This window comes from Neovison vison, chromosome 1 (assembly GCF_020171115.1).
Source record: "Neovison vison isolate M4711 chromosome 1, ASM_NN_V1, whole genome shotgun sequence".
Classification (NCBI taxonomy): domain Eukaryota; kingdom Metazoa; phylum Chordata; class Mammalia; order Carnivora; family Mustelidae; genus Neogale; species Neogale vison.
The window spans coordinates 245,880,564-246,024,742 of NC_058091.1; the positions used below are offsets into that span (position 1 = coordinate 245,880,564).

General features: G+C 39.1%; 2 protein-coding genes and 2 pseudogenes across 2 annotated transcripts; 2 read left to right on the top strand and 2 right to left on the bottom strand.

Annotated features, from left to right (window-relative positions):
* Positions 1 to 16,052: 16,052 nt before the first annotated feature.
* Positions 16,053 to 118,702, bottom strand: RAD50 (RAD50 double strand break repair protein). Its single transcript, XM_044227946.1, has 25 exons — positions 118,297 to 118,702; positions 116,448 to 116,531; positions 87,425 to 87,576; positions 84,002 to 84,187; positions 83,431 to 83,635; positions 69,377 to 69,505; positions 68,974 to 69,139; positions 67,303 to 67,496; positions 66,202 to 66,408; positions 64,880 to 65,062; positions 63,983 to 64,140; positions 61,093 to 61,268; positions 59,335 to 59,572; positions 56,895 to 57,084; positions 56,174 to 56,300; positions 55,565 to 55,758; positions 53,460 to 53,570; positions 52,539 to 52,631; positions 52,351 to 52,464; positions 45,333 to 45,460; positions 43,239 to 43,463; positions 20,880 to 20,965; positions 20,226 to 20,368; positions 17,788 to 17,921; positions 16,053 to 16,399 (listed from the first exon to the last, which is right to left on the bottom strand). Exons 1-25 carry the CDS (start codon positions 118,423 to 118,425, stop codon positions 16,213 to 16,215), a joined length of 3,939 nt encoding a protein of 1,312 aa, XP_044083881.1. The 5' UTR covers positions 118,426 to 118,702; the 3' UTR covers positions 16,053 to 16,212.
* On the top strand, positions 27,403 to 27,891 carry LOC122891910 (annotated as a pseudogene).
* LOC122896772 lies at positions 113,481 to 113,629 on the bottom strand (annotated as a pseudogene).
* Positions 118,703 to 128,330: 9,628 nt separating the features above from the next.
* IL5 (interleukin 5) lies at positions 128,331 to 130,443 on the top strand. Its single transcript, XM_044240812.1, has 4 exons — positions 128,331 to 128,474; positions 128,676 to 128,708; positions 129,776 to 129,904; positions 130,015 to 130,443. Exons 1-4 carry the CDS (start codon positions 128,331 to 128,333, stop codon positions 130,111 to 130,113), a joined length of 405 nt encoding a protein of 134 aa, XP_044096747.1. The 3' UTR covers positions 130,114 to 130,443.
* Positions 130,444 to 144,179: the final 13,736 nt, after the last annotated feature.

The following is a 144,179-nucleotide window of genomic DNA, read 5'->3' on the forward strand; positions in this document are numbered from 1 at the left end:
TTCACAATATTTTTTCTTCCAATCCATGAGCATGGAACATTTTTCCATTTCTTTGTGCCTTTCTCAATTTCTTTCATGCGTATTCTATAGTTTCCTGAGTACAGATTCTTTGCCTCTTTGGTTAGGTTTATTCCTAGGTATCTTATGCTTTTAGGTGCGATTGTAAATGGGATTGACTTCTTCTTCTTTTTTTTTTTTTAAAGATTTCATTTATTATTTATTGGACAGACAGAGATCACAAGTAGGCAGAGAGGCAAGCAGAGAGAGAGGAGGAGGAAGCAGGCTCCCTGCTGAGCAGAGAGCCCGATGCGGGGCTCAATCCCAGGACCCTGGGATCATGACCTGAGCCGAAGGCAGAGGCTTTAACCCACTGAGCCACCCAGGCGCCCCTGGGATTGACTTCTTAATTTCTCTTTCTAATTGTCTTGTTGGTGGTGTCTAGAAATGCAACTACTTTCTGAGCTTTGATTTTATATCCTGATCCTTTACTGAATTCTTTTTGAGTTCTAGCGGTGTTGGGGTAGAGTCTTACAGGTTTTCCACATCAAGTATCATATCATCTGCAAAGAGTGAGAGTTTGACTTCTTCCTTGCTGATTCAGATGCCTTTTCTTTTTGTTGTCTGATTGCTGAGGCTACAACTTCTAGCACTATGTTGAACACCCGTGATGATAGTGGACATCCCTGCTGTGTTCCTGACCTTAGCGGAAAAGCTCTCAGTTTTTCTCCATTGAGAATGATATTCACTGTATATTTTTCATAGATGGCTTTTATGATATTGAGGTATGTACCCTCTATCCCTACATTGTGAAGAGGTTTTTTGTTTTTTTGTTTTTTAAGAATTTATTTATTTAACAGAGAAAGATCACAAGTAGGCAGAGAGGCAGGCAGAGAGAGAGAGAGGAGGAAGCAGGCTCTCTGCCAAGCAGAGAGTCTGACGCGGGACTCTATCCCAGGACCCTGAGATCATGACCCATGCTGAAGGCAGTGGCTCAACCCACTGAGCCACCCAGGTGCCCATTTTTTTTTTTTTTTTGAAGACTTTTTTATGACAGATAGTGAGAGAGGGACCACAAGCACGGGGAGCTGGAGAGGGAGAAGCAGGCTCCCTTCTCAGCAGGGAGCCCATAAGGGGCTCAATCCCAGGACCCTGGGATCATGACCTGAGCCAGATGCTTAACTGACTGAGCCACCTGCGCCTCCACTGTGAAGAGTTTTGATGAAGAATGGATGTTGTACTTTGCCAAATGCCTTTTCTGCATTTATTGAGAGGATCATATGGTTCTTGTTCTTTCTTTTATTAATGTATTGTATCACATTGATTTGCAGATGTTGAACCAACCTTGCAGCTCAGGAATAAATCTCACTTGGTTGTGGTGAATAATCCTTTTAATGTACTATTGGATCCTATTGGATAGTATTTTGGTGAGAATTTTTGCATCTGTGCTCATTAAGGTCTGTAATTCTCCTTTTTGATGGGGTCTTTGTCTGGTTTTGGGATCAAGGTAATGCTGGCTTGGTAGAATGAGTTAGGCAGTTTTCCTTCCATTTCTATTTTTTGGGGCAGTTTCAGGAGAACAGGTATTAATTCTTCTTTAAATGTTTGGTAGAATTCCCCTGGGAAGCCATCTGGCCCTGGGCTCTTGTTTGTTGGGAGATTTTTGATGACTGCTTCAATTTCCTTACTGGTTATGGGTCTGTTCAGATTTCTATTTCTTCCTGATTCAGTTTTGGTAGTTTATACATCTCTAGGAATGTATCCATTTCTTTCAGATTGTCTAATTTGCTGGCATATAGTTGCTCCTAATATGTTCTCATAATTATTTATATTTCTTTAGTTTTGATTGTGACCTTTCCTCTTTCATTCATGATTATATTAATTTGGGTTCTTTCTCTTTTCTTTTTGATAAGTCTGGCCAGGGGTTTATCAATCTTATTAATTCTTTCCAAGAACCAGCTTCTAGTTTCGTTGATCTGTTCTACTGCTTTTTTGGTTTCTATTCCATTGATTTCTGCTCTGATCTTTATTATTTCTCTTCTCCTGCTGAGTTTAGGATTTATTTGCTGTTTTTTCTCCAGCTCCTTTAGGTGTAGGGTTGGGTTGTGCATTTGACACCCTTCTTGTTTGTTTCTTTTTCTTTTTTCTTTCTTTTTTTTTTTTTTTAAACCTTTCTTGTTTCTTGAGGAAGGCTTGTATTGCTATATATGTTCCTCTTAGGATCACCTTTGCTGCATCCCAAAGATTTTGAATAGTTGTGTTTTCATTTGTTTCCATGAATTTTAAAAATTCTTCTTTAATTTCCTGGTTGACCCATTCATTCTTTAGTACTATGCTCTTTAGCCTCCAGGTATTTGAGATCTTTCCAACTTTCCTCTTGTGATTGAGTTCTAGTTTCAAAGCATTGTGGTCCAAAAATATTCAAGGTCCAAAAATATTGGTCCAAATACTAATTTGGTACCAGTTGAGTCCTGATTTGTGACCCAGGATGTGATCTCTTCTGGAGAAAGTGCACTTTCTTGAAAAAGTGCATGGGTACGTGAAAAAAATGTGTATTCTGTTGCTTTGGGATGGAATATTCTGAATATATCTGTGAAGTCCATCTTATCCGGTGCGTCATTTAAAGCCTTTATTTCCTTATTGTTCTTTTGCTTAGATGATCTATTTCAGTGAGGGGGGTGTTAAAGTCCCCTACTATTATTGTATTATGGTTGTTGTGTTTCTTTGATTTTATTATTAGTTGGGTTATATAATGGGTTGCTCCTGTTTTAGGGACATAGATATTTAAAGTTGTTTGATCTTCCTGTTGGATAGACCTTTATAAGTATGATAAAGTGTCCTCCTTCATCTCTTATTATATTCTTTGGTTTAAAATCTTGTTTGTCTGATATAAGGATTACCACTGAAGCTTTCTCTTGATGTCCATTAGAATGGTAAATGGCACCCCCTCACTTTAAATCTGGAGGTGTCTTTGGGTCTAAAATGGGTCTCTTGCAGACAGCATATTGATTGGTCTTATTTTTTTTTTAGTCCATTCTGATACCCTGTGTCTTTTGATTGGGGCTTTTAGCTCATTTACATTCGTGGTAACTATTGAAAGATATTAATTTAATGCCATTGGATTGCCTGTAATCTGACTGTTACTGTATTATTGTCTCTGTTCCTTTCTGGTCTATGTTACTTTTAGGCTCTCTTTTTGCTTAGACTACCCCTTTCAGTATTTCCTGTAGGACTGGTTCAGTGTTTGCAAATTCCTTTAGTTTTTGTTTGTTCTGGAAGCTTTTTATCTCTCCTTCTATTTTCAATGACAGCCTAGCTGCATATAGTATTCTTGGCTGCATATTTTTCTCATTTAGTGCTCTGACTATATCATGCCAGTCCTTTCTGGCCTGCTAAGGTCTCTGTGGATAGGTCGGCTGTCAATCTAATATTCTACTTTTGTAGGTTACAAAAGTATTAGTAAAAAGTAAATCAGTAAAAAATTAGTAAAATTAGTAATTAGTAAAAAAAATTAGTGAAAAAAAAGGAAATTAGTAAAAAGATTAGTACAATCTAATATTTCTACTTTTGTAGGTTGTCCTAAGCTGCTTTCAGGATTTTCTTTCTCTCTGAGACTTGTAATTTTTACTATTAGATGATGGGGGTGTTGACCTATTTTTATTGATTTTGAGGGGGTTTCTTTGTGCGTCCTGGATTTTGATGTCTGTTTCCTTTTCCCAGATTAGGGAAGTTCTCTGGTTTAATTTGTCTGATATACTTCCTGCCTCTCTCTTTCTTCTTCTTCTTCTTTTTTTTTTTTTTTAAGATTTTATTTATTTATTTGACAAAGAGAGATTACAAGTAGGCAGAGAGGCAGGCAGAGAGAGAGAGGAGGAAGCAGGCTCCCTGCTGAGCAGAGAGCCCGATGCGGGACTCGATCCCAGGATCCTAAGATCATGACCTGAGCCGAAGGCAGCGACCTAACCCACTGAGCCATCCAGGTGCCCCACTCTCTTTCTTCTTCTTTTGGGATCCTAATTATTCTAATATTGTTTTGTCTTGTGGTATCACTTGTTTCTCAAATTCTCCTCTTGTGATCCAGTAGTTGTTTATGTCTCTTTTTCTAAGCTTCTTTATTCTCCATCATTTGGTCTTCTATATCACTAATTCTCTCTTCTGCCTCATTTATCCCAGCAGTAACAGCCTCCATGTTTGATTGTACCTTAATAGTTTTTTTTTAAATTTCAACTTGATTAGATTTTAGTTCTTTTATTTCTGCAGAGAGGGATTTTATTTCTCCAGAAAGGGATTCTCTAGTATCTTCTATGCTTTTTTCAAGTCCAGCTATATAATATATATAACATCTTTATAATCATCATTCTGAACTCCAGTTCCAACACCTTACTAATGCCTGTATTGATTATGTCCCTGGCATTCAGTACTGCCTCTTGTTCTTTTTTTTTGAGGAGAATTTTTCCATTTTGTCATTTTGTCCAGCAAATAGATGAATGAGAGAACAAAATGCTAAAAGGGTAACAACAACCCTAGAAAAATACACACTAAGCAAATCAGAAGAGACCTAAAACTGGGTGGGGGGGAGAAAGGGGAAAAAAAAAGAGAGAGAGAGAGAAAGAGTATGACCATGCTGGTGAATAAAACAGAGCCACCCCCTAGATTTTGGGTGTATTTTGGTCTGTTAGAAGAAACTGCCTCCTAAAATTTTAAAGAAAGAAAAAAATATATTTGGGTGAATATGATGAAGTGATGGAATATGACTGTAAAGATGAAAATTAAAAGTATTTTAAAAAGGAACTGATAAGAAGTTTGTTGAAAAAAGAGAAAAGTTTAAAAAAAATGGGGGGGTGGAGAAGGTGATCAGGCGGGAGACTAAAAGCCATAACACTAGATTTGGGGTATATTTTGGTTTATTAGACAAAACTGTATCCCAAAATTTAAAGGAATGAAAAACTTATATATGTTCGATGAAGGGATAGACTATGACTGCAAAAATGAAAATTAAAAAAGATTTAAAAAAAGGAATTGATAAGATTTTGGTTGAAAAGGAAAGAAGAAAATTTTTTAAAAAAAGGAAAACATAAAAAAAAAAATTAACTCTGAAAGACTACAGAATCATGGGAAAAAACCAAGAATTCTATGTGCTGTTTTCCCCTACCACTGGAGTTTTGCAGTTCTCATTGATTGGTGAACTTGGTCTTGGCTGGGTTTCTTGCTAATTTTCTGGGGGAGGGGCCTGTTGCAGTGATTCTCAAACTGTCTTTGCCTGAGGCGGAATTGCACGCCCTTGCCAGGGGCCAGGCTAAGTAATCCGCTCCGTTCTGTGGGAACTTTTATTCCCTAAATGCTTTCCGTAGAGTTCTGGAGGACGGGAATGAAAATGGTGGCCTCCCAATCTGCAGCCCGGTAGGAGCTGAGAGCTGGGGGCCCGCTCCTCAATGCACCCTCAGAGAAAAGCAGTCAGTCCCTCCCATCTCCCTGGTCTCTGGCTGCACTTCGAGCTCGCCCGGCCTGTGACTGACTGGCCCTCGGATCTCGGTTTAAGGTAAGCCTGAGCTGGGAGCCCTCTCCTTGGCTCCGTCTTTGCAGCTGGCTTCCCTGCTCCAATACCTGGAAGTTCTGCCACACTCAGGCACCCCCAGTCTTTCTGTGACCCTGAGGGTCCTGAAACCACACTGTCCTGGCAAGGGTTCCACCTACTGCTTAGCCACTGGAGCAACATCCCTCTGTGGAGCAGACTTCTAAAAGTTCCAACCCTGTGCTTTGGTGCTCTCTTACTTCCCGGGAGCTGGCCCCTCCCCCTGCGTTCTGTCTTTCCATATATTGCCTCAGAGTCCCTTCTCTGCACATCCTGCCTTCCAGAAAGTGGTCGCTTTTCCATTCATAGAGTTGCTGCTATTCTTCCATCTCCTATGGAGTTCCTAGGTGTTCAGAATGGTTTGAAAACTATTGGTTTAATGGTCTTAAAACTGTTTAGTTGAATTCCTGGGATCAGGGGGAATTTAGGTCTCCCTCTCCTCTCCCATCTTGCTCCTCTGTGAGCTCTAATGCAGTTATCTTTTAAATCAGATAGGAAAACAGACCAAAATACATTTAAACTTTTATGTTACCTATATGTTTACCTTTACTGGAGATACTTATTTCTTCGTGTGGATTTAAGTTTTGTTTCCTTTCATTTAAACCTAAAAGATTCTTTTAGTATCACAGGACATGTCTACTTGATACAGATTATTTGTTTTTGTTGATCTGGGAATGTCTTAGTTTCTCTTGTTTTTGAAGAATAGTTTTATTGGATATTGAATTCTTGGTGCAGTCTTTTAACTTTCAGTTAATAACTTTTAGTTAACTTCCAGTTAATAATTACTTTTAGTTTATTATCCCACTGCTCTGGCCTTCACTGTTCTTAAGGAGAAATCAGCTATTCATTTCACTGAGGCTATTTTGCTCCTTTCTCTTGCCACTTCCAATATTTTCTGTCTTTGATTTTTGACACTTTGTGCAAATCTCTTTGAGCTAGCTTTCTTTCTTTCCTTCCTTCTTTCAGGAGAGGGATAGCAGGGGGCGCAGACGGAGGGGGAAGGAGACAATCTCAAGCAGACTCCCTGCCCAGTTTAGAGTCCAACATGGAGCTCAGTCTCACAACCCTAAAGTCACAACACGAGCCGAAATCAGGAGCCATTTAACTGAGCCACCCAGGTGACTTTTTTGGAGTTTTTAAAAAATTGAGATATATAATTGACATATATGTATTTAGTTTCAGGTATATGACATAATCATTCACATTTGCATATATCACAAAAGGATCACCACAGTTAGTCTAGTTAACATCAATCACTGTAAATAGTTAAAAATTTTTTTCTTGGGGTGCCTGGGTGGCTCAGTGGGTTGGGCCGCTGCCTTCGGCTCGGGTCATGATCTTGGGGTCCTGGGATCCAGCCCTGCATCGGGCTCTCTGCTCAGCAGGGAGCCTGCTTCCCCCTCTCTCTCTGCCTGCCTCTCTGCCTCCTTGTAAGCTCTCTGTCAAATAAATACAATCTTTAAAAAAGAATTTTTTTTCTTGTGATGAGAAATTTCAAGATCTATTCTCTTAGCATCTTTCACATATGAAACATAGTATTATTAACTATAGTTACCATATTGTACTTTATATCCCCATGACTTATGTATTTTACAACTGGAGGTTTCTTTTTTTAAAGATCTTATTTTACTTTATTATTTTTAAAATTTAATTTATAAAAAAAAGTAGGCTTCATGCCCAGTGGGACCCCAGCATAGGGCTTGAACTCACAACCCTGAGATCAGGAGTCAGACATCTGAGGTGCCTTGGTGGCTGAGACTCCTGATTTCAGTTGGTAAGTTTTGAGTTCAAGTTCCCAGGACCCCAGGATCATGACCCAGTGCAAAGGCAGACACTTAACCAGGGATCCATCCTCGTGTATATCCAGGCAGCCCTCTGTGACTCCCTTTAAATACTTTTTTTTTTTTAAAAGATTTTATTTATTTATTTGACAGAGAGAAATCACAAGTAGATGGAGAGGCAGGCAGAGAGAGAGAGAGAGAGAGAGAGAGAAGCAGGCTCCCTGCCGAGCAGAGAGCCCGATGCGGGACTCGATCCCAGGACCCCAAGATCATGACCCAAGCCGAAGGCAGCGGCTTAACCCACTGAGCCACCCAGGCGCCCCTAAATACTTTTTAAGATATAATTGATTTTACTCCTTTTGCCTTTTACCCTTCATACTGTCCTTTATAGAGGTGCCTATCTAGCTCAGTCAGTCAAGTGTATGACTCTTGATCTCAGGGCTGTGTGTTCAGGCCCTATGTTGGAAATGGAGCCTACTTAAAGAATAAAATAAAATACTATTTATAAGTGACTGTTTCACTACCTTTACTGTACATTTGCTTTTATTCAGGAAATGTTTCCTTTCCTAGTTTTCTTCTAATTATGGCCTTTCTTTTCCACTTATAGGAGCCTTCCTAACATTTCTCATAAGGCCACTTTAGCAGTAATAAATTCCTTTAACTTTTATTTGGGAAACACTTTCTCTTTCAATTCCAATTGATAACATTGTAAGGTACAGTATTTTAAATTGTGGGTTTTTTTCCCCCTAGTACCTTGAATATATCATGCCACTCCTAGCCTTCAAAGTATCTGGTGAAAAATCAGCTGATAGCCTTGTGGGGTTTCCCTTGTACACTACCAGTTGCTTCTCTCTTACTGATTTATCTATTTATCTTTGAGATTTTAATGAACATATGTCATGTGCACCTCTGTGGGTTCATTTTGTTTGGAAGTCTCTGCTTACTGAACCTTGATGTCTGTTTCCTTCCCCAGGTTAGGGAAGTTTTCAGATGCTTTTTCTTCAAATAAGTTTTCTGCCCCTTTCTCTCTCCTCTTTCTGGAACCCCTACGATGCAAATTTTTGTTCACTGGATGTTCTCCAAGAGATCCCTTAAACTATCCTCTCAAAAACTTTTTTTCTTTTTGCTGTTCACCTTGACTGCATTCCATAACCCTGTCTTCCAGATTGCTGATTCATTCTTCTGCATCCTTTAATATACTGCTGATTTTCTCTAGTGTAATTTTCATTTGTTATTATATTCTTCAACCCTTTTCCCCCCCTCTTTGTTGAAGTTCTCACTAAGTTCATTTACTACTTACTGCAGTCTGGTGAGCTTCTTTAATGACTATTACTTTGAACTCTTTATCAGGTAGATTGGTTATTTCCCTGCTGAGCTGGGAGCCTGATGCGAGGCTTGATCCCAGGACTCTGAGATCATGACCTGAGCTGAAGGCAGACGCTTAACCGACTAAGCCACCCAGGTGCCCTCTGAAGTGGGTTTAAGTTGGGGGTTTCCCTGGGCTCTACATGCAGAGGGTTCCTTGACAGGATAGCTGAAGTTGATGTGGGTACAAGCCAGGGTGTCCTACCTGGGTGGCAGGCTGGATGGTCATCCACATAGGTTGCCATAGGAGGTCATCAGTAGCCAAAGCAGTGTGGGCTTGGAGTGTTTCTGGGCGCCCTGCAGCTGTGTCACCTTGGCATGATGGCTGGAACTATAGTGAGTGCTCACCAGCGGTGTCCTGGTGTGTGCCACACTGGGGCCTTCTTGGTGGGATAGTTTGAGCTGGTGTGGGGTAAAGGCTCAGGGCTCACTGAGGAAGGAGACTGGGAATGGTGCCCAGAGCCTGCTCGCATCCACCTTCTCAAGGTGGAAGGGGGATGTAAACCTTGGTGCTCGCCAGGCTCTCTGAGCCAGACAGAGTTCCAGTAACTCCCCTACTATCTGGCAGAGTTCTGGACCTCGATCTTTTATATTCTAGTTGCTCTTTTAAGCCAAGTTGCTCATTTTTTGTTTTGTTTTGTTTTTGTTTTCTTTTCTGTACCCGGGCAGCTGAATCTGCTTCTTGTCTCTCAGTACTGTCCCTCCCCCTGCTACTCACAGGGTCAGGGTTAAGTTTCATTTCAGTACCGTATGTACATGTCTTGCCATTCTCTATGTGATCTCCCTGTTGTTGTGCAGAAGTGGTTCATTCAGCCCTCAGTTCTTCAGGAGGAATGGCTCTGTAAGTACGTATGAACTTGGAGTGTCCGTGAAGGATGTGAGTTCGGGGTCTTCCTACTATCATCATCATGTAGGACCTGGAGCCTCCTTTCCTTGACTAATTTTGTAAATCTGTATTCTTTGTTATGTGTGGTCACTGAATTCTCATCTTAGTGATCGTTAATGATTGGACAGAGATTTCATTTAATGTCTTGAACTAAGTTTCCAAGCATTTGTTGAAGGGCTGTGTCTGGGTACGTGTCTGTGTGAGGGAGATAATTTGTTCTGTCACATCCTCAGTGCTTCCACAGGCAATTGGCAGCTATGCCTTCGCCTTCAGTGACTGCATGAGTAGTTTCAAGGTCAGAGCTTAGGGTCTTTTCAGGGCCTTCCTGAGTATGCACAAAAATGTGACACACACATGAACATCTAGATTCCCAGGAATATGTGGTAGCTTGTCAAAGCCACCACAGACATCTCCTCCTCTAATTTTTTCTTTCAGGTTTGTTGGTTACCTTGTTGTTGGCTCCAGTTAGTAATGCTGTCTCAGGCATCTGCAGTTTTAGCCAAGGACCACTGATTGCCTACAGCAGTTAGGGCAGTTCGCAGAGTGAGCTTGAATCAGGTCAAATAAAGACCAGTCCTGAGGATGGAGATTTTCAGTGAGCTGCCAGACAGGTCAAATAGGGGTGGTTCTCTGCAGCTAAAGACTTTGGGGGAGCTCTACTCCATTCTGGCCTTTCCAGTCACTGCAAATTTTCAGAGGTTCTGTAGCTATTGGGCTTCTGGTTTTCAAAGCTACCACAGAAACAGGGAGTGGGGCAAAGCCACTGGCTTTTCTGAGATTGTTTTTCTGGAATAAACACTCCTTGGCTTATTGCAAGCCTTTCGTTAATTTCCAAAGTTCTGAAGAAGTTTAATAGCTTTTGCCATTGTTCTCATTGCCTTTATGGAAGACTGATTTTTGTCAGTCTTGACTATTCCCTACCTACTCCCTCACCCCCTTATTTCCTTACTTTATTCCCTAAAGGAAGTAGACACTCTTTATATACTAAAGCTGTAAATTTACACTGACAATTTGAACTCAGTCCAATACTTCAGGGTTCTTTGTAGTCTTTTCCCTTTCCTGATATGTAATTCTCTAACAGTGAGAAACTTGGTCCTTATTATCTACAATATATATGTGTGTTTGATGTTCGTGTATAAAGTGGTTTCAGAATTACCCACACCCCTGTGAGAAACACACTGAGATGGTTTACTCTTACGAAGATGACTGACAGCTGTGTTGAGAACAGAGGGCCAGGGGCAGGACCTGCCAGTGGGAGTAGTTAGGTATCTCCTCACATTATTCAGGTTTGAGATGATGGTGACTTGGGCCAGAACAGTGGCAGTTGACATGGTCAGATTCTGGATACATTCTTTTTATTTATTTATTTATTTATTTATTTATTTATTTATTTATTTATTTATTTTAAAGATTTTATTTATTTATTTGACAGAGAGAAATCACAAGTAGATGGAGAGGCAGGCAGAGAGAGAGAGAGGGAAGCAGGCTCCCCGCTGAGCAGAGAGCCCGATGCGGGACTCGATCCCAGGACCCCGAGATCATGACCCGATCCGAAGGCAGCACTCGATCCCAGGACCCTGAGATCATGACCTGAGCCAAAGGCAGCGGCTTAACCCACTGAGCTACCCAGGCGCCTTTTTTTTTTTCTTTTTTTAAGATTTTATTTATTTATTTGACAGAGAGATCACAAGTAGGCAGAGAGGCAGGCAGAGAAAGAGGAGGAAGCAGGCTCCCTGCTGAGCGGAGAGCCCAATGCGAGGCTCGATCCCAGGGATCAATCACGAACCCTGAGATCATGACCTGAGCCGAAGGTAGCGGCTTAACCCACGGAGCCACCCAGGCGCCCCTCTGGATACATTCTGAAAGTTGAACCCAGGGTATTAAACTGAGGCACTGGATTTGGGACATTAGATAAACAAAATCTGAAGAATGACGCCAAGTTTTTGCCTGAGCAATTGGAAGAGTGGAGTTGCCATTAACCAAAAGCCTATGGGAGGTGCAGGTTCTGGGGGAAAGATTGATTATGGTCATTTTAAGTTTCAGATGTCTGTTAGATATTCAAGTGCAACTAGATGTCCAGTAGGCAGCTGATTCTGAGTCAGGAGTTTAGACAAGATCTGGACTGGAGACACATCTGAAGAGTCAGCATCTAGGGGCCTGGGGAAAGTGCTGTCAGTGCCCTGCCTCTATCAAAAGAACTTCCGGTGTATTCCTGCCCACTTTTGTCTGTTGCTGTTAACTGTATCTTTGTCAAAGGCTTTTCTTTCTTAGTATTTGTTTTTACTTTTTAAGTGTGAAAGGCAGCTCTGTGGAAGGTGTACATGGCATGTCAGTAGGCTGACCTGTCCCGCAATGGCCCTTAGTGACTCTTGGGAGGTGGCATGTAATACCACAGCCCTCCTGCCCCTTATGTGGGAAAGCACTGAGGCATGTATTTGCCACTTTTCCCTGAGTGTTCCTGTGGGATTAGACTACAGTTGCCAACTGTGGTAGCTGGCTTAAGAACACACTCTATGTTGGCTGTTTGCTCTTTGCAAAATTCCCCTAGTCTCCTGTTTCCTTTCACTGGAATCATTTCAGGTTCTACTCTGAGGAGAACCCTAAGATAATTTTAAAGCTGAGTGGATGAAATCTCCACAAACAAGTGAGTGCAGAGAAGCCAAGAGGAGCAGACTGAGCACCAGAGGGCTGCCCCATCAGTAGGCCAGGGAAACTGCATGTGCAGGGAGAAGCAGCTTCTCTTTCAGCAGCGTTGGGGGTTGGTAGAAGTCGGAGGACAGAACCTGGGCAAGACAGTCGAGCGTTTTTGTGCGAGACAGTGATAGAGTGATGGGCCATGGAGTCTAAGCTGTAGAAGGAGAGAAAAAGGTATGATGGAGGCGAGGACCTGAAACCTTGCGGGACTCAAAGAATTACTAGAGTTGGAGTCCCCAAGAGTGAACTGTGAATTTATCAGGCGCTTTTTGGAGAGCAAGGTGCTTAACAGTGAGATTATGGAGAGCTGCATTTTTTGTTACTGAAAGGACTGGACTCTGGAGTAAGACTATGGAGTGTCTTACTGGGTGGCTCAATGGGTTAAGCGGATGCCTTTGGCTCAGGTTATGATCTCAGGGTCCTGGGATCGAGTCCTGCATTGGGCTCTCTGCTCAGCAGGGAGTCTGCTTCCCCCCCTCTCTCTGCCTGCTTGTGATCTATCTCTGTCAAATAAATAAATAAAATCTTAAAAAAAAAAAGACTATGGAGTGTCTTTTCAGTGCAGGAAGGGAGCAGAGAGGCCAGGGTTATGTTATATTATCATTTGAATGCTGAAATCACTGTGATTATGAAATTAGACCTGGGGAATGACTGCAAACAGGGAGCTAAATTTGTCAGTGAATAAGGGGTTGAGCAGGCTGGGCACAAAAGAACAGAAACAGGAAAGAGTAAACTAAAGACAGGTTTTTCTTTAACAGTCACCTGGTACTTATGTGCAGTCTATAGCCTTTTCATCCTTATTAATAATCCTCCAGTATTAACAATCCTCCAGCTGTTTTACCTACGTGAAAGATATGGAAATGGACTTAAAAGGGAATAAATAACTTGCCCAGGGTCCCAGAGCCAGGGAGTGATGGTGCTTGGGTTTAGCTTATGACTTTGCCTCCTATTCTTCATCTCCACACTGTGATGCCTATTCATCCCTCATGTGAAGCAGGGGTGTTGAATGAAGAGTGATCTAGAAGCAGAAATGAACAGAAAGGCACCTACCCCAATTTCATGGCACAGGTACAAGGGGAATGGGAAGGGAGCCACTCTCAGAAGGGCTGTAAGAGAAGCTCCGTCTGGGAATGGGAAATCTTTCAATTTGTAAATAACTATTTCATTGCCTGCATTTATCTTGTATTGCCCTTATTGTCATTCCAGATTGTAATGACTAGCACTTTCAGAAACCTGTTGATAGAAGATCTCATGTCTTTTATCTAATGGGAAATGCTTCCTCTTTTGCTATTAAGATGACTTTAATTTTGATTTGATGACAAATAATGTTAAGAAAGTATTTTGGGGGTGCCTGGTTGTCTCAGTTGGTTAAACCTCAGACTCTTTGATTTCTGCTCAGGTGAGGGTTGTGAGAGCAAGCCTCCATCAGGCTCTGTGCTTGTAGGAGTTTGCTTGAGATTCTCTCCTTCTCCCTCTGCCCCTCCCCTCACTTGCTCTTTAAAAAAAAATCTTAAAAGTCTTTGCAAAATTTTTAGTTTTGCTAAAGTTAGGAGATACTGAATTTTATTTAAAAATGTGGTGTCAGAATTTTTTCCTCTTTGGCTTTATTATGGTGATGATTTATGAACAGATTTATCACATTTTGAAATATTCTTGAATTCCTGAGCTATTGGTTATTGTGTATGTTTAATGTATGGCTGGAATTGAAGTGCTTCTAGTTAATTTACAAATTCTTGGATCTTTGCTCTGAGACTGTTACCTTTGTGGATATCATGCTAGTTTGGTAAATAGGGTAATTTTTGTTTTTCAAAGCAAATTAGGATGGCTGAACCTTGTAAGTCTGTGGACGGGAAGCAGATGGTTGGGAGTGGTGGCTGTGCTGCTTGGCCCTTTGATCCAAGGACTGGGTGAGAATCTGGACCAGGCTTTCTCAACCAGGGTTCTTCATGTGAATAACAGAACACAGAAAATGATTCAAGTAACTCTTTTTTAAGTTCTCTCACAGATAGTATGTAAGTATATTTGCCCTTGAACAATGAACCCCAGGAGCTAGAGGCACCAACCCCTCAGTGCAGTCAAAAACCCATGTATAACTTTTGACTACCCCAAAACTTAACTATTAATACTGTACTGCTGACTGAGGCCCAATTGATGATATCAGCAGTTGATAAAACACATATTCTCTATATTATACATATTACATACTGTATTGTTAGAATGAAGTTAAGATAGAGAAAAAAATACTAAGAAAATCATAATGAAGAGGAAATACATTTACAATATTGTACTTCACTGGGGGAAAAAACCCCAGTATATGTAGAGTTCAAACCTATGTTGTGCAAGGATCAACTGAGATCACCTTAGATGCACAGAAACGGATTATATACAATGGATACAGTATGACTTTCCTACTGCTGCTGCTTAGCCCACACTAAGCAGCTTAAAATGCCATAAACCAATTCTCTCACATGATTTGGGAGATCAGAACCCCCAAATCAGGGCTCTTCTTTTTGGAGTCTCTGAGGGGAGAGCATTCCTTTTTCAGCCTCTCCTGGTTGCCTGTAGTGCATGGCACATAGCCCTTCCTCCTCCTTCCAAGCACAGCCCTGTGGCCTCAGTTAGCATGCCACCTTTTCTGGCAACACACATGCTCTGCCTGAATGAGGCTAGTCACCATTACATTTAGGGCCCACCAGGACAATCCTGACTCAAGATCCTTACCTTTAATCAAATCTGCCAAGTCCCCTTTGCCACACGAGGGAACATTCACAAGCTCTAGGGATGAGGACTTCACTGAGGGCCTCAGGGCTTGATTCTTTGCACACCCTGGTTGAGAAGGCCTGTCTGTACTGCTTGCTCAGGAGAGTTACAGGTGGCACAAAATGTTGTGCCACATGACTGAGATTCAGAAAGATAACACTCCATGGTCTAATTCAGCAGTGTGTGACTTGGTAGCATTGTGCGTGTCATGCTTGGAAAAAGCTTCCCATTGTCAGCTGGCAATTCCAGGAAAAAGGTGTGACTGAATTTTTGTTAGAAATGACATCTGTAATGAGAATGAGTCCTACTCTTCCAGGTCTGGTTGGACCCCACTAGGAGGAGGCTAGGATCTGGTGAGTCTTGTTTGCTCTCCACACTGTAATGCACACGGGATGAACAATCAGCATTGTTCATGAACCGGAGATGATACACAGGACAGATGTAGAGAGGAACAGACTTCTTCATGATGGCAGATCATGCCCCAAGCCAAGGGAGGCCTGATCTTGATCAGAGCTTTCCAAAGGTAGATGTGCACAGTGGAGAACTTCATCTGTCTAGACCAAGCCCCAAGTTTGGATGGCTCCCTGACAGGAGCATGTGGGGAGGGAAGATGGTACAAACTGAGTTGCATGATTATTTAAGGGTCCTTGAAACTCTAATGCCCCCATGTGACTACTTTGAATTTTACTTGGGGAAACTGACAGCCAGTGAGGGAGGTCACTTCCTGGATTTATAAAATTAAGAGCAGACTGAAATACTAAAACCTCTTCATTTCTGGTCATCTTCAGATATGAATGCTCAGTTGTAATTCACATTATCCAGACAGTGAGAATCTACTTCTCCAAAGTCCACTGAAAAGTGGAAGCCGAGTGAATTAAACTCAGGTACCGGGAAGCAGGGGAGCAGAATCCAACTGTGTTGCTACTGACCCCTCCCCGCCTCCAAGGCATATCAGGGGCTGCCTACAGGGAGCTGAAGTCCAGGAAATCAGTCCAAATTTCATTTGAAACAATTTTAATGATGGTAGAACTTCTGATTCAAAAATCCTAGATGCAAAGCTCCTCTGAGAGGACAGATTTTCCTACTGACTCAGTTGATACCAGAAATAAGCAGTTGCCTGAGGACTTGTGTTTCTAAGGCAAAAATCGTGACTATTTTTAATGAACATAAGAACCCAGGGAGCTAACACTACATTTCACAATCTCTGAGCACTGATCAATGTTCTTCTTAATCCTGTAGAATTTATCCACATATTCAGAGCGGCCCAAGAGCTCCACAAAATCTTCATCATGTGTAATGACCAGAAGCTGGAAGTTGCGCTGCTGTGAGCGACTCTTGATTATCCTGAAACAGTGTATTTAGAACATTTTATTACTGGAGAGCACAAATAATCCTTTCCTTTAGGTAAAAAGCCACTGAAAACGTTGTCAGACACATGACACAATGTGATGACCAGGGCCTCTGCCAGTCCTATAGGAATTGGGAGAGGGCTGGGCTGGACCCAGGCCTTCAAACCCTCCAGGTAGGAGTCCCATCTCCTCTCCAGACAGCACAGGTGCCTGAAGTGATTCTTCACTTAGGTGTGACATAGGCACTGATAAGAATATATGATGTCGTTTCTTCTAGAACATCAAGTTCTTCCTACTAAAGCAGGTAGAAATGTTTTACTTAATTTTCCTTAATATCTGTGCTGTTCAACTTTAGGAGTCTGGCTTATTCCTTTGTCTGGGGTTTTTGTGACCTGTTACTAATTCTCTCTGGGAGAAAAGGGAAAAAAAAAAAAAAAAAAAAAAGACCAACTACAGGCAAGGGAAATTACATTTGCAAGCCCCACTGCCTTCTTAGGAGCTGGGTCTACTTAGAATTCTGCCACCACCAGTCACTAGATGCATCATTGGTATGACACACAGGAGGCCTGAGTGGGTGTACTGGGAACATTTTTGCTCATTACCTATATGCTGAGGTACCTAGCTATGAGACTGAAATCGGACTTTTTCTTTTAACTAATCATTTCTTTCTCCCTTGCCTTAAGCTGGATGCACGTGGCTTCCTAAAGTATTAGCCCTCATGCGCTGGCCACATAAGACTACTGAGAGATGGCTGAGAAAGAGGTCCCCTCCCTATCAGCTCTGCCAAAAAGAATGTATCTGGAGTCAGAGTACCCAAAATAGCTTCTTCAGCTAGGAGAAAGTGCCTTTCTTCTGCCAGCACGGTTTTTCAGCAATGGGTGCCTATCCCTGGAGCCTGTACCAAGGCCATGTGAATGTGGCAAAGGTGTGTACGATTTTACTTTCTAGTTTCTACTTAACCACTACTATACTTTTTGAGTAAGAGCTATCATTCTTCACAGGACTGGGGAGATGGGCCAAAATCCACTGTCAGCACCTACAAATGTTTTAGCAGGGTATGGTAAGTCCTCTACGTGACATGTGGGCACTGCTGGGTGGGGGGGGGGTGGTTTACAGAAAAACCAAACCAAACCAAACCAAACCAGGAAACCCTTCAGTTTCCCTATGAACACACTCGGGGAGATGCAGGATGTGTCTGGGACTGCTGTTCCCCACCTAGTTCTTTTTTTAAGCATCTGAAGAATTACTATCAAAGGTAAAGCTTAAGGTCTGCCACCAACCAGCTTCCCCAAGGAAGACACATCCAGACAAGGTTTTCACTAAGTTTTTAAAGTAAGACAGAGTGTTCTATCATAACCTGCCCCCAGGTTAGGAGATACTTACTCAACAAGAGCATGTGCAAGAGACTCAATGTTTTCTCGGTCAAGATTTGTTGTTGGCTCATCCAAGGCAAGGATGCCACAGTTCAAGCAGAACGTTTCAGCCAAGGCCAGGCGAATGATGAGGGAGGCTAACACCTGGAATAAAGCAGGAGAGCTGAGCTGTAGTGCACAGACCTTTTCCTCATTCACTTTTAGGAAAGTAGGCAGACCTGGCCTAATATCTTGGTCAGGGAAAGGGAGCAATGTAATGGGCTCACCGACCTTAGGTAAATCACTGCTTTTTTATCTGAGAGAGCACGGCACTGTGACCAGATGTTTAAACCCTTCCAGAATGTAAGCCATCAGGTACTTATCTCAGCCTGTCACTGGCAGTGAAACAAAATGCTAAAACCAATGGTGATCTCACTACCCCAAATACACACAAATCTTGTCAGCTATAATGAAACCTGAAGTCCCAGGTTTGAATCTGAAATGCATCACCCTTTATCTCTAACTAGTAATTTGAGTAACAGTTTAACAATGTTAAAAATTCAAGGCCTGGATATTTTATTTTCCTGATAATAAGGTTATTTAGGAAACGTGGACACATGACATCTTCCAGAGTCCCCCCCACACGTCTTATCTCTGAGTTATCTTGATATCTCTATGTTCCATGGTGTAAAAGGGGCACCGGATACTGTGCCTTACCTACACTTAAATGTCTACATGCATAAGTTTGAGCAAGCCAACAGAGAGAGAAAGAATATTCCTGGGTCAATGTATCAGAAGTACAGAAGTATGGTTTTATTTAAGCCATCCAAGGAACTGACACTTGGAGGCACTTCTTGGTTAACAGAAACCCAATACTTAAACCCTCAGATGCGGCTGAAGCCATCTGAGGGCATAAGGGACACAGAACTAAGAGTGACAGAACAGTCTAGTAAATATAAACCACTTCTGTGTGAGCTGTCAATACCCCATCCCCTGAACCTGTGAGCAAAAGGAGCATCAGTGAGGGACAGAACAGTTTACAGCTTCTCTCTCCTGCCCAGGGCAGGCTGGGAGACTGCAGAAGTCAGGATCATAGCTGGGCCCTTTGGGGAAGACACTTCCTTCCTGTATTTGAACCCCACTGTGGCTGCCACCTCCACTACCATGTACTCAGAGTAGAGCCTAAATGAAGTTCCTGGCCCACTTCTACCAAACTATTAGTCTGTCTTCTTCCCCAACACCAAGGAAGCAATTACTGCTAATTTTTGTAATTTCAGAGTATCTTTGGGAAATCTACTTTGTTCAAATAATTTCCAAAGCATTCTTAACCCAAAGGGAAGGGTTTCAAACTGTTTTTTTCTTATTCATAACTACTAAAAATCACCAAAGCAAGTAGGAATACTGATTATAGATCACAAATTTGTCATTTTTGCAAACTATGATTAAGATAATAATCTGCATGTGCCTTAAATTAGTATCTGCTGTCTGGGCTGACAACAAAATACACACACGCAGGACTGTTAAAGCAAAAACTGAAAACTATGAAATACCTCAGATAATGTGAGCCATTTCGAGAATTTTAAGATTTTGTTAAGAAAACTGGGGGTCCAGAAGTGTTTTGAAACATAATCTGCTTCTAATCTCAAAGAAGGAAGCTCAAGAATCCAGACTGTCTTGGTTACAGACCTGTGCACAAAGGAACCCAGCCTTGTTCCCAAGGATGCAGGTCCAATTATCCTGACTCTTTAAAGCTTGCAAACCCTTCTTTTAACATTTTTAAGCAATCTCTACACCCAACATGGGGCTCAAACTCACAACCCCAAGATCAAAGGTGCATGGTCTACCAACTGAGCCAGCCAGATGTCCCTAGCAGACCTTTCTTTTAGAGGATCTACAGGTCCAAAGGCTAGGCTGAGAGAGGAGAGGGGTGGGGACTCAGTCCTGTGATGAGGCTGCTTTCTCAATGAGAGTTTTATATTTTAATGCCTCATCTGGCTCAACCTAGGATCTTGTTTGGTGATACTACAGGTCATTGTTTCTAACATCCTTCCCCACCTCTGATCACTCGAAATCAGGACACACTCTTGCAATTACGGTTCCATTTTTTTTCTTTCTTGGTGGCACATAAATAGTGTTATGTCTTACAACTGATGATATAATAACTTTGTTCCATAAGGAGTTTTATGAAACAAGGGTTGTTAGCTGCTTGTTCTACATAAGGCCTATCACATGAGAATGTTTCAGACCCTTCTCCTACAAGACCACCGAATGGTGCAGGAAATGCTGGTTAGAACTGGAAGAGTGGAATGGGATAGGTGAGTCTGATCAACCTTATATGGCAACAAAGAGTGCTTCGAGGAGCTTCTCACCATTCCAGGGCAGCCCTGAGTGCTTTCATGGCACCAACAGTACTCTCTCCCCGTCAATTCTCTGAGTATAGGTGGCTCCCGGGGCTCTCGAGATACCTGCCTTTTGTCCAGCACTGCATCGTCCTCGCATATCCAAAGCTGTGTCTCCTTTTAGCATTACCACGCGGTAGTTGTAATTCCGCCTTTTATCGGAGGCTGATACATTTTCATCGGCATCAGATCGAATTTCTATGTATTCAATATCTGACACAAAAAGATGGTTTCAGAGGAACCTACACTCCGCAGCCGTTTGTCATTTGCAAATATTAAGTAAGACTTTGAAATAACATGTGAGCTGACATTACCATTCAACTGGCTAAGAAGGTTCAGGACACAAAAGCAACCCAGATGCCCCAACCCTCAGTCTCAGCTCTGCCTTTCTTAGTTCCCCTATTAAGAGTTTCCTCCTGCTGGTTTTCTTCTTATCGTCTTTCAGTTTATCCCTATCTACACTTCAACAGAATCTATTAGGTCATCAGTTAAATGTAATATGTATATAGCCAAATATGTAAGTCCTGTCAGGCTCTGGAATAGAAAACCTTTGCATTTTTTTTTCTTGCTACATGATGTTGTCGAGATAAGAATTCTTAGAAAATCTCAAAGAGATATTCAGAAAGGGTCCAGGCGATAATGCTGGCATGATGAGATATCCTATGTGGCAAGAGCTAGGGACAGGACTTTGGAAAAACCATTCATGACAAACCATGTCAATTACCTTGTCCACGATAGGTATTTCGCCAAAGGTCACGAATAATTTTGTTGATTTCTTCCATTTTCATACTATGAAATTTCATGATTGCTCTGGAAAAAGAAGTCATTGGTACTTAAAATAATGTAGTGGTAACATTGTATGTAATAGTAGATTTTAAAAATATATGACATATAATGTAGATCATAAAAGTAACATCTTAAAAATCTCATGAAATTAGGGTACTTCTAATGGTAAAAGCAGAATACAGTAAGAGCTAGAAACAATAACCGGAACTACAACACTGCTACATGGCTACTAATGAATACAGCCAGGCATGTACCCAGGGCCCCTGAGTCCTGGCAATGCTCCATGGTCACTCTGTGACAGGACAAATACCCCCTCTTGAAGAAGTATTTAAATACTGTAAAAATCTCAAAATGTGTGGACTTTTCTTAGGCTTGCTGGAAAGAATACCTACCGAGGCCTACCAGCTACAGGAGGACAGCATGAGTAAAAGCCGGGAGGTGTTCAAGGTTCCCTAGTCTATGGGGACGTACATGCAACTCTGAACTGTGGCCTTTTCACTTCTGTTACTCGTACGGTTTACCAAAAGTCAGCCTCTTCAGGGGCTTTAATTCCTCAGATGAGTGAGCTTTTCTCCAACCAGAAGGTATGGCTGGAAGAACAATTTATAGGCTTAAGTTGAGATGCACCTCGAAACTTCTATTTTCCCTTCCTAGCTAAAGACTAAGAAATCCAAACTCCAATTATATGCATTCATTTCCACGTGGCCTGTCAGCCTCCCCACCCTCACTTTGCAACACACTTCAGAAACTAGTACTTTCTAAACACTACAAAGAAGGAAAGAAATGTTTGTTTAAAAAAAAGCAGCCTGTTAGAAACTAACTTCTTTCTTCCTATAGTCACCTTTCATCAAAAAGCTCTTAGGTTCTTTGGAAATGGGTTTATGAACTAATAAATGTTGCCATCAGTGACAAAAAGGCAAACATCACTGCCATGACTCTACAGAGGATGTGAGGTGGCCCTACTTCCATTTGCAAGTCTCTTATCTGATATGTACAAAAAAAGAAACTGAACGTAATGCTACTGGCTCTGCAGAATCATTTCATGATCTTTTGGTTCGCCAGTAAGAGAGAAAGAAATGACTCAACATAAATACATTTTAAATATCAGATGAGGGATTTTGAAGTAATAAGACTGGAAAAAACCGTATTGTGCTTGCTGGTGAGAATGCTGCAAGGCTCCATTTTCTAATTCATACATCTAGTTTATCCCACCCTGACATTTTACACTCCTGTTAAAAGGACTGACACCAGACTTCTAAGTATTTGCCAAATAAGCAACAAAACCCCTAAAGAATGTTCTTGGGATCAGTCACTTAATCTGCAGCTCTTCATATATTACAATCCTGATTTTTCAAATAACTTTTTTAAAAAGTACCATCCTTCCATTCAACTTTAAGATCTTTCAATAACTAACCTAAATAATCATACCCAAGGTGGAGAACAAACTCCACATGTCCAAGGTGTGCACACACACCCCCTGCCATGGGTTCCTTGTACAACAGAGGTGGTGCTTCCTCACCTGTGTAAGAGAGCATTGCACGTAGCAGCTCTAGTCCTGAGGGAGATCCAGACTCCCAAAGGGGTGTGTCACACTGAGCTGATGCCTACTGCTGTTGGCCAGACCACTAGCTAATCTTTGTATCATCTCTCTCCAGTATGGAGTTTACCACCCAACTTGCAATAGCAGAGGATAATGAAGATAACCACATGACATCCACTTGAGGGATAACCGTAACATCAGTTGTTACTACTAATGACCATTTAAATCGGTGAAGCATAATTACAGTAAGCAATTACATCATTTAATCCTTACAACAATACTGGGAGTTAGCTTTAGTTATCCTCATTTTACCATTAAGAAAACTGATACTTTACGAATTTTCTGGGAAGGAAATTGATCCCCTTATAATAGCATCAAAACCGATAAAATACTTAGGTACAAATCTAACCAAGGAGGTCAAAGATCTCTACTCTGAAAACTAAGACACTGATAAAGAAATTTAAAGACACATATAAGTGAGAAAGATCTCACGTTCATCGATTTCGCAACACACTTCAATAGGTTACCCTTGAACTGTGTGGGAATACTGTTAAAATACCAAAAGCCAGCTACAGATTCAGCCCAATTCCTATTAAGAGTCTACTGGCATTTTTTACAGAAATAGAGAAAACACTCCTAAAATTTATATGGAACCACAAAATACCCTGAAGAGCCAAAGAAATCCTGAGAAAGAATAACAAAAAGCAGGAGGCATCACACATTGATTTCAAGCTATAGTCTTGAAAACATTATGGCACTGGCATAAAAATAGACAAATAGATCAGGAGAAAAGAATCTAGAGACCAGAAACAAACCCAAATATAAACAGTCCAACTAAAATGTGCCAGTACTCAATACTTTATTATATGATGGTGGGATAAGTGGAAATTCACATGTAGAAGCACAAAACTGGACCCCTAAGTTATAGCACTCACAAAAATTAACATGAAGTGGATTAAAGGCCTAAATTTAAGACCTAAAACCATGAAACTCCTAGAAGAAAACATGGGGAGTAAGTTCTTCGACATGATTTTTTGGAAATCATACCTGAAGCAAAAGTAAACAAAAAATAGGGGCACCTGGGGGGCTCAGTTGAGTGTCTGACTCCATAGATTTTTGCTCAGGTCATGATCTCAGGGTCATAGAATTGAGTCTCACACTGGCACTCAGCAGGGTGTCTGTTATTCTCTCTCTTGCTCTTTCCTTGCTCTGCTCTCATTCTCTCTCAAATAAGTAATTGTTTATTTAAAAAATAAAAGAACAAGTGGGACTACATCAAACTGAAAAGCTTCTGCATGGCAAAAAGAAATCATAAATAAAATGAAAGGTCAGTCCTAGAGAATGGGCAAAATTATTCACAAACCATGTATCTGATAGAGGGGGTTAATATCTAAAATATACAAAGAACTCAGGAGCGCCTGGGTGGCTCAGTTGTGTCCCAGGGTCCTGGGATGGAGCCCCAAGTCAGACTCACTGTTCAGCAGGTAGTCTGCTTTTCCTTTTCTGATACTACCCCCTGCTCATGTCCGCTTGCTCTCACTCTCTCTCAAGCAAATAAAATCTTTTTTTTTTTTTTTTAAAGATTTTATTTATTTATTTCACAGAGAGAGATCACAAGCAGGCAGAGAGGCAGGCAGAGAGAGAGGAGGAAGCAGGCTCCCTGCTGAGCAGAGAGCCCGATGCGGGCCTCGATCCCAGACCCTGAGATCATGACCTGAGCCGAAGGCAGCGGCTTAACCCACTGAGCCACCCAGGCGCCCTCAAGCAAATAAAATCTTAAAAAAAAAAAGTATATACACACACACACAAAGAACTCCTATAATTTAATAGCAAAAAAAGTTGACTCTTGGGTACATGGAGGTTAGCAGTACCAAGTACCATACAGTCAAAATTCATGTGTAACTCTTACCTAAAACCCACTAATAGGCTATTAGACTGCAAGAAGCCTTCCCCATAACAAACAGTTGATTGACATGTATTTTATATGTTATACATATTACATACTAGAGTCTTACAATAAAGTAAGCTAGAGCAAAGAGAATGTTAAGAAAATTCCAAGAGAAAATACATTTATGGAACTGTACCTTATTTACTGAAAAACATACAAAATTTAAGTGGACCCACACAGTTCAAAGCCATGTTATTCAAGGGTAACCTATAACTCAATTAAAAAATGGGCACATGGGTGCCTGGGTGGCTCAGTGGGTTAAGCCGCTGCCTTCGGCTCAGGTCATGATCTCAGGGTCTGGGATCGAGTCCCGCGTCGGGCTCTCTGCTCGGCAGGGAGCCTGCTTCCTCCTCTCTCTCTCTGCCTGCCTCTCTGCCTTGTGAGCTCTCTCTGTCAAATAAATAAATAAAATCTTTAAAAAAAAAAAAATGGGCACAGGACCTGAACTGACATTTTTCCCAAGAAGATACATAGATGGCCAATAAAGTACAAAAAAATACTTTTTATGATTTTACATCATAGAAAGATGTGTCACTAGTTGTTAGGGAAATACATATTAAAACCACAATGAGATAACACTTCATACCTGTTAGAATAGCCATCATCAAAAAGACAAGAGATAATAAGAGGTGGCTTGGATATGGAGAAAAGGGAACCCTTGTGCACTGTTGGTGGGACTGTAAACAAGCACAGCAATTATGAAAAGCATTACGGAGGTTCCTAAAAAAAATTAAAAATAGAACTACCATTTGACCTAGCAATTTCCACTTCTGGGAATATATTCAAAGGAGATGAAAACACTGTGTCAAAGAGATATATGCACTCCCATGTTCACAGCTGCATTATTTACAACAGCCATGACACAGAAACAACCTAAGTGTCCATGGGTAAATAAAGATGTGTATATATTCAATGGGTAATTATTATTCGGCCATTAAAAAAATGAGGAAATCTTACTATCTGGGACAATACGGAAGGACCAAAAGGCATTACCTAAGTGAAATAAGTCAGAAAAAGACAACATTGTATGATCTCACTTCTATGTGGAATCTAAACAAAACAAAAACACCAACCTCACAGAAAAAAGGGATTAGATCTGTGGTCACCAGAAATGGAGGATGGGAGGAGGGAGAATTGGAGGAAGGTAGTCAAAAGGTACAAATTTCCAGTTAGAAGTAAGCACTAGGGATGTAATGTACATCGTAATGACTATGGCTAACACTGCCAAATGATCTACAGGAAAGTTGTTAAGGGGATACATCCTTACAGCTGTCATCACAAGGAGAATTTTTTCCCCCTTTTATTGTATCTATACAAGAAAATGCACATTAGCTGAACCCATTGTGCTCATCATTTTGCAGTATATGTAAAACAAACCATCATCCTGTATATCTTCAGACAGCGAAGTATGTCAATTATTTCTCAATAACAGTGAAAAAAACCCTGAGGTCTCATGAAATTAACAAGTTGGTCACAACTAGAGAGAAGTGCTCAGGATGTTAACGGCCCTTGAATATTGTAATTAAAATTAAAAAGCAGTCAAAATGTCTTCAAAGACACCAGGCTCAGATTTATGAATCAACGTTAGCTCTAAAGTATATAAAGTATTACATAGCAAGAAGAGATAGAAGAAAAAAAAGGAAAAAAAAGTACAGGCCCAATTATTTTGCTTATGAATATAGATACAAATATTCTAAATAAAATCAAATTTAGTGGTAAGGCATTAAAAAGACCAAGTAATATCATGGTATCCAGTGGTATCATGACCAAGTAGCATTTAATCCAAGGAAGCAAGACTAGTACAATAGGAAAAATAATTTAAGATAACTCACTGCATTAACGGATTAAAGGAAAAAAATGCTTATCTCAGCAATTGTCAATTTGATATAAACACTGAGTTTTGATAAAATATTCAGAAAGTGAAAAAAATTTTTAAAAATTTGACAAAATGACTATCAAATATCCATAGCAAGCATCAAATTAAATATATTTAATATATTTCTATTTTAATGTTAAAATAGAAAGGAATGGGGTGCCCAAGTGGCTCAGTGGGTTAAAGCCTCTGTCTTCAGCTCAGGTCATGGTCTCAGGGTCCTGGGATGGAGCCCTGCATCAGGCTCTCTGCTCAGCAGGGAGCCTGCTTCCTCCTCTCTGCCTGCCTCTCTGCCTACTTGTGGTCTCTGTCAAATAAAGAAATAAAATCTTTTTTTTTTTTTTTTTAAAAAAAAGGAGAACTTTTTTTTTTTTTTAAGACTTTATTTATTTGACAGAGAACACAAGTAGGCACAGAGGCAGGCAGAGAGAGAGAGAGAGAAGCAGGCTCTGCACTGAGCAGAGAGCCCGATGTGGGGCTTGATCCCAGGGTCCTGGGATCATGACCTGGGCCGAAGGCAGAGGCTTTAACCCGCTGAGCCACCCAGGCACCCCAAAAAAAGGAGAACTTCTAAAGAACAAGAGAAAGATGCCTCTTCTTACATCTACTCTACAATAATATCCTAGAGATACCTAACAATTCAGTAAGACAAGAAAAATGAAGAATGAGGGGAAACAACTTGTCATTGTTTCTGCAGATAATAATATAGTTGTACCTTAGAAAATCTAAGAAATCAGGCGCCTGGGTGGCTCAGTGGGTTAAGCCTCTGCCTTTGGCTCAGGTCATGATCTCAGGGTCCTGGGATGGAGTCCCGCATTTGGCTCTCTGCTTGGCAGGGAGCCTGCTTTCCCCTCTCTCTGCCTGTCTCTCTGCCTACTTGTGATCTCACTCTGTCAAATAAATAAATAAAATCTTAAAAAAAAAGAAAATCTAAGAAATCAACGGAAAAACTATTAAGACTAATAAAGTGGTCAGAAATAAACATAAAAAATTGGTATTATTACTTCTTCTGCCGCTCCTGGTGCTGCTTGTGTGCTCGTTCGGTGCGGACCTGGTACCTCTTTTGTGAAGCTGCAGCTGAGAAGACTCCGGCGCTCGCCATGGCCGATGAAAAGCCCAAGGAAGGAGTCAAGACTGAGAACAACGATCATATTAATTTGAAGGTGGCGGGGGCAGGATGGTTCTGTGGTGCAGTTTAAGATTAAGAGGCATACACCACTTAGTAAACTAATGAAAGCCTATTGTGAACGACAGGGTTTGTCAATGTGGCAGATCAGATTCCGATTTGATGGGCAGCCAATCAATGAAACAGACACACCTGCACAGTTGGAAATGGAGGATGAAGATACAATTGATGAGTTCCAGCAGCAGACAGGAGGTGTCTACTAAAAAGGGAACCTGCTACTTTACTCCAGAACTCTGTTCCTCCAGACCAAGAAACCATTCTCAATTAGAAAGCCACAATTTGGTTCCACCACATCCTGACTACTACAGTATAGTTTTCTCTATTCTTTCATTTTCCCCTTCCCCATTCCTTTATTGTACATAAAGTAACTGTGTATGTGCACAAAAAAAAATGGGTATTATTATGTAGTAAACAAAATCCAATAGGAAACCTAATAGAAAAGAGGATCCTATTCACAGTGGCAATGAAAAAATTATGAAATACCTAGGAAGAAATCTAACAAAACGGTACAGGATCTAGAGGGAAAGACTATAAAATCTTATAAAAGAACAACTTTTACAACAGAACAAAAAGAACTAAGCAGGAGAAACTTACATTTGAGTGCAAAATAGGAGATTTAATATGGCAAAGAAGTCCATTCTCCCCAAGTAATCCATTAAGTTAAATGTAGTCCATACAGAACTCCCAAAGAGATTAAAAAAAAATTAATGACATCCACAAGGTGACTTTAAAGTTAGTATCTAAGACATAGGTAAAAGAAGAAATCAAAGTACTGGTACAGGAATCAAGATGAAATAAACTCCCCCTCACCCCCAAAACAGAGAACTTTTAGTCTTTAACTGATATTTCCCATCAGTGGGAAAAGTTTCAATAGTGTTGTAAAGAGGGAAAAATTACATCTCTATCTTTATTCTTATTTTGTTTAGCTTCATGTTTTTTTAAAGACTCATTTGTATTAGCCAGAGAGTTAAACAGCATGCGCTCACGCGAGAGAGCATGAGCACATGCGCGCGCACACACACACATATAAAAACACGAAAGCAGGGGGAGGGGCAGAGGGAGAGGAATTCAAGTAGGTTTCAGGCTGAGCATAGAGCCCAACAGGGTGCTTGATCTCATGACCCTGAGATTATGACCTGAGCTGAAATCAAGAGTCAAATGCTCAACCCAATGAGCTACCCACGCACCCTATCAATCATCTTTATTATAAACCTCAAAATCCAAATAAAGGATTAAAAGTCAAATAAAACTATCAGAATAATTATAAATAAATAAAAAATAAATAAAACTATCAGTTTTATAATCTTAGGAATGAAAAGCCTTTCTAAGGGAGAAGCCATAAATATGACTTAAAGATTTGCCTACCAAAAAATTAAAAGTCCCCCCAAATACCATAAAGTTAAAGGTCAAATGACAAACTAGGAATAACTACTTGCAAGGTATGAGAAAAGGATTACCACAGAAAATCTATTTAAAAAAAAAAAAAAAAAGTGGGGGCGCCTGGGTGGCTCAGTGGGTTAAAGCCTCATGATCCTAGGGTCCTGGGATTGAGCCCCACATGGGGCTCTCTGCTCGGCAGGGAGCCTGCTTCCTCCTCTCTCTCTGCCTGCCTCTCTGCCTACTTGTGATCTCTCTCTGTCAAATAAATAAATAAAATCTTAAAAAAAAAAAGTGGTACAACTCACTATGAAAAAAATAACCTAACAAGAAGTGGTAAAGAGATATGAACAATAATTCTCAGAGGAGAAATACAAATAGCCAACATATAAAATGATATTTAACCTCACTAGTAAACAAGGAAATATAATCCAAGTGAGAACATTTTCTGTGCAATGGACTGGCAAAAATTAAAAAGGTTCATAATATGAAATGCAGTCATGGAGAAATGGGTATTCTCACACTGGTGGAAACAAAAATTTTTGTCTTAGGAAGCCATTTTGGCACTAACAAGTTAAAAATGCTCATACCCTCTGTCTTAGTAACTCTGTTTCTAAGAAGCTATCTATTGGTCTATCTGCCCAAGCATGCAAAGACTTTCGTTGTAGCATTATCTATAGCATCAAACATTTAAAAACTTTCTAATATGTCCATTGACAGTTTAAATCAAGCAGGTTACATCCATTTCACAGAATATTACGTAGCCATTATAACGACAAACTTTCGTACATAAAAAGATTTTCATCACATGTTCAGAGACAAAACAAAAATACCTACAGTATGATACTATTCACATAAAACAAAGACCTATTTGTGTGTACATAACATCCAAAAAGTACTGTGAGGGAAATGACAATGTCATCACCCTAATATTAAGTGTTCAATAAATTCTAGTCATTCTCATGGAAATGAACCCAAGTCTAATATGAACTGTGTTCTATAATTTACATAGTAATGGACAACAGGGAAGCATAAATGAAATACAAGGCTAAGTTGTACAAGTGGTACAAATATCATGAAGGAAGGAAAAATGACATCATTTGGAAAGGGCTTCATCAAGGTAACATTCCACAGGGGGAGAAGGATCACAGGAAAATATGAGGTGTCTTAAGGGAACGAAATGGTTCAGTTTGGTTACAACACACTGAACAGTGAGAGACAAAATGAGAAAGACCAATATGGAGAGTGTTTCTTAATATCAGAAGTGAATAGGGATTACCACCTTTAGGAAAATAAACCTGGTACAAGTATACTGGGTGGGAAGGGACCTTGTGTGCAGAACCATGGGTGAGCTGACACAGGTCCAAAAATTAACTTCACAACACACCTTGTAGCCCTTGGACTTTATAGATAATGAATATTTAAGAATGACCTTGAAAATCCATGATGTGTAGTAACTATCCTTCTGCTCAAAGACGAAATATGGATGATGATCTTATGGACCAGAAACTGTTGCGGCTCAGTGGTCATCTGAGTAGTTGCATCAGCCCCACCATGTGCCTGGAGTGTGTATGTCACTCAGTTACATTTATTCTCACTCTTGTGAAAAGTGACTCCCAGAAGAAAGTGAAAATGTCCAAGATCTAAGACAGCAGTGGTTTATAAAATTATTTAGTCTTATATTTAAATACTCTTTTGCATATAGAAAGAGTTCCTTGAAAATTTCAATAATAATCTGTTGCATTTTAAGAGGACAAAATGATGGCTTTAGTGGTAATTTGTATTTTGATGTTCTATCAAAGTCCTAAAATGTGATCCTCACACGACAAGGACTTAACACATTATTTAAACCCACAGAATGTAAAATATCAAAAGTGAACAAAATGTAAACTACAGATCTGGGGTGATCTGCTGAGGGATGGTGATAGGGAGTGGGGTGGGGAGAGGCTATGGTTGTTGGCTGTAGAGATGGGTAGGCAGGGAGAGGGGACGGGGATATGGCAAATCTCTGTACATTCTGCTCAGTTTTGCTGTGGACCTAAAACTGCTCTAAGGGTATTTAGGGGCGCCTGGGTGGCTCAGTGGGTTAAAGCCTCTGCTTCAGCTCAAGTCATGATCTCAGGGTCCTGGGATCGAGCCCCGCATTGGGCTCTCTGCTCGGCAGGGAGCCTGCTTCCCTCTCTCTCTCTGCCTACTTGTGATCTCTATCTGTCAAATAAATAAATAAAATCTTTTAAAAAAATAAATAAAATAGTGCATTTAAAAAGAGAGAGAGAGGGGCGCCTGGGTGGCTCAGTGGGTTAAGCTGCTGCCTTCGGCTCAGGTCATGATCTCAGGGTTCTGGGATCGAGTCCCGCATCGGGCTCTCTGCTCGGCAGGGAGCCTGCTTCCCTCTCTCTCTCTGCCTGCCTCTCCATCTACTTGTGATTTCTCTCTGTCAAATAAATAAATAAAATCTTTAAAAAAAAAATAAATAAAAAAAAAAATAAAAAGAGAGAGAGAAAGAGATCTATGCAAGCAGAGCACACGGGCTGTTTCCATCCATGTCTCTCATCCTTTACACGCCAGGCTGACTGCACTGTCCTTCAGCACCTCTTTGCACCATGGCTTCTGCCCCAACAATGAGATAATTTTCCATTTTGTTCTAAGTTGTCCAGCTGCCTCCTATACTTGCCCCCTACTCTTGGACCTTTAATAAAAAGCTTCTGCAAGCCTCGGAGTTACTGTCTTCCTAAGTATACATGGGTTCCAGCTTGATGTCACAAATGAAGCTTGTCAGGCCTCCCCAGGACAGTAGTTCAGGGTTTTTGCTGCTTCTCTGAGTCCTGTTTTTAAATGATTCTGGGACTCAGCCATTAGCAGAGAACTGAACACCTGAAACAGAGTCATTCCAGAGCAGGTACCTAAGGGGTTGGAAAAATATCACCGAAATAGACCAAAACCTTGCTGTCAGGAAAATGCCTTTCCTGCCTTCATTATTTAAACCATAACCAGGACTCAAATACTGAGATAGAAAATCACCATTCTTCAAAATTTGAAGTGATGCTCAAAATTCAAGGAGCACATAAAATAGCAAGTAAGTGGGTTTCCCCCCATTCTCAGCTATTTCACTGAATAAAACATTAAGTTAAAGGGTCAAATACATGAGTCTTATTAATAAAAAAAAATTAGTTCAGAATTAAGGTAAAAACTACTAAGTTAGTGAAAACTTACCAAGTTGGAAAAAAGCATTAAGAAAGATTATACTTGCAAAAGACATTTCCCAACATTATCCTCATCCTTGTATTTAAAAGTGTGCCAAATTTTCGGATATATAAATTGCTAAAAGAAAAAAAAACAAAAAAGCAAAACAAAAAACTGGCTATGACCACAGCTATTTGTGATCACAGTGGATACTCTTCCCTACTGTTCTAGTACTTACTGCTATGACAACTGTCTCCCTATATTTAGGTCAACGGAAGCACTCTTCTATAAGGGAACGATGAGTGTCACGTTCTACTGAGTATCATGTTCCAAACTAACAGGGACTTTCACTACTTAGCAAAACTCAAAATCTGTCATTTACCAAACTGAAGTCATACATTTAATAGAAAAATGACCTCTTTTTCTAGATGCAACCCTTAAAAACTATTAAACTAATTTCCCAAAATGCTTAAAACTATTGGCCACACTCTTAAATAACAGCTTTTAAAATTCAGGCAGTGGTTAAACTGCTGTTCAAAGACAAACATTTGGTTAAAGAACTGCAGTGAGTGAGAAATGAGAAACCAGCTATCTTTTGGTTTTGCTTGATGCTAGTGAGGCTGCTGATGTGGAACTGTACTGTATTCACGCTGAGGGCAAGAATGGTGGCTGTGAGGTGAGCCTTGGATCAATCCCTCATCCCTAAGCTCTCCTCCAGTACGAGGACCCAGACTCTGGGCAGATTCGCAGAGCTGGCTGCCTTGGCTGCAAAACTGTGTTATGTGTTTTCACTGAGTTTCAGAAGAAGTGTGACTTAACATGCAACATTCTGTACTTGGGGGGAAAGGACAGGGGAAAACTTGGGGCATAGAACACTGTACTCTTGAATGATACATTCCAAAAATCACGGGGCACCTGGGTGGCTCAGTTGGTTAAGCGTCTGCCTTTGCAAAGCTCGTATCATGATCCTGAGGTGGAGCCCTGCATTGGGCTCCCTGCTCAGCAGGGATCTGCTTCTCCCTTTCCTTGCTCAAGCCCCTCCTTCTCTCAAATAAATAAAATCTTTAAAAAAATCATTTAATTGAAACCTCCTTTTTAGAGCAAGGGGTTTACCATATTCTAAATGGTATAATTTTCTTCCCTTCTCATCTAGTATGAGTGTCTCTGACCACTGGCAAGCTTATAATCAGTGATGTTTTTGATGATTACTAATAACAGATGGTATCGGCTTTTCTTGAAAATGCACTGCTAGTTTCCTGTGTTACCCTAAATAGACAGCTGAATGCAACAATTACACTGATTGCATGCTTCATTCTAAGAGGTGAAACAATGAGGGAAATTTTGGACCTTTCTTCTAGGTGAGAAGGCAAATTTAAGGCTCACAATATCAACCTTAAGAAGGCTACCATTTGCTAGCACAAGCCCACAAAGACTCAATTTTGGGGAAATCTGTACTACTTCTTTTTTTCTCATTTAGAAGAATCCATCTGATTACTAGATAACAGAACTCAGTAAACAGCCTGGCTTTGTTCCTTAGGCAAGCTTAATTTGCTGGAAAGCACCTCTGCACCTCCCCGCCCCCACAAACTCCTCCTGACTGGCCCCATCAAGCCCCCTCACACCCCCTCACTCTGCTCAGTATGATGGCTCTGGCACTGAGGTATTTTTCTCTACTGAAGTGCCCTTTGTTCCTTATTCAAGACCAAGGTCAAATACAGACTATGGAGTACCCACCATGGGCTCCCCTATTGGACCATTAGCAGTTTATAGTAGGGACAGGGTATGATATTCCTGTCTTCCCAGAGCCCAACAAGAAAACACTATCAGAACTTTTTGAATGAACATGTGCCTAACAGAGGGAATTTCTCTTCTTCCTGCTGTCAAGGCATCTTGGGGTGTGGAGGGATAGCTGGAGGGGTCCTAGATATAGTTTTCTATTCAGTTAACACATATGAAACCCCAAGTCTGCAGGTCAATGTACTATGGGGAGGAGTTACCTTGTAGCAGAATACATGCAAGTAAAATTTTTTAAAAGACCAACCTACCTACCTTGGCCCCACAGTCCCCTCTGCCTATCACCCCACTTTTCAGCTCCCCTTCACAGAACTTCTCTTAAGAATTATCTCTACTCACTGTCTCCACTTCTTAGCCCCATTCTCTCTTCATCCAACTCCAAAGCTTCAGTTTAAACCATGCCATTGAGATTGGTCATTAAAATGATTAACGCCTCCATCTGGCAAATTCAAGGGTCACTTCTGAGTCCTCATCTCATCTGACCTCTCAATAACACTAGATTCTTGAAATAACTTGCTTCACTCAGTTTTCAAGATATTTTAACTTTTTTTTTTTTTTAAAAGATTTTATGTATTTATTTGACAGAGAGAAATCACAAGTAGATGGAGAGGCAGGCACAGAGAGAGAGGGAAGCAGGCTCCCTGCTGAGCAGAGAGCCCGATGCGGGACTCGATCCCAGGACCCTGAGATCATGACCTGAGCCGAAGGCAGCAGCTTAACCCACTGAGCCACCCAGGTGCCCCAAGGTATTGTAACTTTTACATGTTTCTCCTTTTTCATCAGCTATCTACAGTTGTGTCACGTAACCTTTAAATACTATATATATGCTGATGATTCCCAAATTTATCTTCTCAATTCTAGATTACACACCTAACTGCTCGAAATGCCTACAGGTGCCTTACATTTAAACTGTCTAAAACAAAACTCTAGATTTTCCCCTCCCAAATGCTGCCATTTCAGGGAATGGCGATTTGCTCCCCCAACATCCTGTTGCTCAAGTAAAAGTATGTAGGAACAACCTCTGATTTTGTTCTTTCCTCTTCCTCACCTATATTCAATTCAGAAAGAAGGCCAGTCAACTCCATATGCAAAACAAATCCTGAGTCCATCCACTTCTCTCCATTTCCACTGCTACCTCCCTAGTCCAGTCCATCACCATTTCTTGGATTTTGAAAACAGCTTCCTTTCTCCTTGTTTCTACCTTTGCCCCTCTGCAATCCATTCTCCAAACAGGAACCAGTGCAGTTTCTTCAAACCATGAATCAGATTATATCACTTCCTTGCTTCAAACCCTTGGGACTTTCTATCAAACAGAGAATAGTATCGAACTGTTTACCAAGGCCACAAGGGCACCTACATACTCTGGAACCATCTGTTTCTGACCTCATTCTCTTGCTCGCTATATTCTAGCTATGCTACCCTTCTTAGTCCTTGAGCCCCTTCTGTTCGAATTGGTCTTGGGGCCTATGCATCGCTGGTCTATCCACCAGGAAGGCTTGCATCTCTGCTTTCTGTGAGTATGTTGCTCCCTCTCAACAATCAGGTCTCAGCATAAATGACACATTCTCAGAGAAGATCCTAACTTAGAAAAAAGCTTAAAGTAGCCCCTCAATTACCCCATCACCAAAGTTAATTTTCCCTGGATAATCCTAGACAGCCTTCTTAACCTTTTTGATAAATACTTGACCTTTACAAGGTAGATGCAAGAATTCAATTAGATTATGGGTAACAAACATTAAGTACTCAATCAATATTAATGTCCTCTCTGTACAGCTCCCACTCTTTAAAATTGTCTCAAAGAATGTTTAAATAGAAACAGAAACCTATATTTTCTTATTAGTAAAGTTAAGTTCCTTAGAACTAGTAAAGGATAGAGAGTTTGGGGCACCTGGGTGGCTCAGTATTAAAGCCTCTGCCTTCAGTTCAGGTCATGGTCCCAGGGTCCTGGGATAGAGCCCCGCATCGGGCTCTCTGCTCAGCAGGGAGCCTGCTTCCCCCCCACCCCGCCCCGACTGCCTCTCTGCCTACTTGTGATCTCTGTCTGTCAAATAAATAAATAAAATATTTTGAAAAAAAAAATAGAGAGTTTAAGAATTTATATTAAAAATGGAACATGACAAAGAAAGCTGGACTAAATGGCCTCTGAGTTTCCCTTACAACTTTGGCTCAATGGTGACTACATTTGACTTAAAAAAAAAAAAAAAAAAAAAAAGCTTTCCAGGGCACCTGGGTGGCTTAGTTGTTAGGCTTCTGCCTTTGGCTCAGGTCATGATCCCAGGGTCCTGGGACTGAGCTGCACATTGGGCTCCCTGCTCAGCAGGAAGCCTACTTCTCCGTCTCCCACTCTCCCTGCTTGTGTTCCCTCTCTCGCTGTGTCTCTGTCAAATAAATAAATAAAATATTAAAAAAAAAAAGATTTCCATTTTATAGAAAAGGAACTGAATCCCAGGGCATTTGAACAATTTGCCAGCTGTCAACAGTGATATTTGAATTCAAATACTCTCCAGAGAAAATACTTTTAACCGCACATTATGGATTTTTGAGGCTTCAAAAAGTAGAACTTACCAACTTTTACAAAAACATTTTCTGCTTTGTAAGAATTCATTTTTCATAACAACCAATGTAAGTTATTCTACTCTATACATTAAGTTTTTAATGACAGAGTCCCTTTTGGTTCTTGTCTCTTAAAATAAACTTGCCTTACTAGAAGTGGGTCTCCTATTCCTTAGTGCTTAAAAAAGTTTGCTAAGTTTATTGGGTACACAACATCTATTGCTGAAGAACTAAAAAAATAAAGCCTCCTAAAGGCATCTATGAGATAGCTGGAAGGACTAAAAAGAATTATGAAAGGCAAAAAGGGGAGGAAAGAAAGACAATACCTGTGCGTATAGTCTACTGGGTAAGATTTTTTTTTTAAAGATTTTATTTATTTATTTGACAGAGAGAGGTCACAAGTAGGCAGAGAGGCAGGCAGAGAGAGAGGAGGAAGCAGGCTCCCCGCTGAGCAGAGAGCCCAATGCGGAACTCGATCCCAGGACCCTGAGATCATGACCTGAGCTGAAGACAGTGGCTTAACTGAGCCACCCAGGCGACCATGGGTAAGGAATTTTTTTTTTTTTTTAAAGATTTTATTTATTTATTTGACAGAGAGAAATCACAAGTAGACGGAGAGGCAGGCAGAGAGAGAGAGGGAAGCAGGCTCCCCGCTGAGCAGAGAGCCCGATGCGGGACTCGATCCCAGGACCCGGAGACCATGACCTGAGCCGAAGGCAGCGGCCCAACCCACTGAGCCACCCAGGTAAGGATTTTTTTAATAATGTCTTGCTAATGTTGTTTCAAAACCTTAAATTTCAACACTTTAAACCGCTGGGTCTAGAAACTTTGTGGGTTTCAACATTCACAAAGGTTAAAAAATAAGAGTTTCTTACTTGGTGCATGCATAGATTTCCATGAGCCAGGAAGCTGTATAATGTTAACTTATTCACTCACTAAGAAACAGGATAGAAGATGTATCCATGGAATAACCCTCTAACAGTCATTCTGGAACTCTAACTTAATCCAAAATCTTAGCAGTATTAATTAAAAAAAAAAAATAACTAACATAATGGGCTCATTCAGTTTTCAGAGTAAATGAATCCAACTTGTCTTAAAATATGAGCTTTCCCAAACTTGTATATTCCAAAGTTATGACTAGGTGATTCTGGGGCCACCTTTATTTTCATCATTAACTAAAATAATCCTCATAGTGAAAGCAGGGTCCTCCTGCCTTCCTGAGCCCTGTGATCTGAATGCCACTGCTTAAGGCTGGTCGGTTGAGTACATACTTCCTGACCAGAAAACAACTTAAAAGAGAACCTGTCTATGAGGAGGACATTTTCCTTTTCAGAAAACAAAAACAAACAAACAAAACCTCAGGTAACTGGTAAATCTCCTGCCACAAATGCCTAGGAACATGATAAAGATTTTTAACAAAAAGTTTTTTACATTCACAGTTGCATTCGTAAGAAATAAAGGAAAATCCCTATGTGATGGAAAGAAAAGACTGAAAACCAGCACAGTCAGTGTGTGATCTGATACTGCAGCTAAATTTGGTTATTATTTTCATAAATTTAAGATTGGGTACTATCAGCCAGGACAGAACATGAGGCATAGGACCCAAGTGAGGCACAGAGTTAGAACTGACTCCCAACACAAAGGCTGAGACTCTTTAAGAGCTGTATCATCAACCTTCAATGAAAAAATGGAAAAGTAGTAAGTTGAATATTCAAACTCCTGGGCAAATAACTTGAATGGATGGGTTTAAGGTTCAGTGTTTTATTACTGGTATACTTCAGACTGAACTGAAAAACTAACATAAAAACTGGACCCAGGGCAGTGTATCCCTGGAGCTCCTAGCAGATCAGTATCAAAACTGTTATGTGGAAGGACATTCACACAAAAAGGTTACAAAAGAGTCTCACAGAAAAACAAAAAAAGCACGAGGAAAGATAAAGTTACAATTAAGCGTTGCATAAAACAAAAAATAATTCAATAGGGATTAGAATTAGCACAAACAATAGCAAGAAATAGACTCCTGTGAAATAAAAAAATGGTAATGTAAGAACATAAAATACGAATATTTGAATACAGACATAAAAGAAATTGAAATCCTAAGGACAAAATAGGAAAAAACAATTTATGAAAAAAGAAAAAATAGAACTTACAGAAATGAGAAGTTAAAAAACAAAAAAAAAAGGCAACTGTTAATAGGTAGGATGAACAGCAGCTAAAGACCTGGAAAATATTTATGAGGAAGCCAACGAGTTTATTACCAGTACGTGCATGCCTATGGAGGAAGGAATGAAAAGGTTTATCTATGTCTGATGAAAAACGAAGGGAGGAGAATAAAGAGAATTGAGGAGGGCGCCTGGGTGGCTCAGTGGGTTAAGCCGCTGCCTTCGGCCCAGGTCATGATCTCAGAGTCCTGGGATCGAGTCCCGCATCGGGCTCTGCTCGGCGGGGAGCCTGCTTCCCCCTTCTCTCTCTCTGCCTGCCTCTCTGCCTGCTTGTGATTTCTCTCTCTGTCTAATAAATAAATAAAATCTTAAAAAAAAAAAAAAAAAGAGAATTGAGGAAAAGATAATTTAAGAGAATTTCCTAATAGTGATGAAAGCTATCAATCCTCAGATCAATGAACAGTACCTGAACAAAAGAACTGAAAACAGACCTATCTCTTAGATGTACCCACAAAAAATGCAGGATGATGAAGATAAAGAAAAATCTTAGGAGAACCAGAAAACAAAGGCATATTACTCTAAAGGAATAATTAGAATGATTTTTCAGCAGCAACAGGAGTCAGGAGAAAATGGACTATTTTCAAAGTGCTAAAAGGAAAAAAAAACCCTCTTGATCTAGAACTCTTGTGCCTAGCTAAGCTACAAGATTGAGAGCAAAGACTTTTCTATGACTGAAAGAGACTTCACTACTAATAATTCTACACTAAAAAAATTAGTAAGGGCTGTAACTTGGGAGCAGGGAAGGGAAACAAAACCTAAGGAAACAAAGAGTACGATTTTTAAAAAATTGGTAAAAATTTTTAAAAAATTGGTTTATCCAAATAAGCACCAAGGATGAAACCAGTGTAGCAATTATTACTAATTTGAGATGGTATAAAAACACTGAGAAACTAAAATACTAGACAACAGAAACACAGCAGACAAGCTCATTTGTATTCAGGAAGAAGATCAAACAATTTACAGTAGAACCATGATTTTAAAACTTTGATGTTCATCAGAATCACCAAGAAGTTTTTTTTTTTTTAATTTTTAAAAGATTACTTATTTATTTATTTGACAGAGATCACAAGTAGGCAGAGAGGCAAGCAGAGAGAGAGAGGAGGAAGCAGGCTCCCTGCCAAGCAGAGAGCCCGATGCGGGACTCCATCCTAGGACCCTGAGACCATGACCCAAGCCGAAGGCAGAGGCCTTAAACCACTGAGCCACCCAGGCGCCCCCACCAAGAAGTTTTGTTAGAACACTGCCTGCTGAGCCTTGTCTCTCAACATTTCTGATCCAACAGTCTGAAGTGGAGGCTAAGAATTTGCATTTCAAACAAGACAAGTTACAAGGTGATGCTGATAACGTTGCTCCAGGACCTCTTTAAGAATCAACACATTTGGGGGCGCCGGGTGGCTCAGTGGGTTAAGCTGCTGCCTTCGGCTCAGGTCACGATCTCAGGGTCCTGGGATCGAGTCCCGCATCGGGCTATCTGCTCAGTGGGGAGCCTGCTTCCTCCTCTCTCTCTGCCTGCCTCTCTGCCTACTTGTAATCTCTCTCTGTCAAATAAATAAATAAAATCTTAAAAAAAAAAAAAAAAAAAGAATCAACACATTTGGGCGCCTGGGTGGCTCAGTGGGTTAAACTGCTGCCTTCGGCTCAGGTCACGATCTCAGGGTCCTGGGATCGAGTCCCGCATCGGGCTCTCTGCTCAGCAGGGAGCCTGCTTCCCTCTCTCTCTCTGCCTGCCTCTCCATCTACTTGTGATTTCTCTCTGTCAAATAAATAAATAAAAAATCTTAATAAAAAAAAAACCAACACATTTGATTTTAAGTCAAATACACTAACTAAAAATTTAAATTGGGGGTGGGGAGTGATGGGGGTGGTAATCTGAGTGGCTCAGTTGGTTAAGTGGCCAACTCTTGATTTTAGCTCAGGTCATGGTCTCAGGGTTGTGAGACTGAGCCCCATGTCTGGCTCTAGGCCTGGCAAGCCTGCTTGAGATTCCCTCCCCCTCCCTCTCCCTACCCCTCTCTTACTCTCTCTCTTAACAAAAACAGCAAAAAAAGGGTAAATAACCAAATAACTAAAGGAGACTAGATCATTTATAACCCAAAAAAGGGGAAGAGGAATAAACAACAATAAATCAACCCCAGAGAAGGCAGGTAAGTTGAGAAAAAGGAAACAGAACTAAATATAATTCTATTTTCAATTAAAATGAATTAAAAGGGCAGTTTTTTTTTTTTTAAAGATTTTGTTTATTTATTTGACATACAGAGATCACAAGTAGGCAGAGAGGCAGGCAGAGACAGAGAGAGGGGGAAGCAGGCTCACCATCGAGTAGAGAGCCTGATGTGGCACTCGATCCCCGGACTCTGGGATCATGACCTGAGCCAAAGGCAGAGGCTTTAACCCACTGAGCCACCCAGGTACCCTAAAAGGGCAGTTTAAAAAATCAAAGATGATCAGACTGAATAAAAAACAAAATTCTGCTTTGTTTAATATATTGTAAGATTGTAATAATTAAGAACAGTCTCAGAAATGGCAGAGTTAGACGAAGTGACTAGTGACATAGAACAGAAAATCTAGAACCAACTTGTACACAAAGGGAATTCTGATATATAACAGAAATAACACTGCAGATCATTAAGAAAAGGATTAGCTACTCAAGAACGACAGCCAGGATGGCTGGTTATCCAGGGAAAAATTAAACTGGATTTCCACCTCACAATGTATGTAGAATTCAATTTAGGATTTAGGATTAAATAGTTGTATGTACTTAAATATAAAAAGCAAAGCTAAAACTTTTAGAAGAAAAAACAGCAGTAGAGGGGCGCCTGGGTGGCTCGGTCAGTTAAGCATCTGTCTTTAGCTCAGCTCATGATCCCCGGGTCCTGGGATTGAGCCCTGCATAGGGCTCCCTGCTCCGAGGGAAGCCTGCATCTCCCTCTCCTACTCCCCATGCTTGTGTTCCCTCTCACTGTGTCTCTCTCTGTCAAGTAAATAAAACCTTAAAAAAACCAATCAAATGGCAGTAGAAAAGGATTTCTTAAGACACAAAAAGCTAATTAAACAAGATTTGTCAATTCAACTACCTTAAAATCACATCTGTTCAATAAAAGACTAACAAAGTGGAAAGATAAACATAAAATGCTTGAGAAGATACTTATAATACATGTAACTAAAAAAGAATTAGGATGCAGAAGAGATAAAGAACACAGGCAGATCAGTACCACCACCAAGACATTAAAAATGGATGAAAGACACCAATGCTTCAAGGAAGAAAAACAAGATTAAATATGAAAAGATGTTTATAGCATCATTAGAAATCAGGGGACTACCGATGAAGACAACAATGGTTTACCACTGTACACCCACCAGATTCACAAAAATTAAGAATATGAGGAATCTGAAAGGCAGGGTTGGGGGTAGTGGAGTAGGGGGGGAAAAAAATGAAAAGATGGGATTGGTAGGGAGACAAACCATAAGAAACTCTTAATCTCAGGAAACAAACTGAGGGTTGCTGGGGGGTAAGGGGATAGGGATAGGGTGGCTGGGTTATGGACATGGGGAGGGTATGTACTATGATAAGTGCTGTGAATTATGTAAGACTGATGATTCACAGACCCGTACCCCCAGGGCAAATAATACATCACATGTTAATTAAAAAAAAAAAGAGAGAGAGAGAAACTGACAAAATCAGTATCAGAGGATACATGAGGAAAAAAATCTTTACATTCTGCTAGCAGTGCAGATTAGTAAGACTACCTTGGAAGACAATTTAACATTACTTTGTAAAATTGAGTGCAAAAGGTTTTACTTATACATAAAACCTAGAGAATCTCTTATACTTTTGCTCCAGAAGACCTCACAAGAATATTCCTAGCAGCAAAGATATTAGTAAAGACCATATACCATGCAGTATAGTATATTCCCATGACAGAATTCTATACATCAATGAAAATTAATGAACTAAAGCTCTAAGCAACATGAGTATATAAAAACAAAACAAGAAAGGCAATTCCTAGGAGAGTACACAGAATACTGTTTTTAAGAGCTCAAAAAATAGGGACGCTTGGGTGGCTCAGTCGGTTGAGCCGCTGCCTTCAGCTCGGGTCATGATCCCAGGATCCTGGGATCGAGTCCCATGTGGGGTTTCTTGCTCAGCAGGGAGCCTGCTTCTCTCTCTGCCTCTGCCTGCTTGTGCTTTCTCTCTCTGTCTCTCTGACAAATAAATACATAAAATCTTAAAAAAAAAACCAAAACCTCAAAAAATAAAACAAAACCCTACATATTATTTTTTCCCTCAAAGCATAGAAAGCAAAAATCTGTGTCAGTGATTATAGGGAGTAGGGAATGACAGAAAGCGGAGATAAGGAGGAAAAGCATCTAAGTGGATCCCAGTTAGTGATAATGGAAAAGTTCTTGGAATGGCTATGCAAGGTGGTATCAAGAGTACTCCTTAAGACTAAGATGCTGTAAAACTTAACTTCATAACTTAAGTAAGCATACATGTGTGTTTTCCCATTCTTTAATATGTATTAACTATATTTAAAGAGGAAAAAAAAAAGAGGAAAATATTACTAAAATATGCTAGTTGATACTGATTACATGGGAACCAAATCCCCAGTCCAGTACTTACTGATCAAGGGTCTTGTAATAAATGTCCAGATCCTTGTTCACGAGCTCTGTTGTTCTCATAACAATCAGCATTTCCCTGTACTTTTCCTCTGCATCCCGATATTGAGGTTCTCGAAGTTCTCTCTTAAAATGAATAATTTCTTCCTCATAACCTTTCTGTCGCCCTACTGCCAAACTGTGATTTCTTTTTATATTGTCTATTTTTTCTTCCAACTTCTGATGTTCACTATAAAAGGCAAACATGACAATTAAGGACCATTTTTAGCTTTTAGCAGCCTGATGTGGAAAAGCCTGATCTCTCTAGATATGTAAGTCTCTCCTTGCTTTTTATTTAAGGCTTTAGTACTAAAGAAAAAATTCTTAAATCTCTGAAGCGTCCAGGTTTCTGAACAGCTGAGTTCTGTGTCTTGAACAAGGAACTCTCATAACACATCAACACTGAGCAAGGTCCTCACTTTTAGACACTAACCTAAAAAAAGTACTCTTGGTGATTAGATTACAAATTCACAAAATTCTGATTGTGAATGAAGAATGCACAATTACCAACGCTAAGACGTTACTGAGTAATAGATGTCATCATCCTGTTCACACTACATCAAAGACGAAATACAATTTCATCTCAAACTATTAGTTTCTGTGGTAATACTCAGTGAAGGTTTGTACTCTATGAGAACAAAATTTCACTTGCACAAGTCCAAGCCTAAAAAAAAGTAAAATACCCAAACTTTTCTGGTAACTAGCAAGATAATACAGATTTGTGTGCATTAAAAATCTTATTCCTTTAACAATTACTTATTAAGGACCTTCTTACTAAGTACTGCTCCCCAGTTTATGGACATCCTTATAGAACTGGCCATATTATCTGTTTTATTGACACTTCTGTTACATTCTAGTTGAAAAGAGATTTGAAAAAGAACAGTTGTACTTAGTAGTCTGAATGAATATTAAAAAAAATCACTGTTATGTGCCAAACATAGAAGAAATTTACAAAATATCTGGTTTTAGTCTTCAGTAGCAAAGAGTAAGTTGTTTCAACTGTAACTGTCTTCTAAAAGCTTCACTTTTTCAACTTCCCACTGAGAGCTATAACATTTCAATGTTAAAGAGTGAGGCTTAAGAGCTAGGATATTTGTCTAGCTTTTGTCATAAATTCCTGTGGATTTTTTTCTCAATCTCAAAATGTTCTAAGGCTTTAGAAATGAGAATGAAGATGAAGATTATATCTTCAGTTATAAAGTCTGTTATAAAATCAGTTATAAAGTCTGATTTCTTCAATATATGAAAGAGATTTTAAACAGCTAAACAAAGAGTACTTACAATAACATAAGATTAAACCATTTGTTAGGTTTTATCAAGTAAATTAAAATTTCATTAAAATACCATTTAGAAAAACTTACGCATTCTTTGATTCAGATTTAAAGTCAAGAAAACAAATGAAAATCGTTAAGGGAGGGCTGAATAAATGGCCTGTATTTAGCTAAGATAGTTAAGAAATCTGTTTGGCTCTAGTGCCTTAGCATCAACCAGTTCCTTAGATAATTCCTAAGGCAACTCTAAGGCACACAAGGCATGAACAACATCATTTATGCTGTAGCAGGAAGGTAGCAACTAAAGAAGTATCAATAAAAGATGAAAGTAACAGACTAATCATTAAAAACAAAAAACAAGAAACAAGCAGCTCTGGCTGGCATGCAGTTACAACTGGAACTATCTAGAATGGGTCTCCAATGACAAATCACTTTGGCAATAAGTCCACTGGCAGTATTAGACACTGTATAAGCTGTGACCCAGGCATGGTCCACAGGCCATATGTGCTCTTTACACTTGATACCATCATCTTGTGAAGTAAGCTAACAGAAATCTGGGACTCTGCATATTTAAACCTGCTAAACAGTGCAGTAGGACTACAAATTCTGTATTACTTCTTCAGGAATTCAATTGTAAAGCCATGACATATGGTTGTATAAAAACTCTGTCCACCTTCCTGTAAGTCTCAAGGGACATATATGATAAAATTCTCTTTTAAAAAATATGTATTGAGTATTCTTCACATTTCAATAAAAAGGACATTTAAAGACTCCTTTTAAAAACATACTTCTTCATTTGTAAAACCTGCATTTGACCCATTTCCTTCAAATGCTGTTTTCTTTCTTCTTCAACTTCTTTTAGTTCCTCATTTCTTTTTCTTAAAGTAAGGTTATCCTGTAGCCATCTCTCTTGTATCTAAATAATATCAAATTGGTTAACAAAAATAATCAGGTTACCAACATGTGATTCATAATACACAATTGCTGACAGACAGTACTAACTCTGCCTTCACTTAGATTCAGGTTAAACTCAAACAAAAGAGGGAGAAGCAGGAGTGAGGGGGATCTTGAGACTTAGAAAAATATGGACAGCCCACAAATACAAAAAACAGATGTTTAAATGATGAAATAGAAGAATATAACTACATGTTTTAATATATTTTTTTAAGATTTTATTTATTTACTTGACAGATCACAAGTAGGCAGAGAGGCAGGCAGAGAGAGAGGGGTGGGAAGCAGGCTCCCCACTGAGCGGAGAGTCTGATGCTGGACTCAACCCCAGGACCCTGAGATCATGACCTGAGCCGAAGGCAGAAGCTTAACCCACTGAGCCACCCAGGTGCCCCATCATGTTTTAATATTTTATACCTATACCCCATTGGGATCATTTTGCATGGGAACCCCACAATAAAGCTTACTGATGTAAAAGATCGCAAAAGGGAAATATACTATCAAAATCTCACCTCACTTTTTTTTCCTAGTTGTGTTTATCTCTTAACATATGCTAAGGCTGAGATTACTGTTAGGCATGTCAAATAACATCTTTACCTTTAGGTTGACAAGTGACAGTCACAAGGCAGTAGAAGTTTCACAAAGATCGTACCTATCTGCATACCTGATGGCACTTTCCCAATTGAAAATATAAGAAGTTGCCTAGTTCTGAGTAGTTCTAGCCTTAAAAAGAGACCCATCATGCAACAGCAGCAACACCAACAGAATTATTTCAGTAACCTTCCTGGTGATTATGAACTATGTTGTCAAGAGCCAAACAGGAAATAGTTTATAAGTTGACTATTTGGAATGCAGGGAAAAAAACTGCCTGCAGAACTAGATTTGGCTCATAAAAGTCTTAATATAAAAAACTCATCCCAAGTTCAGAGTCCAGACTTCTCAAAGGGGAGACTAGGACCATCCTGCATTAACCCTTCCAACTGAAATAAACGCAGTGTTATGGGACGTGGGAGGGAGGGGCAAGTATTTGGTAGAATCTTCTTGCCAACAGTAATTGCACAGGAATTACTAAGGAGTAAGGATTTGGGAGGTGGGCCAGGAGGGAAGCCAAGGACTTCTTTAACATGCTTAACCTTGCAATCTATGAATCACTATTCTGAGGTGGGCTTTTTTTTTTTAAACTGTCATTAAGGTCACCTTTAGTTTTCCTGCAAATAGTAATACAAATCCATACACATCTATTAAGGGCATTATTATAGGCAGTTAAGTAACTAAAATGATATGGTTGTAAATATCCTTTTGTTGCCAGGCAACCTCACGTACCACTGCAGTTGCTGTGACTCTCAAAAATTCGTCCCTAAGAGACTACACTTGGACTTATAAGGAACAGAAAACTAAGAGTTTCTTTCTTTTTTCTTTTAGGTCAGCTTCTAGTTGCTCTCAGTGATAATTCTGAAAGACAGTATACAGCACAGTAGTTAAACAGCACAAGTTTTTAAGTTAGGTACATTTGGCTCAAAACTCAGCATTACAGCTGATGATTTGATGACTTTGAGCAAATGAGCTTAAATTCTGAGCCTCAGTTTACTTAACATGTGTAACCTGGTGGTAATAATACCACTTGTCATATAATGCTGATGTGAAGATTAAATGAATGAACATGTATGTAAAATAATCAGCACAGTGCTTAGGCTCAGTAATTGATAATGAAATGCTTTTTGGGTCAAATCTATCCTTGTACTTTAAGCACTGAGTATTCAGTCTACAAAATATAAAGTATCAGAGAAAGAAGAAAGAAAGCCAGATGCAGTTAAAATATAACAAAATTGTTTCTCTGTATGTAATATTAGCAGTGTGGCAATGCTGGGTCAAGTTCTATTTCTGTTACTACTTTTGTGACCTCAGGCAAGGCAGGTCACCTCCAGTTCCTTTCATCTAAAAAATGAGGGAGGCAGATTATTCAACTTCCAAATTTCTTATTCTGTGGACTGAATTTCATAGAGCATGAGCATGTAAATAAAGTACTGTTAGGCTCAAAATATAAACCCCAGTTATTTAGCCCTGATGACAGTTAATGTACGAAGTGGGGTACCTAAAGCAAGCCTAAAAATTAGCTGCATTCTAGGTAACTGTAATGGAGCAGCACACTGAATTGACTGCAGTTCAAGTTCTACCAAGTCTGGCTGGGGAAAATGCCATTAATTACAGAGAATGGCCTGAAAGTTCTGCAGTGCTTTTAGGTCAATGACCGATACATCAGAACCCCTGGGAACTTTAACAAGGCATAGTTGCTTCTGCCCGTGCCCCAGAGATTGGCCTATAATGGAGACATAGACATGTATGTTTTTAATAACCCAGGTGCTTTTTTTTTTTTTTAAATTGAGATGTGGGGTGCCTGGGTGGCTCAGTGGGTTAAAGCCTCTGCCTTTGGCTCAGGTTGTGATCGCAGGGTCCTGGGATTGAGCCCCACATCAGGCTCTCTGCTCAGCAGGTAGCCTGTTTCCTTCTCTCTGCCTGCCTCTGCCTACTTGTGATATCTGTCAAATAAATAAAATCTTTAAAAAAAAATTGAGATGTAATTGATACATCATAAAGTTCACCATTTTAAAGTGCGTAAATCAGAGGTTAGTATACACACATGTCGTGCAACCATGACCACTAATTCCAGAACATTTATTACCCCCAAAAGAAACCAAGTACACATTACCAGTCAATGTATTTCCTTTCTCTCTCTTTCCCCTAACCCCTGGTAACACTAATTTGCTTTTTGTCCCTTTGGATGTTCACATTTCATATAAAAAGAATCACATAATATGTGGTCATTTGTGATTAGATTCTTTCATCATGTAGCATAAGGTTTATTCATGCTGTAGCATATATCACCATTTCACTCCTTTTCATGGCTGTATAATATTCCCTCCTATGATGTGACAGTTAATGTTACATGTCAACTTGGATGGGCCATAGTATGCTCAGACATTTGGTTGAACATTATTCTGAGTGTATCTTGGAGGGTATTTCTGAATAAAATTAACATCTGAGTTGGGAGACTAAAACGGGCTGTCCTCCCTAACATGGGTGAGCCTCCTATCAATTAACAACAACCTGAATAGAACAAAAACACCAAGTAAGAGGTACCTGCTCCTGTCTGAATGTATGAACTGAAAGAGTGGTCTTTTCCTGCCCTTGGACTTGAACTGAAACCTTGGCTCTCAGACCTTGACATTCAGTCTAGAAATATACCATCAGGTCCCCTGAGTCTCCACCTTGCCAACTACAGATCTGGGGAATGCTCAGCCTTCACAATCATGTGAGCCAATTCCTTATAATAAACTTTATAAAAATTTATGTACATGTATATATCCTGTTGGGTTCTGTTGCTCTAGAGAACCTAAAACATACGGACATACCCCACTGATCCATTCATCGGTTGATGACCATCTGGGTTGTTTCCATATTTTAACTAATGTTAACAATGCTGCTATGAATACTCTTGTACAAGTTTTTATGTGAACATGTTAAAATTTTTCTTGGTTGTACACCTAAGAGTGGTAAACCCAGGTGATTCTGATGGGTGCCTCTAGCTAACCTTTGCTCCCTAGAACACTCCAACATTTAGTTTAGGCTTCAATCACACAGTATGCTAAAGAACCTCATTAATGGAAGATTAGAAAAGATGCTAAAACACACTGTGGGGGAAAAATAAAAAAGGAAGGAAGACCAAAAAAAAAAAAGAAAAAGAAAAAGAAAAAGAAAAAAAGCCTCAAGAGGTTTGTTAAAGACCTGGTGTTATTAATCTACACAGTGTCCTCCTTTCCATAAATGTTTCCAGGAAACATTTATCCAGAGGAAAAAAAATTTTTTTTGTTTTTAATATGGGAACTGGATTCCTTTCAGCTCTGAAACAATGTAAATCTTAACTAATTGTGACTTGTGACTTGCTATCCTATTCTATTCCCATCCTATCCTATTCCTATCCTCATGTGACTACTAGAATCTTTAGCAAGCATATCACATTTCATGGGCTACACTTTATATACTTCTCTCCTTGTTTTACTTTCTTATCCTCATTTCTACATTGTTTCATTTTTCCACTAAATTAAAATGTTATTTGGCATTGCTCTACGTATATAACTTATTAAGTCATTTCTAGAACAAAGCAGATTACAAGTCAACTAATACAATCAGATCCACGAAGTTTAGACCATCAACTTGAAAAGGGTCACAGGTGGGTAAATCTTAATAATCTCTGTATACATTTATACATGGAGAGACACTACTGATTTGTAGACTGTGATTTTCATTTAATTTTTAAAAACAATTTTAAATTTCTTTTATTTATTTATTTGACAGAGGGGTGGGGGAAGCAGGCTCCCTGCTGAGCAGAGAGCCCAATATGGGGCTCGGTCCCAGGACCCTGGGATCATGACCTGAGCTTAAGGCAGAGGCTTTAACCCACTGAGCATCCCAGGCGCCCCATAGACTGTGATTTTTAAGCTGACAACCAATATATAAGTGAGGAATAAGTAAGTATCTCATTACACATGCCATCATAAATTTATAGCTACTTACCATTCATTAGATGGCAGAGATTTTTTTTTAAAAGATTTTATTTTTGAGGGGCACCTGGCTGGCTCAGTTGGTGGAACATGTAACTCTTGATCTAGGGATTATGAGTTTGAGCTCCATGTTGGGTGTAGAGATTACTTAAAAATAAATAAAAACTTGGGTGCCTGGGTAGCACAGTAGGTTAAGCGTCCGATTCATGATTTCTGCTCAGGTCAAAGATGACCTCAGGGTGGTGAGATTGAGTCCGGTAGTGGGCTCTGTGCTTTCTGTGGAGTCTGCTTGAGATCCTCTCTCCCTCTGACCTTCCCATTGATGTGTTCTCTCTCTCTCTCTCACATAAATAAATCTTAAAAAAATAAAAAATTTTTTTTTAGGTGATCTACACCCATCATGGGACTTGAACTTACCACCCTAAGCTCAGGACCTGCATGCTCCACCAAATGACCCAGCCAGGCACATCTAGATGGCAGAAATTTACTTTTGACTAATATTTATGTATTTGAAACCTGGCGCTATGGTCAGGTGCCCTGCAGACAGCTGATATGCTAATCTTCAAACAGATTTTAAACCAGCATTTATAACTAAATGATTAAAGCGTTCACATAGCAAATTTTGTTAATACAGCAGGAATACAGAAATGGTGTAAAGACATGAACTATCATGCTTACAAAAGGAATGCTGAAAATAATTTCTCAGTGATTTATACTGGCAAAAATTAATTTCCTTAATAGGGAAAATGATATAGGAATCAACTGAAAAAATGACTGGAAATATATAGATATTTTACTTACAACTTCTGGGATTATTTTACCACCATCCTTGTTCTGTGTGATTTTTATCTCACAGTAAGGAAGAAAAGAAAGTGAGAAAAAAATAGAGATATATATGTAGGATATTCATTGCCACCATCTGCAGCAAGAAAAAAGTGATCAATTTCTGGCACACCCACAAAACAGAGTATTTCAGGGTCATTAAAAACAATATAGTGGGGGTGCCTGGGTGGCTCACTCAGTTAAGCACCTGCCTTTGGCTCAGGTCATGATACCAGGGTCTTGGGATTGAGCCCTGCATCGGGCTCCCTGCTCAGTGAAAAGCTGCTTCTCCCTTCCTCTTTGGTGCTCCCCCTGCTTGTGCTATTTCTCTGGCAAATAAATAATCTTTAAAAAGTCATGAACTCTTAATGTAAGTATACAAAATTATTAAAAAAAAAAAAAAAAAAGAAAAAAAAGAGCAGCGCCTGGGTGGCTCAGAGGATTGAGCCTCTGCCTTCGGCTCGGGTTATGATCTCAGGGTCCTGGGATCGAGTTCCGCATTGGGCTCTCTGCTCGGCTGGCAGCCTGCTTCCCTTTCAATCTCTTTGCCTACTTGTGATCTGTCTCTGTCAAATAAATAAATAAAATCTTTGAAAAAAAAAAAAAAAAAAGAATGTGGTAGATCTGTGAGCTGACTTGATGTATAAGATCAAACTGCATTAAGTGAAAAAAGCAAGGTGCAGAATATGAATGGTATGATCTCATACATTTAAGTAAATACACATACACAAGATATATTACTGATCTCTCCACCTGCTGATAAGAGTAAGAAATTTCTTTTTAAGATTTATTTGACAGAGAGAAACAGCAAGAGAGGGAACACAAGCAGGGAAAGGGGAAAAGGGAAAAGCAGGTCTTCCACTAAGCAGGACCCTACGATCAAGACCTGAGCCGAAGCCAGACACTTAATGACTGAACCTCCCAGGCGCCCCAAGAAACTTCTTTGAAAACAAACAAAAAACTGTTAACGTAATGACATCTAGGACTGAGATGAGACAAGGCAAAAAGGAAGGGAGAATTTTAATTTAAACTTTTTATGTTTAAATATTTATATTTAAAATTAGCTTTGGGGCACCTGGGTGGCTTAGTCAGTTAAGCGTCTGACTCTTGGTTTTGGCTCAGGTCATGATCTCACGCGCAAGAGTTCAAGCCCTGCACTGGGCTCCATGCTGGACATGGAGCCTGCTTAAAATTCTCCCCCCTCACCCCAGTTCCTCCACCAGCCTGCTCACACTCTCTCTAAACTAAGCAAATAAATAAAAACTTCCATGTTTAAACTTTTACTAAATGGGTCTTTTATTAAAAGTAAAATAGGAAAAAAGGAAGAAAAGATTATGTTATTAGAATTGCTTTTTTCTACTGTATGTATTTCTACTTAATGGAGCTATTGAAAACAAAAGCAGAAATTAAAACATAAAGAGAAGAATGTTATTGGTCTAAGTGATATCATAAGCAACTAGCAAAAAAGACCTACCTTCTGTGTATCAATATCTTGTCTCATGATTCCCATGTCTTTATTTATATTTTCTTTGTGTTTCTCATATTCATTTAGTTGAGCTACTACTTTATTAAGTTCGTTTTCTTTTTGCTACAAAAAAAGAAAATTCTTTAAGCACAAGAAACAAAAGTATAAACAAATAATAATTTTAAGTTTTAAATTACCTTCTTATAGTCATCTTTCCCATCTTGAATATAATTCTCAATGTCTTTCATATAACCATGAATATTTTTAACCTTTTCTTTGATATCATTCATCTGTGGAAAAATATTTTAGTATTTATTTAATTCTTATGTTTATACACTGGTTGGGATCAGGGCATATCAGAAGATTTATTGTCAAGGAAAAATACATATTCAGGTTAAAAAAAACTTAATAGGCAAGCACAGTGGGACAGTGGCTTGGAAGCTGGAGCTTTGGGTTCAACTTTCTACCACCGTCAAAATTTTATAATCTGAGACAATTCCCTTTATCATCTATGGGACTGGATTAAATAGTCTCTCTTCACAACTTCTATTTTAGATTAAGAAGCAAAATAATTTGAAATCTTTATTCTTTTTAAATTAATTTTTAAATTAACATGATATATTATTTGTTTCAGGGGTATAGGTCTGTGATTCATCAGTCTTATACAATTCACAGTGCTCATCATAGCACAGTGTCCACCACTCAGTCATCTCATCCCTCCCAGCCCCTCCATTCCAGCAACCCTCAGTTTGCTTCCTGAGGTTAAGAGTCTCTTATGGTTTGTCTCTCTCTGTTTCTTCTGGTTTCATCTTTTCCTCTCTTCCCCTATGATCCTCTGCCATGTTTCTCAAATTCCATGTATCAGTGAGATCATATGATAACTGTCTTTCTCTGATTGAGGTATCCTGCTCAGCATAATACTCTCTAGTTCCATCCACATTGTTGCAATTAATCTTTAGCCTAACAAGAATTTTTAATGTCGATTATGTCACAAATCTGAAAATACTATTTACCTTACCATGTTTTTAATTTCGTATGAAATGCTACTGTCCAACATGTTCTCTGAACATTAAGTTTAATATATGTATTTGATAATAAAAATATAAATGAAATCTTACTTTATCCTGGGCTATTTTGTTACTTTTATTTTTTTTGTTGATTATTTCTTCTTTCTCCTGCTGGAATTTCTCCATTGTTGTTTCCAAAGGGCTTAACTGCTCTTTAGCATCCTAAAAATACAAAACATAGTGTCTTATATTCCATTATCTTATTTCAGGTGTCTGACTTTACAGTCGTAACAAAAGCACTTTCTATGTGTCAGGCTTGAAAGATAAACTCATCTGCTTTTTCCAACAATCCTATGAAGAGCCCTACCATTATTTTCATTCCATATTTCAGATCCGTAAACAGGCACAGAATGATTTGTTTGGGGTCACAAAAGCAAGTAAATGAAGGATCCAGTATCCATATCCTGTCCAATTCCAGAGTCTCTCTTGTAATGACTATGCTATACTGCTTCACCACTAATCTGATTCCTAATCCAGGCATGTGCTCCCAAGCATATGAGCAGGTGGCTTCGGGTATAAGTTTTTAATAGTTTGTAGGGGCACATGTCAGCTCTGTGTGACCAAAGAAGAGATTCAGTTCAGACCTCTCTTTTACAGATGGAAATATGACTATACAGGACACTTATGTCCTTAAACTTAGTTTGCTAAGGGCTAAGTAGATATTTTATGGTATAAAAACATATTGGTACATTGATGTTGGTATGTCCACTCCTATTTGGGAAGGAAAGGAACTTTAGAGTGACCAACTATTTTACTAATCAGGAGTCTGCATTGTTCAGTCTTGTAACAGCTCTATAGCATACTTACCACTGTAGAAAACAAGGATACTCAAGCTAAGATAATGAATATCTAATGAACCCATAAAAGAAGAAACAATCCCTTAGCATTACTTTAGTGTAGGTGTATTTTTTGTATTTTATCATATTGAGAAGAGGTACAGTGTGGTAGGAAGTCAAATGTAACAGACATTGAAGAGCCACCTGAAAATAAACCCTGCCTCCTACTAGCTGCATGACCTTGGCTAAGACATGTAGCATCTGGAAGTCTCAATCTCTTCTTTATAAAAAGGGGACTAAGCCATATACCTCAACAAGGTTACTGAGACGCTGAACTGTTTAATTTCTTTTTTTTTTTTTTAAAGATTTTAATTATTTATTTGACAGAGAGAGATCACAAGTAGGCAGAGAGGCAGGCAGAGAGAGAGGAAGGGAGCAGGCTCCCCGCTGAGCAGAGAACCCAATGCGGGACTCGATCCCAGGACCCTGAGATCATGACCCGAGCCGAGAGCAGCGGCTTAACCCACTGAGCCACCCGGGCGCCCCTGAACTGTTTAATTTCAAAGGGCTTTATAAAGAGTAAAAAAATTAAACAAATGTAAGATGTTACTATTTCCTATCATACTCTAAGCCTCTGATAATTTGTAATTTGAAAATACTTCTGAAACATTTATAGTAATTAATGACAGACTCAGTAATATATTTAGTACTCACTGAATGTTTACAATTATGAAAAGCTGGGTAAGATTATTATTTCTAAAACTGTTCAAAAATTTGATTTGGTCTTAGATGTGATTAATCTAGATAAGGGATGCTGAATGGTTTCCATTCCACACAGTAACTCAAAGCCTGCTCACTATAGTGGGAAGGATTCTGAGATTACACCTGGAATCAACAGAAAAAGCACTATGACTGAGAGGCAGTATCTGCCATGGATACAGGATTGGTAGGTAAGACAAATACCCCATACATGCAGGACTCCGTATGTGTAGTTAACTAGCCACCTGACCAGCCCCAGTAACAGGAAGTTCAATAATTAACCAAGCAGCCAATTCTTCCTTATTATAGCCAAAATCTTCCCTGACACCTTTACCTGTTAGTACAAGTTTTGTCAACAAAGGAGCCACAGAAAGAATTATACTATTTTTTATTTAATCCTCCCCGTAACCACAGTTTTAGTCACTATACCAATAAAGAGCATTTCACATATTTGAACTAACTTAAAAAAAAGATACGTGGGGCACACCTGGCTGGCTCAGTCAGTACACCATGAGACAACTGATCTCAGGGTTGTGAGTTCAAGCCCATGTTCGGCATAGAGCCCATTTAATTTAAAAAAAAAAAAGAAAGAAAAAAATAGTTTTGTATGAATTTTCTTACCTTTATCTCTCTGAATAAGGACTGAACTTCAGTGGATAATTCCACAGTCTGCTCCTCTAGTTGCTGACGACGTTGTAAATTAGTAGATATATGAAGTTTCTCTGATTTAAGTTCATTTGTTGTACTTTTAAGGTGTTGGATCTGTTCCTGCTGGTCCTGTATAAGCTTACGATTCAATTCCATCTTACTGGAAACTACACAAAAACATACACAGCGACTAAAGTAAGGATACAGAAAATACTACAAGCAGCTAGCTTCCATTTTTAGAGTTCATGGAATTCACAAAAGCTCAGCTTCCATGAGTCTCACCCACTGCAAGAAAAGTGCTATGGAACCCCTTTCTGGCCACCCATGGGTGAGGACCACAGGGTAAGTAAGACTAAAAAAAGAGTAGAACTCATCACATATCCATCATTCAAAACCTCCCATCATTCTAAATCTGTTGTGCAAAGCAAGGAAACAAGTGAGACTTTGAGAAAAGAGAGTGAATATAGGGTGAACTGCAAAAAAGACAGTTCCTTGTCCACATAACATACAAAATTTGTGATAAAAAGCATACGCCGGGATGTTGAGGTCTTTATGGGTATATGAAGAAACAGACTGTATTACCTGTATCTAATTTGTGTTGCTTTTCTTGTTTTTCCTGGTTTACTTGTTGAACAGTTCTATCCAAGTCTAGTCCTTGCAGCTTAGCTGCTTGTTGTGCAATTTTTCTTTCAACATCTTTAAGTTCCATCTTAAGAATAAAACAAAGTTATTTCCTTTAACAAACTTATTACATTATCATTATTCAGTATCTTTAAAAACTGTGTTTTAGGGGCGCCTGGGTGGCTCAGTGGGTTAAGCCTCAGCCTTTAGTGCAGGTCATGACCTCAGGGTCCTGGGATCGAGCCCCGCATCGGGCTCTCTGCTCAGCAGGGAGCCTGCTTCCCCCTCTCTCTTTGCCTGCCTCTCTGCCTAATAAATAAAATCTTTTTAAAAAACCAAAAAACTGTACTTTAAAATCTGAATTTGTAACTGATTTCTTATTAAATTTTAATAAGGTTTAATAGGATAAAATGAATTTTAATAATTTAAAAACATAAACAAAAGGAAACCAACTAAATATGAAAACAAACAGGACATTTCTTAATTCTCATGTTTATGAATAAAGAATCCAAACCCAGGAATGTAAACTAAGCCGTACTCCCATCAGAGTATCTGCAGTTCAGGACAGGGAACTCAAAACTCAACCTATACCTGAATACTATCTGTTTTTACCACTCTCACATTTCACATTCAAACCCCCAAGAAACAAGTTTTATTTGGCCTTCAACTACAATAAATTTACCTGGAGCCTCTCCATAATTGTAACATCTGTCAGGCAGACTTTAGCACTTTCTTCTTCAGGCATTATTGTGCCCAAGAGTGTATCCTGTTCCTCTATGTCATTCTTTAAGCGCTGTATGTCTCTATTGACGTTCTGCAGTTTGTTTCTTAATTCCGGTATTTCCTTCTCCTTCAAATCAATTATGCTTTGCCTGAACAGAGAACACACAATTAAAAATTAGCTAATGTTTTCTTATCATAAAATGGAGGTTATGCATTTTTGGCAAAAATATAATAAGAAGTGATTGTATCCTCAGGGCATCATATCAGTGGACACATGACATCATTATACTTCATTACTGGAGATGTTAATCTTTTTCATACTTGGTTAAGATGGTGTCAGCCAGTTTTACCCACTATAAATTTACTATTTTTGTCTTTGTAATTAATAACAATCTTACAAGAAATATATTGGGACTATGTCAATATCTTGCTTCTCCTCAAACTTTTGCCCACTGATTTCAGTATCCAATGGCAGATCCTGCTCACAACAATTACAACAGTCTCCCTGAAGCCACGCAGATCCCCAGGGTATATACTCCAAGACGCCCAGTAGATGCCTGAAACCATGGATAGTACCAAACCTTATATATACACCTTTTTTCCCCTATAGTCACATCTGACTATTAGAGATTAATAATACTAATAATTAAACAATTATAACAATAAACTGTAATAAAATAAAAAATATACTGTAAAAAAAAGTTAAGTGAATATGGTCTCTCTCAAAATATCTTACTGTACAGGGGCACGTGAGTGGCTTAGTTGGTGCAGTGTCTGACTGGTATCTCGGCTCAGGTCATGATCTCATGGGTCATGGGATCGAACCCCAAGTCAGGGTCTGCACCAGTGGGAGTCTGTTTGAGATTCTCTCCCACGGCCCCTCCCCTCATTCAAGTGTGTGCTCTCTCTCAAATAAATAAAAATTTAAAAAATCTTATTGTACTGCACTCTCACTCCCTAAGATGATATGATAAAATGCTGTGTGATGATATATATGATAAAATGCCTGTGTGATGATATGAGGAATTTCAGCAGTCTTTCCATTAATGTTTTTCTGTTTTAGGGCCAAGCCCAGGATCCCACATGGCAACTAGATGTTATTTCTCCTTAGGTTCCTACAGCCTTCAAAAGTTCTTCAGTCTTTGTCTTTCATGATCTTGACACTTTTGATCAGTATAGTCAGTTAATTTACAGAAAATCTCTCGGTTTGGAAAACATTACAGTAATACAGTAGTCCTCTTAGCTGCACTTTCCCTCTCCACTGTTTCTGTTACCTGAGGTCAGCTGTGGTTCAAAAGCAGATGATCCTCCTGACCTGTCATTATGTTAACAGTAGCCCAACTTGAAGTTACAAGGTCTCTATCATTCTCCTCACTTCATATCATCACACAGGCATTTTATCATGAAGTGTTAACTGAGCAGAACCAACTTCCCTACATTTCACAATCTCCTCCTATTATGTTCTCAAAATCTTATTCTCATTCCATAGTCCACTGGCTTCTCTCCTCTTAACTAATATACCTGTCTGAACCAATTAAGAACTTTATTAAGCCCAGCTTTCTAAATATTCAATTCTGAGAGCTTGTCTCCTTAGACCATCAGCTCCTTAAAGATTATGTCATACTGGTCTCTGTGACCAGTTTTATGATCTACATTGTGGGAAACCCCAAGGCATCATCACATACTTTCTGACTTGATTTTATTTATAAATAGGCCACTATTTGAATTTCTTGAGTAACTGAGGGAAAATGAACAATAGATATCATGATGATTCATTTTTTTTGAAAGGAGAAAAGACATAAAAATATAGTTTAAAATTTGTCTGTTGGGGGAAGTTTTCAGTAAGTTTTCCTGCTGAATTTAGAAAGTGAGAGATCAGCAAACAGTTCTTCATCTGTCAAAATTTCTGTCTTCAAGCCAGGACTCAGTAATTAACACACGCACACACAAACACACATACACCACACAAAAAGAAAAAAGTAAAGATTATAATAACTGCCCTGTGACTAGTTTAAGAAGTTTGTTTACTTTTAAATAATTTTTTAAAAAGACTTTTATTTACTTAGAGAGCAAAAACACAAGCAGTGGAAAGGGTCAGAAGAAGAAGGAAGAGCAGATTCCTTGCTGAGCAGGGAGTCTGACATTGGGACTCCATGTCAAGACCCTGAGATCAGGACCTGAGTCAAAGGCAGACACCTAACTGACTGAGTCACAGAGGCACCTCAATAATTGCTTTGTCTTATAATTAACAAAAGATGGGGCACACTGGCTCAGAATCTTGACTTGAACTTTTATTCATTCAATCCATTACTGAACACCTACCCTATGCCAGGGACTGGATGGGCATCTTTTATAAGTGCTGCTATTCATGTGCAGTAATAGTAAATCCCTATTCTCACCTCATGGGGACAAGTCCCAGCATTTCGTCACGCCGCTTTTCTTTTTTCTTTAGTTCTGATTCTGTTGACTTCAGTTTATCTGGAGCGAGCCGCAGCTTAGACTGCAAATCACTGATGACTTCCTGTAATTCAGCTTCTGTCTGAAAAACCCTCTGACAGACAGGGCAACATGACTGGTTTTCATCTGTTAGCTGAGTAATGAACTGGGAGTAAACTGCTGTGGCTCCAGCCAACATGGCTATTTTAAGAAAATAAATATATTACCAATAAAAAGAATATAAAATAGAGTTTTATTATTATGGTTCTATTCTTTTTCATATATACAGGATCATTCTTCATTTATAGACATATTAGGAAAAAAAAATCCTCTCATATTTATATTCTTTTTTGAATGGGCACAATACATTCAGATTTGTATTAATTACTTTCTGGTAACACACAAAAAGTGTAATGAAATTTTGGAGCATACTGTGTACCAGAAATTGTTCTAAGTGCTTTATACCTATTAATCTCATTTAGTCTTAACACCATACTTGGTAGGTAATTATGTCAGATGAATCTGAAGTAAAGGAATCATTTGATAATTTGTCCAAAGTCACAAAACCATTTAAGTAGAACCGGGACTGAATCTTGACCCCTTTGGCGCCAGAAACAAATTTTTAAATCTCCCATCTTTTTTTTTTTTTTTAATTTTTTAATTTATTTTCAGCGTTAACAGTATTCATTGTTTTTGCACCAGACCCAATGCTCCATGCAATACGTGCCCTCCCTAATACCCACCACCTTGTTCCCCCAACCCCTTCAAGACCTTCAGGTTGTTTTTCAGAGTCCATAGTCTCTCATGGTTCACGTCCCCTTCCAATTTCCCTCAACTCCTTTCTCCTAACTCCCCTTGTCCTCCATGCTATTTGTTATGCTCCACAAATAAGTGAAACCATATGATAACTGACTCTATCTGCTTGACTTATTTCACTCAGCATAATCTCTTCCAGTCCCATCCATGTTGCTACAAAAGTTGGGTATTCAACCTTTCTGATGGAGGTATAATACTCCATAGTGTATATGGACGACATCTTCCTTATCCATTTGTCCGTTGAAGGGCATCTTGGTTCTTTCCACAGTTTGGCGACCGTGGCCATTGCTGCTACAACAAACAGTTCTTAATCTGTCAGGTGGCCCTTCTTTTCACTACATCTGTATCTTTGGGGTAAATACCCAGTAGTGCAATTGCAGGGTCATAGGGAAGCTCTATTTTTAATTTCTTTCTTTTTTTTTTTAAAGATTTTATTTATTTATTTGACAGAGAGAGATCATGAGTAGGCAGACAGGCAGGCAGAGAGAGAGGAGGAAGCAGGCTCCCTGCTGAGCAGAGAGCCCGATGCGGGACTCGATCCCAGGACCCTGAGATCATGACCTGAGCCGAAGGCAGCAGCTTAAGCCACTGAGCCACCCAGGCGCCCTATTTTTAATTTCTTGAGGAATCTCCACACCATTCTCCAAAGTGGCTGCACCAACTTGCATTCCCACCAACAGTGTAAGAGGGTTCCCCTTTCTCCACATCCTCTCCAACACATGTTGTTTCCTGTCTTGCTAATTTTGGCCATTCTAACTGGCGTAAGGTGATATCTCAATGTGGTTTTAATTTGAATCTCCCTGATGGCTAGTGATGATGAACATTTTTTCCCCATCCTTAATAGCTACCAGTGAGTGAAAATTCAAGTGTCAAAGCACCTTGATAATATAAAGAAGGTAACTTACCTCGCTGTTTTGAGGATTTTTCAATTTCTTCTTTAAGTCTGTCTAAATCACTTTCAAAATCCTGGCTACCACAAACATCAAACAGCTTGTCTTCATAACTGGACAACCGTTCTTCTTTCTTTTTTAGTTCATTATTTATATGATTTTTATTTTGCTCAGATGAAGCTAGTTCCTTGCTAAAATAAGAATGAATACAGATTACAATTTTACAACATGAGAAATGAAGTTTGAAAAATCTGAGTAGGTAAATACAAATTCTGCCAAGAAATATTACAAAGGTTTGCTGTAACTAAGTACTTTTTTTTTAGAAGTCAAGGCAACAGTCCTCTTCTGCCTGAACTCCACCCTGGACACTGATCACTTTCCAAACCTGCTCATGGGCCTGCACCCAGACTTATGTGTATAGGCAAAACTGTGTGATTCTTTGGGGTTCATGGTCTTTGAGCTCAGATGAGGAGGCTCAGCGAATATGTTTGCAGGAGAACGAGAGAAAAGAACATTCTCCTGATTCCCTTTGGACCCTTTCAGTATCACTTCCCTTCCCTTCTGTAAGAACTTCTTTATCCCTTCCTTGTTGCTGTCATCTACTTACATCATCATCCATTCTCTCTCATTCATCAAAGACTTTGCTCACTAATACAATTCATCTCAACTTCAACTCTTAAATATTATCCTAGCCAACCGTCATACCAACATAGATTAGGGTTTACAGGTTATAATCCACTGGGCAAGTCATGTAATCAGTATAATGGATTGTATTCATAATCTTAAAAAAATGAAACAGAATAAAATACACTGCAACAGACTGAGCATTGTTTGGACACATACTCTTTTGAGAAACTTGTTTCAGATGAATGTGTATGAGTGCATGTGTGCTACATTTTGATACTTCCCATTTTGAGTCACAGTAAAAATAAGGCAAGAAGAAGTAACTAATATAGATGATGCTTTGACCATCCTAGCCATGGAGCCATGTTCATCAACATCATTATCTTAACACCCAGCACTGCTGACCCCTCACGGAAGATCTATTTACTCAAGGTCTCAAGAAGTACTCCAGTCTGGCTCTCTCCCCAGCTCCCTGAATTCCCTTCACTTGCTCCTCTTCCTTTGCTTACCAACAGTAACTACTGCTGTTTCCCAGGCATCTGACTATAACCTTTTCTCTTCTCTTCACGTAACCCTTTTAAGGTGATATGGCCTATACAAATGACTCCAATTATTACTTAGAAAGCAAAAACTTCCAAACTCTTGAACTTCAAACTCTAATATTCTATTTCCTAAGACCCATTTCCATAAAAAAAAAAAAACAAATTAAACATGACCAAAGCAAAATCCACTATCTTCCTCAAATATCTGTACAGAATTTGACTCTTCTATCCAACCACCACTCAAAGCGACATTAAAAAAAAATGATCACTTCTTTATTGTGGTAAAAAACACACACTATATAAAATTCACCATCCTAACCATTTTTTAAGTGTAAAATACAATAGTATTAACTATATACACATTGTTGTCCTACATCTCTAAAACTTTTACATTTTATAAAACTGAAACTCCATAACCCTTTAACAATGATTCTCCTTCCCCCTCTCCCACTTCCTGGCAACCATCACTCTACTTTTCTGTTTTCAAGAGTTTGACTACTTTGGGTACCTCAGGTGAGTAGAATCTCACAGTATTTATCCCTTTGTAACTAGCTTATTTGACTTAGCAGTAATATCCCCAAGGTTCATCCAAGTTGTAGCAGGACAGGATTACTTGCCTGCCCCCACCCCAGGCACCCTACCAACCCTGGGTAAGCTTTACACTCAATGGGGGCTTGAACTCACAACCTGGGGAGTAAGAGTCACATGCTTGACAGACTGAGCCAGCCCCCAGGATTTCCTTCTTTTTTAAAGCTGAGTAATCAGAAACACACATTATACACATACACGTTGAATCTTTATCATTCATCTGACTACCAAGAATAATGCTGTAATGAACATGGATTTGCAAAAATCTCAAGATCATGTTTTCAATGCTTTTGAATATACTCAGAAATGGAACTCCTGGATCATCTGGTAATTCTATTTTTTTTTTTTGGAAGAACCTCCATTTTCTCTATCAGCGGTACTATTTCATATTCCCACAAACAATGTACAAAGGTTCCAGTTTCTCAATATCCTCACCAATAATTTGTTATTTTCTGATTTTTTTGTTTTGGGTTTTGTTTTGGTAGTAGCCATGCTAAACTGGTGTGAAGTGATCTATCATTGTGGTTTTCATCTGCATCTCCCTGATGAATTAGGTACTTTTTCATTTGCTCAATGGCCATTTATATATGGCCTCTGGAGAAATGTCTATTCAAATTCTTTGCCCATTTTTAAGTCCAATTATTTATTTTTGTGTTGTTAATTACAGGAGTTGTTTACATATTCTAGATAATAACCACTTATTAGATAAATGGTTTGAATATTTTCTCCCTTTTTGTTGGTTGCCTTTTCCCGGTTGTTCCTTGCTTTGTAGAAGTTCTTAAGTTTGATGTAGTCCCATTTATCTACTTTTGCTTTTGCTGCCTGTGCTTTTGATGTCGGGTCCAAGAAAGTATTTGTCAACTTCAATATAATGAAGCCTTCCCCCTAAATTTTCTTCTATGAATTTTATAGTGTTAGGCCTCTTTTTTATAAAGGAGAATTTTAATCCTCTAAGTTCTGCAAACTTTCAAGGAACAAAAGGCCCATATTAATGTCATCATTTTACTAGACTGATAAATACAGCAGAACCGAAGTCGACTAACATAAAACATTCCATTTTATAACAATAAGTAGAATATTTCAAACAATGAAAAATAAAAAGCATGAAATAAAAGCTCTGTAGTACATCTCCAAATGTTAAAACTACTTACTTCAATTTGGCAAGTCTGTCCCTGGTCTGATTAATTTCTTTTGATTTACTATGAAGCCAGTCTTCAAGCTGTTTTTTGTTGGGAAAATATCCTAACAATGAAGTTAATTCATCACTGTGTCGAGATTTTATTTTCCTGATTTGTTCATCTTTGTCAGCCTATAGAAAAAATTTTCTTTATTTATTTGATCGAGAGAGACACAGCGAGAGAGAGAACACAAGCAGGGGGAGTGAGAGGCAGAAGCAGGCTTCCACTGAGCAGGGAGCCCGATGCAGGGCTCGATTCCAGGACTCTGGGATCATGACCTGAGCTGAAGGCAGACACTTAACGACTGAGCCATCCAGATGCCCCATAAAAAATTTAAAAATAAATAAATAAATAAATAAAAACAAAGTCCAAGATTTCTACATTGTATCAAGAACAAAAATAAATTCTAATTTACAACTCTGAGATCAAGAGTTACACGCTCTACCAACTGAGCCAGCTAGGTGGCTCAGAACAAAAATAAATTCTAGACTAAAAGTCTAGGCTTAAAAAAATAAAACAATGAATATGAAAGAAGAAAATGCAAAATTCTTAAAGTCTCACAGTGGGAATTACCCTTCCGTGCCATAAGAGAAAAAAGTAACAAGTCTGACAATAGTAAAAATTAAAACGTCTATATGACATGTGATAAATATTAATAGCAATGGGCATGTGTATATATACTTCAGTATTATTTTTTGGAATTAGAAAATAGTTTTCCTAAGCTCCAAAGTCTTATTTTATAGAATATTAAGCTCACTTAACTCCTAAAATACAATACCAACACCACCTAAGTATTTTGTAGTGCATCCCTTACAAATGTAAATTTTTTTAATACCAGAAGTATAGTTAGAACAAAAAGAAAGGTCATACTTTGTCTCTGGTCAGCATCTCCATCTGGGTGCGTGTTGTTGTATGATAGTTTAACTGTTCCATCTCCTGGTCCAATTTACGCAGGGTCCTGTCTAGGTCTGCTTTCTCATTTTGAAGGTTTATTACTTCTGTTTTTAGAGCTTCTACATTGTTGTTTTTCTCAGCCTTGCTTAGCTCACGTTCCTTATTAATAATTCAAACACACAAGTTTATATGTTTTGTGTTAAAACAATGACAAAATGTATTAGAAATCAACTATTCCTCAGAATGATCAAGATATTACTGTTTACTTTTATCCTAGAAGAGAAAAAGCACAGACTTTTAAGGAAAATCTCATAATGTTATCTTACTCGGTTATAATGGTAGAGAAAACTGAGAAAAATACATCCAAATGTACAGTTTAGTAACTCTTTGGTTGGTAAGTATTCATCAGGTACCCACGTAAACGTACTACATTGCCTGGCATTTAGAAAACATGTAATAGTGTGATGTGGTCTCTAACGAGTACTTTACCATCACAAGGCAATGTGATGGGAAACTGTGACAAACTGCTAAACTGACAAAAATGTATGCTAGATGCTAAGTTACAGAACAAATTGAAATGTTTACTTAAATTATCAAGATGGGTTCTGGGAGGGAAATCTACCGAGCTTTAGGATGCCTACTTTGGTGGCAGATATGTGAAGGAAGGGGACAGATCAGAAAAAAAGGAAGAGAATTTGGATATTTGTAAAAGCAGCTGGTCTAGGAAAATTTCTACCACATATAAAGTGATACCATGGCAAGAATTATGTAAAATCTACAGTGTGTGGAACCTAGAGCAAAAAAAAATTTTTTTTTTAAACTTAGGTAAGTGGTTCTCAACCAAGGTACTCCTAACAATCACCTGGTTTTTTGGAACATATATTTCTAGTCCCCACTCTAGAGAGAACATGAAGGAGTGGGATGAGGGCAAAGGGAGAAGCAGACACTACACTGAGCAGGGAGCCCAATGCACGGCCTGATCCCAGGACTCTGGAATCATGACCTGATCTGACGGCAGACGCTTAATCGACTGAGCTACCCAGGTGCCCCCAAGCCTAAGTCTTTTAAAAAAGCTTCTTACGTAATTCTAATTTTCAATCCACCCACTTCCAGAATCAAAGAGTTGGTATGATTATAATATTCAGATGTTTTCATTTTGTATGACATTCATAGACAAGGTTGATGTTTTTATTGAAATGCCATAATCTTAAGATTAGCAACAGATAATATACTTCAGAATATAAGATTCTAAACATTTTACACATTAAAGTTATTAGATTACTCAAAAAGTATCTTACAGCTTTTGAGAGCTCCTGGTCTAGTTCAAGAATCCTGTCTGATGATCCTTCCAACTGCTGTAATTCATGCTTCACATTTCTCAGCTCATTCTGCTTCTTAGTTAGGATTTCTGATTTTAGCTCAATTATTCTTCCCAGTCCAGTTTTCTTGTCCCTTATTTCATCTATCTGTTTTTGTTTCAGAGTTTCTTTTTCTGCAAAGTCATTCTACATATAAGAAGAATGAGCATTAACAATTTTTTTCACTGAACCATTTAATAAAGTTTCTTGAATACAAAGTTAACACCTGCTAAGAAAAATAGAGCAAAGTACAAAAAAGTGCAATAACCTTCACCCAAAGATAATCATTATTAACCATGAGCAAACTTTTTCTTTATGATTACCTTTAAAAAGAAATTTTGGAAGACAAACACTGTATGCTCTCACTTACACTGTGGAACCTAAAAACAAAACAAACCCCGAAAATAAACAAACTCAAATAAAAGAGATCACCCCGAAAATAAACAAACTCAAATAAAAGAGATCAGACTTGTGGTCACAGAGGTGGAAGGAGGGAGGAGGGAGAGTTGAAGGAAGGTGGTCAAAAGGTTCAAATTTCTAGTTATAAGTACTATAGATATAACGTATATAATGATGACTACCACTAACACTGCCATGTGATATACAGGAAGTTAAGGAAGTACATTCTAATAGTTCTCATCACAAGGTAAATATATATTCTTTTCTTTTATTGTATCTACATGAGGAAATGGGTTTCAGCTGAACCCACTGTGGTAAGCATTTCACAATATATGTAAACCAGTCCATCATGCCATATGCCTTAAACGTTGAGTGGTACCTGTTAATTATCTCAGTAAAACTGGAAAAGAAAAAAAAAAAAAAAAGAAAGGTAACAAAATCAAATTTAAAATGTAGTCTGTATTTTCTTCATATTTTTATCCTTAAAAATTTTAGAAATTTGCTTCCATAAGGGTTTTTTCTATCTCAAAAAGATTCTAGCCTAACACTAACCTGAAAATTTGACAATATGAGGTCCACCCCAAAATTAAAACAGTACAACTAGAGAATCCGATACAAACAAAAGAATATAGCAATATTTACCATCAGCTGGCTGGCAATTTCTGCTTCCCTTTCTTGTCTCTCTCTCACAAGTTTGTGAAAATTTTTAATATGTCTTTCATTGAATGGTCCACGTTCAAAGCCATCCAATTCTAGCTGTGTTGCCAAAGACTGAATTAATGAATCTCTAGCTTGGATATGTTCTTGATGGCGATCCGCCTGTAGCTGCAAACGACCTTTAAAACACACAACCATAATAATTCAATTTTCAAGTGTCTCAGTGATATAGGTGGAAGGAGCATCTTTTGTTACTCATTCTTAGTCCTTTTCAGCATACTGGAGTTTATTCTAATGCAGTGACCCTTACGACGATGACGACGGGAGCTGGTGCTCAAATGAACCAACAATGGGATTAGAGAGTAGGAACTTTCAGTACCCACCTCCTCAACTCTATGGAGCAGCTGAAGATTGAGTTCAATCACCAATGGTTAATTATTTATTCAGCCATGCCTATATAATGGAACTTCCATTAGAACGCTGAACAACAGCATTCAGAGACCTTACAGGTTGGTAAATACATCACGGTGCTGGTTCATGTGTGAGTGATGCACATGGAGAGGGTATGGAAGCTGAAGACCCTTCTGCATACCTTGCACTAAGTATCTTTTCCATTTGACTGTTCCTGAGTGGTATCCTTTATAATAAACACAAAAAGTTTCCCTAAGTTCTATGAATGATTATAGCAAATTACTGAGTCTCAGAAAGGGTTTGTGGGAACTCCTGATTTACAGCCAACTGATCAGAAGTGTAGGTGACAGACAACTTGGGACTTGCAACTGGAATCTGAACTGGGTAGGCAGTTTCGTCGGACTACACAGGTAAAGCACTGACTCCAGATAATTAGTGTCAGAACGAAATTCTCTCTGCCCAAAACTGGAGGATTGCCTGGTGTGGAAAAACCCACACACCTGGCATCAGAACTGTTGGGAGAAAAAACAGTGCTTCCTTTAGTAATATTCTACAATACTATAGTATAATTTCACAGTCAGGATACTGACATTGATACAATCCACCAGTTTTATTCAGATTTCCCCAGTGTTACTTTTTATCTATTTGTGTATATTAAGTTCTACATAATATAATCAACTGTGTTAGTTCATATCTCCACCATGACAGTGAACATTAATGAACAGTTCAAATACCACAATAAGCTTCTGTATCCATAATCTTTTTGGGGGGAGGATTTTATTTATTTATTTATTTGACAGAGAAAGAGAGAGAGAGAGAGATCACAAAGAGGAAGCAAGGGGGAAGCAGGCTCTCCACTGTGCAGAGAGCCTGATGTGGGGCTCGATCCCAGGACCCTGGGATCATGACTTGAGCCAAAGGCAGAGGCTTTACCCCACTGAGCCACTGAGGCACCCCCCACACAATCTTTTATAACCATACTTATGTGGGGTTTTTTTTTTGCTCTTGTTGCTTTTTACAACCATAAACATACTAATCTTCCTCCAGCTCCTCCTCCTGCTCAATAACCCTGGCAACTACTAATCTGTTCTGACATTTCAGAAATGTTATATAAATGGAAGCATACCATATATTATCTTTTTAGGTTGGCTTTTTTCACTCTATATAATTCCTTGGAGATTCATTATTCGTGTGGAAAAAGCATAATATAATAGGAAAAAAGACCAAGTTAACGTTTTGTCCTACCCTGCTCAACAAGCAGTTCTGATTTTTCCTGATTGAGAAGTCTTGATTCTTTATTTAACTTCTCCAGTTCACGCTGACAGTCTACCAGTCTCCTTTCTTTCTCCCTTACTGTTCTCTGGTGATTATGATATAAATCATTTAGTTGCTCATCAGTCCCTTGAAAAACCTGTGCAGAGAACCAAAATAGGAGCTTTAATGAATAAATAAAACAAGTTATCACTCTAAAGTACAAAATATGAACCAAAGCTTATTCAATATCCTTCCCTTTAACATATACATGGAAATAACACAAACACTAATATTTGTGGTTTTTTTTTTGAAATACGAGTGGCAAAATGGATTCAAATGAGGTTCATTTTAATAATCTCAAAATTTTGAAAAATGAAATTCTACCACCACAAACCTTTTCCATTTTCTGTTCCAGTTCACTATTATCTTTCTCCATTTGCTTCTTCCGGCTATCCAAGGCTTTAATTTCATTGTCAAGTCTCATTATTTTAGAGAGGTTTTGTTCAATTTCTTTTAGACGATTCTGAAAATAAACCAATACTGTATATAAATTTCACTATAGTTTATAGTGCAAATAAATGAAAACAAGTAAGATGTCCTGGCTAGGTACTTAGTAAAAGTGATCTCTCTCACTTAATGCTAACAATGCTATAAATTATAGGAGGCATAGAGATCCCGAGGATGAGACAATTAAAAAATTTGCACAGCTCCTAAGAGTTACTAAGGAAAAAAAACAATAATTAAACCCCACTTCTAACTTCAAAAGCCCACATCTTGTGCTCACAGCTCCCATGAAAGTCATTCATTCATTGGGTAGAATCACATTATGTAAAGTACCACATTACAAAAACTTAAATCTTTAATAGGCTATTTTAAAAAAATAGAACTACTGTGTGAGCTAGAAACTTATCTTGAGTCATGACTACATTCTGAGGCTGAAGGCAAAATTTACATGAAAAACTGTATTTTGATTCAAAGGCTGCTCAAGCACAGAGAACTCTGAACATATGAAATGTGACAAATGATCTCACTGGCTGTTTTCTAGGGAAAGCTGGTGGCCTAATCTCCTAGAAATATGTGCAACCAGATTCAATGTTCTCTCCCTGGAGTGGCACTGATGATATTCTTCTAATGTTTGCCTCTATAATTCCAAGGCTGACCAATTCCTCTTCTGAGATAATTTCAGAACCTAATTTATTAAACTACCACACTAGTAGAGTGCTTAGGTATCAACTGTAAGGTTTCACTGCTGCACCATAATGCACCCTTAACTTTAATGTCATTTAATAAAATTATAGTAATAGCCTATCTTGTGATTTGTACATTAACAAGTAGCACGTAATCACCCTAAAAATAGCAACTTTGTTCACTAACATATCCCCCCACACATGCAACTGATCTTCACTGTTAGCTAAATGGAAGAATGAGCAATTTCACCAATAATAATTCATAACTGTCATTGACTGAATGCCTACTATATTGAAGACACTGTGTGAAATGCTGCTACACATCCACTCTAACCCTTATGAGATTACTTGCTTAAGCAGGAGACTTGGAGGACTCAACAGGTCTAAAGTCACATTCTTAATGATAAGAGCTAAGATTGGAATGGTTACGGCTCTGAGTGCTGTAACAAGGTAAATCTCAACTTTACCTTGCCCCATAATAAAAAGTAACCTGAAATGAAGCATATACACAAAATGTTAGAACATAAACTATAAAACTTCAAGAAGAAAACACAGAAGAAAATCTGTGTGATTTTGGGTCAGGCAAAGATTTCCTAATTAGGAAAACAAACAAACTGTACAAGAAAAAAATGATAGACTGGATTTCAACAAAATTAAAAACTGCTGCCCTTGGAAAAGTAGTTAACAAAATACAGTATTTGCAAAACGCTTAGATGATTACAGCTTGCATCCACAATAAAAAGAAATCTCACAGCCACATAATAAGACAAAAATCCCATTCAAAATAAGCAAATATCTGAAAAGAAACTTAGCAAAAGAAGATATGGTAAACACATAAAGATACTTAACATCCATAAGCATTAGAAAAATTAAACTACAATAAAAAAAAACCCACTCAGAAATACTATCATTCATCTACTACAATGGCTAAAATAAAAAAGACTGACAATACTAAGTAGTGACAGGATATAGATCAACTATACTCTTAGATGTTGTTGGCAGAACTACAAAACGATATAGCCACTTTCAAAGGTAGTTTGACAGCTCATAAAGTTAAACATATACTTCCATATAACCTAGCAACCCACCACAAGGAAGTTACTCAAGAGATAGGAAAAGATACCTCGAAAAGCCTATATACCAAAGTTTATAGCCGTTTTATTCCTAATAGCTAGAAGCTGGAAAGAGCCTAATATCCATCAACTAGGGAATGTATGAATGAATTATAATATAGCCACACAATTTACCTGCAATAAAAAAATAAATTAACCACTCATACACGCAACAATACAGGTAAGTTAAAAAGGTCAAGCTAAGAACCAGAAACAAAATGCTACCTAATATATGATTCCATTTATATGACATTCTGGAAAAGGCAAAACTATGACCTAACAAATCAGTGATTACCGAGAGCTGGGAGTAGAGGGAAGGACTACAGACAAACTTGAGAGAACTTCTTGGGGTAAGGCAGGGAATGTTCTATATCTTAATTACAGTAATGCATTTGCCCAAACTCATCAAACTACATACTTTACAATAGGTAGATTTTACTATATGTAAATTATAGTTCAATAAATCTATCTAAAAAAAAAAGTATGGGCTTGGGATTCAGAGAGGTCTGGACTCAAATCATGGTTCTACACTATGCTTGTAATGTGAACACCTGAACCTCAGTTTTCTTGCCTATGAAACATCACAGGGTTACTACAGGGCTTCATAATGCATTTTAAAGCATTCTTATCAGTGACTAGCATCTAGCAGACAATCAATAAATGAGACCATTCATACCACTTGTGAAAAAAATCCTGTGTTCTGAAAATACCTTTTGAGCAGTTTAACAAAGAGACCAGATTGAGTCTTATAAGCCCTGGATGCTAACACCTCAGTTATGGTACTACACTCAGAAACTTCTCGGCTTCTATCACTGCTTCCCACCAGTATTAACTTTATCTGGGCTTGGATCTATTGTGATACCTCTTCATTCTTTAAATCTAGCCAGTCCACCAGATCCTGAATATTCCTTCTTTGAAATCTGATTTGTCTTAAATTTATTTTAATTCCACTGTCGTTCACATATAATCCTATATATCTGTTCAGTCCCCACAGCACAAACCCCAGGTACTATTCTCAGAGCACACCACTAGTAAAAGAAGCCAGGACAAATAGAAAGACAACAAAAAATATAGCAGAGTATTTAAAGCTTAAGTGTCAGTGTGAAATGAGACAATGAAGAAGTTGGGTTATCAGCTATACAAGACCCATGAACTTCTGTATGGAAGAAGTAAGTGTGCCAGAAGGTGTTTTCTGAATTCAAAAACAAGTTTCTCAAGCAATTTCCACCGAAGACAAAACAAAGCCAAGGTCAGGATAGAATGTGGTGGGATGAAAATAAAGTCGTTTATGACAGAATTCCTAAAGACAAAGAATCTATAAAAATGAGAAAGCATGAGTGCAGTATTTGAAATGAAGTGGTCTCTAGATGGCTCCTGTGTGGGTGATTTGACTCAAACTTTATGTTTAGTTCCATAGAGGGAAGAAACTTTACTGAACCTCCTGCAATGTGCCAGGCACTGGGCTAGACTATGAGGACACAGAGAATAAAAGAATTTTTTTTCAGAGAATAAAATTGAACTCATGGAGATCTAGTCAAAACTAAACACAAATAAAGAAATAATGTATATATGTGATGAATCACTAAATTCTATTCCTGAAACCAGCATTACACTACATGTTAATTAACTAGAATCTGAATAAAAACTTGAAGGGAAAAAAAAAAAAAAAAAGAAAGAAACAAGACCTCACTATTTGTTATAGCCTTAGTTAGAATCCTGGCATCACTCAGTAAATACTAGTTATCATCTCTTTGCCATACCTACACATTCTTTCCAAATGTTCCATTTCAACTATAAGGATTTCCTTGATACTGTTCAAGAACAGCTTGCTTTTCAATGTCCCTATATCTTTAATTACCTACCCATTTATGATCAACAAAGTCATATCCCCAGTTCATTCCAATGTAATCCTCTCTGGCCATCTCAGACAGAAATTCTCTTTCTTATTCCTCCTTACACCTCTTGTCTTTTTCTACCTTATGTGTGCCTGTCCTCTTTTTAACCAGGCTGCTCCTAAAAAAGATAAAATGTGTTCCAATGTCTTGGTTATTACCAAATAGCTATACACAGTAATCATGATAACTCATCCTAACATTTATCATAGTTTATCATTCTTTTGTCTATTAAACTAAATTCTAAACCTACTGGTTCTCTATAATGAATGCAATTCTTTTTCACTCATTTTTCCCTGGGTTACTTAACCTAGGCACTTCCTCACATGATTCTGTTTTGATAAGTCACATGTGTGAAAACAGACATATAAAAATGAGGATGTAAAAAAAAAATGTGGATGTAAATACATTTATATTGTATTTATACAAAAAAAGAGAAATTGCTGATAGGCTGTATCTGGAACATCAGAAATGAGGAGCTGGAAGAGTACCTCTTACTTTTCAACTCATATTTTTCTGTCATTTTATTTTCACTGTGAGCACATACTACGTTTAAAAAATAAAAACACAAACATACATAAAATGCCTTCTACTCTGTTGAGTTTGATTTTTTCCCCATCCTTTAAAGCCCAGTTCAGCCATCCCTCCTTCCTTTGAGGCTTGGGACAGCTTTCTCTTTAAGACCATCCCCCCCTTTTTAGTAGCTTTTACTGAGAGATTTCACACACCACATAATCCACCTGTTTGTGTTTGTGTGTGTGTAAGATTTTACTTATTAGACAGAGAGACAGAGCACAAGCAGGGGGTACGGTAGGCAGGAGAGGGAGAAGCAGGGTCCCTCTGAGCAGAGAGCCCAATGTGGGCCTTGATCCCAGTATCCTGGGATCACGACCTTAGCCAAAGGAAGATGCTCAACTGACTGGGCCACCCAGGCTCCCATAATTCACCTGTTTTAAGAGCACAATTTAACACTATTTAGTATACTCATAGAGTTGTGCAACCATTACCATAACCTAATCTTAGGGTATTTCAACTTCCAAAAAGGGAGCTATGCCAATTAGCAGCAGTCACTGTTCATTCCTCTCTACTTCCTACCCTACACAATCATTAATGTATTTTCTCTCGCTACAGATTTGCCTATTTTGGACATTTCGAATAAATGGAATCGTACAATACATGGTCTTTTGTCATTGACTCCTTTCACTTAATGTGTTTTCGAGGGGTTCTTGCCTGTTGTAGCATATATCAAAACTTCATTACTTTTTATGGCTGAATAATATTCCAATGGAAGAATATGCCACATTTTAACTTAGTTCATGGACAACTGAGTTGTTTCCAACTTTGACTATTATGAATAATGCTGCTATGAATGTCCCTATACAAGTTTTTGTGTAGGTATACTTTAAAATTTCTCTTGGGTGTAGAAATTTAAGGAGTAAAACTGCCGGATCATATGTTAATTCTATGTTTAACATTTCAAGGAACTGCTAAACTGCTTTCCAATGTCAGATGGACCATTTTACATTCCAACAAGCACATAAGATGATTCCAATTTCTCCCTATCCTATAACAATAATATGTCTTTTTTATTTACAGCTACTCTGGTGGGTGTGAGGTAGTATCTCACTGTGATTTTCATTTGTATGTTCCTGATGAATAATGATGTCAAACATCTTTTCATTTGTTTTTGGACACAGAGAGACCTTCTTTAGAGAAATATCTATTTAGATCCTTTGCACATTTTCTTTCCTTTTTTTTTTTTTTTAAATTACTGAGTTCTAAGAGTTTGTTACATATTCTGGAAAAAAGTTCCTTTTTAGATATATGACTGGCAATTATTTTCTCTTTTTGTGGGTTGTCTTTTTGCTTCTCGATGATGTAGTTTGCAAAACAAGTTTTTTATTCTGAGGAGGTCTACTTTTGTCCATTTTTTCTTTCCTCTCTTGTGCTACAGCTACCACCTTCAGCTCCTAAAAAACCTATATTTTAAACTTTATTATTCACATAGCTTTTCAACTTACTCCGTTGTGATCCTATCTTTTCAAAAAGTTTCCTTGTTTCTCCTAATAGATTTTAAGTTCTTTAAAAAAAAGGCCAAAGTTTTTGGCTTCATCTTTCCCAAGAGCACCTGGCACAGTGCTATACAAAAAACCAATATTCATTAAAAAATGCAATCATGTCAATGGGTACTGGAACAGACACAAAACTAAAGCTTTCTAGTTTATAATTCAAAAATCTATACCAGGAAATTAGAAGATGGCAATGGAATAGGAGGACCCTAGGCTCACCCCATCCCACAAATACAAGTTATCTACTAAATACCCCAGAAATCTATCTGAAGTCTGGCAGAACAAACTCCACAACTGAAGGCAGAGAAGAAGTCACAGTGAGAAAGACAGTAAGTGTACAGATGCAGTTTGGGAGGGAAAGAGATTATGGCCCCTGGGGTGGGAAAGGAACAGCAGTCACAGAGAAAGGTGAGAAGATAGACTAACATGCAGGGAAGCACACAGAGAAAACAAATCCCCATAGCAATTGGCTTGAAAAGCGAGACGGTCTGAATTTTCTGAGTTCTTCCAACCAACAGAGCTTAAGGCCTGGAATTTTAAAGGTCAATGTGTTTGGCTCTGGGAAAGCTCAGAGGGCACTGGGGCTGCTCTTGTTTTATGTGGGGCAAACAGGCAGTGGACATCCACCATGGAAACAGCAATTTGAAGAGTGTCTGGGGCACACAGTGCAGAGTTTGGTTAGTTGCTCCTCTTAGAGCATGTCCTCGAGAGGCAACATTCATTCTGAGACCGCTCTGGGAAAAAGGAACTGGCGGGCACCATTTCCCCCACCATCCCTCAGCATAAGCAGAGAGTGATCAGCAGGAACCAGCCAGCCCGGACACTTGCTACCTAACTCACTTACTCCAAGCCATGCCACCCACACCCCAGTGGGACCTCTGAACCCAGTCACCCTCGTCTCAGTCCCAGTGCAGCAGACCCCCTCCCCGGAAGACTGGCCCAAATCCCTGTCAACATTGCATCTCCCAACCCAGGGGTTTTTCAGAGCTTCGGTTCCAGTGGCAGTGGTGACACACCTCACTTCACAAGCAGAACAGAGTACACCTAGTTAAAATGTGCCACAATCAGGCCAGGGACCCAACAATGCCCACAACAGGTAGAGACAGCTTCTGCAAATGATTGATTTGAAGAATAAAGTGGATACAAAAGCTGAGCACATGAAGCACACATAGGAGATGCTCCCAGAAGCACCAGGCCCGAGACTACATAGGAAGACTACACAGGAGACTGCAGGAAACATAGGACCTCTTCTTCATAAAGGCATTACCCTCAAAAATAGGAAACACAGGGGTGCCTGGGTGGCTCAGTGGGTTAAGACTCTGCCTTCAGCTCAGGTCATGGTCTCATGGTCTTGGGATTGAGCCCCGCACCGGGCTCTCTGCTCAGCAGGGAGCCTGCTTCCCCTCTCTCTCTGCCTACCTCCCTGCCTACTTGTGCTCTCTCTGTCAAATAAAAATCTTAAAAAAGAAAAAAAAAAAAAAAAAAGGAAACATAGCTGACTTTCCTGACACACAGTAACAGGCATAGAGACTTAGATAAAATGAGAGGACAGAAGTATTTGTCCCAAATCTAAGAACAGGAAAGGCCACAGCTAGGGATCTAAGTGAAACAGAAATAAGTAACATGCCTGTTGGAGAATTTAAAGCAATGATGATAAGGATACTCAATGGACTTTAGAAAAGAGGGGAACACATCAGTGAGACCATTAACACAGAGATAATGAAATACATAGAGATAAAGGGCTCAATAAATGAAATGGGACACACATCTGATGTAATGAACAGCAGGCTGGTAGAAGCAGAAGAAAGATAATAGTGACCCATAGAGACTAATGGAAAGTCATAAAACTAAATGAAAGGGAGAAGGGGGCCTGGGTGGCCCAGCTGGTTAAGCAAATCCTTTTGGCTCAAGTCATGATCCCAGGGTCCTGGGATCAAGCCCCATGTCAGGCTCCATACTCAGCAAGGAGCCTATTACTCCCTCTGCCTGCTACTTTGCCTGCTTGTGCACTCTCTCTCTCTCTGTGTCAAATAAATAAATAAATAAAATAAAAACTAAATAAAAGGGAGAAATAAAGAATTATGCAAAATGAGAACAGACAGGGATGTCTGGGTGGCTCAGTCCATTGAGCATCTGCCTTTGGCTCAGGTCATGTTTCCAGGGTCCTGGGATCAAGTTCCACATTGGGCTTCTTGCTCATCAGGGAGCCTGCTTTCCCCCCTGAATGCAGCACCGCCTACTTCTGATCACTCTGACAAATAAATAAAATCTTAAAAAAAAAAAAAAAATGAGAACAGACTTTGGGAAATCAGTGACTTCACCAAACATAATAACATTTGTATTACAGGAATCCCAGAAGAAGGAGAGAAAATGGGGCAGAGAATTTATTTGAAGAAATAACAGCTGAAAACTTTCTTAATCCAGGGAAAGAAATGCCAGATTCAGGAGGCACAGAAATCCCCCCAACAAAAACAATAAAAGCAGAGTCACACCTTGATATATTGTAACTTAAAAAGCAAAATACTGATAAAGAAAAATAAATATTTAAAGCAGCAAGATGAAAGAAGACACTCACATGAAAAGGAAAATCTGTAAGGCTACCATCTGATTTTTGAGCAGAAACTTTCTAAGCCAAAAAGGAGTGGTATGATATTTTCAAAGTGCTGAATGGGAAAAATCTATAGTGAGGAATACTCTAACCAGAAATGCTATCATTCAGAATAGAAAATGAAACAGAGTTTCCTAGACAAGCAAAAACTGAAGGAGTTTATGATCACTAACTCAGCCTTGCAATAGATATTAAAGGGGACTCTATGTGTGAATAGACAAAAAATGACAGTATGAAGATAGGAAACACAAAAGCAGGAAAAATAACTATTTCTGTAAAAAATAACCAGTCAAGAAATACACAAAATAAAAGAACTATAAGATATTATGACACCACGTACCTAAAATGTGGGGAGAAGACAACTAAAGAATGGGTTGAAACTTAAATGACCATCAACTTAATACAGGCTGTATGTAGAAAAGATTATATACAAACCTAATGGTAACCTGGTGGTAACAAACGAAAAATGACTAATAAATATTGGAAGAATAAAGAGAAAGAAATCCACATATATCACTAAAGAAAGCTAGTAAACATGAAAGAGAGAAAAATAAGAAAGGATCGGAGAAAATCTTCAGAAACAACCACAAGACAATAAAATGGCAAAAAATACACATTTATCAATAATTATCTTAAATGTAAATGGACTAAATGCTCTAATCAAAAAACACAGGGCTACAGAATGGATAAACAAAAACAAGACCCATCTATGTAACTGCCTACCAAAGACTCATTTTAGACCTAAAGGCATCTGCAGATTGAAAGTGAGGGGATAGAGAAACATTTACCATGCAAATGAACCTCAAAAGAAAGCTAGGGTAGCAGTACTGATACTGGACAAAAAAGACTTTAAAAACAAAGACTGTAATAAGAGACAAAGACACCATAAAATATAATAAAAGGGTCAATCCAACAAGAAGATGCAAAAATTGTAAATATTTATGCTCCCAACACGGGAGCACACAAATACATCAAATAGTTGATAACAAACATAAAGGAGCTAATTGATAATAATACAGTAATAGTGGGGACTTTAATACCCCACTTACATCAATGGACAGATCATCTAAACAGAAAATGAACAAGCAAACAATGTCTTTGAATGACACACCGAAACAGATTTAACATACTCAGAACATTTCATCCTAATACAACAGAATACAGAGTTTTTTCAAGTGCACATGGAGCATTCTCCAGAATAGATCATATATTAGGCCATAAAACATATCTCAAAAACTTCAGAAAGATCAAAATCATACATCTTTTCTGACCTCAACGCTATGAAACTAGACATCAACTACAAGAAAAAATGTGGAAAGAGCACTAAATACATGAGGGTTAAATAACATGCTACTAAAGAAGAATGGGTCAACCAGAAAATAAAAGAAGAAACAAAAAAGTACACGGAGGGCTGCATGAGAGGGCTGCATGACAGGCTCGGCTGTAGGAACTTGCCACTCCTGATCTCAGGGTTGTAAATTCAAGCCCCATGCTAGGTGAAGAGATATGTAAACAAACAAACAAACTTTAAAAAAAGGTACATGGAAACAAATGAAAATGAAACACAATACTTCAAAATCATTGGGACATAGCACAGGTTGTTCTAAGAGGGAAGTTTATAGCATCAGAGACCTACCTAAAGAAGCAACAGCTCAAATAAACAACCTAATCTTACACCTAAAGGAGCAAGAAAAAGAAAAGCAAATAAAACCCAAACAAACCCCCCTCCCTTCTACTCTTGTTCTCTTTTTCTCCGACAAATAAATAAAACCTTACAAGAACAAAAAACCTCCCAATAAACAAAACTCCAGGACCACGTGGCTTCACAAATAAATTCTACCAAACATTTAAGGAAGCATTAATACCTATTCTTCTCAAACTATTCCAAAAAATTCAAAGGAAGGAAAACCCAAATTCATTCTATGATGTCAGCATTACCTAACACCAAAACCAGATAAAGACACTATTAAAAAAAAGAGAACTACAGGCCAATATCTCTGATGAACATACACACAAAAATCCTCAACAAAATACTAGCAAACTGAATCCAAAAATACATTAAAAAATCAGGGCACCTGGGGGGTTCAGTCGATTAAGCGTCTGCCTTCTGTCTCCCTCAGCCTCCACACAGCTCATGCTTTGTCTTCCTTCTCAAGTAAATAAATAAAATCTTTAAAAAAAAAAAAAAGCCATTCGCCACAATTAAGTAGTATTTATTTCTGGGTTGCAAGGGTGTGTTCAATATTTGCAAATCAATCAGTGTGATGCATCACCATCATTAAGAATCATAAAGAACCTTATGATCATTTCAACAGATGCAGAAAAGGCATTTGACAAATATTCATTCATGATAAAAACCCACAACAAAGTAGGTTTAGAGGGGACACACCTCAAAATAACAAAGGCCATCTATGAAAAACACACAGCTAACGTCATTCTCAATTGTATTTCTATACACCAAAAATGAAGCAGCAAAAAAAGAAACTATGAAAACAATCCCATTTACAACTACACCAAATTAAGACACCCAGGAGTAAACCTAACCAGAGAGGTGAAAGACCTGTACTCTGAAAAACAAAGAATACTGAAGAAAAAAAATGAAAATGACACAAAAAACTGGGAAGACATTCCATGCCCATGGACTGGAAGAACAAATACTGTTGAAATGTCATTTGCAATCCCTATTAAAATACCTACAGAATTTTCACAGAACTAGAATAAACAATCTAAAAATTTGTGTGGAACCACAAAAGACCTCAAAGAGCCACAGCAATCTTGAAAAAGAAAAGCAAAACTGGAGACATCGCAATTCCAGACTTCAAGTTATGCTACAAAGCTGAAGTAATCAAGACAATATGGTACTGGCACAAAAATAAACACATAGATCAACAGAACAGAACAGAAATCCAGAAATAAACTCCAATAATGTGGTTAATCAATTTTTGACAAAGCAAAGAATATCCAAGGGGGGAAAAGACTGTTCAACAAATGGTGTTGGGAAAACTAGTCAGCTACATGTCAAAGAATTACACTGGACCACTTTTTTTACACCATACACAAAAACAAAATGGATTAAAGACCTAAATGTGAGACTTTAAACCATAAAAGTCCTAAAAGAGAGCACAGGCAGTAATTTCTCCGACACTGGAAATAGTGCCTTTTCTCTACACAGGTCCCTTCAGTGAAGGCAAACAAAAGCAAAAAATAAACACTGGAATTACATTGAAATAAAGAGCTTCTGCACAGTGAAAAGAAGCCATCAAAACAAAAAGGTAACTTATGGAAAGGGAGAAGATATTTACAATAACATATCCGATAAAGGGTTAGTATTCAGAACATATAAAAAACTGATATACCACCTGAAAAACAAATAATTCAATTAAAAAATAGGCATAATACATGAACAGACATTTCTCCAAAAAGCCATCGAGATAGCAAACAGACACATGAAAGATGCTCAACATCACTGATCGTCAGGGAAATGCAAATGAAAACTATAATGAGATACCATCTCACACTTGTGAGATTGAGTAAAAATCACAAGTTCCTCTTCAGGATGTGGAGAAAAGGAACACTTGCGCACTACTGGTGGGAATGCAAACTGGGGCAGCCACTCTGGAAAACAGCATGGAGTTTCCTCAAAAAGTTAAAAATAGTACTACTACCTTATGATCCAGCAACTGCACTACTGGGTATTAGCCAAAGTGTATAAGAACACTAATTCAAAGGGATACATGACCCCTATGTTTATAGCAGAATTATTTACAATGCTGAGATATGGAAGCAGCCCAAGTGTCCATCAACTGGTGAATGGATAAAGATGTGATATATAGAGACAATGGACTGTAATTCAGCCATAAAAAGCAAAGAAATCTTGCCATTTGCAACAACATGGATGGAATTAGACAGTATGATGTTAAGTGAAACAAGTCAGAGAAAGACTAATTTCACTCATACATGGACTTTTTAAAAGATTTATTTATTTGAGAGAGAGAGATCACAAGTAGGCAGAGAGGCAGGCAAAGAGAGGGGGAAGCAGGCTCCCTGCTGAGCAGAGAGTCTGATGCGGGTCTCGATCCCAGGACCCTGAGATCATGACATGAGCCGAAGGCAGAGGCTTAACCCACTGAGCCACCCAGGTACCCCCATGCATGGAATTTAAGAAACAAAACAAATGAAAACAAAACAAATGAGCAAAGGCAAAAAAAAAAAAAAAAAAAAAAAGAAAGAAAGAAAGAAAGAAAAAAAGAGAGAGACAGACATAAACTAAGAAACAAACTTTAAAAAAAAAAAAAAGATTTACTTATTTATTTTTTTGACAGATACCACAAGTAGGCAGAGAGTTAGGCAGAGAGAGAGAGAGAGGAAGAAGCAGGCTCCTTGTTGAGCAGAGAGCCTGATGCGGGGCTCGATCCCAGGACCCTGGGATCATGACCCAAGCTGAAGGCAGAGGCTTTAACCCACTGAGCCACCCAGGCAACCCCAGACTCTTTCTTTTTAAAAAAGATTTTATTTGACAGAGAAAGAGAGAGAAAGAGCAACACAAGCAGGTGTAGCTGCAGGAGGAGGAGGAGAAACAGGCTTCCTACTGAGAAGGGAGCCAAATGTGGGGCTCAATCTCAGGACCCTGAGATCATGACCTGAGCAAAAGGCAGAGGCTTAACTGACTGAGCGACCCACATGCTCCAGGAAACAGCAGCCTCTTTACTACGGAGAGAACATGCTGATGATTACCAGAAGGGAAGTAGGTGGGAGGATAGGTGAAACAGATGATGGGGATTAAGGAATACCTTTGTCATGATGATCAAGAGATGATTAAAACAAAAACCTTTTAAAATCAATGAATGAATCTATAATTATTAAAAAAAACTATACCAGTATTTAGAGATGCATTTTAAGAGCCAAATCAGTTAACTTCTAAATAACTTTACAATTCTACTATTTGAAACCTAGAAAATAGCCATTTTCAAGCATGCTCTTACTGCTCTTACTTATTTAGGCTAGGAACACTTTAAGAGCAAGGACATCACTGTAGTACTCCTTGTACCTGTAGACCCAAGCACAGTATACACTGCACACCCCTCACACACAGGAAGCAATCAATAAATGTTTAGGAAGTGAACATTTTTATTTACAGTCTTTATGGCCCTTCCTATAAACCATAAGAATTTAGAGAACTGCCAATTATATCAACATGTTATGTATCAGTTCCAAATTTTATGCAATGTCAAGAATGTCCTGCAAATTTAAAAAAATTCCCTGGAAAGATGTGTTAATCAAAAAAAAAAAATCTCCTTAAGAATACAGCAATGTGTAAAGTTGGGTTATTATTTAACAATCAAAGATCTCCATCAGTAACTTAGTATCATGGTATGAATTTGTTTACTCTCAAATCCAAGCTCTTTGGGCAATTCTAAGACAAACCATCCAATAGAGAACTAAGATATTAACCATAACATTATAGAGTATCTGATACTTTAAGAAATATACATAACATACAAATTTATACAAAAATACTGTGCTTTAGGGGTGCTACTGGGATAAAAGGTGACCTTCCTATTATAAAAGAAATCAAATTACCTTCAATGGATCAAGTTCGTTCTCATAGGATTTGACAATTTCCTTTGACGATGTTAACTGAGCTTCCTTACTAGTAATCTGGTCACGTATCTCACAAGCTTTTTCCTTATTTTGCTTCAAATATTTTAGTTCTGCTTGACATTCTTTTACCTTCTGACCTTGTGTCTGACGTACCTGCCGAAGTGTTTCCAAGGCTTTAATGTACCTTTGGAGACGTTAAATAAAAATCAAACTTCTGTCCAAGGGAATTACAGTAGATTCAAACAAGGGAATATTACAGAGTTATTAAGATGGCATTTACAAAGAGTTATTAGTAACTTAGAAAATGCTTATGATATAATGGTAAATGAAAAACTTACATATAAATTATCAACCCAGTCAATAAAGAAGTACAGAATGAAAACTGAAAGGAAATATGCCCAGTAGTTGCTACTGGATGACAGGTAGTAACTGATTTTTTTTTTTTTTTTTTTTACTTTTAAAACATTTTCTCTTTTAAAAAAGAAGCATCCAAATTGCAACCACAGCTCAATAACTTAATGGGTTATCAAGTCTCACTAAGATTACAAACCTTGTTGCTGAAAAAATCTCATCAAATTTTTGCTTCAGAGCCTTCCCTTCACTTAGAGGCCAATTAGAGTCTTCTTGGTGACAAAAAATGACATTATTTAGCACAGACTTGGAAACCCCAAGAGAACTTATCATCTCTCGGTCAATTTCTGCACACTTAGAGCTGAGACTGACCTTCTCACCATGCCTACAGAAAATAAAAAATGAAAATTTATGTAAACAAAAAAACAAAAACACCCTCCATTTGTACCTATTTAATCATTCCTTTACACTGTACTTGTTAAAAAAAAAAAAAGAAAGAAAGAAAGAAAAAAGAAGGGAAAAAAAAGAGAGACCCTCATCCCTCTCACTACAGTAAGTTCCTCGTGGTAAAAAGTTTAACTCTTAAATGATTCAGCAATTCAATGATGGAAAGTGTGTAAAACAGGGCAGGACAGGAAATGATGCCAGAGTTAAATTTTTTACATCTGGACTTCGAAATACAATAATTTAAAATATTTACAGACAATAAACAGAAGAAACTATCTTCCATCCCCAGAATTTAAAAATAAGACAATAAGAGACTTTTAAAGAATAAAACAGGATGAACCACACCAAATAGGCAACAGTGTCTTAAAGACCTCTAAAGACGGCATTGTTTAGATAGAGACTGCTCAGTAACAAACACACTGTAAAAAAAGAACAAAGGCAAACTTTAGTGATGCTTACCTAAGCAAACCCAAGGAGTATTCTTTTTTTTTTTTTTTAAGATTTTATTTATTTACTTGACAGAGAGAGAGCACAAGTAGGCAGAGAGACAGGCAGATGGAGAGGGAGAAGCAGGCTCTCCACTGAGCAGGGAGACTCAGGTAGGGCTCAATCCCAGAACCCTGGTATCATGACCCAGGCCAAAAGCAGCCACTTAACTTACTGAGCCACCCAGGCACCCCATCAAGGAGTATTCTTAATCAGTAGACTTCAACTTTTAAGGTCACACTGACAAAGCAATACAACAGAGAGAAGTGTCTTAGGGTCTTTTAAAAGATAAGTTCCCCCAAAAAATAGAAATAAAAAATAAATAAAAGATGAGTTCCCCACATCATTATACCTACAGCCAAGATCATCCCTGCCCTTGGATTCCAAGAGATCTCTCAGTATATTTCATAAGAAGAACATACTCAAATTTTTCTTTCCTATCTTCTGCGCAGTTATCTGTTAATAACCAGATTAGGTGGGCAGAGATAGTGTCTGTATTTACTGTCATTTATATATTCCAATATGTTTTAAAAATATTACACCAAGTACAGTGAGAATATTTTGTAGGGAGACAGGATGGACAGATACCAGGAGGTTATCACATTAGACCAGTAAAAGACGATGGTAGCTTGAATTAAAATGGTCACTGCACAGATGGAAAGAAAGACTCACCAGACATTTAGGTTAAATCCATAGGACCTGGTAATGAAATGAATATACAGGGCAAGGAGGTGTCAGATAGAGGTTATTGGTTTGTGTCAGGTGGATGGACCGGAGTGCCATTCACTGCAATGAGGAGTACTGCAAGAATATTAGCTTGTAGGAGGTTTTTTTTAGGAGGCAAGGGAAAAGACCCATGAGCTTGGTTTTGAACATGTTGAATCTGCGGTGTCTTTGAAAGACCTGGTAGAACATGAGAAAGGCAGTTGGGTAAACGGAGACCTAAATATCTGAGTCACCTATGAATATATAGTAATTTGAGTAATGAATATGAATGAGATTAACTAGGAAGAGAATATAGAGCAAAAATAGGAGAGGATCTAGAAGCCTGTCAAACTCCTACCTTTACTGGCTGGGTAGGATATGGCTGTGAAGAAGAGAAAGGGAACAGTGTCATGTCACAGGAGATTATTAAAGATTTTCAAGAAGTTATTAACAGCTACCATTTACTGAATTACAGTGGACAGAACAATGGCCCTTCAAAGATACTTATATTTTAATCCCTGCAATTTGTGAATCTGTTGGGTTATATGGCAGAATAATGATTATGGAGTTAAGGTTGCTCATCATCTGGACCCTAAATACTGGGATTACCCTAGATTATTCTGTGGGTCAACAGAATCATAACAGTCCTTAAGTGGGAGAAGGAGGCAGAAGAGTTCAGAGTGATGTACTGTGAGAATCTGCCCACTATTGCTGGCTTTGGAGGCGGAGGGCCATAGATCAAGGATTGTGGGTGGACTGTAAAAGGCAGAAAGGGCACGGAAAGATATCTTTCCTGGAGTCTCCAGAAAGGAACATAACCCTGCCAACATCCTGATTTTAAACAGTGAGATACAACTGAGACTCATAAATTACAGAACCGCAAGATAATAAATGTGTATTGTTTTAAACTATTAAGTTTGTGGTTTGTTTTACAGTCATGGAAAACTAATATAGGAGCTCTTATTACCTATTAAGTGTTTTATATGCATTAGCTCAATCCTTAAAACATTTTTTTAAGACATTAATAGTAATAATGAATCCCTATTTTAGAAATGAAAAAAACACAGGCTTGCTATGAGATCTATTTTGTAAAGCAATAGCATTATCCTAATTAAGAGAGGGTACCTGTGGCCTTAGTTGGAGCTGTTTCAGTAAAAGAATGGGGCTGGAGGCGGAGTGAGAAGCAGACAGTATCAATAACTCTTCTTGAGAAGACTGGCTGGAAAGGGGAAGATGAAGACAGTAACTGGCATGGAATGAAATCCAAGGGGTGTGGTAGAGACCTGAGTGTGTTTAAATGCCAAGGAAAAGCCTGCTTGAGAAGCGGGTAGCTAAAATATTGCCCCTAGCAAATAATAGGTGCTAAACATTATTCACTAAAAGAATTATTTCATTAGTTGAATAAATACATAACAAGTAAAAGGGAAGGGTAAGGGGACAGTTAAGTAATGTGCTCAACAAGGATAAAACCTTGAAGCCAAGGCAAGCTAATTCCAAAATCCATGCCCATTACAAGACGATACCTGCCTATAACAAAGGTAACAGTTCAAAGGGACAAATTATCTCTTTCCTATCTGTATACTTCTCATCTCACTCCTACACATGATATTAGCATTTTCCATTCATTCAATCTATATTTGAGTGATTGTGCACCTTCAAATGAGCAACTGTTCACAAATTACTCAAAGGAATGTCGCATTATCACTAACTCTTTAATGGGATCATTCCTTTTAACTGATAAATTGATCAAACAATAAATGTTCATAGTGGGTGAAGCTATACAAGTGCAGCGGCAGGGAGTACACAGGAACTCTACTTTCTGCTTGGTTTTGCTGAGAACCTAAAACTGCGCTAAAAAATAAAGTCTGTTTAAAAAAATTAATATGCTCCCCTAAAATAAGGTAATGGGAAAAAAACCCATTAGGTTCTGATGAACATAAATGACTTCAAATGAACAGATATTCAAATATAAATAAACACCTACTTTGTTCTAGTAATGACTCCTTCCAGGGTTTTAAACTCTGTCTTTTTGCTTTTCTGAGTACACACCATAGATCTCTGTACAGCTATAACTTCTCCATTGACATCACGAAACTGCAGACGAATCTGGGCTCTCACATCTGTTTCTTGAGCAACCTTTGAAGATAAATGAAGAAAAATTATGCTACCTTAGTAAGTATTAGAACATTCATTCTAAAAGACAAGACACATGCAATCTTACCAAAAATGAGAAAAAGAACTTAAATATCCAAAATGAGTGACAGTTCTGCATGCTACCAATATATAAGAGGAAAAGGATACTCTTTAATTATTTACTGAAATTATTTATTTTGTTATTCAGTATCATTAGGATATCAGGTAAGTCAATTTTCCAAATAAGTTTTACTTTAAGTATCAAATATATCAAAAACAAAACAAAAAAGTATCAAGAACAGATTTTTTAAAAAAATACACAAGTGTACAGAAAAGTAAAAGTACAGTATATAAAACTTTTCTCCCATGAACCAATTGAGATTAAGTTGCTGATTTGATGTCCCATCAATATTTCCTACAAAACAGGGACACTGTCAAACATAAAAATCAGGATATTTAGAGTGATGTATTACTACCACATGGTCCCCAGATTCCATTCAAGTTTGGTTGATTGTTCCAGTATACCCTTTACAACAAAAGAATTATGCAGTGTATTACAGGTCAGAATTTTATGTATTACACCCTGTTTATTACATGTATTACACACTGTTTAGAATTACATATTGTTGTCATGCCTCTAGCTTCAGTCTGGGACAGTTCCTCAGATTTTACTTGACTTTCATGACTGGTAATTTACAAACCATTATTTCACAGACTATTTCCCAAAATTTGGGTTTGTCTAGTATCTCCTCATGACTAGAATCAGATTATGTACCTTTGGCAGGAATATTACAGAAGTGATGTGTGTTCCTTTCATTCCATCTTGTCAAATGGGACACGGTTTCAATTTATCCCACTATGGGGGTAATATATCTGTCACACTTCTCTACCATGAAGTTATTTTTTATACTTTGCTATTAACAAATATTTGGGATATACATTGAGATGATGTTAATATCTCATACCTCATCAAACCTTCTTCCACTAGTTTTAGCACCTATTAATGTTACTTACCTGAATGAAGTATTTCTATTATGGATATCAAATAGTAATTTTCTAGTTCTATTATTTCTCCTACATTTATTTGTTAAGATTCTACTATAAGGGGAGGAGGAGCAAGATGGCAGAGAAGCAGGAGACCCTATTTCAACTAGTCCCCTAAAGTGAACTAAGTATCTACCAGAGCACTCTGAACACCCATGAAATCACCCTAAGATGTAAGATTATACACTTCTGGATCTCAACCCGGGCAGAGGATCATCAGTGGAGAGGTAAAGCAGAGTGGGAAAACTCAGATTGATATCAGAAGATAAACAGAAGGGGGAGAGCTACCAGAAGCAACCCTCTGGAAAGTAATACCCCAATACGAAAAGTGCCCTGTGACTGGGGACCAGCATTAGAGTCTGGTTAAAACCACTCAAAAACAACAAAAGATCTTAAGGGGCAACTGGTGCAATTGGGCGGTCATGGGCATGGGCCTAAGCCCACGATGCCAGGACGGTCACCTCCAGTGACCACCCATGCCAGAGAGAGCTTGGTGGGGGCTCCAGTCCATGGTCCCTGAGCCTACAGCTTTCCGCTGCTTTCACCACTGCTTGGGCCAGGCGTTCTTCCTCCTGTGCCTGAGAGAGCTTGGTGTGGGCACCAGCCAGGGTCTCTGGGCCCTTAGCCTTTTACAACCTGCACGACCACGGGGTCTGCACACACCCAGTCTGCACCTGAGAGGACTTGGCGCAGACCCTGACTGGCGTCCCTTGGCCTGCAGCCTTCTGTGACCTGCGCTGCTGCCCGAGTGCACCTGGCATGGGCATGGACCCAAGACAGCAATCCCGGCAAGGGCAGCCACCCAGGTTTGGGCTCCCCCGGACCAGTATCACTTGTGGTTTTAGAGGCACAGGGGTACAGAGACAAGCGGTGACCTTGGGTGACCACTGAGATGGTGGCTGGGGGTGTGCACCACCTGTGGAGGTTGTGGTGTTTAGCAGAGTTTGCAGAGGGGGAGACTATGTCTTCTGGACCACCCAGAGGGGAGCAAACTGAGGCTTCTCTAAGGCGGAGGTCTGGATGCAGACAGTTTACTTTCCACCAACCCTCCAAAAAGCCACAGAAAGCTGCCTAAGAACAAAAACCTTTGGAGAACAAGTCTGAAAACCCAGTTTCTACAGAGCCCAGCACCTTAATAAGGGGCAGAACAACTCAGCCAAAGCAAGATCGACTGGCAAATAATGTGGCAGTCCCCTCCCCCAGAAAAGAAGCCAAAAGAACAAGAGGACAACCACCAAAGAGTCCCCATAAAACTGTAAAACCCCAACATCAGGGGAAAACAATATATTAAGCTCCCAGTATTACACCAAAACCTATATATTACAGAGATACAACTTTTTCTTTTTTTTAAAATTCATTCTCACGATTCTTGTTCTCTTAATTTTTTTAACCTACTTACCATTACAACTAGAGGGTTAATACAACATATTCCATAATAACTTTTTAACTTCAACTTGTTTCACACATATACCTATTTTCTTTTATTTTTTTTAATATACATATAGATACAAGCTTCAAGGTAATCCTTTTTCCCTATTCAATACTACCCCTATATATAAACCAGTTTTAATTTCCCTGTATCTCTGGAAAGTTGAGTCTTTTAACAAAGATAACAAGATACACCCAGGAAGAACTGAAATAACCTTCCTCGCCCACAATGAAGATTTATAAACATCTTCCCATCTTATCCTTCTGTCAGTGTTTCTGTGTACTTGCTTTTGTTTTTATACTATATAAATCTTATTCTTGGGGTTTATTTTGGCTGGGTTTTTTTTTCTTTTCTTTTGTTGGTCTTTTTGTTTGTTTTTGTCTTTGTACTTTATAATTTCACTTTGGGGGCCCATTTTGGCAGGTTTGTTTTTTTTTTTCCTCTCTTTTCCTTCTTTCTTTTTGGTGGAGACTTCTGATTGTTCCAAAACTTTTCAAGGTGCACCCTGCCAAGACATGTATTCAGCTATACATCCCCTCAACCAATTCTCACTAAAATGACTATGAGGAGGAACACCCAACAGTGGAAAAATTCAGAGACTGTGACAACAGAACTACTGGATATGGACATAAACAATATTCTGGAAAGGGAATTCAGGGTAACAATTATCCAGGCAATGGCTAGGTTGGAGAATGCCATTGGAGACAACATAGAATCTCTAAGGGTGGAGGGGAGAGCTGATCTGGAAGAAGTTAAAAATGCTATCAATGAGATTCAATCTAATCTAAATACTGTAAGAGCCAGGGTAACCAAGGCAGAAGATAGAATTGGTGATCCAGAAGACAAACTGATAGAAAAGAAGGATCAGGAGAAGGCCTGGAACAAACAGCTTAGAAGCCATGAAAACAAAACTAGGGAAATAAATGATGCCATGCAACATCCCAATATCAGAAATATTGGGATCCCTGAGGGGGTGGAGAGAGAGAGAAGACTAGAAGATATAGCTGAACAAATCCTGGATGAAAATTTTCTCAATATGGGGAATGGAACAAGTGTTCATGTCCCAGAGGCAGAGAGGACAAACCCCCTGCCCCAAGATGCCAGAAAGACATCCAGACACATACCTGTGAAATTCACAAATCATAGTTTCAGAGAGTATGTCCTAAGGGCAGCTAGAGGGAAGAGATCCCTTACATACAGAGGGAGGACCATCAGAATAATGTCAGACCTGTCCACAGAAACCTGGAAAGCTAGAAAGGGCTGTTAAGACATATTCAGGGTACTAAATGAAAAGAACATGCAGCCAAGAATACTTTAGCCAGCAAGGCTGACATTCAAAATGGAGGGAGAGATAAAGAGCTTTCAAGACCGGCAAGCTTTAAAAGATTACATGACCACCAAGCAGGCACTACTAAAAATATTGGGGGATTCTATAAAAGAAGAAAGAACCCAAGACTGATATAGAACAGAAATCTACAAAGATAATCTATAAAAATAAGGACTTCACAGGCAACATGATGTCAATAAAAACTTACCTTTCAATAATCACTCTCAACGTGAACAGCCTAAATGCTCCCATAAAATGGCAGAGGGCTGCAGACTGGATAAAATGACAGGACCCCTCCATATGCTGTCTACAAGAGACACATTTTGAACCTAAAGATACATCCAGACTGAAAGTGAAGGGTTGGAGAATCATCTTTCATGCCAATGGGCCTCAAAAGAGAGCTGGGGTAGCAATTCTCATATCAGATAAATTAGATTTTAAGCTAAAGACTGTAGTCAGAGATACACGAGGACACTATATCATTCTTAAAGGGTCTATCCAGCAAGAAGATCTAACAATTGTAAATATTTATGCTCCCAACATGGGAGCAGCCAACTGTTAGTCAAAATAAAGAGTCCTATTGATATGAATACATTAATTGTAGGGGATCTTAACATGCAAATCTCAGTAATAGATCATCCAAGCAGAAAATCAAAGAGACAAGAGCTTTAAATGACACACTGGACCAGATGGACCTCATAGATATATACAGAATATTCCATCTGAAAACAACAGAATACTCATTCTTCTGGAACACACATGGAACTTTCTCCAGAACATCCATATACTGGGTCACAAATCAGGGCTCAACTGATACCAAAAGATTGAGATTATTTCCTGCACATTCTCAGACCACAATGCTTTGAAACTGGAACTCAACCACAAGAAAAAGTCTGAAAGGAATTCAAACACTTGGAAGCTAAAGAACATCCTGCTCAAGAATGTTTGGATCAACCAGGAAATCAGGGAAGAACTTAAACAATTCATAGAAACCAATGAGAATGAAGACACATAGGTCCAAAACCTATGGGATATGGCAAAGGCAGTCCTAAGAGGGAAATACATAGCCATCCAAACCTCTCAAAGAAATAGAAAAATCCTGAATACACTGACTCTCTTTACACCTTAAGGATCTGGAAAATCAACAAATTAAGCCAACCCCACGCACAAGAAGGGAAATTAATATTATAGTGCAGAGATCAATGAGTTAGAAACTAAAGATAAGTAAAACACATCAACAAGGGCGCCAGGATGGCTCAGTGGGTTAAAGCCACTGCCTGCGGCTCAGGTCACGATCCCAGGGTCCTGGGATTGAGCCCCACATCAGGCTCTCTGCTCAGTGGGGAGCCTGCTTCCCCACCCACCTCTCTGTCTCCCTCTCTACTTGTGATCTCTGTCTGTCAAATAAATAAATAAAATCTTTTAAGAAAAAAATCAATGAAACTAGAAGCTGGTTCTTTGAAAGAATTAATAAGATCGATAAACCACTGGCCAAACTAATCCAAAAGAAAACAGAGAGGACCCAAAATAACAAAAATATGAATGAAAGGGGAGAGATCACGACTAACACCAAGGAAATAAAAACAATCATCAGAAACTATTATCAACAGCTATATGTCAATAAGTTAAGCAACCTAGAAGAAATGGATGCATTCCTGGAAACCTATAAACTTCCAAGACTGAAACAGGAAGAAACTGACAACCTGAATGACCAATATCTATTAACAAGACTGAGGCAGTGATCAAAAAACCTCCCAAAGGGAGGAGTCAAGATGGCAGAGAAGTAGCAGGCTGAGACAACATCAGGTAAGAGGAGATCACTTATATAACTTATCAAACCATTCTGAACACCTATAAATCCAACAGGAGATCGAAGAGAAGAAGAGCAGAAATTCTAAAAACAGAAAATCAACCACTTTCTGAAAGACAGGACTGGCAGAGAAGTGAATCCAAAGAGACGGGAAGATAGACTGCAGGGGGAGGGGCTGGCTCCCGGCAAGTGGCAGAGCAATGGAGCACAAAATCAGAACTTTTAAAAGTCTGCTCCAATGAGGGACATCGCTCCAGAGGCTAAGCCGGGGTGAAGCCCACGCGGGGACAACATGTTCTGAGGTCCCACGGGATCACAGAAGGATCGGGGGTGTCCGAGTGTTGCAGAGCTCACAGGTATTAGAGCAGGGAAGCCGGTTACAGAGACAGAGCCAAGGACTGAGCTCTCAACTCGGGGTTACCTTAAATTGTGGCCAGTGGCACAGGCCACTGCTCTGTAAGGAGAGACCCCACAAGATCCAGGGAGACCCTAGATTCCAGGGAGGCCCTGGAAGAGCACAGGGATCTGCAGGGTTTGGAGACTCCAGGTGGGGCTGTGTCCAGATTGGTCACAGGCTGGGTGACCCTGGAGTGCAGCCGAAGGCCAGGGAGACGGGAGTGACTGAGTGCTTTTCTCCAAGGGCGCACTGAGGAGTGGGGCCCCAAGCTCTCGGCTCCTCTGGGTCGGAGACCTGGAGTCCACCATCTTCATTCCCTTCCTCCAGAGCTCTACGGAAAGCGTTTCAGGGAACAAAAGCTTCCGAAAGTGAAGCTGAGCAGATTACTTAACCTAGGGCCCTGATAAAGGCGGTGCAATTCTGCCTCGGGCAAAGACACTTGAGAATCACTACAACAGGCCCCTCCCCAGAAGATAAGCAAGAAATCCAGTCAAGACCAAGTTCACTTACCAAGGAGAACAGAGGAATTCCAGAGGAGGAGAAAGCAAAGCATGGAATTCATGGCTTTCTCCCCATGATTCTTTAGTCTTGCAAAGACAATTTTTAAAATTTTTTTTTCTTTTGCTAAATTTTTTTTAACTTTTACCCTTTCCTCTTTTAACATTTTTTAACTAGTTTATCTTACCACTACCTTTCATAAAAAAAAAAACTTCTTGGAAACTTCATTAGTATAGTCATATTTTATCCTTCATTGTATCTAACTTTATTTTTTGTATACACATAGGGTTTCTTCTTCTAAAAAAATTTGGGATACAACTTCTAAGAGATCAAAATATACCCTAAATCTAACACAGGGCTTTATTCTAGTCTCCAGCCTAAGCAAATTCTCTCCACTTTCTTTTCCTTTATTCTTCCAACCAACTTACCTTATCAACTCCTTTTTTAGAAATTAAAAAAAAAATTTTTTTTCATCTTTATAGTCATATTCCATCCCTTCATTGTGTTTACCCTTATATATGTTTTCGTTCTTTAAAATTTTGGGAGGTAGTTTGTTCTAAGAGACCAAAATACTCCCAAAATTAAGCGGGTGACCCTGTTCTACTCACCAGTCTAATATATATCTTTTTTCTTTTTTATATTTTCCTTTTATTTTTGTTTTAAATTTTTTTTTTCTGAACTTCTTTTTACCCCCTTTCTTCCCCCCACGATTTGGGGTCTCTTCTGATTTGGTTAAAGCACATTTTACTGGGGTCTTTGCCACTCTTTTAGTATTTTATTCACTCCTTCATATATTCTTATCTGGATAAAATGACAAGGCAGAAAAACTCACCACAGAAAAAAAGAACAAGAGGCAGTACTGAAGGCTAGGGACTTAATCAATACGGACACTGGTACTATGTCAGATCCAGAGTTCAGAATGACGATTCTCAAGGTGCTAGCCAGGCTCGAAGAAGGCATGGAAGATATTAGGGAAACACTGTCTGGAGAAATAAAAGCCCTTTCTGGAGAAATAAAAGAACTAAAATCTACCCAAGCTGAAAGCAAAAAAAAATCTACCCAAGCTTAATGAAGTGCAATAAAAAATGGAGGCTCTTACTGCTAGGATAAATGAGGCAGAAGAGAGAATTAGTGATATAGAAGACCAAATGACAGAAAATAAAGAAGCTGAGCAAAAGAGAGACAAACAACCACTGGACCACGAGGGGAGAATTCAAGAGATAAGTGATACCACAAGATGAAACAACATTAGAATAATTGGGATTCCAGAAGAAGAAGAAAGAGAGAGGGGAGCAGAAGGTATACTGGAGAGAATTATTGTGGAGAATTTCACTAATATGGCAAAGGGAACAAGCATCAAAATCCAGAAGGTACACAGAATCCCCCTCAAAATCAGTAAGAATAGGTCCACATCCCATCATCTAATAGTAAAATTTACAAGTCTTAGCAACAAAGAGAAAATCCTGAAAGCAGCCCGGGACAAGAAGTCTGTAACATACAATGGTAAAAATATTAGATTGGCAGCAGACTTACCCACAGAGACCTGGCAGGCCAGAAAGAACTGGCAAGATATATTCAGAGCACTAAACAAGAAAAACATGCAGAAAAGAATACTATATCCAGCTAGGCTATCATTGAAAATAGAAGGAGAGGAAAAAAATATTCCAGGACAAACAAAAACTAAAAGAATTTGCAAACACCAAACCAGCTCTACAGGAAATATTGAAAGGGAAATAAGCAAAGAGAGAGCCTAAAAGTAGTAGATCAGAAAGGAACAGAAACAATATACAGTAACAGTCACCTTCCATGCAATACAATGGCACTAAATTCATATCTCTCAATAGTTACCCATTTAGGGCTAAATACCCCAATCAAAAGACACAGGGTATCAGAATGGATAAAAAAACAAAACCCATCAATATGCTGTCTACAAGAAACTCATTTTAGACCCAAAGACACCTCTGGATTTAAAGTGACGAAGTGGAAAACAATTTTCCATGCTAATGGACCTCAAAAGAAACCTGAGGTGGCAATTCTTCTATCAGATCAATTAGATTTTAAGCCAAAGACTATAATAAGAGATGAGGAAGGACACTATATCATATTCAGAGGGTCTGTCCAACAAGAAGATCTAACAATTTTAAGTATCTATACCCTAACATGGGAGCAGCCAACTATATAAACCAATTAATAACAAAATCAAAGAAATAAATCGACAATAATACAATAGTAGGGGACTTTAACACTCCCTTCACTGAAATGAACAGATCATCCAAGCAAAAGATCAACAAGGAAATCAAGGCCTTAAATGATACACTGTACCAGAAGGACATCACTGATATATTCAGAACATTCCATCCCAAAGCAACAGAATACACATTCTTCTCTAGTGCACATGGAACATTCTCCAGAATAGATCACATCCTGGGTCTGAAATCAGGTCTCAACCAGTATCAAAAGATTGGGATCATTCTCTGCATATTCTCAGACCACAATGCTCTGAAGCTAGAACTCAATCACAAGAGGAACTCTGGAAAGAACCCAAATACATGGAGACTAAAGAGCATCCTCCTAAAGAATGAATGGGTCAACCAGGAAATTAAAAAAGAACTGAAAAAATTCATGGAAACAAATGATAAAATCTGTGGGACACAGCAAAGGCAGCCCTGAGAGGAAAATATATAGTGATACAAGCTTTTCTCAAGAAACAAGAAAGGTCTCAAATACACAACCTAATCCTACACCTAAAGAAGCTTGAGAAAGAACAACAAAGAAATCCTAAACCCAGCAGGAGAAGAGAAATCATAAAGATCAGAACAGAAATCAATGAAATAGAAACCAAAAAACCAATAGAACAAATCAACGAAACTAGGAGCTGGTTCTTTGAAAGAATTAATAAGACTGATAAACCCCTGACCAGACTTATCAAAAAGAAAAGAGAAAGGACCCAGATAAATAAAATCATGAAAAGAGGAGAAATCACAGCCAACACCAAAGAAATACAAACAATTATAAGAACATATGATGAACAGCTATACACCAGCAAATTTGACAATCTGGAAGAAATGGATAAATTCCTACAGACATATAAACTGCCACAACTGAACCAGGAAGAAAATGGAAAACCTGAACAGACCCATAACCAGTAAGGAGATTGAAGCAGTCATCAGAAGTCTCCAAACAAGAGCCCAGGGTCAGGCGGCTTCCCAGGGGAATTCTACCAAACATTTAAAGAAGAATTAATGGGGCGCCTGAGTAGTTCAGTGGGTTAAGCCTCTGCTTTCGGCTCAAGTCATGATCTCAGGGTCCTGGGATCGAGTCCCGCATTGGGCTCTCTGCTCAGCAGGGAGCCTGCTTCCCCCTCTCTCTCTCTGCCTGCCTCTCTGCCTACTTGTGATCTATCTCTCTGTCAAATAAATAAATAAAATCTTAAAAAAAAAGAAGAAGAAGAATTAATTCCTATTCTCCTGAAACTGTTCCAAAAAAATAGAAATGGAAGGAAAACTCCCAAACTCATTTTATGAGGCCAGCATTACCTTGATCCCAAAACCAGACAAGGATACCATCAGAAAGAATTACAGACAAATATCCTTGATGAACACAGATGTGAAAATTCTCATCAAAATACTAGCCAGGATCCAACAGTACGTTAAAAGGATTACTCACCACGACCAAGTGGGATTTATTCCAGGGCTGCAAGGCTGATTCAACATCGGCAAATCCATCAATACACGTGATACAATACATTAGTAAAAGAAAGAACAAGAACCATATAATACTCTCAATAGATGCTGAAAAAGCATTTAACAAAGTACAGCATCCCTTCCTGATCAAAACTCTTCAAAGTGTAGGGATAGAGGGCACATACCTCAATATCATCAAAGCCATTATGAAAAACCCACAGCAAATATCATTCTCAATGGAGAAAAACTGAGAGCTTTTCCGCTAAGGTCAGGAACACGGCAGGGATGTCCATTATCACCACTGCTATTCAACATACTACTAGAAGTCCTAGCCTCAGCAATCAGACAACAAAAAGAAATTAAAGGCATCCAAACTGGCAAAAAAGTTGTTAAACTATCACTCTTTGCAGATGATATGATACTTTATGTGGAAAACCCAAAAGACTCCACTCCAAAACTGCTAGAACTCGTACAGGAATTCAGTAAAGTATCAGGATATGAAATCAATGCACAGAAATCAGTTGCATTTCTATACACCAATGAGAGAGAAGAAAGAAGAAATTAAGGAGTCAATCCCATTTACAATTGCACCCAAAACCATCAGATACCTAGGAATAAACCTAACCAAAGAAGGAAAGAATCTAAACTCAGAAAACTATCAAGTACTCATGAAAAAAATTGAGAAAGACACAAAGAAATGGAAAAACATTCCATGCACATGGATTGGAAGAATAAATATCATGAAAATGTCTAAGCCACCTAAAGCAATCTTCACATTTAATGCAATCCCTATCAAAGTACCATCCTTTTTTTTTTTTTTAAAAGAAATGGAACAAATAATCTTAAAATTTATATGGAACCAGAAAAAAAACCTCGAATAGCCAGAGGAATGATGAAAAAGAAAGCCATAGTTGGTGGCATCACAATTCCAGACTTCAAGCTCTATTACAAAGCTGTCATCATCAAGACAGTATGGTACTGACACAAAAACAGACACATAGATCAATGGAACAGAACAGAGATCCCAGAAACAGACCCTCAACTCTATGGTCAACTAATCTTCAACAAAGCAGGAAAGAATGTCCAATGGAAAAAAGACAATCTCTTCAACAAATGGTGTTGGGAAAATTGGACAGCCACTGCATAAAAATGAAACTGGACCATTTCCTTACACCATACACAAAAATAGACTCAAAATGGATGAAGGACCTCAATGTGAAAAAGGAATCCATCAAAATCCTTGAGGAGAACACAGGCAGCAACCTCTTTGACCTCAGCTGAGCAACTTCTTCCTAGGAACATCGCCAAAGGCAAGGGAAGCAAGGGCAAAAATGAACTATTGGGACTTCATCAAGATCAAAAGCTTTTGCACGGCTAAGGAAACATTTAACAAAACCAAAAGACAACTGAAAGAATGGGAGAAGATATCTGCAAACGACATATCAGATAAAGGGCTAGTATCCACAATCTATAAAGAGCTTATCAAACTCAACCCCCAAAGAAAAATAATCCAATCAAGAAATGGGCAGAAGACGTGAACAGACATTTCCACAAAGAAGACATCCAGATAGCCAACAGACACATGAAAAAGTGCTCCACATCACTTGGCATCAGGGAGATACAAATCAAAACCACAACGAGATACCACCCCACACCAGTCAGAATGCCTAAAATTAACACATCAGGAAATGACAGATGCTGGTGAGGATGCAGAGAAAGGGGAACCGTCCTATACTGTTGGTGGGAATGCAAGCTGGTACAACCACTCTGGAAAACAGCATGGAGGTTCCTGAAAAAGTTGAAAATAGAGCTACCCTATGACCCAGCAATCTCATTGCTGGGTATTTACCCTAAAGATACAAATGTAGTGATCTGAAGGGGCATGTGCATGCAAATGTTTATAGCAGCAATGCCCACAATAGCCAAACAATGGAAAGAACCTAGATGTCCATCAACAGATGAATGGATAAAGAATATGTGGTTTATATGTACAATGGAATACTATGTAGCCATTAAAAGAAATGAAATCTTGCCATTTGCGACAACGTGGATGGAAATAGAGGGTATTATGCTTAATGAAGTAAGTCAATCAGAGAAACACAACTATCATATGATCTCCCTGATATGAGGAAGGGGAGATGCAAGGTGGGGGGGGGTAGGAAAAGAATAAATGAAACATGATGGGATCGGGAGGGAGACAAACCGTAAGAGACTCTTAATCTCACAAAACAAACTGAGGGCTGCCAGGGGGGAGGGGTAAAGAGAGGGTGGTGGACTTATGGACTTTGGGAAGGGTATGTGCTGTGGTGAGTGCTGTGAAGTGTGTAAACCTGGTGATTCACAGACCTGTACCCCTGGGGCTAATAATACATTATAAATTAATAAAAAAATTTTAAAAATTAAAAAAAAAAAAACTCCCAAAAAAGAGCCCAGGACCTGATGGATTCCCTGGGTCTACCAAACATTCCAAGAAGAAATAATACCTATTCTCCTGAAGAGTTTCAAAAAACAGAAACAGAAGGAAAACTTCCAGACCCTATTTGATATCCTTGATATTTCTAGTATCAAGCGTTACCTTGATCCCCAAATCAGGCAAAGACCCCATCAAAAAGGAGAATTTCAGACCAATATCCCTGATGAATATGGATGCCAAAATTCTCCACAAGATACTAGCTAACAGGATCCAACAGTACATTAAAAAGATTATCCACCATGATCAGGTGGGATTTATCCCTGGGATGCAAGAGAGGTTCAACATTTGCAAATCAATCAATGCGATAGAACAAATCAATAAGAGAAAAGAACAATATGGTCCTCTCAATTAATAGAGAAAAAGCATTTGAGAGAATACAGTATCTGTTCCTGATTAAAACTCTTTAAAGTATAGGGACAGAGGGAACATTCCTCAACTTCATAAAATCTATGAAAAACCGAAGGCCAATATCATTCTTAATGGGGAAAGCTGACAGCCTTCCCAATGGATCAGGAACAGGACAAAGATGCCTACTCTCACCACTGTTGTTCAACGTAGGATTAGAAATCTTAGCAACAGCAATCAGACAACAAAAAGAAATAAAAGGTATTCAAATTGGCAAAGAAGAAATCAAACTCTATCTCTTCACAGATGACTTGATGCTTTATATGGAACACTCAAGGATTCCACCCCCAAACTACTAGAACTCATATAGCAATTCAGTAATGTGGCAGGCTACAAAATCAGTGCACAAAAATCAGGTGCTTTCTTATACACTAACAATGAAAATATGTAAAGGAAATTACAGAATCAAGAATCAAGTCCATTTACTATAACACCAAGAACCATAGGATACCTTGGAATAAACCTAACCAAAGAGGTGAAGGATCTGTACTCGAGGAACTACAGAACACTTATGAAAGAAACTGAAGAAGACACAAAAAGATGGAAAAGCATTCCATGCTCACGGATTGGAAGAATAAACATTGTTAAAATGTCTATACTGCCCAGAGCAATCTATACTTTCAATGCCATCTCGATCAAAATTCCACCGGCATTTTTCAAAGTGCTGGAACAAACAATCCTAAAATTTGTATGGAACCAGAAATATCCCAAATTGCTAAGGAAATGCTGAAAAAGAAAAACCTGGGGGCTTCATGTTGCCTGATTTCAAGCTTTACTACAAAGCTGTGATCACCAAGACAGCATGCATGGTACTGGCACAAAAAGAGACACACAGACCAATGGAACAGAGTAGAGTCCAGATATGGACCCTCAATTCTATGGCCAAATAATCTTCAACAAAGCAGGGAAAAATATTCAGTGGAAAAAAAGACAGTCTCTTCAATAAATGGGGCTGGGAAAATTGGACAGCTATATATAGAATGAAACTTGACCATTCTTACACTCTTCACAACAATAAACTCGAAATGGATAAAAGACCTCAAGGTGAAGCAGGAATCTATCAAAATCCTAGAGGAGAACATAGGCAGTAACCTCTTTGACACTGAACACAGGAACTTCTTTCAAGACATGTCTCCAAAGGCAAAGGAAACAAAAGCGAAAATGAACTTTTGGGGCTTCATCAAGATGAAAAGCTTCTGCACAGCAAAGGAAACAGTCAACAAAACAAAGAGGTAGCCCACAGCATGGGAGAAGATATTTAAAAATGACACTACAGACAAAGGGCTGATATCCAAGATCTATAAAGAACTCCTCAAACTCAACACCCCAAAAAACAGATAATCGTGTCAAAAATGGGCAGAAGACATGAACAGACTCTTCAAAGAAGACATACAAATGACTAACAGACACTTGAAAAAATGGTTCATCATCATTAGCCATCAGGAAAATTGAAATCAAAACATCACTGAGATACTACCTTACACAGGTTAGAATGGCCAAAATTATCAGGACAGGACACAACAAGTGCTGAAGAGGATGTGGAGAAAGGGAACCCTCTTACACTGTTGGTGGGAATGCACGTTGGTGCAGCCACTTTGGAAAACAGTGTGGAGATTCCTTAAGAAATTAAAAATAGAGCTACCCTATGACTCTGCAATTGCACTACTGGGTATTCACCCCAAAGATACAGATGTAGTGAAAAGAAGGGCCATATGTACCCCAATGTTCATAGCAGCAATGGCCATAATCGCCAAACCGTGGAAAGAGCCAAGAAGCCCTTCAACAGACCAATGGATAAAGAAGATATGGTCCAGGGCCCCTGGGTGGCTCAGTGGGTTAAAGCCTCTGCCTTCAGCTCAGGTCGTGATCCCAGGGTCCTGGGATCAAGCCCCACATCAGGCTGTCTGCTCAGCAGGGAGCCTGCTTCCCCTCTCTCTCCCTGACTCTCTGCCTACTTGTGATCTCTGTCAAATAAGTAAATTAAAAAACCTTAAAAAAAAAAAAGATACGGTCCATATCTACAATGGAGTATTAAGCTTCCATCAGAAAGGACGAATACCCAACTCTTGAATCAACATGGACGGGACTGGAGATCTAGATTATGATGAGTTAAGTAAGTCAAGCAGAGAAAGTCCATTATAATATGGTTTCACTTACTTGTGGAGCATAAGGAATAATATGGAGGACATTAGGAGACGGAAAAGAAAAGTGAATGGGGGAAATCGGTGGGGGGAGACAAAGCATAAGAGACTATGGACTCTGAGAAACAAACTGAGGGTTTGGGAAGGGAGGAGGGTTAGGGGGATGGGTTAGCCTGGTGGTGGGTATTACATGGAGCACTGGGTGTGGTGCATAAACAATGAATCTTGGAACGCTGGAAAAAAAAAAAAAAGATTCTACTATAAGGAAGGGTTTTGTCTTTTCCCATTATTTATTTTCATTTTTAAAATATCACCATAGGAAAAATAAATAAATAAAATCACTACAGACTCCTACAGTCCTCACTTGGGACTTCCAATTCCCAACCGGGATGCCAGTTAGGTTCTGCCTTCGTCCCGCAGCTTCACCAACTGGCTTTTGTACTGAATTAATTAGGGATGAAGGAAGGTGCAGAGTTTTTACCATGAATACTGAATTTATTTTATTTTGTTTTTAATGATTTATTTGAGAGAGTGAGCTCAAGTACAAGCGGATGGAGAAGAGGAAGAGAATCTTCAAGCCGACACCCTGCTGAGCAGGGAGCCCACTGTGGAGTTAGGTCTCATGATTCATGACCTGAGCAGAAATCAAGAGTCAGATGCTTAATGGACTTAGCCATGCAGGCACTTCATGAATTTAAGTATTTTTGTACTTATTGATGCTCTTATCATTTTTCTCCTTTATTCTATTATCAGTGGCAAACTACGCTGATCAATTTTCAAATATTAAACAAACCTTGCATTCCTGAGATAAACCCAACTTATTCACAGTATATTATTTCTATCTGCATATTAATGAATTTGATTGGTTACAATTTTCCTATGGGGTTTTGCATTTTTGTTCATCAGAGCTAGCTGTCTGTAGTTCTGTATTGTCTTTGTCTGGTTTGGGTATCAGGATAATATTAGCCTCATAAAATGAGTTGGGACATAATTCCTCTGCCTCTCTTTTCTGAAAGAGTTTGTAGAACTGAAATTATTTCTTCCTAAAATATTTGGTAGAATTCAGGGAAATCATGATAAGGGCTTGAAGTTCTCATCATGAGGGTTTTTGTTTTGTTTTGTTTTGCTTTCAAGATTTTATTTATTTGACAGATAGATTACAAGTAGGCAGAGAGGCAGGCAGAGAGAGAGGGAAGAAGGCTCACTGCCAAGCAGAGTCCGATGTGGGGCTCAATCCCAGGACCCTGAGATCATGACCTAAGCAGAAGGCAGAGGCTTAGCCCACTGAGCCACCCAGGCGCCCCTCATCGTGAGGGTTTTTTTTTTTTTTTTAATTATTTATTTATTTATTTATTTGAGAGAGATCACAAGCAGGCAGACAGGCAGAGAGAGAGGAGGAAGCAGGCTCCCTGCTGAGCAGAGAGCCCAATGGGAGGCTCGATCCCAGGACTCCGAGTTCATGACCTGAGCCGAAGGCAGGGGCTTAACCCGCTGAGCCACCTAGGTGCCCCTCATCATGAGGTTTTAAACTATTAATTTCTTCAACAGGTGCAGTTTTTTCTTGGGTGACCTTTAGTAGCTGGCATCCTTAACAGAATTTGACCATGTCATCTAAGTTGAATTACTGGCATAAAATTGCTAACAACAGTTTTTTTAAAAAACAGTATTGTCTTATTACCTATATAAGGCTTATAGGATATGCAGTGATGTTGACTGTTTTACTGTGAATATTGTTAATTTCTCCTTTTTCTTGATGTTGCTTATTAATGTTTTGTTTTGCTTTTTTTAGAACTAGCTTCTGGTTTCACTGGTTTTCTCTGTTGTCTTTGTATTCTATTTCACTTATTTTTGCTCTCGTTTTTATTTACTTTCTCCCCTTTGCATATTTTAAATTTAATTACCTTGTCTTTTTCAAGCTTAAGATGGAAGCTCTCAGGTCATTAATTTTAGATAACTTTTCTTTTCTAACACGATTCTATAAAATTTCTAAGCATTATTTAAATATACCCCATAAATTCTTCTGTTATGCTTTTACTTGAAGTATTTTCTAATTTCCCTGTACTTTAATCCATGGGTTATTTAGAAGTATGCTACTTAATTTGCAAACATTAGAGATTTTCCAGTTGGTTTGTTACTGATTTCTAGTTTAATTCTAGTGTACTCAGAGAACACTCTGTAGGACTTCAATTCTTATAACTTATATACACCTGTTTATGGTCCAGAATATCTGTGAATGTTCTATGAGTGTGCTTGAAAATAATGTATATTCTGTTGTTCATTGGTGGAATGTCCTATAAATGTCAATTAGGGCTAATGTGGTTAATAGTGTTAAAATTTTCATATCCTTACTGATTTTTTGCCTCCTTTTCCTATTTTTCTACCCAGGAGGGTGTTGAGATCTACAGCTATAGTTGTATATTTGTTTATTTCTCCTTCTGGTTCCATAGATTTTTTTGTATCTTCTATATTTAAGAAGTGTAAGCTTTACACTTAGAACTGTTATTATCTTCTTGGTGAACTGAACCCTTTATGATCATAAAATGTCTCTTTTTACCCCACTAACATTGCTGGTTCTGAGTATACTGTCTGATATTAATACAGCTACTTCATATAATGTGCCACTTCAACTGGCATATTTTAGGGTTTTTTCCCCCATCTGTTTACTTTTAACCTATCTGTATTGTATTTAAAAACACTGCTACTCCTTTTATCTGGGTCTTTTATTTTGCATTTTTCTCATTATACTTATGTTTTCCTTTACAACTTCCTATACACTTATAAGACTGGTAATAATGTTTTAAGGCTGTCTGCTAATTCTATCATCTCTTTCATTTTTGATCAGATTCTGTGACTGAATATGGGTTCCCTGCTTCTTTGCATGGTTGGTAATTTTTTACTGTGAATTTTACATTGTTGAATAAAGAATTTCATTTTACTCCTTTAATGAGTATTGAACTTTGTGCAGGCATGCAGTTGAGTTTCTCAACATTTGATCCTTCTGACCCTTTTTTTTTTTTAAAGACTGTAAAGGGGGATGTAGAGCAACCACTCTAAGACTAATTTAGTATCGTTTCCCCTTAACCTCAAGAAACTCCTTTAACATTTCTTGTGGCACAAGAGTGCTGATGAACAAGTAATTGTCATTTCCTTAAAAACAAAACAAAACAAAAAAAAACACTAAAAATGTACTCCATTTCATCTTTATTTTTTGAAGGTATTTCTGCTGGATACAGAATTTTAAACTGGGTTATATTCTCCAGCACTTTGAGGATATCACCTCATTATCTCCTGGCTTTGATGGTTTTTAATGACAAGTCAGTCATTATTTCTCTCCTCTGCATAATGTTTTATTTTTTCCTCAGTCTGCTAAAATCATCTTTTTATCTTTGGTTTTCAGTAGTTTGAATATAATACACAACATAAATGTGTTTATGCTATTTGTGAGGTGTTGAGCTTCTTGGGTCTTTTTTCATTTTCTCTGTTGAGATTGTTCTCCACACATATGACCTGTTTCCCTTTAAACTGTTGAACGTATGTATCCTTGTCTGCTAATTCCAAAATCTATTACCTCTAGATCTCCTTCTATGTGTTTTTTTCCTCCCAGTTATGGATCGCATTTGCTTCTTCATATATCCACTGATTTTTTTTTTATTACATCTTAGACTCTCAGACACTGTAGATGCTACACCGAGAGTCTGGACTGTGTTGACTTCCCTTAAAAAGTGTTGAGTTTTGTTTTAGCAAGCAGTTAATTTACTGGAAACACACCTTGATTCTGTCAAAGCTTATTTTAGATTTGCTAAGAAGGTCCTTCTGAGGTCTCAGAAGAATGCAAGGGTTCCAGAAGGCTTCCCTACTCTGGCATATCAAAACTCAAATGTCACCCAGCAGTGTGTAACCTCTACAATATCCATTCAGCTCACTGTCCCATTCCTCCACCTCAGTAGTTGATCTCTGTTAGCCCTCACTGAATCCTATCCTGGACACACACAGCTTAGTATCTAGCCAAAGATTCAACAGTCCCTTATACTGATTTCTGGTGCCCATCTCTGCAAAGCAATCCCACTCCTGTATCTTTCCCACAGTCTTCAGCCATTTCAGTAAACCCACACTTCTACCTACCTTTGTCTCATCGACCTAGCAATACCACTATTCTCTGCTGGGTTCTAATCCCATGTGTAGAAAGCCAGAATGAATGCACAGTCACATCACGTATTTCTCTTTTTCTCAAGATCACAGCCCTGCAGCATTTATTGCCCAATACCTAAAAACAGTTGCTTCAGTTATATGTTCCAGTTTTACACTTGTTTATCTTGGAGCAAATCCTGAATTTTTTTTTTTTTTTTAATCACAGACCATCTTTTGTTGGCCTTTTAATAACTTTGAGGCATGAATCTAACTTTGATATTAATTCATCAAATCATTCAAAAAATGATTAAGCACAAATTTATTAAGAACTTGTAACTTTCATGTATTGTTTTGGTTCAAAAACGAAGGACATTTTTTCCTTTGAAGTATGGAAGACAGGTTAAATAGAAGAGTAGAAAAAGGTGTGTCAAATATCATCTTAAGAGACATGCAGGATCCTTTGGGAACACAAAGGAGGAGCATCTAATCTACCTTGGTGAGTTCTGGGAAGGTTTTGTAAAGGAAGTGAATGTTTCAACCGAGAACTGCCAGATGGGCAGGAGTTAGCCAGATGAAAAAATTTGAGTCACTGAATAGTAAAGTAATTTCAGAAAGTATGGTGCAGAAAGTAGGGAAAAGTTGAGTAAAGACAGGAAATGACTAGTAATTAAGAGCCTTCTAGGGGCACCTGGGTGGCTCAGTGGGTTAAAGCCTCTGGCTTCGGCTCGGGTCACGATCCCAGGGTCCTGGGATTGAGCCCTGCATCGGGCTCTCTGCTCAGCAGGAAGCCTCTTTCCCTTCCTCTCTCTCTGCCTACCTGTGATCTCTGTCTGTCAAATAAATAAATAAAATCTTTTTTTTTTTTTTTTTTTTAAAGATTTTATTTATTTAGTTGAGAGAGAGAGAGACAGTGAGAGAGAGCACTAGCGAGGAGAAGGTCAGAGAGCGAAGCAGACTCCCCATGGAGCTGGGAGCCCGATGCGGGACTCGATCCCGGGACTCCAGGATCACGCCCTGAGCCGAAGGCAGTCGTCCAACCAACTGAGCCACCCAGGCGTCCCAATAAATAAAATCTTAAAAAAAAAAAAAAAAAGAGCCTTCTAAAACATGTTGTTTTTTTTTTTTTAAAGATTTTATTTTATTGATTTGAGAGAGAGAGACAGTGAGAGAGAGAATGAGCGAGGAGAAGGTCAGAGAGCGAAGCAGACTCCCCATGGAGCTGGGAGCCCGATGTGGGACTCGATCCCGGGACTCCAGGATCACGCCCTGAGCCGGAGGCAGTCGTCCAACCAACTGCGCCACCCAGGCGTCCCCTTCTAAAACATGTTAAGGGCTTTGGACTTAAGGCAATGGAAAGTCACTGAGGGGTTTAATCAAGGGTAAATGCATGTTGCAGATATGCATTTTAGCCGAATCACTTTGCCTTCAGGATAAACAAACTGCACTGAGACAAGACAGGAGGTAGGGAGTATTCCAGGAGGAACAGGAAGTATTCCAGGAAGACAGCCTGCATAAGAGCTTCAGCACTGAGGATGGAGTTAAGGAGGGAAAAGTCACTGTCCTGGCTGCTCAAAAGTTGCAGGATTCAAAATTAATACACAGAAATCCACTGCATTTCTATACATTAGTAACAAAGTAGCAGAAAGAAAAATTAAGAAAACAATTCTATTTACAATTACATCAAAAAGAATAAAATGCCCAGGAATAAGTTTAACCAAGGAGGAAAAAGACCTATACTCTAAAAACTGTAAAACAATAATGAAAGAACCTGAAGATGATACAAACAAATGGAAAGATATGCCCTGCTCATGGACTAGAAGAATACTATTAAAATGTCCACACTACCCAAAGCAATCTAAATATTCAATATAATCCCTATCAAAATACCAACGGCATTTTTCACACAACTAGAACAAGTAGTCCTAAAATTTGTATGGAATCACACACAGAAGACCCTGAAAAGCCAAAGCAATCTCTGAAAGAACAAAGTTGGCAGTATCACAATACCAAATTTCAAGAAATACTACAAAGCTGTATTAATCAAACAGGATGGTACTGGCACAAAGATAGACACACAGATCAACAGAACAGAATAGAAAGCCCAGAAATAAACCCATGCTTATATGGCCAATTACAACAATCTATAACAAAGGAAACAGGAATATACAATATGGAAAAAACAGTTTCATCAATAAAAGGGGCTAGCAAAACTGGACAGTTACATGTAAAGCAATGAAACTGGACCACTTTATCCATACACAAAAATAAACTCAAAATTCACTAAAGACCTAAATGTGAGATGTGAAACCATAAAACCCCTAATAGAAAACATAGTAATCTTGAGGACATCAGCCTCAGCAACATATTTATGAATATGTCTCTTCAGCAAAATGGAATCATATCAAAATAAAAAGTTTTTGTACAGCAAGCAAACCATCAAAAGAACAAAAAGGCAACCTAATGAATGGGACACAGTATTTCCAAATGATATATTGGACAAGGGGTTAGTATCCAAAAACTCATACAACTCAACACCAAAAAAATGAAATAACTGGATTAAGATATTTTCCCAAAGACACAGAGATGCCAAAAGACACATGAAAAAATGCTCCGCATTATTATAAGAGATATGCAAATCAAAACCACAAAGAGACACCACTTCACTCCAGTCTGAATGACTAGTATCAAAAAGGCAAAAAATATTAAGTGTTGGTGAGGATGTGGAGAAGGCAAACCTTTGCGCACTGTTTGGGAGAAATGTAAACTGGTACAACCATTGTGGAAAACAGTATGGAGGCTCCTTAAATATTAAAAACAGAAATATTATATGATGTAGTAATTCCATTAGTGGGTATTTACCCCCCAAAATGAAAACATAATTTGACAAGATAAAAATGCACAGCTATGTTTTGCAACATTATTTATAAGAGCCAAGATATAAAAGCAATCAAAGTGTACATCTACAGACAAACGGATAAAGATACCCACTGGGAGGAATGGGGAGGTGGTCTAGCATGGGAGGCCAAAGCAGGATGGGAAACCATCCACGTGAGGGGACCAACATGAGGAATTGGAGCCCAAGCAAGGTGAGGAGGGCATTCACATGGGGTAGTATCAGTCCAGCACGAGGTGTTGGGAGCCCTACTACAGTGATGGGAGATTCGGTACAAACACTGGGATTGATCAAATAAGTAAATACATTAACAATATAGTAATTCTTTTCTTCTGTTTTCACTCTATTTACCAGGCAATGGATTAAATCTACTTTCCAATTTACTCAGCCCTTGATGAAATCCAACTTTCCAACTTGCTCAGTGCTTACCATTGAGCTGCTAAACTAGACAGAAAAAACACAATTATGATGACTGGTCTTCCTACAAACTTTCACCCTCAAACCTCAAGTGACCCAATGACACCATCATGTAACTCTGTAACACTTCCCTAACCAACTTAGCTCTGAGCTAAAAACTACCTTACAGGGGCACCTAGGTGGCTCAGTGGGTTAAGCCTCTGCCTTCGGATTAGGTCATGATCCCAGGGTCCTCTGCTCAGCAGGGAGCCTGCTTCTCCCTCTCTCTCTGCCTGCCTCTCTGCCTACTTGTGATCTCTGTCAGATAAATAAATAAAATCTTAAAAAAAAAAACAAGCCTCTATAAACCCCTTCTCCCACATTCAGCCAACAATTTAACTTTTTTCCACTGAGAGCACAGAAACAATCCAAAGACAACTGACTTATTCTCTCACCTCTAAACTTAACAATTATGTACTGTGCCTGCCATCCTCTTAAAACTGATAAAGACCTCCTATTAACTCAAGTCATGAATCCCATTTCTTCTTGCCTACTCCAGGATTTAACTCTGCAATTATCCCTTCTGCATCAATTTGTTTCCTCTGCCCAAGGTCATTTCTATCAGCCTAGAAATGCTCTATCCCAAGTATATATGCATTAACCCATATTAATCCCACATGGGTTAAATCCTATAGTGTTTAAAAACACAAATATGGGAGCAATTTGTGATAAAGAAACACCTGCAGAAATAAGCATCTGGTTAATTTATAGTTATCAACCAGAAGCAAAACAAAGCTGATGAGATGCAGTCAACAGAGTTGAGATGTGAATGAGGTCAGAGAATGAATGGGAAGGACTGAGGTAGTCAAAGTTTGAAAGAAGTAGAGGAGAAAGGGGGAAAGTAGGCAAATGGAGCAATATGAAAATAAAAATTCCTGAGAAAAACAAATGAAGACAGGTAAGAAAGACTGATGAGGAGCAGCCAAAAAACTCAGGTGTTTAAGACAACATAAACAGTATTAGGTGCAGGGACAAATTAAAGCAAGGAAAAGAAAAGACGAGAGAAGCTGAATATGTAAGAGGAGATGAAATGGTAAGAAGAACATAGTAGGATGGGGAAATTGAGGGGATGTAGGCCAATTCACGTGAGGGGAATGACTCCCTCCATAACAGGTATAAATGACTCAGGAGAGTCTTCTCTCTGATGAACAGTGTGGGTGGGAGCTCAGAACTGGGAATGAGAGCAGCTGAAAAGCGGGTAATAAGTGAGGAAAGCTAAACGACCAAGGCCAGAAAAACGAGGGGGAGGACATGAGCCGACAGCTGAGAAAAAGAGCTCTAGAAAGATAAAGCATTTGCAGGGGGAATGCGTGATAGAGTGAGATTGTCAAAGATGCTAGAGCATCAGTCAACATAGAAACATCCAGAAAAATAACAAAAATATACAAGACAAAACAAAACCAGAATAGTCAACAAAACTCTTCTTCTTCTTTTTTTTAAAGATTTTATTTTTTTGTCAGAGAGAATGAGCACAGGCAGAGGCAGAGGGAGAAGCAGGCTCCCCGCTGAGCAAGGAGCCTGATGTGGGACTCGATCCCAGAACGCTGGGATTCTGACCTGAGCTGAAGGCAGCTGCTTAACCAACTGAGCCACTCAGGCGTCCCAACAAAATTCTTCTTGATTGTGCAAACATTTTCATCTACTTCCTTCCACTCAAAGCAAATTCATAAAACAACTGTGTTTCGCTTTCTTATCTCCTGTTTTCCCACATTACCGAAACTGGTTTTGTCAAGATGACCAATGGCCTCCACGTAGCCTAACCTTCCTGACTTGAGCTATCTACATTATTTGACACAGCTGACATCCCTTTTTTTCTTGTTAACACTTCATCTTCTTGTCTTCCAAGACCCCACCCTCCCAGTTTTCCCTACTTTACCACTTATCTTTTAGCATCTTTTGCAGGTGCCTCCTCCTTGTCCCTATTTCTACAAGTTAATGTGCTCTAGGTTAAGATTTTCTATCTTGGGACACCTTGGTGGCTTAGTCGGTGAAGCATCTGACTTTGGCTCAGGTCATGATCCCGGAGTCCTAGGACACAGCCCTGAATTAGGATCCCTGCTCAGTAGGGAGCCAGCTTTTCCTTCTGCCTGCTTCTCCCATCCTTGTGCTCTTTCTTAAATAAATAACACCTTAAAAAATCTTCCAGGGCACCTGGGTGGCTCAGTGGGTTAAAACCTCTGCCTTCGGCTCAGGCCATGATTCCAGGGTCCTGGGATCGAGCCCCACATCAGGTTCTCTGCTCAGCAGGGAGCCTGTTTCCTCCTCCACTCTCTCTCTCTGCCTGCCTCTCTGCCTACTTGTGATCTGTATCTGTCAAATAAATAAATAAAACCTTTAAAAAATCTTCCATCTCTTCTCTATAGTCACTCCTTATGTGATCCTATCAGGCTTTAAAGCTAATTACAGATAACTGACTATATACATCAGTGATTCCTAATTTTCTTTCTCTAGCTTGAAACTCTCTCCTGGACATAACTTCTATCTGTCTACCGGACATTTTAGATATCTAACACATTTCCCAAATTCACATGTTTAAACCAGAGCCACCCAAATTTCCTTTTCCAGAGTTTCCTCATTGTGATAAACAGCGACACTACTTTATCTGGTTTTTCAAGTCAAAAAACTTGAAGTTATGTTTGATGCTTCTTCTCTTATACACCATTATCCAAATCATCAACTCATCTGTTGGTACTACCTTTAAAATGCATGCATCCCAAATCCAACCATTTCTCAGCATTTCTACCATTACCACTTTAACCAAAACACCAATATATCTCACCTGAATTATCTCAAAATCTCCTTTATTAGTCTCTACCCTTCTACCCTAACCACCTGCAAAAAGTTTTCTCTCAGCTGCCAGCCTGATTGCTTTAAAATACACACCATGCCCTTCTCCTGCATTAATTCTTCCAAAAGATTCCTATTTAAATGAGAACAGAACCCAAGGGCTTGCAGAAACTAGTCATATCTCTCTGATTTAATTTTCTACCAGTCATCTCCTCGCCATTTTGCTCCTCCTTGTGATTCCTTGAACATATCAAGGATGCACCTACTTCTGGGGATTTGCACTTAGTATTAACACTAACTAGAATGTTACTCCCAGACTGTGAATGACACATTTTCTCTAGAATGAATATTTAAAAGATAACTCTGGTTCTGGGGGGTGTGGGGGACTTCAAAAGAATGTGGGCAGAAACACCAGTTTGGAGACTACTGGAAAAACTCAAAGGGAAGACGAAGGTAGCTTAGACTGGGAAAGGAGCAGTGAAGATGGAAAAAAGGGACAAATGTTAGACATCTTAGTGCAATGGACGAGCCTTACCTGGGAGAACCATCTTTATGGTCATGGTATCTCCCCTGCCAGGTAAATATCCATGGATATTTGAAAAAACTAATGAAGAACTGCTTATCAACTGGCAACAGGGGGAGATGAAGGAATCAATCAAAGGATGACACACCAGGTTTTGGCATGAGCAAATGTGTGAATTGTGGTATCATTAAACCAGGTATGGAGGTAGTACCAAACTTGAGAATGTGAGAGGAATGGGGGAACAGGGAACCAAGAGTTCTGTTTTGAACATGTTAAAAAGATGCCCATTAAAATTTCCAAACAAACAGCTGGACATAGATATCTAGGGTTTAGGAAAGAAGTTTGGGCTAAATATATAAATCAAGAATAATATGCACATAACCAGTACTTAAAGCCATGAGAATGAATAAGATCATCCAAAAAGAGTAAGGCAAAAACAGACTCAGTAAACAAGACTAAAACACGGCCAGTGAAAAAGAAGGTATGAGATAATGGTACTATGGAAGTCAAGAGCAATGTTTTTTAAAAAGGGAGTAAGAAGCTGTATCAAATCTTCTGAGAAGTTACTGAGAATTAGAAAATGACCGCCTGGGTGGCTCAGTGGGTTGAGCCGCTGCCTTCGGCTCAGGTCATGATCTCAGGGTCCTGGGATCAAGTCCTGCATCGGGCTCTCTGCTCAGCAGGGAGCCTGCTTCCCTCTCTCTCTCTCTCTCTGCCTGCCTCCCCATCTACTTGTGATTTCTCTCTGTCAAATAAATAAAAATTTTAAAAAAAATCTTTAAAAAAAAAAAAAGAAAGAAAATGACCATTTTATCTGGCAACATGAAGATTACTGGCAACCTTGTAACAGCAATGCTAACAAGGGAGGGGTGGGAAAGAAAACCTGAATAGAGCAGGCAGGGGACAAATGAGAAGCAATAAAATGAAGACGAGTACATACAACTCTTGTGAACTGAGCTGCAAGACTGAATGGAGGTAATAGCCACATGGTGATCTGGAGTAAAGGGAGAGGTTTTTGTTTGTAGACTAGAGCTACTACAGCATGCTTATATGAATGATCCTATGAAGAGGAAGAAAGTGCTAATATAGAAGAAAGTAAATGAAAAGGAAAACACTTCCATTGACAAAACGGACTGACTGGTTCCAGCCTCCAAGAATAGTTGGCTGCCTTTGGATAAAACAGTAAACAATTTACCTTTAATACAAGAGAAAAAAACAGTACCAGTACAAATGAAGCACAGTTTGAAAGACTTGAAGACTGGAAAACAAGGTACTTTTTATCCGATTCCTAATTTTTCAATAAATTACAAGGCAAGATCAACAACTGAGCAGAGCAGATTGCAGGTTTAAGGAAAGAGAAGGTGTGAAACAGTCATTGTAGAGGGGGCTCTGTCAATGTACTAAATGATTTTACTATCTCTAAGAGAAAAGTTTATAAATATTTTCAGTTACAGTTACCTTCAGTCATATAAAAGTGGGAACACCTTAAATGACCGTCAATAGGGGGTCAAATGATAAAATATAAACTCAGTGGATTAATTTCAGTAATTAAAACCAATGAAATAAAAGTGTGCATATATATATATATATAGCATGTCACTAAAAATTTCATTCACACAATAGTATAAAATGCTCCCACTGGGGCGCCTGGGTGGTTAAGCCGCTGCCTTCAGCTCAGGTCATGATCTCAGGGTCCTGGGATCGAGTCCCACATCGGGCTCTCTGCTCAGCGGGGAGCCTGCTTCCCTCTCTCTCTCTGCCTGCCTCTCCATCTACTTGTGATTTCTCTCTGTCAAATAAATAAAATCTTAAAAAAAAAAAAAATGCTCCCACTGTTTTGAAATATTTACATTTGAGTGTATTTAAATCCACACACAAGTATGTCACACAAAAAAGCCTGAGAAATATACAACAAACTATTAAGGGGGACTGGCAGGCAGCTGAGAGAGGCGTATGAAATCACTGCATATATAAAACAAGAAAAACCTATAAGCAAAAATATGTAGTATAAAAAATCTATGTCCTTTACACTCAATAATGGTATAAACACTGTAATTCAAAGATTCATACACAAAGACTTAAACTATGGCATATTTTAATGAAAAACTAAAAGCAATCTAAATTTAAGAAAATTATGCAACTATTAAAAATGTTCGTAATAGGTTACATGTTTAAAGAAGGAAATATTTCAGATATACAAGAAGTATAAAAAATAAAATCTAGCCAAACACCTAGATTAAGAATTTAATTTATTTGATTATGCAACTATTAAAAATGTTCGTAATAGGTTACATGTTTAAAGAAGGAAATATTTCAGATATACAAGAAGTATAAAAAATAAAATCTAGCCAAACACCTAGATTAAGAATTTAATTTATTTGATGACATGGGACCTTATGATAATGTTAAGTGGGGAAAAAACACAAGAATACAAAATTGGGATATAACTTTAGCTATGTAAGATTGTATGTAAAAGAGAATTAAAAAAAAAAACCAAACATGAAAATGTTAACAGTGGTTGTCACTGGGTGCCAAGACTGTGTGGACTTTCCTATCTTTTCATACTCTTTCATTGCCAGGTTTTCTAAACAAGCCTTATCACTTTTATAATTGCAAACACTATATTTTGGAGAAAAAAAAAGAAAGAAAGAAAGAAAATACTTAAGTTCAGGGCACCTGCGTGGCTTAGTTGGTTAACAATCTGCCTTCAGCTCAGGTGATGATCTCTAGGCCCTGGGATTGAGCCCCACGTTGGGATTCCTGCTCAGCCTCTCCTTCTGCCCTTCCCTTCTGCTCATTCTCTCTCCCTCAAATAAATAAATAAAATGTTAAAACAAACAAACAAAAACCCCCAAAACTTAAGTTCACTAGCACTATTACCTTGGGATCATGAACAAATGTATGTCCTTTGGTTCCAGGAGGAAAATCTCCAGTACAAATATATTTGAGACATTCAATGATGGTCTAAAAAAAATAGAAAATTTTATTACTTAGTAATAAGAGAACCATTTATCATATCATTTATCATAACATTTATCATAAAATGTTAACTTGTTATAAAAATATTATCTACCACAGGAACTATAAGATAAAATTTGATACTATAAAACCTGTAGGGGCACCTGGGTGGCTCAGTGGGTTAAGCCGCTGTCTTCGGTTCGGGTCATGATCCCAGGGTCCTGGGATCGAGCCCCGCCATCAGGCTCTCTGCTCAGCAGGGAGCCTGCTTCCCCCCACCCCCCGCACCCCCCCACCCCCGCCTGCCTCTCTATGTGATCTGTCAATTAAATAAATAAAATCTTTAAAAAGAAAAAAAAAACCTGTAATATAGATATGATTAGATGTTAAAGGATAACTGCATGGAAAAACTACTAATTAAAAAGGTATATTAAAATAAAATAAATTATTATTTTAAAAAAGTCCTCTATTTCCAATTAAAACTTTTCAAACTAATTTAATAACAATGGTTAATGTAAAATATGGTTACCATAGTTGATGACAACGTTTTGTAGAAATGAAATTAGCTGAGGGTAGAACTTAAAATATTCTTACCAAAAAAAAGGTGATAGACGTGTTAATTAACTAGATAGGAGGGATCCTTTTACAATGTACAGTGCATTAAATCATCCCGATATATTCTTTAAATATCCTATAATATTATATATGAAATGTAAAATTTCACACCCCAATAAAGCCAAAATTTTTTAAAGTTAAATTTTAAAAAATGGCTAATAGCTATGCATGACTATGTGCCACCTATTTTACTAACCACCCACCTTTACACACATTAACTACTTAATTTTGACATTCATCTTAAGTTGTAGAAAACTTTTTTAATCTTCATATGAGAAAATTAAAGCACAATGCATTTGACTCACTCTTGCCCAGTCACACAGCTAATTAAGGTGAGCAAATTATATGTATTTGCACAGCTAGTGTTCATAGTGTTCTCCTTCCAGGAGAGAGCGTAACAGAATTCTAGGTACACAACAGGCATTCAATAAATAACTTTTTCACATAACCACAAGTTGACAAGAGTGTAGCATTCAATGCTCAACTCGAAACCTCTCTTTCTGTACCCTTTTTGTTTCGTTTGGTCTTGTTATACAGACAATGCCCTGCTTTTTCTCAAACCACCTTAAAGAGCAGCCAGTCTCTTGGCTACCCTCTTCCCGTAACTGAATGCCACTCCAGGGTCCAACTCAAATTTCTAAACATTCCCTGGACCTTAAGAAGTCGAAGTAAATAAGCTGTTCTCCAACTTTCTATTATGACTCGGTAAGAGTCCTAAACTCTTCTCAGAAGTTCCCATGTTTAACATATTTTATAACTTTTTAAGTAATTCCTATAATGGGACAACTGCCAGGAAGTGAATGCTGTGTTTTGGTAGCAAGTGTTTAACAAAAAACAACAGTGCAGACTAAAAGGCTTCCTACAAGAATATAAGCTCGCTGAGTACGCGCGCGGGATTCTCAAGCAAACCTTGTCAATCCAACAAGCTTGGATAACCCTAACAAAGCTGGTCGCGTCCTAATAAGCTGGGGTCCGCAGGCCACACCGGGCCACGCCCAGGGGCCGGGCCCCACCCACTTCCTGGAGCCCCAAAAGCTGAGCCATAGGAACGCCTCGCCTCTCGTCCTTATCACTATTCTGGGCTGCCCAGCCATTTCACCCTCCAGTTCCCAAGACATGGCGGCCCGTAAACTGAAGGGGGCTACTGAGGACTTACCGTCTTCCCCGCCCCATTAGGTCCAACCAAAATTGTGAGTGGGCTGAAAAAAGTGATAATTTGCTTATCTTTGTCCTCTATTCCAAAACTCCGCACGCCCAAAATGCTCATCTTTTCGATCCGGGACATGTTTGCAAATGTTTCTTTTCTCAACACCAGGGGCCTAGAGCCCCCGCCCACCAAGACTTAGCGGTGCCTCCGGCCGGAGCAGGGCGAGCGCGCGCTGTGAGGGCCCGCGAGACTCCAAGTTGGGAGGCTCAAAGGAGTAGCGAAGGCTCTGGCTGGAACTCTTCCTCCCACACCGGCTTCCTTCTGGCCTGACGAGCGAGAGCCGGGGTGAGGGCCTGTCCCGGGCTACCCGCAGTAGACGCGAAACGGTACGCTCACAGGTTCCCGCCGCGGCCGCCCCGCGGGTCACGTGGGTCGCTACGACCAGAGTGCATTTACGCTGCAGGCCAGGAGCATGCCGGGAAGTCGTAGGTTCGCGGTGCGTGCGCAGCTCTGGCTTCCGGGAGCAGTTCAGACCGGGTGTGTCTTTTGCTGATGGCCTCGCAGTCCGCTTGCTTACTGGGTGCCGCGGGGCAACCTTAAGAGCCCTGACTCTGAGGAAGGCAGGCGCTTGTGACAAGCAGTGGTTACTTAAGTGTGATCCTGGGATGCCTGGAATGGAAGGGAGTGCGGTGTGAGCTAATCTCAAAACTATTTTCTAACAATAGAAAGACGTCACTCCATTTTTCATTCTCTTTCGCTAATGTACGTACATGACGTATGGTGACGCCATCGCAATGATGGCCCTTAGAATGTGCGCTTGTATATTTCTTGTGCTTTAAAAAAACCCTCAATTTTAATTTCCAATTGAGTATGATAGCTATAACTCACATCAAAGCTCTTTGGGGTCTGCAGTGATTTTTTTTAAGAGTGTAGGTGTTTAAGATCAAAAGTTGGGGAACTCCTATTGTAGACCAAAAGCCAAATACTGTTACAAAACTAGAAAAACATTACGCAAATAGAATGTGAAAGAAATCCATTCCTAAAGTATCACCACAAGAATAGACACCTTTAAAATAAGAGACTGTGTACTATAATGGGTATTTAAAACTTTGCTGACAGGGCAGATCTTGTGATAGTATTCTTATCATGCACATAAAAAGTTAAAAATAAAAGTTTTTTTATTTTCTCTCCCTCCGGTGGGAGCAAACTTTTGGAAGAAATGGATATACCAATGGCATTGACAATAGTGATGATTTCCCTGGTGTTTTATACTTAACCTTTGAAGCCATCAAATTGTATATATTAAGTACGTACCGCTTTTTTTTATTTATTTATTTATTTATTTATTTGAGAGAGACAGTGAGAGCATGAGCGAGGAGAAGGTCAGAGAGCGAAGCAGACTCCCCATGGAGCTGGGAGCCTGATGTGGGACTCGATCCTGGGACTCCAGGATCAAGCCCTGAGCCGAAGGCAGTCGTCCAACCAACTGCGCCACCCAGGCGTCCCCGTACCGCTTTTTGTATGTTAAAAAAATTAATGTTTGTGTGATAAATGTTAAGTAAAATAAGAGAAACAGTAACTAAAAAAATGACTGAATATTGCTTTCTGGAACCCAATTTATGGAGGGCTATCACATGCAAGACCTATAAGAAAAATGACAGAAATTACAAAACAATAGTGGAAGAAATTAAAATCAAAACAAAACCTTAGGATTATTGATCCAGAAAAGTGTAGGAAATCCCCACCAATCACATAATCCCCAATCATTTACAGAACTTAATACATAAACTAAAATGTTCATGTCAAAGGTTGCAAGTGGGGAAAGCCAGTGAGTACTCTCTTGCTGTACCAAGGAAGAGGAACATGAAAGCATCAGTTATAGTAATACACATTTTAAGTTACTAATTTAACTTAATTTAATTAATTTAAGTAATACACATTTTAAGTTACTAATGAAACCCAACAGATTGAAACTATACAGTAATGCTTTATGTAACAAACTAAATATAATCTTAAAAATAGGCAAAGACTAGAACCCATTTTTAAATTTTTTTGAGGGGCACCTGGGTGGGTCAGTGGGTTAAGCCTCTGCCTTCCACTCAGGTCATGATCCCAGGGTCCTCGGATCGAGCCCCTCATGGGGCTCTCTGCTCGGCGGGGAGCCTGCTTCCTCCTCTCTCTCTGCCTGCTTCTCTGCTTACTTGTGATCTCTGTCTAATAAATAAATAAAATATTTTTTTAAAAAAAGATTTATTAGAGAGCACAAGAGAGAAAGAGTGCCCGGCGGGAGCACAAGCAGAGGGGAGGGGCAGAGGAAGAGGGAGAAGCCGACTCTCCACTGAGCGGGAAGCCCAATGAGGAACTCTGTCCCAGGACCGTGGGATCACAACCTACGCCAAAGGCAGATGCTTAGCCAACTGAGCTACCCAGGCACCCCTAGAGACCAGTTAAAAAAAAAAAAAAAGATTTTATTTATTTATTTGACAGAGAGAGAACACACGCAGAGTGGCAGGCAGAGGGAAAGGGAGAAGCAAGCTCCCCGCAGAGCAGGGAGTCTGATGCACATGAGTTTCCCATGTATAACATACTGATTCAATAAATTTGTACTATATGCTATGCTTACCCAAAGTGTAGCTACCATCTGTCACCATACAACCTATTACAATACCATTGACTATATTCTTCCACTATAATCTTAACACGAAGTACCCAACATTATTTTTTATGCGTTTGGTATTCAAAAATTAACTTGAATCTAATCATACTTTTATACTTGGCCTCCAGTTCACAGGAATTAGGATTAGGTTAATAACACCACAAGGATGGAAAAAGGTTAATCTGGAAGGTGGAATGTGTTATAAGACACTGGCCCAGTCTCTCAGATCAGTGTCATTAAAACAAGGGCTGCTATAGATTCTAAAAGACTTTTAAAAAAAATTATTCATTTTAGAGAGAGAGGGCGAGAGCAGGGGGAGAGGAAGTTAGAGTATTAAGCAGACTCTGCGCATGGCACAGAGCCCAACTTGGAGCTCGTTCTCACAACTCTGAGATCATGATCTGAGCCGCCCCTAAAAGACTTTACTTTTAAAAAAGATACAACACATGGTCCCAGATTGGATCTTTGTTTGCACATAGAGATGTAAAAGGCATTTGGGGGATACACAGGGATACACAGTAGAAATCACATGCTAAAAAATTATTATTGTTAATTTCATTATATTTGATGTGACAGTATCTTGATACATAAGAAAATGATTCTTTTTAGGGTTAGGGTTAGGGTTAGGGTAAAAAAAAACAAAATAAAAATAAAAATAAATAAATAAATAAAATTTAAGAAAAAGAAAATGATTCTTTTTTAAAGATACATATGATGTGTTAATGATGGAGCATCATGCTTTTCTGTAATTTACTTTAAAATACTTCAAGAAAAAAACAGCAACCTGAAGAAAAAAATTGACGTGACAAAATAAATTTCATGACAAAAAAAATTCAACTTTATGACAGTTTTATAGGAAACTATAAGACTAAGAGAACAACCCTAGAAAGGGGGGTAGAAATGAATTGCAATAAAAAAGATCAATCCCTGGGGCGCCTGGGTGGCTCAGTGGGTTAAGCCTCTGCCTTCGGCTCAGGTCATGATCTCAGGGTCCTGGGATGGAGCCCCACATCGGGCTCTCTGCTCAGCGGGGAGCCTGTTTCCCCCACTTTCTCTGCCTGCCTCTCTGCCTACTTGTGATCTCTCTCTCTCAAATAAATTGAGAAAAAAAAAAAAAAGATCAATCCCTAAAATAAAAAGAACTGAAAAAGCAAACTAGTCAAGTTCCTGTTTCTCAGTAAACTATTACTAGAGAATGTTTTATTTTATGTTTTATTAATGAAATGAAAGATAAAACTACTATGAGATACTATTTTATACTTATTAGTGAATCTCTTTTTCCTTATAGTATTTTGTGACACAAATTCTTGTATTAATATTGATACATAAGCTTTCTTTTGATTATTGTTTATCCAGTATATTTTTCCATCCCTTGATTTTCAAGCTTTTAGTATCATTTTGCATTAAGTATATCTCTTGAATACAGCTGAGAGATGATTTTTGGTAGAATTTTACAGTATCTGCCTTTTAATAGATGAGTTTAATCTGTTTTCATTACTGTGATTCATGATAAATTTGGATGTATTTCTCATATCTCATATCTCTTTCTCTTTTTCTTTGCTTTTTCTCCTTTCCTGGTTTCTGGTTTGAGCTTTTTTAAAAAAAAAGATTTTATTTATTTATTTGAAAGAGAGACACTGAGAGAGAGCATGGGAGAGGAGAAGGTCAGAGGGAGAAGCAGACTCCCCATGGAACTGGAAGCCTGATGCGGAACTCGATCCCAGGACTACAGGATCATGACCTGAGCAGAAGGCAGTTGCTCAACCAACTGAGCCACCCAGGCATCCTGATTGAGCTGTTTTTATGCCCTTGTTTTATTCTACTGGCTTGAAAGTTGTACATTCTATTTCTGTTCTTTTAGTGGGTCCTCTTAAATTTTTCACATGCCTATTTTGAAATCTAAAGTTAATACCTTTTTTTTTCATTGAGTGATAGGAAAGTTTATTGAGGGATAGTACAAAGTTCCCAAAGAGAGAGGGGACCTGAGAGGGTTGCCCTAAAGTTAGTATCTTTAGGAAATTTCTAAACAGTACAAGAACAATAAAATGCACCAACTCTGATTACTGTATCTCTCACATTATCATTGTTTAGCATTTTTGTTCCTCATTGTCTTGAAATCCCCTAAATAAATTATTTTCTAATCAGCATTATATAGGTTTACCTACATATTCACCAATCTTTTTGATTACCACGGCTTCTTGCATCACATCTTTCATGGGGGTTCATCTTGCTCATTATATCAGCAAAACTATTAAACTAAATTTCAAGGAAAGAAATCTATCCCACAGTGCTGATAGTAGGATTAAACAAAGCTATGTTTGTGAAAGCGCTTTGTAATTTGTAAAACACTGACATGCAAGGGATTTATTTTTTGTCCATTTCATATTTTCAGAGGGGTGATCTGGTAAAATGTCATAAGAGCTGTAAAAATGACCACACATGTTCCTTGGGATAAGGAAATATTTTTAGAAATTATACAAAGAGCTTTCTAGCAGCATTGTTTATAGTTATGGAAGACTAGAAGCAATCCAAATGGTCAAGTAAGCTATAGATACCAATTTTATCTAATACCAGGTAACCTTTAAAATAATAAGTAGATTCATGAAAGAGAGGTATTTATAAGCAAAAAGATAAACACAGTGTCATATCCATTGATTGCAACCCTATGAAGCTATCTATGTATTAGTAAGGATTGGAAGAAGTCATCAAAAAACTAACAGTTGCTATGCCGAGGGGAGGAAGTTCTGTTTCTCTTTCTATAATGTTATTTATTCAATAAAAAAGAATTATTTTAAAGATATGCTTGGGGATTGAAAGCATCAAGGTTAGAATAGGGTCAAAAAAAAAAAAGAAAGGAAGGAAAAAAAGTGATGCTATCATTTTACATTTAGTCACCACAAAAAAAAAATTTGTGGCATCTTGCCCAGTTGATTGATTAGAATCAGTTCATAGAAAAGTCATTTGACCTTAAATGACTACACAGTTAGTAAAAACCACACTTCTCAGTTTTTAAAAAACATGTTGCCAATTTGGAAGCCACTACTAGAGATAAAGTTTTTGGGGCAAAAGTTTGGATATTACCCACAAATACAACTTTTCCATACTATTTGAAATTCTTTTACATATTTACTAGTAGTTCTTAAAAATTCCAAGTACTGATTGCTAATTTTCTGCTCTCCTAAAATAATGTGGGTTTTTTTAAATGCCATAGTAGTTCACATTAACTTGGTCTCTAGAGCTGAGGCTTAAAGTTTTGCTTTATCTTTTTTTTCAAGGAGTCTGCCAAAGCTTTTTCTATTACTTGAGGCTCCCAGCCTCAGGGAATAGATTCCTTGAGTTTCCATAGTATTCACATTAATTTTTCAACTAACACAACCATGTACCTGCTTATTCATTCAGGCTTTTTTTTCCTTCCAACAAACAATACCTACAATAATAGGCTAGCTCTTGAGGGCAAAAAGGTTAATTAAATAAAATCTTTCTACTCAAGTAGCTCACAGTCTAGTGAAAAGGTCCTGAGTGCAAGACATTTACAGGATGCAACGTCTTTTTAATAATGAAAGTAAAAACAACCATTAACTTTTCTCAACTTGCAATGCTTTAAAAAAAAAGATTTTATTTATTTATTTGAGACAGAGAGTGAGAGAGAGAGTACAAGCAGGGTTGGGAGGCCACGGAGGGGTGGGGAAGAAGCAGACTCCCTGCTGAGCATGGAGTCTGATGAGGGTCTCAATGGAGGACCCTCAGATCATGACCTGAACCAAAGGCAAACGCTTAACAGCCTAGTAACCCAGCGACCTTGCAATGTTATTTTTTTAAAGATGTTATTTATTTATTTGACAGATATCACAAGTAGGCAGAGAGGCAGGCAGAGAGAGAGGAGGAAGCAGGCTCCCTGCTGAGCAGAGAGCCCTATATGGGGCTTGATTCCAGGATCCTGAGATCATGACCTGAGCCGAAGGCAGAGGCTTTGAGCCACTGAGCCACCCAGGTGCCCTTGCAATGTTATTTTTAACAAACTTTAAATAGTTTTAGAGTTGCATAAGTTGCAACAATTTTATAGAGAGTTCCTATATATCCTGCACCCGTTTCCTATAGCACATTTGACACAACCGAGGAACCAAGAGTGGCACATTACTAGACTCCATTGCTTTTTTTGGAATTTCCTTAGTTTTATCTACTGTCCTTTTTCTGTTCCTGGATTTCACCCATGATACCACATCACATTTAGTCACCATGCTTGGACTTCCTGTATGGTGAATAGTTTCTCAGACATTGCTTCTTTTTTTATGACCTTGACCGTTTTAAGGAGTGTTGACCAGGTATTTCTCCCTCAATTTGGATATATATGATTTTTTTCTCCTGGTTAGATAGAGCTTATCGGGTTTGCTGAGGAAGATCACAGATAAAACGCCATTCTCATTATATCACGTTAAGAGTAGTTGCGATTAATGTAACTTAATTGATGTCGATCTTGGTCACCTGTTTGAGGTTTGCTAGGTTTCTCCATTGCAAAGTTCGTCTTCTTATAATCTCCTTCCCATACTATATTCTTTACTTTTTATAAAAGAGTTTATTTATTTATTTGAGAGTGAGAGAGCATGAGCAGGCGAAGGGGCAGAGGGAGAGGGACAAGTAGATTCCCCTCTGAACAGGAGGCCCACACGGGGCTTGACCCCTGGACCATGACCTGAGCGAACGCAGACGCTTAGCTGACTGAGCCAGTCAGGTGCCCACCACACCATATTCTTTAAAATGAAGTCGCTGTGTATCCCACGCTTCAGGGGGATGACGCCACCCTTCAGAGGGTGGAAGAGCAACAAGTTACTTGAAGTTCTCCTTCTGCACAGGAGATTAAAATAATTAACCTTTTGTATGGAGTTTTACATTAATAAAGCTCTTTTAAGTACATTATTTTATGGTCTTTGCTATGAGAGAGTTTGAAGTCAGGTTTGGGAGATCAGTCCCACAGAGGAAAAGTTAATGAATTAGGACATTTTAAGAAATCTAATTTTGTACACTCATGCTCATAGCAGCATTATTCACAATAGCCGAAAGATGCAAGCAACCGAAATGTCCACTGACAGGTGAATGAAGAAGCAAAATGCGGTATATGATACGATGGAATATTGTTCTGCCTTAAAAAGGAAAGGAAAGAAAGTTCTATCCAATGCTACAGTGTGGATGAATCTTGAAGATCTTTTCAGTGAAATAAGTCAGTCACAAAAGACAAGTGCCATATGATTCCACCTACATGAGTTACCTAGAAGAGTCACATTCATAGAGACACAAAGTAGAAGCATGATTATCAGGGGCTGGGGAGAGGGGAAAAAGCTGTTGTTTAATGGATGTGGAGTTTCAGTTTTGCAAGATAGAGTGTACAACATTGTGAGTGTACACTTTAAGTGTACATTTTAAGAACACTTAAAAATGGCTGAAATATTATATTTTATGTTATGTGTATTTTACCATAATAAAATATTACTCAATATTATTTTGAATAGAAGGGTTTTTTAAAAAATAACTAGCCCTCCCACCTGACCCACAGTTATACTGTAAATCAGGGGCTGTACAGTGGTACCCATATCATTTTTTAAAAATATGAATTGCCAGCATTTAAAAATCAGTAAGTTATACATAATAAGCAGGCTTTTGAATTCTTTAAAAAAATGGGATGATCTAGCAACAGAAGTCCAAGGGTGTCACATGGCAACAATCGACTGAAGCTAAGTAGCAGTCCAAGACTTTAGACAGGTCATTCAATACTGCAGTTTACTTAGTCCCACCACCTTTGCTGTGCTACACCTTGTATATTCCATTGATCTGCACAGCCAGTGAGCACCTTGGGTGGGGTGAAGCTTGCTTCCAGCTACAGGGAGAGCTAGTCAGTATAATGCATATCCCAGCCACTATTCAAGGGTGAACACGAGGTCCTTTGTCACAAGGAAGATGAATTCTAGGACTTCTGATTGAGCAAACGGAAAAGCACAATTTGCTTTCTCCTGCCACCCAGGAACAGGACACATAACAATCCAGGAGATTTGACATCATCTTGGGACCACAGTTGGAGACCTGGCCGACAAGAAAGCCAAGGAAGAATCACCAAGACAAGCAAGATATAAAGGAGCCCCTACCCTGGACCATTTGATTGTATGATCTAATAATTCCCTGTTTGGCTTCAACCAGCTGGGGTTGGGTTTTTGGTCACTAGTAACAGGAAGGATCCTAACATAGTTGCCAGTGAACTTGACCCTGCTAAGTTTTGATGGTCTCTGCTCTAACCACCATCTTTCTGCAAGTATTTTAAATTCCTTTTAAGGAATGCTGGTATGGCTCAGTCAGTTGAGCCACAGCCTTTGACTCAGGTCATGATCCTAGGGTTGTGGGATGGAGTCCTGCATTGGGTTCCTTGCGCAACGGGGAGCCTGTTTCTCTCTCTGCCTCTGCCTGCCACTCTGTCTGCTTGTGCTCTCTCTCTCTGACAAATAAATACACAAGTAAATAAAATCTTAAAAAAAATAAATTCCTTTTAAGACAGATCGGTCTAGCAGTGCCTGGGTGGCTTAGTTGGTTAAGCGACTGCCTTTGGCTCAGGCCATGATCCTGGAGGCCTAGGATCGAGTCACACATTGGACTCCCTGCTAAGCATGGAGTCTTCTTCTTCATCTGACACCCCCCTTCTCATGCTCATTCTTTTTCTCTCAAATAAATAAATAAAATATTAAAAAAAAAAAACAGGCGTGCCTGGGTGGCTCAGTGGGTTAAAGCCTCTGCCTTCAGCTCAGGTCATGATCCCAGTGTCCTGAGATTGAGTCCTGCATCGGTCTCTCTGCTCAGCAAGGAGCCTGCTTCCTCCTCTCTCTCTCTGCCTGCCTCTCTGCCTACTTGTGATCGCTGTCTGTCAAATAAATAAAATATTTAAAAAAAAAAGAAACAGACTTGGTCTAATAACAATAGTGGTAGAATTTAGTTAACCTGAAAAAGACTTTCCCAATATTTATACATTCTGGTATAAAATCTAATGGTGTGCATTATACCTCTCCTTTTTATACACATCTTTAAAGAGGAAATTCAATCTTCCAATTTTAAGAAATGCAAATGTGAGGCAATAATTCATCAACCCAAAGATTTTCTTTGTAATAGAAAATGTTTTTAAAGGGGGAGAATTAGGGATTTTTATAATTATTAAAAGATAAAAGCAAAATTATTTTTTTAAGATATAAGGCATTGGAAACATTTTGTATTACGATATGCCATTATTAAGCATCCTCTATCTGATTGTTAGAAATTATTCATTTCCTCAAAGATAGAGAATAAATTGGTTGGGGATGCAATCTTGTAGCATGCACTTTCTTTGCCCGAGGCAAACACTGAGCATTTGAGAGCTATGAGACTCCTTCTGCATTTGAGTTTGCTAGCTCTTGGGGCTGCCTATGTTTCTGTCACTCCTGTAGAAGATCCCATGAACAGACTGGTGGCAGAGACCTTGACACTGCTCTCCACTCATCGAACTCTGCTGATAGGTGACGGGGTAATTTTCTTTTTGATTCCTGCAGTCTTTAAAAAACATGGTAATCATTGACAGTGGCTAATTTTTAAAGATCTGTTATTAATAATGAAATTATGAGTGTTAGTAATATATAATGCATAGCCATGTTACTAGGAAACATTATATTAAAAGTTATGAATCTTAAAATATGTTAAAGATGAATGTATTTCTTTTCCTTTTCAGAACCTGATGATTCCTACTCCTGAAAATAAAAATGTAAGTTAAATTGTTATTTGACAAAATGATTGCATGAATCAGTTTTGTATTTTAAGCTACAAAGCATTAGTTAGCATTGGGATGATTTAATTTGACCTATTTTGTTTTTATGTGTGCGGACGTGAATGTATGTGCTTTTGAATATTAGGAATGGTGTTAGGAATGACTCTTCCATATTAAGTAGAATCCATTAGGCAAGTGCATCAGGCCCTTTTCTGATGTTGTCAGTTCTACATCTCAAAGAGCCTCATGTCAAGCGTTCTTTCCAGAAAAATTCCACATTGGGTGAGAGGTGCCTCCTAGTCTCCTTCACCTCTATCTATGGCTTTCCTCACTTTGAAGTCTTTCTGTAAGTACCAGCAACTTAGGGTTATATTTTTAGAATTATGGTCAATAGACATTAAAATATACAGTGAAGTCTCATATTAATAGTTATTTCTTAAATGATTTTAACTCTAATGGAAATATATACCTTTGGAGTATGTCATGGTCATTTTAAAATGTAAAAGATGTGATATCATTAGTCTAAATAGAATAAAATCACCACTTAGAACTGTCAGAGGAAACTCTGATGTGAGGTAAATCAGTAATGTTGCATTATATTTCTTAAACACTTTATTTCTCATTAAGCATTTAATTTATATCATTTGTCAAACTCCTCAATAATTATATAAATGTCATTTACTTACTGAAAGTATAGCTCAGGGTGCCTGGGTAGCTCAGTTGTTTAATCAACTGTCTTTGGCTCAGGATATGATCTCAAGGTCCTGGGATCAAGCCCCACATCGTGGTTCCTGATCAGGAAGGAGTCTGCTTCTCCCTCTCTCTCGACCCCCACCCCACTGTGCTCTTTCTCTGTCTCTCAAATAAATAAATAAAATATTTTTTTTAGAAAAAGGAAGAAATTATAGGTCAGTATGAGGTGGTTTTCCACCTGGAAAAGAAACAAGGAAAATACTCTTGGGAGAAAGGAACTTGTGTAAACTCCACAAAACAAAGTCCAACTTTTTGCACCAAATTTTTATAACTTGTTTTATTTATATTTTTTAAAAATTTTCTTCATTTAGCACCAACTGTGCATCGAAGAAGTCTTTCAGGGAATAGACATATTAAAGAACCAAACTGCACAAGCAGCGGCTGTGGATAAACTATTCCGAAATTTGTCTTTCATAAAAGCACATATAGACAGCCAAAAAGTAAGTTAAAGATATTTGGTGGAAACTTAAGTATTATTTTTCTAGCTGGGTCTGTTTTGACAAGAACTGACAGTTTTTCTACAATACCTCTTTGTCTGCTCTTTTCACAGAAAAAATGTGGAGGAGAAAGATGGAGAGTAAAAAAGTTCCTAGACTACCTGCAAGTGTTTCTTGGTGTCATAAACACAGAGTGGACAACAGAAAGTTGAGACAAAACTGACTTATTGTAGTGAAAGATTTTTGAGGAGAAGAAAAATGTTTTCTTTTGGAATGAGAATGAGGGCCAAGCAACTGGGGGGGGGGGCACTTAATGATCGGTCATAGATTTAAACTTCAGAGGCAAAGTAGATATTTCAGGCAACCTACTACTTCACCTCCTCACACAAGCAGAAGGCATAAAAATAAAATGTTAGAGACATATTTCAGATATCCGATCATGGAAGTATTTTCCTCCAGTTTGCTCCAGGCAAAATAAATATGTACTTTAACCTTATTTAACACAACATTCTGTAAAATGTCTGTTAACTTAATATTTATTTATGAAACAATTAAGAATTTGATAAATTAATATTTATATCAGATCATGTTATGTTCCAATAAAACAAAAATAAACAACTCTGATTCAATTTGTTGCTGGTCTCTGTCCTACTCTTTTTTTTTTTATTTTTTATTTTTATTTTTAATTTATTTTTTATTTTTTATTTTTTATTTTTTGGAGACAAAGCATGAGCTGGGGAAGGACAGGGAGACAGAACATCCAAGTAGACTCCAGCTGAGCCCAGAGCCCAACACAGGGCTTGATCTCACTACCCACGAGATCAGGACATGAGCCGAAACCAAGAGTCTGGCACTTAACTAACTGAGCCACCCAGCCATCTCTGTCTTACTCTTGAAGTTAGCATAGTCTTTGTGAAAACACACTGAGTTTGGAGGGAGAGTCTGCATCTGTGCTGGCTGAGCATTCCTGTCTCCCTGGTGACAGAGGTCGCAGGGTTGCTAGGCAAACCACAGGCGGAAGTGATCCAGTAGGCCTTAGTGCGGATGTGGGCTGAGCATGGTTTCCTCGACACAGTGTACCAGAATCTGGGAGGATGCATGTTAAATGGTAGGTGACGAATGAATGAAACTTCCAGGACTGGCTGGAGAATTAAAATGACTTTCAAGGATCTTCCTGGGAGGAGGAGAGTGTAAAAGTCTGTAACTAGGTCTCTTCCTGGCCAGTGAGAAGAATTTGGCAGACCAATCCCACTGCTGGTCCAGGGAGGGAGGCAGGAACCCTCTTGGTGGAGCCCAGAGTACGATGGCCTGGGAAAGTTCTTCCTCATCTCACTGAAAAGCTGGTAGGCAGTTATATTCAGAAGACTGGGTTCTAGAGGGGTCCATCATCCTGTATTCCCAGTCGTAGAGCAGTAGCAGTTCAGTCTGCCTGCCTATGACAATCGGTACCATAACCGAAGGTTCTTCTGCTTGAGGAAATTTCTCAAGGATCCAGAAAGTATGTTCTTTAAAATAGATTTTAAGGGCGCCTGGGTGGCTCAGTGGGTTAAGCCACTGCCTTTGGCTCGGGTTGTGATCTCCGGGTCCTGGGATCGAGTCCCGCGTCAGGCTCTTTGCTCAGCGGGGAGCCTGCTTCCCTCTACCTCTCTCTCTGCCTGCCTCTCTGTCTACTTGTGATCTCTCTCTGTCAAATAAATAAATAAAATCTTAAAAAAAAATAAAATAAAATAGATTTTAAAACTAAGATAGAACTGGAGGAGAGATCCAATAAGAATATTCAACTATGCCACTGACTCCTTCATTCATTTACTGATCACAGGGTCTACACTGCGTGCTGGGATACAGTTGCAGGTGTAGGCTGGAGGTTCTTACCAATGGGTGCCATTACCCCATGCATTATCTGCATGGATTGTATGGACCACACCTGGTTGTTTGTGTTAAACAAGCACTCTGCTGTGTCTGGGCACAGGACAGGAGGCAGAGTAGTCAGACATAGAGTCTCAGGTCAGAGAATACAAGACCTTCCATGATAAAAGACAAGTTTTCCTTCTAGCACAAACCAGGCATGGTGGTTAACGCTCTGTCATGGCCCAAACCCACAACTGTGCGTCCACCAAGCCCTGAGAGTTGGAGCCGAGCCGAGGAAGATGGGTCAGCACAGTACTGTGCTGACTGCTCTAGAAACTGACTGGAAACAGGAAACTCGATTTGTAAAGAGACTTAATGTCAACTTAATTCCATTCAGTAAATATTTATTGAGCTCCCAACTGGTCCAGGACTGTTTTAGGGACTAGGATCTATCATGAATAAAGCAGAGAACAATCCCTGCCCTTGTAGACTTATATTCTCTCTCAAAAAAGGTTATTTTTCCACTTATTTTATTTTATTTTTTTTGTGAAGATTTTATTTCTTTATCTGACAGAGAGAAATCACAAGTAGGCAGAGAGACAGACAGAGGTGGGGCGGGTGGGAAGCAGGCTCCCTGCTGAGCAGAGAGCCCGATGCGGGACTCGATCCCAGGACCCTGGGATCATGACCTGAGCTGAAGGCAGAGGCTTAACCCACTGAGCCACCCAGGTGCCCCCTCCACTTATTTTTTTTTTTAAGATTTTATTTATTTACTTGACAGAGAGAGAGATCACAAGTAGGCAGAGAGTCAGGCAGAGAGAGAAGGGGAAGCAAGCCTGCTTCCTGTGGAGCAGAGAGCCTGATGCGGGGCTCGATCCTAGGAGATCATGACCTGGGCCGAAGGCATCGGCTTAATCCAATGAGCCACCCAGGCGTCCCATATTTTTCCACTTCTTTATGAAAGTCCAGTATGGTGCAGGTGGATTTAAGACAGGAATAGCCTGTCTGAAATCCCACTTATAAACTCTTACCAATCTACCAGGGCTCAGAGAATCTAAAAGCAATCTGCACTGTATACAATCAATCCAAATGCGACTTCTTAGATGTACCAAGGGTTTTAAAGGCAGAAACAATGATGCTCAAACTGATTCTACTTTCCCTGTAGAGGGAAAAACATCCAGATGGCCCCTGGCAGATCACATCCACTGCACCCTCACCCAAACCTGCTGATCGTGGGGTTCCAGAACCCAGGGTATCGGGGGTGATGAATGCAGCCTCCAGGTAATAGGACTACCTTCTTAAGCCTTATTTTTCCTCTCATAAGCTTATCCCAACAACAGGGCAACCACTCACTCTATCTTGGGGATGTCACTGTGACCCCCCAGTGAGAGGAGCCAGTGTGAGTGAATAGTCTGAGTTTTGGAGGGACACAGAGGACCCTTCCCAGAGAACGTCTCAAAGTAAGTACCCCTTGGACAAGGGGCACCTGGGTAGCTCAGTGGGTTAAAGCCTCTGCCTTCGGCTCAGGTCATGATCCTGGGGTCCTGGGATCGGGCCCTGCATCGGGCTCTCTGCTCAGTGGAGAGAAACCTTCTCCCTCTTCTGCTCCCCGTGCTTGTGCTCTCTCTGACAAATAAATAAATAAAATCTTTTAAAAATTAAAAAAAAATTTTTTTAAAAATGCACCAAAAAAAAATCCAAGAATATATATTTTTGAGCCCCACGCTGGATCTATGTCTGGCTCTGTGTTCAGTGTGGAATCTGCTGGAGATTCTCTCCCTCCTCCTCCGTTCCTCCCCCCCTCCACCTCTGTCACACACATGCACCTGTACACTCTCTCTCATAAATAAATAAATAAATAAATAAATAAATAAAATGTGTTTGCTTTTTTTTTTTTTAAGAGAAAAGTCTGAGTATGTCCTTTACCAGTGCACGGTTATTCTGATGAATGGTCTAGGGCCCTCTGGTAAAGGATTGAAGAAAGAAAGCTTACTCCAGGGGTGCCTGGGTGGCTCAGTGGGTTAAAGCCTATGCCTTTGGCTCAGGTCATGATCCCAGAGTCCAGGGATCAAGCCCCACATTGGGCTCTCTGCTCCTCAGGGAGCCTGCTTCCCCCTCTCTCTCTGCCTGCCTCTCTACCTACTTGTGATCTCTGTCTGTCAAATAAATAAATAAAATCTTTAATAAAAAAAAAAAAAGCTTACTCCATGAAGTAGGATTCTAGGGTCCCTCCTATTTAATGAATGGTTACTGGAATCTGGGAGATGGATGAAAGGTCTGATTTTTCATTGTGATGGCTCTTGCACACCTCAACCACAAGCTTTTGATTGTATCTAAGTACCCATACAATGAATAGCATGTTGATCAATTATCCACCTCTCTTGCCTCTTGAAATGCTTTACTATATTAGCCACCACTATAAATCCAAGGGTCAAAGTTACTTTATATAGCCTGACTGCTCATTGTAGTAATTATGACCACTTTGGCCTCTGCCTTCCTAGGAATTCCATCTTGCCCACTGATTATCGGAGAGCCCATGTCAATGGCAGCATCCCCCACCTTCAATCCAGCTATGGAGAACTTCTACTACCAGCCTTTGCAATGATGCTTGTTTCTCCTCACTAAGGCATCTTGTGCTATGATAGCAAAAGGAGTGCTCTCTGTGACCTACAGAGAACATGGCCAGATAGTGGGTACTCAGACCATATATAATACATCTATCAAGTATTCCTACTTCCTGAGCTATCTGCCCTCATCTTCAACACGATGGAAAGGAAATTCTGGCATCTCCATTTCATCTTCTGTAGGCTTCTAAGAGACATTCCAGTAAACTGTTAGGATAAGCTCTGAATGTTCTTGACAAAACATTAAATCCTGCATCATAGTGAGTAGCCCCCCATCAATGAATTCAACTCTATCTACTCAACTCTTTATTCCTCTGGACTAACAGGATCCACTTGGCGTTAGATTCTGACAGTACCTATCTGTAAGCTCCCACACACCTGAATGTCAGCTGGGAAGCTAATGCCTCTCACCTTCAAACACACCTTCTATACTCTAGTAGAACTGGGACCCTGAGAACAAGGATCTGTCAGTAGGGGGCGCTACACTAGGAGGCTGGAGGAAGAAGGGACTTGCTCATTCCTGTTTGCCTACTATTCCTTGTTTTTGCCTCTGATTCCCGTCATTTACATTCCTAATCCTAATATTAGTGTTACCCTGGCAGCAGCAGTTCACCCCAGTAGGAGAAATCGGTTACAGTTTGTAGTTTTGCCAACATTCATTCAAAAACCTTAGAGTATTTCATCCCCCCTCCCAAGACCCCGGCACCACTCAACCAGCACCTTCCCCCCTAAAGATCTGGATCCTATTACCATCTGCCCCTTTTCTGAGCTCAGAAACACCACCAGCTGCCGAGCTTTGATCTTCAGGTCTGGGAGTTCCTTCCCCTAAGGTTGTATGTTTTAAAAATTCTAACCTCTTCCCTTTGATCTCCAGGAATAGGGGCAATAGCGACTTCCCACAAATCACCACCTTCATAATACCTTATTGCTCCCTTTCTGCCTCTCCAGTTATCCAATACCTGCTTAACAATTATTTATATTCAACTCTCTCTATTGAAATAGCTGGTATAGCTTCTGTCTTCTGATTGGGCCCTAACTGTTATGAACATTCTGAGCTCTAATTCTGATTACTGACCTGCAGATAGTGGGGAGTGTGAAGAGGAGAAAAAATATCATCTTGGGAGGCACCTGTTTCAAGAGAAATAATTTTTCTCTCTTTAAGCAAGGAGAAAATAGTCCATTTTAGCAAGGGGGAAAGGGCTGCTACTTCCAGTTAAGGAGAACTCAGAAGAATTTGGGTTTTCAAGAGTCTCAGGTTTTCTCACCCATGTGTTCCTTTCCCAGGTCTTAAGGTCCCACACTCTTGTTATAAGGTCCTACACTTTGCCATAGAGGAATGCCAAAGGTGCACAACTATTCTCCTTTGAAGCTCTACAAAGACCTACAAATGATCAGACCCTGAGCATAATTCTCAGCTCAGTCTGCCCTGTGGCTGCAAGAGATAAAAGTCTCCATTTCTTTTTTTTTTTAATTTTATTTTTTTTAAAAGATTTTATTTATTTATTTGACAGAAATCACAAGTAGACGGAAAGGCAGGCAGAGAGAGAGAGAGAGAGAGAGAGGGAAGCAGGCTCCCTGCTGAGCAGAGAGCCCGATGCGGGACTCGATCCCAGGACCCTGAGATCATGACCTGAGCCGAAGGCAGCGGCTTAACCCACTGAGCCACCCAGGCGCCCCAAGTTCTCCATTTCTTAAAGTTTTATTTATTTGGTAATTTCTATACCCAATGTGGTATAATTTCATGACCCCAAGATCGAGAGTTGCATGCCCTTCTGACTGAGCCACCCAAGTGCACCAAGGGTCTCTTTTAGAGTTGCCATGGAAGTCTGCTAGCATTCAGAGTGTACTTTAAATCGGAATTAGATTTTTCTGAGCCTATCACTCTTTTTTGGTAAGGTCTCCCGGGCCATCAGAAGAGTCATTGTGCTTTGCAGTTGCAATTGAATTGCAATTAACATAGGTCCCATATATTTCACCCACTTCGTCTTCCATTGCTTTACTCCCCATCTGCACTTTATCCAAATTAATCAATTAAAAGCTTAAAAAAAAAAACCCTCCAAAGCCACTGCATGCTAGAGGTCAGTCTGCATAGCATCAGCAATAGGTTCCTATTATTTCAGAGAAGTGAGCAATTAAACTTCAAAATTTCATTTCGAAAGTTTGTTACATCTGATACCAACTGTCCATAGCTGGGGATTCCTCAGAAAGCAGAGCCTGAGGCAAGCAATAAAGAGCGGACAATTAATTTGGGAGTTATAAGCTTATATTGGTTATGTTGAGGGAAAGAGGGAGGTGAGGCAAGAAAGACATGCAGCAGTGTGGTGTGATACATTAGTGTACTGGCCCCAACTTCACACCAAGGTGTGAGCAAGCATAGCAAATCTCCCTGCAGGTACATGTGCTTATCCCAGGGAATTTCTGCAGGAGTGCTGAAAGAAGGCAGAGCAGCACAGAGAAAGGGCAAAGGAGAAGGGAATTCATATGCCAGGCTCCCTTTTGTCAAATTCACCTCTGTTGCATTATTGGCAATGTCATTAGCAGCCACTTGGGAGCCAACCTTCATTCCACATAGTGTGGCATTTCAACTGTGCCTGGAAGCACAAGGGTGACTTGGTGTGAGTGAGATGCTGACCAAGAGAGAGAAAGGAGAAAGTGGAGCAAACCTGAGAAGGCACACAAACATGTGCCCCATGCAAATTTAAATTATAAAAACTGATGCAAGAATACAAAGGGTTCTGGGGCGCCTGGGTGGCTCCGTGGGTTAGGCCACTGCCTTCGGCTCAGGTCATGATCTCGGGGTCCTGGGATCGAGTCCCGCATCGGGCTCTCTGCTTAGCAGGGAGCCTGCTTCCTCCTCCTTCTCTCTCTACCTGCCTCTCTGCCTACTTGTAATCTCTCTCTGTCAAATAAATAAATAAAATCTTAAAAAAAAAAGAATACAAAGGGTTCTATAACCATTACAATAATTGAATTAATCATTTAAAATATTCCCACAAAGAATACACAAAGCCTAGACAACTTTATGGGTGAGTCCTTCCAAACTTTCAAATTACATGTAATTCGAAACATATGTAAACTCATACAGAAAATAAACAAAACACAGTATTTTCCAACTCATTTTGAGAGGCTAATACATATTCGTAAAACCAGAGGGAGGCATCACAAAAAAAAAGAGAAAATTATGATGCGATAGTCACTCATGAACATGGATGTAAAAATTATAAAGAAAATATTATCGATCCAAATTCAGAATGTATAAAAAGATATACATAACATGTGGGGATGCCTGGCTGGCTCAGTCAGCTAAGTGGTGACTCTTGAGGTTGTGGGATCGAGCCCTGCATCAGGCTCTGCACTGGGCACGGAGCCTGCTTGAGATTCTCTCTTGCCCTCTCCCTCTGCCCTTCCCATAAATAAACAGATAAATAAATAAATAAAGCTAGGAACCAATGCAAGAATGTGCAGGACCACTGTATGTGCACAGCACACTCCCAGGGAGCACATTTTACATCATAGACATTGTGGATTTGAATATGTATCATGATAATTTCCTACCAGATGGAAGTAAAGGGTATTGAGGAAGAAGCTTCTTTTTCCAATTTGCACAGACTTTATAGGGGTTACTGGTGACCGTGGATAATGTTAACTCCATTTTGTTTAAAAACTGTGACTGCAGGTACTGGCCTTTGCAACAAGAGTTTAATTATACAAATATATGTAAGGATTGTAACAGAAAAAACAAAATTCATGTACAGACACAAATGTTTATGTGTGTATATATATATATATATATATTTATGTATATACACAAATATTTGTGTGTGTGTGTGTGTGTGTGTATACAGATGATGCAAAATGACAAAAATAAAACCCAAAAGGACATAGGGGTAGTAAATGATTATAAGTAATAAGAGATTATCAAACTAGGGGCTCCTGGGTAACTCAGTCCTTCTGCATCTGCCTTTGGCTCAGGTCATGATCCCACGGTCCTGGGACTGAGCCCCACATCAGGCGCCCTGCTCAGTGGAGAGCCTGCTTCTCCTTCTCCCCCTCTCCCTGCTTGTACTCCCTCTCTCACTGTCTCTCTTGCTACCAGATAAATAAATAAAATCTTAAAATAAGAATTTATCAAACTGCTTGATCCATATACAGAACTGATTACATTGTTACACATCACTAACAAACAGAAATATAATCTTAAAGAAGATATCATTTATAACATTTAGAAAACTATAAGGTGCCAAAGAATAAATCTAACAAAATGTGAACTTTACTGAAAGCTGATTTAAAGCCTTATTGAAATAATTTTAAAAGGACCTCAACAAACACAGACACCCACCATAATCATGGATACAAAAAGTCAATACCATAATTTGGAACCTGATCTATAAATTCAATACAAAACCTATCAAAATCCCAACAGTTTTTTTTTCATGGTACTTAAAAAGCTGATTATAAAATGTACATGGCGGGGCATGCCTGGATGGCTCAGTGGGTTAAGCCTCTGCCTTTGGCTCAGGTCATGATCTCAGGGTCCTAGGATTGAGCCCTGCATCAGGCTCTCTGCTTGGAGAGGAGCCTGCTTCCCCCCCTCTCTCTACCTGCCTCTCAGCCTACTTGTGATATCTCTCTCTGTCAAATAAATAAATAAAAATCTTAAAAAAAAATAAAATGTACATGGAAGAATTTGGGTCCAAGAACAGCTAACATAATCCTAAAGAAGGAGATCAGAGTGGGTGATCTTGCCCCATGAGATATCAAACTTTATTAAGTCCACAAGATCTTTACATAGGGTAGAGCAGTGGTTCTTAACAAAGAGCAACCCCCCCTAATCCTCCCCATCCCTGGGAGAACATTTGGCAATTTTTGGTTGTCACAGCTAGAGAGAAAAATGAGGCTACTGCCATGATCTCATGGGCAGAGGCCAGGAATTCTACTAAACATCCTACATTGCACACAACAGCCCCTACAGCAAAGAATTATCTCATATAAAGTGTCAGTAGTGTCAAGGGCAAGAGAGGGAGTGTCGAGGACAGGTAGAGAGAGAGACCAATAGATACATATTTTTTTTTAAAAGATGGGATGGGGCGCCTGGGTGGCTCATTTGGTTGGGTGTCCAGCCCTTGATTTCAGATCAGGGCATGATCTTGGGGTCATGAGATGGAGTTTCACGCCAGGCTCCATGTTCAGCAGGGAGTCTGCTTCTCTCTTTCTCTCTCCCTCTGCCCCTCCTCCTGATCATGTATGCTTTCTCTCTCTCGAATAAATAAGTAAGTCTTGAGGAGGAGGAGGAGGAAGAAGAAGAACAACAACAACAAAGAACAAAGAACAAAGAAGAAGACGAAGGGCACCATGACTCTTGGTTTTGGGGTTGTGAGTTCAAACCCCACACTGGGCATGGAGTTTACTTCAAAAATAAATACATAAATAAGTGAAAAAAGAAATAAAGTAAAATAAAAATATGACCTTGGGGTGAGCATATCTGTCAGGAGACAACTGGAATAATTCTAGAAAACTGGGTAATTTGAGGAAATGTTATTTACTATTTGGGCCATTTTAACAGTGAGAACAGGATGTAGGGAGACCAGGAGGGAAAGCGCAATCCTCTAGGCCTAATAACAGGAGCTGTAACAGGAGAGGGATAGTTGGTCAAACTCTAAGACACAGAGGGCTGTGGGGAAAGGGCCACCGGTAGGAGCTGGGATCTTCAGTCAGGGACACAGCTAACTTGCAGCAGCCTTACCAGGAGAGGTTTGGGAAGACAAACACCTTGACTTCATTTAGCTCCCACCCTTAGTTTGCCTGTTTGGGATCCTCAAGATCAAACCCAGAGAGGAATCCAGGAGAGAAGTCATTAATGTAGTCCAGACAAGTCTGCCCCCTACCCAGGGCCACAGAAAAGTGCAAAGAAGTGGATCTAAAGGAGCAAACAAGAGCTGTCCAGAATGAATAGAAGGATCTCATAAATAAAGCCCTCAAAGCACAGATCAGTAAGGAAAAGATATATATACTCAACATTCAACAAATCTACTGAGTAAAAGAAAAGTTGTAAGTTAGGACATATATTTGTGTTACGTATAAATGACAAAGGATTCATTTTCAGAATGAGTAACAAAGTCCTCTTAATAAGAAAAAGATAAGCCCTCAATAAGAAAAAGATAAATAACCCACCAGAAAAAAAAAAAAGGTAAATGACATGAGTGAGCATATTCTCAGAACAGGAAGCACAGATGGCCAATAAACACAAAGAGATGTTCAAACTTGTTAGTAATCAGGGAAATACAAAATTAAACCACAATGAGATAGCATCTCACACCCACCAGACTGGCAAAAATTTAAAAAGTCCAGATATCACAAGTTTTGCCCAGGATGTGAAGTAAAAGGAATTCTTATACATTGTGTGTGGGACAGTAAAAATTGTTACTCTTGAAATGCAGAGCTAAGGACATTGAAGACATGTGTACCCTGTGACCCAGAATTTCAACCTGGTATACATTCTAAAGAAATTCTTGCACATGGATATTGAGAGATTTAAGAAAGTCTGCTCATAACAGCACTGGGGTTCTTTTATCTTTTTTTTTTTAAAAAAGATTTTATTTAGGGGCGCCTGGGTGGCTCAGTGGGTTAAGCCGCTGCCTTCGGCTCAGGTCATGATCTCAGGGTCCTGGGATCGAGTCCCACATCGGGCTCTCTGCTCAGCAGGGAGCCTGCTTCTTCCTCTCTCTCTCTGCCTGACTCTCTGCCTACTTGTGATCTCTCTCTGTCAAATAAATAAATAAAAATCTTAAAAAAAAAAAAAAAGAAAAAAAGATTTTATTTATTTGAGGGAGAGTGCGTGCCAATTTGGGGGAGGGGCACAGGGAGAAGCAGGGAGACTGATGCAGGGCTTGATCCTAGGATCCTGGGATCATAACCTGAGCTGAAGGTAGATCTTTAACCGATTGAGCCACTCAGGTGCCCCACCATTGAGTTTTCTTTAACAAATTTTTAAATTAAATTAAACTAAATTTAATTTTTAAGTAATCTCTACATCCAGCATGAGACTTAAACTCACAGCCCCAAGATCAAGAGCTAGACACTTTACTGACTGAACCAGCTAGGTGCCCCATCAAATTTTTATTTAATTTAATTTAATTTATTTATTTATAAAGATTTTATTTATTTATTTATTTTGAGAGAGAGTGAGAGAGCACAAGCAAGGGGGGAGCACCAGAGGGAGAGGGAGAAGCAGGTTCCTTGCCAAGCAGGGAGCCTGACATGGGGCTCGATTGCAGGACCCTGGGATCATGACCTGAGATGCCCAACTGACTGAGTCATCCAGGCGCTCCCGAAATTTTTTATTTTAAACTAATTTTGGATTTACAGAAAAATTGTGAAGAGAGTGCAAAGTTCCCATGTACTCCACATCCAATTTCCCCTACTATGAAAATCTTACAACTGGATGGTACATTTGTCACATTAATGAACCAATACTGATACGTTATTGTTAAAGTCTATACTTTATTCAGATTTTCTTAGCATTTACCTAACATCCTTTTAGCATCACTGTTTTTAATAGCTAAAACTGGGGGAAAAAAGGAAATGCCTGTCAGTATAAAATAGATAATTCTTATTTAGTTATTCATTGGGTTTGCAGTAAAGTAAATGAATGTACAGCTATTCGGGTCCACACAGATAAGTCTGAAAACATTTTGTTGAACAGTAAATGAAAGTCTTAAATATACCCAAAAAGATTCCATTTATAAAAGGGTAAAAAATGGGGCACCTGGGTGGCTTGGTGTGTTAAGTGTCTGACTTTTGGTTTCAGCTCAGGTCCTGATCTCAGGGTTGTGAGATTGAGCCCCATGTAAGGCTCCATGCTGAGTACAGAGTCTGCTTGAGACTCTCTTCCTTGCCCTCTGCCCCTCCCCTACTCTCTCTAAAATAAATGAATAAATATTTTTTTCAAAAGGTCAAAAATGGGCAAAATAAAATCATATATAATTTAAGGTTATTTACATATGTGATAAAATCATAAAGAATAGCAAAGAAATGATTAACCACAGAAATCAAGATAGTGGCTGCCTCTGGTGGGGAGGGAGTAGGATATTATGAGAAAGTCACCTCAAGGGATGGGATGATGGACACATGGATTTTAAAAGTTTTGTTATGTTTTAAACTGTACATTTTTTGTACATATAATGTTTCATGACAATAATTTTAAAAGCTCTTATCCCCTTATTCTTCTCCCCCATAAAACATATTTCCCACACAGTCCTCATCCTCCAGAATTCTGGCTAAAGGGAAAAGGTAATGTGTTCATGTCAGAGCAAACAGGAACCCCAGTCCTCCATGCTCAAACCAAAGAAATGTGATTATGTCTCTTATCATTCTTTCAAACCCCACCACACATCACAGTGCTTCCTGTTTCTCAGAAGCTGAAAAGGTGCTGACATAACGTAATGAGTGGAAAAGAAGACGTTTCCACAGATCCACCCAGAACCCTGGTATCACCCCAGTGGACAGGCAGGACTCTTGGCTACGGTCAGGAGCAAGGCCAAACCCAGGCCCCGCAGCAGGGAAGACCCTCAAGTTCGAAGATTTGCAGAATAGATGACACTCCCTTGCTATAAAAGCGAGCAAGCCTGCCATCATTCGCCTCGAAAGATGCCTTCTGCAACAGCAAGAGGCAACTTCTTGGCGGGTTCTGGGCACCGCTGGGGCAGTGCCTGGGAAAGTCCCCTACTGTTGGCGCACTCATGTTCCTCAGAGCCACCCCTCACTTGTTTGCTCACTGAGTGTTTATCCACTCACCCAGCTAACACGGAGTACTGACAAGGGGCCAGGCGCTGTTCTCAGCATTGGCAACACTGCCGGGGGCAGGACGCCATCCTATTCTAGCAGCATGACACCAGCAGAGGGGTCAGACAACAAACAAGCAAAACAACAACAGATTGCAGTAAGTGCTATCCAGGAAAGAACAGACAAAGGTCGAGATAAACTAATCCAAGCTCGAGCATTAGCACAAAAGTCAGGATGCCTGAGTTCAAATTCTGCTTCTATTGCCTACACTTGGGAAGAATTAAACTCACCTTGGAAGTCATCACTAAACCTACCAGAGTTGGCGGAACCTTTATTCTTTCAAAAATCATTCCTGAGCTGATCTCAGGGTCCTGGGATCGAGTCCCGCGTCGGGCTCTCTGCTCAGCGGGGAGCCTGCTTCCCCCTCTCTCTGTCTGCCTGCCTCTCTGCCTACTTGTGATCTCTCTCTGTCAAATAAATAAATAAAATCTTTAAAAAAAAATCATTCCTGAGCACCTCTAGGTGCCAGGCACTAAAGATGAGTAGTGAAGTTGCCAGGCAAGCTCTTGCCCTCAGGGTGTTTTATCATAGTGGAGAGGGAGTCACTGGATGGCAAGCAAAGGCCATTTCAGATAGTGAGGAGGGCTAGGGACTGGTATGATAGAGGGAGATTTGGCAGGGACTGGGGAGTAACCTTATGTGTCAGAGAAGGCCTGAGAAGGTGACATTTGAGAGCTAACTGACAAAAAGAAGCCATATGTGTGGAAGTCTGGGGTGGGGGAAGAGATAGCTAAACAGAAGGGCGAAAGTCCCAAAGCGGGAATGAACTTGGTACAGTTGAGAAAGAGCAGGAAGACAGAAGTGGCTGGAACACATGGGCTGTGTGGCAGATGAGGCTAGGGAGGGAAGAGACAGCCCGTGCAGGCCATAGAGAGGACTCTGCATTTTTCCTAGTAATGGGAAGTTGCTGATGGTTTAAAGCAGAGAAGGGTCATTACCTGGCCTTACTTCTTAAAAGAACTCTG

Coding starts and splice junctions, on each gene's coding strand:
- RAD50 (XM_044227946.1), bottom strand. CDS start 118,425: ATGTCCCGGATCGAAAAGATGAGCATTTTGGGCGTGCGGAGTTTTGGA. Junction 67,497..68,973: donor AGAACTGCTTGTTGAGCAGG/GTAGGACAAAAC, acceptor TGTGTTTTAAAG/GTCGTTTGCAGCTACAGGCG. Junction 65,063..66,201: donor ACCAGGAGCTCTCAAAAGCT/GTAAGATACTTT, acceptor ATTATTAATAAG/GAACGTGAGCTAAGCAAGGC.
- IL5 (XM_044240812.1), top strand. CDS start 128,331: ATGAGACTCCTTCTGCATTTGAGTTTGCTAGCTCTTGGGGCTGCCTAT. Junction 128,475..128,675: donor CTCTGCTGATAGGTGACGGG/GTAATTTTCTTT, acceptor TTTCCTTTTCAG/AACCTGATGATTCCTACTCC. Junction 128,709..129,775: donor CTACTCCTGAAAATAAAAAT/GTAAGTTAAATT, acceptor TTCTTCATTTAG/CACCAACTGTGCATCGAAGA.